The sequence below is a fragment of the Molossus molossus genome, unplaced genomic scaffold (genome assembly GCF_014108415.1).
Source record: "Molossus molossus isolate mMolMol1 unplaced genomic scaffold, mMolMol1.p scaffold_m16_p_2, whole genome shotgun sequence".
NCBI lineage: Eukaryota > Metazoa > Chordata > Mammalia > Chiroptera > Molossidae > Molossus > Molossus molossus.
In genome coordinates, this window is record NW_023425355.1 from 26,932,722 (window position 1) to 27,076,900 (window position 144,179).

Consider the following 144,179-nt stretch of genomic DNA (forward strand, 5'->3'; position numbering starts at 1 on the left):
TATTTATTGTCTATCTTCCCCACAGAATGTAAAGTTCATGAGGGCAAAGATATTTGTTTATTTTGTTTACTATATCTCCAGCACCTAGCAGACTGTCTATCACATAGTAAGTACTCAATTAATATTTGTTAAATGAACCAATCAGGAACTACAATAGGTGTGTGTATATGTGTTAGTGGGACTATAGGTTAAGGGATAGTGTAGGAAATAGTATATATGATCATTTTGCTCTGATTAGACCATCATAAATTCTCCCATATACCAAGCTTTTTTCTCTTATTCTTGCCCTTTTACTGCTAATCAGATAATAAGATCTAAGGTTCCTTTCCAGGACCACTGTCACTGTCCTAATTTAGGTCTTCACACCTCATGCCTAGATAATACCAAGAGTTTTCCACTTATTTTCCCCAATATCTGACCCACTGTCAATCCATTCCTCAAAAAATCTGGTATTCAGCTAGCACTCAGAAGTGATGCTATCCCAGGCCCCTCAAATCTTGTGCCACATGCAATGAGACCAGGGTTGTAGAGGTAATAATGATATATGAGGCTCCAAGTAGAAGCCGGGGTGGACACAGATTTCTTATAAAATTCAGAGATGGATTAGTTCTTGAAGATAGAAGAAAGACAGAGTCACACTGAAGAGGAAAATAGTTGTACTGATTTCTCAGAAATAATGGAACGTTAGAATGAAAAGAGTTGGAAAAGAAAACAAACTATACAGATGTCCACTTTCACCACTCTTATTTAATATAGTACTGGAAGTCTTACCAATAGCAATTAGACAAGAAGAAAAATAAAAGGGATCCAAATTGGAAAGGAGAAAGTGAAATTGTCATTATTTGCAGATAAGATGATATTGTACAGAGAAAACCCTAAAGACTCCATCGAAAATCTACTAGATTTAATAAGTGAATTTGGCAAAGTAGCAGGATACAAAATTAGCATCAAGAAATATATAGCATTCTTATACACCAATAATGAACTCATAGAAAGAGAAACCAGAAAAAACAATGCCATTTACCATTGCCGCAAAAAATATTAAGATACCTAGGAATAAACTTAAACAAAGAAGTAAAGGACCTGTTCTCAGAAAACTACAGGACATTGAAAAAAAGAAAAAAACAAAGATATAAACAAGTGGAAGAATATACCATGTTCATGAGTTGGAAGAATTAACATCATTAATACTTTCATACTACTCAAAGCAACCTATAGATTCAATGCAATCTCAATTAAAATACCAATAATATATTTCACAGAACTAGAACAAATACAGTCGTCTTGTTTATCTCAGTTAATCCGTTCCAGACTCTAGTGATTGCACCTGGCGTTGAAGGATTCCTGGGGTGCTGGAATACATAGGCCTACAGTTAATACGTACAGTAATTTTAACTTTAATTGTAATACAGGGGTGTAAATTGACTCAGAGAACCAAGCATGCGCTGTATTATTTTGTCTCGATTAACTTTTTAATGAATATATTTGAAAAAACCGAGGTAGAGTGAAGCCGCGAAAGTCGAAGCATGAATGGGTGAAGGATGACTGTACTTCAAAAGTTTATAATAAACCAAAAAAGACCCCGAATAGCCATAACAATCTTGAAAACAAAGAACAAAATAGGAGGAATTACAATACCGAATACCAGGTTATACTACAAAGCCAATGTAATCAAGAGAGCCTGGTACTGGCACAATAACAGGCATATAAATCAATGGAACAGAATGGAGAAACCAGAAATTGACCCAAGACATTATTCTCACAAAGTTTGCAAGAGCATACAATGGAAAAAAGACAGCCTCTGTCATAAATAGTGCTGGGAAAATTGGACAGCTATGTGCAAAAAAATAAAGCTAGACCACCAACTCACACCAAACACAAGAATAAACTCAAAATGGATAACAGACTTAAATGTGACTCATTAATACATAAAAATGCTAGAAGAAAATGTAGGCAGCAAAATTTCAGACATCACATGCAGCAGAGTTTTTTCTTATATAATGCCTAAGTCAAGAGAAACAAAGGAAAAAAATAAATATATGGGACTACATCAAACTAAAAAGCTTCTGAACAGCAAAAGAAACAACCATCAATATGGAAAGGGAACCCATCATATAGGAGAGCACAACTGTCAATGATACATCAGATAAGGGGTTAATTTCCAAAATATAGAGTGCTCATACAACTCGACAAAAGGAAGACAAAGAATCCAATTAAAAAATGGGCAGAGGACCTAAATATACACCTCTCCAAATAGGACATACAAATGGCCAAGAGACATATGAAAAAATGCTCAGCATTACTAATGATCAGAGAGATGCAAATTAAAACAACAAGGAGGTATCACCTCACACCTGTCAGAATGGCCGCCATCAACAAATCATCAAACAACAATTGCTGGCGAGGATGTGAAGGAAAGGGGACTCTAGTACACTGCTGGTGGGAATGCAGACTGATGCAGCCACTATGAAAAACAATATGGTGTTTCCTCAAAAAATTAAAAATTGAACTTCCACTTGACCCAGTGATCCCACTTCAAAGAATATACCCTAAGAAGCCTGAAACACCAATCAGAAAGAATATATGTACCCCAATGTTTGTAGCAGCACTATTTACAATAGCTAAGATCTGGAAACAGCCCAAATGTCCATTTGTAGACGAATGGATAAAAAAGCAGTGGTACATATACACAATGGAGTACTATGCAGCTATGAGAAAGAAAGATCTCTTATCCTTTGAGACGACATGGAGGGACCTGGAGTATGACAAGCGAAATAAGACAATCAGAGAAGGACAAATATCACATAATCTCACTTATTTGTGCAATATAATGAACAAAATAGACCCAGAGACATTGAAAGAAGTAGGGTTCAGCCTGGCAAACCTCAGAGGAGGGGGACAAAGAGGAATAAGAGATGAACCAAAGAACTTATATACATGTATGCATAAGCAATGGACATAGACGACAATACTGGTGGTGGGGGGATAGGGAGGAGGGTGTCAATGGGGGAAAAAGGAGAAACATCTGTAACAAAAATAATTACTAAAAAAATGAAGGAAAAGAAAAATTATGTAAAACAGCTGAAGTTGAAAGTTCTGGATGATGAGCAATTTATTCTTCATTGTTATAAATGAACTATTTTGTAGTTAACTTTATGTCAATAAAACTTTAATATGAACCTTAAAAAAAAGAACAACTTCTAAGATTCCATCTTCAGCATTCTCCCTTCAAATCTGTAAGGTGTGTAGGTGACATAACCTGAAAATTGAAGCTAATGTGCAAGAAACAAGGGATGAAGACTGAATTTGTTAAATTGTGATTTATTTATCATATATATTTATGTGTTTATTTACATTCGTACATGTGAATGTTATATATATATATATATATATATATATATATATATATATATATATATATATAGAGAGAGAGAGAGAGAGAGAGAGAGAGAGAGAGAAAAGAAAGGGAAAGAGATAGAGCTTCTTTTTTGACTCATTGGGTTTATTTTTTTTCTAGTGATTGTGAAAATTATTTTATAGTTCATTGCCTGCTAATCAAGTTAGATAAACACTTCATTCATACTTCCAGGGGAAGTACGACATATAAAGGGGAAGTTGGTGTGGAACCATTCAAGATCTGGGCCTGTGAGTAAGGCATTTTTTGAAACTGAGATGTCTATAGCAAGAGCACTTAGTATTTGGGGTGAAAGGGTGCTCTGTATCTGAAAATTGGGGGATCTTTGTCTGAGGGATGCACAAAGTCCTGGGAATTGTAAACAAAAGCATTTGTGTACACTGCTATAATGGTAAAATTTAGTAGTGGCAACAGAGACCATAAGCCCTCAAAGCCTAAAATATTTGCCATCTGGTACTTTACAGTAAAAAAATTTCCTGACCATTGGCATACAGAGTAAATAGAAAATATTTGAGTGCATAGCAGGTAATAAGGATAAGTACTGTCTGTGAAATGTTTGTTGCAGTTATCTGTGTGGGGTATTGCATACTGACATAAAATGCATTCGTTACTATGGGGAACAACCAAAAAATTTAAAAGCACTCTTGTAGCCCATGTTAAGGAGTGTGGACTTCATCTTAAGAGAAAAATTGACAGGTTTTAAGCAGAGTTGTGATTTAACGAGCACACTACTGGTGTTAAAAATGTGATGAAGAGAGGCAGGGTGAATGAGAGGAGGCAAATTAAGAGACTAGTTCAGTTATCTAGATAAGGGATGTTATGACCTGGTTCACAGTGGTGGCAGTGGGGATGAGGAAAGCTTATCAGACACTTTGGGGAAATCTCCTGTGTGTTAATTTGGGAACATAAAATTCCTCTGTCTTGGTCTCTGACTCTCTCTCTCTCTCCTTCTCTCTTTCTTTAGCCATATATATATATATATATATATCTAAAAGGAAAAAAATAAATAGTATCGTCAGTTTCTTAGTGCTTAGCGTTGCATGTAACTCCATTCTGACATCCAAAACCAGAGAACTACATCCCAGACTGAAAAAGTGTTGAGCCACCAAGGCAAACTGAACAAGAATACTTTAACACTAAGGAATTTTAAAATGGATTGGTCTTTAAATTCTTCATACTGAGGCCTCCTTTGATAAAGGTTGTATATTCATTACCAAAGATATTATGCATGTCACTGAGATAATTTTTCTCCTCGCTTCCCATTTTTCTGACTTCACTTCCTAGACAAGCTCCATGTCGGGGCCTTTGCCAACTTAGAAGGGCCTTTGGGGGGCTATCAACACTTCTTCAACTCCACCTGAACTATGAGGCAGACATGAAAACCAATTCTTAGGCCTCTGCTGGTAAAATTTTCACAACTGATTCAGCTATTTTCTCAGCTAATTTTTTTAAAATAATTTTTTCTTATCTTCATCTGAGGACATTTTTCATTTATCTTCAGATAGAGCAGGAGGGAAAGAAGGGGGAAGAGAGAGAGAGAAACATCGATGTGAGAGAGACACATCGAGTGGTTGCCACCTGCACGACCCAACCAGGGCTGGGGACAAACTGCAACGGAGGTACGTGCCCTTAGAGGGAACTGAAGCCGGGACTCTCTGGTCCACAGGCCGACGCTCTAACCGCTGAGCCAAATCGGCCAGGGCCCCAGCTAACTTTTTATTCCTTGAGATTCTTCCTTGAAATAGCCGGGAGTTTCCATTTCATTTGGAGTTTGCCTCCCTTCCCACAACCACCCCTTTATCCCTCAACCTCGCTCACCCTCAACCAACTTTCTGGATCTGAACAAATCACCAAGGCCTTTTGTGAACATATATTGGGATTGATTCCAGCTGTGCTGACCTGTAACACACATGAATACATCCTTGACAGATTGCTTGAAATCCACAGGGACGGATGAATATAGGGTTACCAGACCTTCATTTCAAGGGCTGTCGACTAACTAGAGTGCATGGAAGATTCTAAAAGGAGCCATAGACCTGTCATGCATGACTAACGCAACTTGAAAGGCAGGCACTGGGTATAGAAGAAGTAGGGAGATGCCTATGAGGCTGATCAAAAGCCCCCTGGCCTGAAAATCCCACTGTTACAATCACTTCCTTGGACCATGACAATGGGTTCTCAAAGATCTCAGTTAGAATGTTAATATGTTTTCCAGTTGGATAAATGTCTTAAGACATCAGCATTCATTTTTAATACTCTAGTCTGGAAGAACTCATCAGGTTGATTACCTGTCCCCTAAGAGTAGCTGAAAAGAGTAATAATTTCTAATTGGACAGACATAGTTTTAAATCCTAGCTGTGCTACTTAGTAACTGTGTGACATTGGGCAAGTCCCCTAATCTCTCTGAGCCTCTAAAATGATATATCATCATCTACCACACAAGATTACTGTAAGCATGAAATGGGATGATGTTCATAAAGTGTCTGGCACATAGTTGGTGCTCAATAAAAGTTTGGCTCCCTTAAACCATAGCAGAGAAAAACACTAGAAAGAATGGGATACAGTAACATTTTAGAGATAATTTTGAGTGGGAAGGGAAGTAGGGGAGACATAAGAGAGGGGAGAGCTCTGTTTGGGAAGTTGGGGACATACAAGAGAACCTGGATAGCAAAGGGAAATTGAGGCTCTGGGCATCTGTCAAGACACTGAAACACAAGAAGGAAAGCAGAAACAGGAGGGATTCCCAACAGGACTCAGTGAACTCCCTGTAGTGCATTGATCAATGAGAGGTTGGGGTGTGGGTATATTCAGCGAGCCGGGAATTTCTTGCAACTGAGAGAATTTTGTGTCACTTCCCACTGCCCTCTTTCTTCACATCAAAACCAGTAGTACATGGCTAGAAGTGTCACATATGTGCAAGTAGGCTATCTGTTAACATGAAGGAAGATTAAGACCAAGAACTCTAAGAGAACACTTTTCTGTTCCCATCCTGAAGAATTTTGTTTGAAGGCTTAAGGATCCCACCCCCTTACAAGTGACCCCCTTATATGCCTCTCTAAGGAATATCTATACTCCTAAACAAGAATATTAAAAAAGGTTAATTCTATATTTATCCCTGGAGCCACTGTCACCTCCTATAAGAAGCTGCCCTCTTAGTCATCATTTCCCACCATGATCTATTGACCCCACACACAGAAAATCAGTGACACACATTAGGAGAGTCACAAGCAGTTTGTTACCAAAATGAGGAAGTGGGTCATTTTCATAATTTGTTTGCTTTGTTTTATTTTATAAATTTGAATAGATTTGAGTTTATGCTTCTAATGTGATTACCCTCTCACTTGAGGCAGAGTTACAGTACTTGTCCATGGCCTTGGTTATACCTATGTTGCATATGTGAATGTGCCTCATTTTGTGAGAATTTATTTTTCTCTTGCTCATCACTTGAAAGATGTTATTTTACGGAGCAGTTGCTATTCCCTTTGAGGGAAGAAGAAGAAGGAGGAGGAGGAGGAGGAGGAGGAGGAGGAGGAGGAGGAGGGGGAGGGGGAGGAGGAGGAGGAGGAGGAGGAGGAGGAGGAGGAGGAAAAAACTTACTTATTTGCACTTTTCGTGTGGGCCTACCAGAAGCAGTTATAATGGCCAATGACATAATGGCCTTCAAGCCAGTGACAGACTGGCCTCCTTTGCCATACATCTTTATGAATATTTGTGACTCTGTGTGAATTTCTGTACATACATCGGTGTATATGAGTTCATGTGTCCCAGTATGTCTGTGTTTACATTCTGATATAACACCTGCTAAACTGCAGTGCTAAATAATTTAGCTGTCTATTGCTATGGCTTTAGGGCTAATTGTAAGGGATATAATGCAATCTCAATTTAATATAGGTGGGAAGAGGTAATAAGAAGATGGAGATTCAGGGAAATAGTGGATTTTCTTGAGATCATTTTAAATTGTCCAGAGGGAATAGATCATGCTAAAGCAATTTAGTCTTTAACTACCAAAAGCCCTATTTGGAAATGTTCAACCATGCCCACCCTCCTGCAGCCCTTGATTTTTTTCCTGCCAGTTGCAGCCAGAATGAATACTTACAGCTTGAGTGCTAAGTCCCAAAGAATAATACTTTGGATAAAGAAAGCTTGTCAGGGCTTTCACTGCAACCTTGTTATGTGCTAAGTGAGAGTCTCTCCTGTTGCTTCGTTTTCAAACCTGAAGGCATCAAAAAGGCAGCCAGGTCATCTTTGTTTTAAACTCTCTTTTCCCTGCTGCCAGCCTCTACTATTTCTCACCTTTTTTAAAATTAATTCTTCAGAGAAGTCCCACTGTGAAGTTGGCCCAAAATGGTTTATTTTAAAGAATGGTTTTAGTGCCATTGTTTAAAGTACCTCCCAGGAAATTCTTTACCATTCTGGATATGAATGGTCTTCCTCAGCAGATAAAGGTATTGATTGGGGAGGAAAGAAAGGCAGGCACTCAGGAAATGACTAAAGCCTGGCTGAAGGAGAGTCCCCACTTAGTTGGAGAGTTGGCAATTGTGTGAAATGGAAAAGGCAAGAAGAATGCTTTGGTCCTGAATACCAGTGACCCAACTGATTACCTCCTTGGCCTAAGAGTCACCCCCACCCCCAAGCCATCCAACATTCTCCAAGACACATTTCATCAAACATTTAATATTTTTCCATAATAGCCTTTAATACTAAAATGCATTAAATTTTTGAAGCAGAGAAAACACATTTAAGGGGGAAACAGAGAACCACCAGATAAAAGGAAACAATGTGGCAGATAACACCATTTAAAACATAACTGTAATAATTTAATAAAGCTGCTTTATAATCTTCATAAAATAGACAGAGCGGTAATTGTATTTTGTCTTTTTTTTCTTTTTACAATGATTCAATCACTGTGAAAATGTACATAACATACAGATCAGCATATACAACAATTTCATCTTCATATAATCAGCAACAGAGACTGCTTAATGAGACATACTGTACTTGCATCCCTCTAAATTTCCACCCTGGTTTGACAGGTAAACAGTAATAGTGTCATCAGGCTCATTCCCCTCACTAGAGGAGCGAAGGCGTAAGCCTTTTGCAACTAATACCTTAGCATTCAAATAACACACGGAGGTATTTGTTGCTGAATTTCTAGCTTAAGCTAGTCTGGCTCTTGGTCATTAAAGTCTGCATCCTAGCCTTCCTCAGCTGAACGCCAGACAGTGTCAGTAAAAATCTACTTAACCAGTGCTGTAATGGTGTTAGCTGGTTTGTTTGCTAAGGTTGACAGCAACTTTCAGTTAGTAGCAAGGTTATCTTTAATTGCCAACACAGCTGGAGCAACAATCAGCATCATCAGTTTTCCCTAATGACCTACAGTGCTTTCCAATCAAGATCAGGTTTTCGTGGGTTGTTCTTTACCAAGAGCGCCTTACAATATATATTTCAGACAAGGTGGTTGATTTTCTTTGTTTTACAAAAGCAATATGAGTTCTATTTTAAATTAATTCATTTTTGCACAACAAGTGACCCACAGGCCAATTCCAGCTTCACAAGAAAACAAAAAGAGCTGCAACAACTTCATTAGGACAATGTGTTTTGCTCTGGAATATTTCATTATCAATATAAAGCCACCCAGTCCCACCCCCACACATCCCCTTTGAATATTACTTTGTTACATACTTAAACTAAAGAACAACATCTCAATACACTTCAGTGTCAGCAGATACAATTTGACTCATGAAATGACATCCTCAAATGTAATTTTACCAAGAAGGCAAACACTAGGACTGTATACAATGGACTTCTTAAGCTCATTTATGCCAGTTTTTCAAAGTCAGTTAGGGTCTTATTACCCTGGGTAAAGAGCCAAGTGGACCAGACTTGTCAGGATGCTTTGGGGAACATTCGACATCAAAATGATCCCCATAAAGGAATTGAAATTCCAGTCAGAACTTCTATTATGTACAATAATAATAGTTTTCCCCTATACTCCTGCCTCTCCCAAAACTGCCCTTTGTCCTTGTTGCTTCAAGTGGACCACTTTTTTTTTTTTTTGCTTATTAATGATATGATAGAGCTATATGAAAAATTCAACTGAATTCCCTTCATACAATCAGTTGCATGCTGAAGTAACACTACCGGGATGATACTCTGGGTGGTTCCAGTTTTCAGTGTTGTAAGTTGTATTTTTTAACATTTTTGATCAGTGGGTCACCATGCCAATGAATTAGTTTAAATAAGCACCTTAGGCACATTTAGCTCTATTAGGCAGGTTTACTCTGGAACAGTGATACTCAAATTGTGGCCCCTGGACTAGCTGCATGAGCATCACCTGGGAATTGTTAAATAAACAAAGACTCAGGCCCCACCCCAGACTTACTGAATCAGAAACTCTATGTGTGGGGCCATCAACCTGTGCTTTAACAAGCCCTCAACCTTTAGTGGGCATTTGATTCATATGGATTGTTAGGCCCCTCCCACAGAGTCTCTGCTTCAGTTGGTCTGGGTCAGAACTGAGAATGATCATTTCTAATGAGTTCCCAAGTAATGCTGTTGTTGCTGGTCCAGACTATAGTTTGAGAACCACTGTCCTTCAGGAACTAGAGGATCCCTTGGCCGGTTACCAAATTGGGCAATAAGGTGGGTCATAGTTTACTCTACTGGCTTTAAGAGAATCAAAGGGACAATAAGTTTTATTCTGAACAGGTTCAGAGATTAATCAGTATAGAGAAAAGAAAAAAAGAGGTTCCACATAGTATGACTCCCCTCTTCCTAATCTTTGTATATAGTACACTCTCATGTTTGGGGAAAAGCAATCAGTCAATGCAAAGTAAACCCTTTATATTGCATGAAGAAGTTTACTTGCCTAGGAACATGCCCAAAGCAAGTAAATCAACTTATTCCTGAACACTAACTCCTCCCCAAAAGGGACATTGAAATAAATGAAATAGAACTCTCTAGAATATAGGAACTAAAATTGCTCTCTCATATTTAATTATATAAAGTATTTAGAGAGGGAAAAGGGAGAATAGTTGGCCCTCTGGTCTTTGTGGCTTTTCATCACACATGTTGGAAAGAAGGGATGAAAAATATGAGCCAAAGGAAATTTAGGATCCTTGCACAAAATTCCTATTTGCAGGCATAGCCTGCTTATAAAACCAGCTTACAGAGCCCTCCTAGGATGCACTTGTGCTTCTAGGAGGATGTATACATCAAACAATTGTGGGAGAAAGAAGATATTTTCTTAATAAGGGGAATTCTCTGAACATGCTCAATAAAAGGTATGGAAGCCAAAATGTCTCTGACTGCCCACTGAGGAAAAAGTATTTTGATAGGGAAAAAAGATTGGTCTATAACTGAATACTAAATTCTGGGGGTGGGGGAATGATTGATTAAAAAAAATAACAAGAGAAAAGTGAAATAAATGCCACTGCTACTCTAACCATTTTCAACTTGGCTGGTAGGAGGCATGGTAGCCAGTGGCCTCTGTCTCAACAGCCACATAACATTCAATGTTCCCACTTTTCACATCTTTTCAGCTCCTTTATTCCCACTAAGCATAATAAGAAACATACTTGTATAAAAACAGTCAAATTTGACTTAAAAGTGACCTTGAGGTGGTAGCTATCAATATAATATCAGGCTGGATCAGGTGAGGAACAATCTAAATTCTACAGGCAGTCGTCATTACTTCAAGTGAAAAAAAGTTCATTTTAGTATGTTAATCAAATAGTCATTTGCAAACAGAAATACATACCTAATTCAAAATCTACTACTAAAATGGAATGGATCAAAGTGGAACAATAGAGTGTATCGGAGAGAATAAAATGAACCAAGATGAAGATACTATGGTAATTGATCTAGAATTGCTTCAGTTTCAGAGGGAAATCTGCAGCCACACCAATATTTTGCATGAGGTAGTATTCAGCACTGAATAAGAAATAAGGATGAATTTGTAGTTTCACTATAGGTTCTTTTTCAGAAATATACTCCCCTACCTAACCCCATTCCCACTGCCTTACCCACCCCTCCCTCAACCCACCCTCATAAAAGAAAATATTCCTAGTAATGTATAAAGCCAGGAACTCAGGCAAAAATAACTAAAACGTTTAAAACAGTTGACTTATCTACCTAAACTTAAGAAAATAAATTCTCTTTTGCATTCTAGTGCTCTAACCTCTAAACCTTTTCTCTGGGTAATCTTGAATTTCAAAAAATAAAACAAATAAGAATAGAACCACAAACTTGTTTCTGTAGAAACAACTCTTAAGAACAAGGTAGAGCAAAGATGATATATTTGTTTATTTTTAAGTAACAAACCCTTAAGCTGCAAGAATACTATGTTGGCTAGTGAATATTAATAGACAGTTTATAAATGGGGGAGTAGGAAGAATGTTAAACAAAAATGTGCATAACAAACTTGTTAATAAAATAGGTGTATTCCTAGCCTACAGCAAAGAGTTAGCTAAATCTAAAGAATTTTTTATTTTAATAGTTTCCAGTTCACATTTTTAATTTTAAAAAAGTATTAGTCATAAAAGGATGAGTTCAAGTGTCCAAGTGTCTCCATATAGAAGGCACAGTAATTGGGTTAGTGGTGCTGTTATCTGTTACCCGTCTTTTCCTAAAAGTACATTTTGTACTCCTTACACAATCCCAAATTATAATCCTACGATACAGAGCAACATGGAGTTCTCAATTCCAGCCCATGACATGCTTTGTAGTGTAATTTTAATCGTGATTGGGAAACACTGAATCAGGAAGTGTGTGTCTAAAAAGATGCTAATTTAGATCTCAAAATAGATTCAGCCTTTTAAGTTTTAGATGATTGGAGACAAGGAATTTCTAAGCCTGGAAAATGATAACTTCATGAACAACTTTCCTGTTCAGGGCCTGAAAATTAGAAAAATTGATCTCATATAACTTTCGGCACAGTATTTCTGACAACTGCAAATTAGAGAGCAGAATATCCAAAATGACTTTCTGTAATGATCTATCACAGATCTGGGCAGAAGACTGAAAGGCAGGCAAAATACTCTGCAAGGTGTGAGCAATCACTCTATGGGTATCTTCCAAGAGTGAGTATCCACCAAGTACTTATCTATATGTGTGGTGCTGCTCATTCACTTGCCATCTCAGTTGTTTGCACTTTGTTTTTGTCTATAGTTTTTATTAATTTTTTTAAGAAAAAAAACACCAACCTCTAAAAATCTTTTGCCATCACCACACACATAGCGATTTGCAATATCAAATACAACAATAGCACAGCTAGCAAAAGGGTTCTTAAAGCAGGGGTGTTCACAGCAAAATAGCGGCATTGGAAAGTACTTGAGCTTCAGAAACAACCTTTTAGGGGCTCAGTTTCACATCACTGAATCAATGAATAGTACACAATAAATGACTGTTAATTTGCCTACACTACAAAACAGTGGCGAGCTTATTAAGTGTCCAGAGCTTTTTTTTTTTTTTTTTTTTTTTACTTTTTTAAATGTAATCCTCCACAAACAATGTAATTTATATTATAATTTTGACATAGAAAAATATATAACTTCAAACACTTAATACATAATACTTTTCACAACTGAATTTGTCTCTGTTTCCCCAACATCAAGGCCCCATGAACAACTCAAGCCAAAGCTAATTTGCTCCAACTGAACACCCCTGCTGCCTGTTGAAACGAGGGATTGTCACAAAATGATAGTCATTTATAAACAATGCATTTAGGGAAAGCTCTGAAATACAGCCACTCAAGAACCAACCACTGGTGAGCAATTAAAACAATCAGCTCCTGCTTCTTCACTAGCCAGCATGATTTCTCTCTCATCCTCCCCAAGACTGGTTTAGAGAACTATATCCTTCAGACGCTTCATACCAGGAGACTCTTTGTCACGACCCTCCTTCAGAATGGGGTTGACTTCATGCATGACTTTCTCGCTGTCAGCTCCACGAGGCTCAGCCTCAGAGGGACGAGAAGGACCACTGTTGACATTGTTGACATACTGCTCCAGATCACGGGCCGGTGGCGCCAGGGCAATGGTGTAAGACACGGAAGGCTTGGTGGGCAGAGGGCTCTTGAGGTGCAGAGGGGAGGTGACAGGGCTTATAGCCTCACAGCCATTGCCCGCCTCCCGGATAGCGCCATTGACTTTGGGGCTGCAGATGGTCACATCAACAGTCCTCCTGCCTTTCAGGGTGGGCCTCTCCTCAGCTGGGTGGTCGCTGACATCTTTTCCAAAGGTTGCGAAAGTCCGCTTGGTGGGGCCGCAATCATCATAAGCCTCAACATCAGCAGCAGTAGCTTCAATGGACAGAGCGATGATATTCCTCACATTCTCAGGGGACTTGGAACGGGTGGGCAGGGGGTTCCGGGGCATCCAGCACCTGTCAGAGTGGCCAAGAATCCGGCATTCTTCCCTGCAGTGAAATCCTTCATTCTGATCTGTTTGGAGAAAATAAAATGTCAATTTCATCAGCTTTTCCCAGGAATCATTGTTACTCCCCAGTGTTCTTGTTTCTTAGGTACCCACAGGCCCTTCTGGGAAATGGCACTTATAGATAGTCATATTTTGCCTTTTGGGACAAGTGTGAAGAATTGAATTTTTAAAAGGCTATAGACCTCCCCCTGTACATCCCCACCTTTGTTATTATTTTTGTTGCTGTTCCCACTGCTGACAAAACTCAAATCCTAAAGGGAAACAGTTGTCAGAGGGGAGGGGGCTTGGAGAGCTGAGAGAAAATGGTGAAGGTATTGAAAAAACTCATAGACACAGACAACAGTATGGTGATTACCAGAGGGAAAGCAGGGTGGGAGAGGTAGAAGACAGTAAAGGGGGCATAAATGGTGATACAATAAATATACAGATGCTGTATTATAGAATTGTACACTTGAAACCTATATAATTTTATTAACCAGTGTCATCCCCAATAAATTCAATAAAAATAAAAAGATATGCTATGATGAAAAAATGCTATATTTTTACAAATTTATCCTGAGTGTCAAGGTACTAAGAGTCAGCATTTTTATCAACAACTGTTGCAAAAAATCAACTGTATTTGACAGTGGTTCCAGTAGAAGAGGAAGTGGAAACAGAACAGGAAATCCAATAGTCAGTATATCTGAGAAGTTTTACCCATATTTTTGAGCAATGGCACTGACAACCACATTTCTACCCTACCTGTCAATGATACACAGTGCTTAATTTTAGATGGGTATCATGTTGTCTTTTAAAGCCCAATCATATTACTTCTTTTTGACCACCAGTCCCATCAGCCTATCTTTTCACTATTCCATTTGCATAACCTAATTTCCCACCAGAATGAACATACTGAGCTCTTTTCCTTTCATCTGACCTGTAAACTTCATTGGCCCTATGCATGCATCACTCATAGGTTAAGCATCATTTAATTATACTTAAGTAGCCATCCCTCCTTATCTTCTTTACTAAGGTCATATTTCTTCTTCTTCTTCTTCTTTTTTTTTTTTTTTTGTACATGCCCTTAGCGGGAACCGAACCCAGGACTCTCTGGTCCACAGGCCGATGCTCCAACTGCTGAGCCAAACCGGCCAGGGCTCAGGTCATATTTCTTAAAGAAATCTTCCATGGATTATTTTAGCCCTATCATAGATAATCTCAGCAAACAGAGCCCATAATTATTGGTGAGACATATGTTTCTCTTTTCACATCAGGTTCATTTATGTTTAAGACTTTAATTTGGCTCATGGAGAGACTTTCTACATGGGCTTCACCAAAGCACGAAGCCAGGGTAAACTCCTGCCTGTCCACTGGTAGAACTGTTATCTTGAGGTCTGTTTTATACCCCTACTTTTCCAGATCCACTTATGTTTATACTACATTCTTGCATGAGGTTGATCTAATAAAAAATTTCATCATATTGCACAATGCATCAAAAACCAAGCAGTTTAACATTTACAAAATACTTTGGGGAAGGATCAGAGGAAGTAAGGAGATAGGAGAGACTGAAAAGACAAAAAGTACATGCCCCACAAAAAGTTGGAAATATATGCTGTGAGTGCGCTTTTACAGGAGGAAGAAGTCTACAATTCAAGGTCTTGCCTGACATCAGTCAATATATGTAACACACCTTCCTTATACACTTGTATTTATTTTGCTATTGTTGTTTGATTGTTTTCAATAAGTAACTGACATATCAAAGAAGCACTGCGGCCTCATTCATCAAAGGTTATTTTAGTAAAAGGGCACATGGAAGGGGGCTCAAGAAATAATAGGTGAATTGGGTATATACTTCATCATTTTGAGAAAATATATTGGAAGCAATTAAATGCTAAGGCCTAATCCAGGCTAAGTTCAGATTTCAACACAACTGTGGGAATGGCCTTTGGCCTTGTTTAAACTATTGAAAAGCCAACCAAAGATAAAATTTCTTCCTGACACCTGTACACAATTTGTCAATTTATATTTAAGAAAGACCCATTTTAGTGCTGGAGAATGAAATACTCAGAATTTTGCAGCTAGAACCAAATAACAAATGAGCATTATCACCAACAAGATAAGTGCCTTCCACATACATAAGAACATGCTTCTGAAAACTTCAGCAGAGTTCCACATCAGGGCTACATGGTGCCTTTTGCAAAATGAATGGTTTCTCTGCCTCTTCCCTGCACACTTTCACTTCTGCTATCTATCTGATAGCCTATCACCATCCAAAATGCATATGTTCCTGGGAGGCAAAAAGTATAAAAAATAAGGAAAACATGTTGCATCAACTTGAGAAACACTTTCTTTATGTAGACCTAAACATTGTAAGTGAAAGAGTCTATGGCTGATACACCCGCAGTTTCATCCAAATCTAGTGCTTTCAGGAGGCACCGATATCCCTCCAGCAGGACAGCATTCATATCTTCAGAGTTTCCAAAAAATATGTTTCTTCTCTATCTTCTCTGGGGCCCACCTCATAACTTTCCAAGTGATAGATCTAAAGAATTCGTGTGAGCCCTGGTGGATTTGTCTCAAAAGTGAGAGCATCAGCCCAGGAACCAAAGAGTCATGGGTTCAATATGGGTTCAATTCCTAGTCAAGGGCACATACCTCAGTAGTGGGTTCAATCCCTGGCCCTGGTTGGGGTCATGAGGGAGGCAACCAATTGATGTGCCTCTCTCTCTCTCTCTCTCTCTCTCCTCCTCCTCCCCTCCCCCTCTCTTCCCCTCTCCTCCCTCCCACTCCATCTAAAAAAAAAAAAAAATCAGTGGAAAAGTATCCTTGGGTGAGGATTAAAAAAAAAAAGAACTAGTATGAGTGTCTGTTTGGCAGTGGAGAATAAGGAGGTACAAGTGAGGAAATAGTTCAATAATTAACTTCTGTTTCTACAAATCTGAGCAAGTGTCCCCTGGAAATCAGTTTAAAAAATGTCCAGAAGACTGTGTGATCCCTGTCCATTTTGTGCCTAATTTAGGACACAAAGGCATAGAGGCCTCAGCCTTTCATCCCTGGTATCACACGCATGTGACCAGCTATGAAGAGGAAATCCCAGCTGACCTTCAGACTGATATTACAGGCCCTTGCTCACAGTTCTAAAGCAGAATAATGGTTAACTACATTCTAATAAAATCTCCTCAATGGAGTCAACATAACGCCTTAATTTATTTTAAGTTTTTAGTATCAAGTGGCTGTCTTCAAATTTTGAGATGTAGGCTGTTGTTTTATTTATTTATCTTTAATGTTGAAAGTACTACAGATGCCCTTCCTTTTTCCCCATTAAGCCCCTCCAACCTGCTCCAGCCACCCCCATCCAATGCCTCCACCACACTATTTCTTTTTAAACCTCACCAAAGGATATTTTTCCTTTTATCTTTGGATAGAGTGGGAGGGAGTGGGAAAGAGAGAGAAACATCAGTTTGAGAGAGAAACATTGACTGGTTGCCTCCAGCACGGGGGCAGGGAGAGGGACAGGGACAGGGACTGAACCGCAACCAATTATGTGCCCTTGGCCAGAATCAAACCTGCGACTCTTTGGTCCGTGGGCTGATGCTCTAACCACTGAGCCAAACCGGCCAGTGCACCTCCACCATACTATTGTCTGTGTTCATTAGTTAGGTTGTTTTTTATTAAGCATAATTCAGTAGGAAAATGCCATCCATGCATCACCCCATATCCAAGTACAGTGCTCCTCCTTATAGAAGACTGCTTCAAATGAACAGCAGAAGGAGACCTGGAGCCCGAACACACAAAGTGAGAGCAGAGACCCTGGTGACAGACACTTGAAGATCTTATGAATCTAAGAATACCAGAGCAAGGAACTCAGTCTTCTCAGAAGCTTCTCTGCAAAACCAGCACTTGCTTGCAGCTTACCCGCTGCCTTGAATAAATCACTCTTTGGGAAGAGGAAAAAATAAACTCACTCAGCACTCCCAGGAATGCAATCAGTCTACGACTGTCCACCAATATTACTAAGCCTACCTCAGCCCCACATGAGCTAGAATAATACGCAATTTTCTTGGATTAATTATGTGAACTTATTATGTGCACTGCTCTTATCTCATGCAAGTGAAGACCTGAATCTAAGAGAGTCTTTCACTCACAATGTTTCACCCCTGGTTTAGATCTAATATTTTTATTTCCTTAAATCTTGACCAAGAGCAGTGACTTGCTGCTTATAATTTTTGGTATCAAACAATATTCAGTGCCATTTATGTCAATAGAATTCAAATAAAATCTAACCTAGCTTTAGTGTTTATATGAAAGAAAGCATGGTAAATACAGAACAATATCTTCTCAGCCCAAGATAACCTACACTCATAAATGCACTGAAGATGAATTACTTTTTAAAAATCAAAACTTCAGTCTGGTCAGTGTGGCTCAATGGATTGAGCATCATCCCATGGACCAAGAGGTCCTGGTCCCAGTCGGGGCACATGCCTGGGTTGTGGGTTCAATCCCTAGTAGGGGGCTTGCAGGAGGTAGCCGATCGATGTTTCTCATTGATGTTTCTATCTCTCTCTCCCTCTCCCTCACTTTCTCTCTAAAATAATCAATAAGAACATATTTTTTTCCTTTACTGATTTTAGAGGGAGAGGGATAGAAAGATAGAAACATCAATGAGAGAGAACATTAATTGGCTGCTTCCTGCATGACCCCTACTGGGGATTGGGCCCACAACCTGGGCATGTGCCCTGACCAGTAATTGAACGGGCAACCTCTTGGTGCATGGGTCAACACTCAACCACTGAGCCACACCGGCTGGGCTAAAACATATTTTTTTTTAAATCAAAACTTCAGTTTAATTTTAAAAATTAAGTTTCTATTACAAGTGAGAAAGTCACAATACAGAGCCCCTTAAGAAGAACAATGAAGACAGACCAGATGTAAAAAAACAGACTACTTCTGGAATTGCATAGGACTGCTACAGATTATGTGCCTGCCATCATGTAGTATTGTGGGTGGGGACAGAGCTATGAGACTAGAGAGGAACCATTTTGTATTATCACAAATTAACTGTCAAGATACTGGCTATAGTAAAAACAGAAGTGAGCTAAAAATTCACTAATTTCCTGCTCAGATTGCTCTTATGAACCTTCTTGTGACTCTATCACCTTGCTACATCATTCTCTGAAAGCACTGATGAGCCTAGGCAAAGCAAAATGTGAGACTCCAAAATCCACAGTTGTGGAAATTCAAACACATTACCATTTACAGATAAATTCAAATGTTCACACTATTAGGTGTAAATGATGAATTTTCAAATTGGTCTTCCCTGACTCTGAATTTGTCCCTAGGATTTTCAAAATAAAATAAAATAATAAAACAAATAAAGAGAGTAAATAAGTTTGGAAGAGGGACACAAATCTTGAGGCCATAGAACTCCTTAGTTCAATACAGATCAGGTTACTTTAGATAAAAATGTTTAGAAACTACAGAGCAAAAAACAAAGCTTCTTCAATCTAGGTTGCAATAGCATATATATATATATATATATATATATATATATATAAATTGGTCCCACAATTTGTCATTAGGGACCTCGATGAGAAAATCCCAAAACCTCTGGAAAAAAAAAAAAAAGAAAGAAATCTTTAGAAAAAGCATCAGTCTTGTGAGAGCATGGGAGGCATAAGAGGCAGCAATGAGTAACACATGATGGATAATTTTTTTAAAAAGTAATTCAAATAGAGAAAGAACAGAATATGTTCTTTTGTGTAGATAATAGCAAATCTTTTTTATAACAATTATTATTCTCCTCAGGATGTGAAACTGCTGTCTTTTCAGATGTGGGCAAGCCATGTGCTTCCACACTAGAAAAAGCCTAACCAACGTTTAAAAAAAAAAAAAGATTAAAATACCCTCTCAGGCTTTACTAACACTTTGAAAGTCCTGGTAGAATGGAAGAGCTGAGAGGTTCTGTTGGATTTGTATAGATGTCCAGCTACAATGGATGGGTTCAATAATGCTGACAGTTTTTTGTTTTTTGTTTTTTGTTTTTTTACCATTGTTCAGAGTTTTGGTGTATTAACTCAAAGATACCAATGATCAGAGACAAAACTCCAATACTAAAATAGTTCAAGGTAACAGTTACAAGAGCAGTGTGTTATCTCCTCAGAAGTGATTTGTAATCAATGAGGCAGAAAGGGAAAGTTAAAGTGAGTTCCAGTTCCTGAGAGTTCAAATAGTTAGCTACTCCTAAGTAGCAGCAGTTACATAACCTACAAGTGAGTGATGTGTAAATCAGAAAAGTTTCCTTCGTTGTACTCATATACATCCACTTAGTTTAATCACTCCATGAACAAAATAGTCTATGACCAAAGCAGGGGTGATTTTTGTAAGATATAATGGAAGGCATTATGGCAATGATTATAAAGAGATTGTTGTTAAAATTGGTCATGTGCACCTAATCAAGAAAACATAACTTAAAAAATTTCCCCTCTTTACCTACCTAACTCCTACTCATCTGAAACAGATATAAACTGCCTACTAAACATCTATATCCATATATATTTTTAATATTTAGAAATAGACCCTACTTCTGTTAGGATTGGCAATGTTCTAGCTAAAAAAATTACATTTTCTAACCTCCCCTGTAGATAGTGGTGGCCATGTAACTAAGATTGTCAATGTTATGCAGGCAGAATGTAAAAAAGAAAAAATCTCCCTAAAGTGAGGGGAGCTGACTTAGTTTGAGACCCTTTTGTCCTTATTCCTTCCTGCTTTGTACTGTCTAGAATGGCTGGAGTTACAGTAACCATCTTACTACCATGAGGCAACTCTGAGGACAGAAGCTATGTGGCTGTGGATAGCAGAACAGAAGATGTAAGAACTTTGGGATATTAAGGATGTTGTAGATCCACCTCATTAGACCTGAATGTCTGCTATATAAAAGGAAATATAAACTTCCCTTTTGCTTAAGCCACTGGTTCATCTTCTTTAGTGGGGAAGGGGGTCTTTATTACCAGCAGTAGAACACTATTCATAACTGATATATTACTCCTGAAGTCTCAAATTTAACTTCCTTGGGTAACCCTTCCCCTATACCTTAGAAAAAGGTAGGTCCCATGCCTTTTATGGCATTCATAATACTTGCAATTACTTGTTTAATATCTATATTCAATGCTAGCTTATAAACTCTACTTGAGCAAAGATTATATCTTTCTTGTTTCTGCCCATACTCACAGAACCTAACAAAGGGCTCAGCACAGAGCAGGTACTAAATAACAGTTTAATTTAATTGAACGAGAAAGGTACAAGAAAGAGTGAGAGCAACAGAACAAAGACATCTTGGTCAACATATCAGATACTGTGCCACTGATACAACTCCTGAAACTGGAAATAACTATTTTATTTAGTAGAAACACTATGGAAACCTACAAAGAAAACTATGTAGCTTTGTCAGAGGCAATACAGTAGATGTAACACTTCAGAAATGTTAAAGCCAGTGTCATGTTAGCCTTTGAGTGTTTTCCCTCACCCTATATGCAGATTTTAAACAGACCTATTATGGCCCTGTCCAGTTTTCTCAGTGGTTAGAACATTGGCCCACAGACCAAAGGGTGGTGGGTTTGATTCCTGGTCAAGAGCACATGCCTTGATTGCAGGTTTGATTCCTTTCCCCAACCAGGGCCATATGGGAGGCAACCAATCAATGTGTCTCTCTCTATCTTTCCCTCCCTCTCTTCCACTGTACCAAATAATAACAACAACAATAATAATAATAATAATAATAATAATAGAAAAATAACCTCGGGTGAGGATTAACAACAACAACAATAAAAAAAAAAGATCTATTGTGTTTTGATGTCCAGTTGAAAATACATTTTCCATGTACCTTGAAGTTTTCCATTTTAACAAGAGTTAATGGGGCCTTCACTTTGATGAGTTAACAACACAATAAGCAGAAGTGTCTATTTTATAAAATGAATGTGTTTTTTAATATCAAGCATTGTTTCTTGGCATCAAATAAAATTGTTGTTAATTCTTATAAAATGTAAGCCAAGAAATGAGACCTTTAGTGAACCTTTAAGACATACTGCAGATGCTGATTTTTTCTGGCAAAACTAATTAAAATACACATAGTAAAACTGATGCTTCAGTCAAATATGCCAGGGAATTACCAAAGGAAAGAATTATCCTGGAAAGAGTTCTTAAAAGTATTTTAAGTCCTGCAAAGTATTAGAAAAAAGAACATCAATTCTATAACTGTAACTTAACAAGGCAAGCAGAGTAGTAATGGGTTCAGTGAAAAGAAGAGGAAGGGAGGGAGAGAGAAAAGGAGGGAAGGAGGGGAGCAGGAAACACTATCTAGGCATTAGACATTCTATCTTTGTTTTGATCTGATTCACATCTTAAGGGCTGGGCTTCTTTGGGGTGTTTAAATACCATTTGAGCATTTAGCAAAAACACTAAGGGCTTAAATCTTTGCAAAATGGCATCTTCCCAGAGCCCTCCCAGGCTATAATTCTGGGAGGAGTTTACACTCACTTCCTAAAGGACCCAAAGTTTTGGCAAGAAAAGGTGGAGCTCTATCTGTAAAACATTCAGACACATGCATGAAGACAGACATTTCTAGAGACTCTTGAACTAATGACACCAAGCTATCCTTTAGCCACTCTAGTGTGAAAAGGCATACACTGCAAAATACACTACAAATAGCTACTTGTTTCTTTCTTTCTTTCTTTCTTTCTTTCTTTCTTTCTTTCTTTCTTTCTTTCTTTCTTTCTTTCTTTCTTTCTTTCTTTCTTTCAGAATTTTCCACCAGTTTTGCTTCTCCCTAGTGCTTTCTTTTTGTTTCTTGCTCCCTAGCTTCCTGCTCATTAGCACTCTTCATATGGAACTATGGCCTGACTGACAACAAGCAGAAGTGATAGGATGTCAAAATTCTGATTGGCATTTGAAACACCTAAGTGGTATTAGTTGACAGATGCCAAAGATAAGCTACCCCAAAATCAGCCCTTATAACATGGAGATAAATTCCCACATTTTTCATTCATCTAGGCCCAGGCCTTAAAGGTCCAATGTTAAAATAAGAGGATCCAGCCCTAGCCAGTGTGGCTCAGTTGGTTGGAGCATTGTTCCATACACCAAATGGTAGCAGGTTTGATTCCCAGTCAGGGCACATGCCCAAGTTATGGGTTCAATTTCTTGTTGGGGTGAATACAGGAGGAAATAGATTGATGTTTCTCTCTCTCTCTCTCTCATCAATAATTAAAAACAAAAAAAATTAATCCTCGGGAAAGGATTTAAAAAAAAGACAAAAAAAAGTAGGATCCAAACTGAAATAATCAGTTTTCTTTGGTCATACAGCAAAGCCCTAGGTGAAGAGGACCCAAGATAGAATTCTGATGGAGTAAGAAAAGTTATAAATGTTTGGGTGAAGATATCTTAGGAAGGGCAAAGTGGGGAACACATGAGAAAACAAAGTTCCTGAGATTGGTACAGAAATGTGGCCAAGAGAGAAGATAGGCAGAGAGAAAAGCCAGCTCTGATTAGCATAGGTTGGCATTTTTAGGGTAATTAAACAGCAGGGATTCTGCAAAGGTTAGCTTTAGTTTGAGAGGATGGATGAAAAGACAGAAGAACTCCAACCTTTTTCTAGACCATTTGATCAGCAAAAGTTAGCAAGTGCCAAGCAATATTTGGCCTCTGTAATGCCAAATTATGCATCAGCCTCTCCTCTCATTCACAGTCTATGCACCTGAAATTCACTTACAACCACTGCAACATGAAAACACATTTAAAAGATGCCCCTTTCAGAATTCAAATAATTGCATTATCTTCAGTGCTTATCTGATCAAAGAGACATTAAAACATGTTGACGTATAAGTACTTGAGAATTTAATATTTACGATAGATGAGTGTGGATGTACAGTCATACAATCTAAGTTGCAATTTGGGCAATCACAAGAGTTCCTGGAGTTTTCATTTTTGTACTTGGGCTCAATTCAATTCAATCCATAAAGAAGAGATTTCAAGATGTGTATAAGTATAAACCATTTGTGCTGATGCATGGAGAGCAAGGAAATGAAGCAGAAGGCAGCCCAGAAAATTGAGACTAAGAAATAAGGGGTGCTGACAGTGACTGAGATAAGCAGGCATTGAGTAGACTGGAATCTTTGTATTTTGTCTTCTGTGATGAAATTGTCAAAATTATCTGACAAAATGCTGGACTTCATCTAGGTGCTTAGAAAACATTTGACAGAGCATCTTTACACATAAAATATGAGGTTCATAGAAGGCCATTGGACTATTCCCCAAAAGAATAAGCACTGAAATACAGCAACTCTGAGCAAAGTGGGACCATTTTTTAAAGTTTCATTCTAAGATGTCCACAGAATTAAATCCCTTAGCCTATATCTGTTGGACACCTACAATGCCTATTCACTTCTGTGAAGAGTTGAAACCAGTTGTTTGACTTTGTGTAGATTAAAAATAGTCAGACTGTTTCACACATTCTATAGGTACTTGTGCTGCTGGGAAGACAGAGCCTTCAGGTGATGCTTACCAGTAGCGCTAAACCTAAAGTTATCGTCAACTTGGTTTCACTCTTTTCTGGAAAATAAGAAAATTGCTAACACATCGTTAACTTGAGAAAAAAGCCACTTTTATGCTGGTCATGAGCTTCTGGGTATTTGACAGAATATAGAGTAAGAATGGCACAAATAGGGCTGGTACAGAAAGCAAGAGGGACAGGGCATGCTGACCAAGAGAAAAATCTTCCCTTTATTAATGAAAATTTAATGTTGCAGGAAAAAAGGCACCCAGCAGCTAGTGTTCCTCTTAACAGGAACTGACACTTCCCTCAGTCAAGTCCCAGGACATCCAGTTTTCTACAACAGTCAATGTTATATACATAAATCAATAAAAATGTTGCAACTGTAACTTCTAATTTCTTTAAAGATTCTTGACTGCCAAAATGTTTGTGGTACTGGGTGGGGAAGCTAAGAAACAATACAGTCATTCTCCAATTGCTTCCTTCGAATTGGATAAATGAAGTGCTCAGTAAACCAATCAGTGTCTCTTGCAATGTGTGTCATGTCATTGGCTAGGTAAGAATCACTATAAATAGTCACTGGAAGCAAATAGGAGTGTCAAAAGGATTACTATCTATTAACTACTTAGGTTGGACTGTTCGTCACCAACAAAAACCTTATAAAAAAGTCTAGGTTTATCTTGATATTTCAGTGTAGCTCTAGCAACCATCTGGAATACTGTAATTGCAATGACACTGCTTCTGGGTACAGCAAACAGCACAATCATTAAAAAAATTCATTTCAAATATCTTCCTGGAAGCTAATAAATTTTATAGCAGTTTCACTCCTTTCTCATTACAACAACAAAAAAAGCTTAGTTTCAGACAAATTAAAAGTAAATTGATTGCCTTAGGGGAGTCTGTTCAAATATCACTTTTTTATGTTAGAAATCTGAGAGAGAGAGAGAGAGAGAGAAAGAGAATATCTTGGATAGAGTGAGATGATGATTTAAATAAAGAGTGTGAAAGGAAGAGAAGTCAGTATGTGAAAAGGCAAGCTATATAGCAACATACAGAGAGTGAGACACAAGCAGACCATTAAATACTTGTTTGCAAAACCAGGTAGATATCAACTTAAAATAAAATGCAAATGTGTCACTGGGGTGCAGGCCTAACATTTGTGCTGGAATTTATAAATAATAACTATGAATAATGAATACCAAAACTGAAGGGATCAAACACCACCTTCTATGTTTACTTGTCATTATCCATCTTTCATAGACAAGGCTCAGTTTTATTTTTTTTACTCTTTTCCTTGGAGTTATTTAGGATTATTCCTTTCCTAGTAGTCCACTTAATCATACTAGTAAGAGAAAACAAGCTGTATTTTTTTCAGGGTATTGCCTCAAAAGCAATTAGACAAATTCAGGTGTGAGGCCAATTAATCTATTCATTGAGGGAATTTGATAATTTGAAGGCATCTTATGCTTTTTCCACTGCTTTTGTTAGAAACAAAAAGTCCTTTACACCTCTATCATATGGCTGTTCCAGTATAATGCCCTGGACTTTAGCTTGTCCAACTCTTTGAAAGAAAGAATGGCTGCTCCATCTGAAGCATCAGGAATTCTTGGAATCTATCTGGGCCACAGCTGTGAGGGCTTTTTCTGAGTGGGCTTGAATTCTGAATATTGGACTAACAGAAGACTTTTTGGTTGATATGACCTGAGTTAAAAACACTCTGATATAGCTATACAAAAATCTATGTAGGTGGATGCATAGTATGCCTGGATTGTGGCCACATATAAAAAAATCACAGACCCACATGCACACGTGCACATGCGCACACACTCACCACCACCACCACCAGTCCTCATCATCCTGAATACTCATTTCTATTCACAAGTTAAAACAATGGACATTACATATCCATCCCATCTCAATAAAGCTGGAAAAAAATAAATGAAACAAACCAAAAAATTACAAAAAGCAGTTGGTAAATTTAAATGCTCTGTCCATTTAGTACAGATCATGTATCTTTACATCCTTGGAATAATCAGTTTTTTCCAAAACATTGCATCTCCTCGACTCCAATTTTATTGCATTTGCCCCTTGTTGGTTAAAATGCTAATCTTTCATGGCCGGGTCTGTGAAGCATGGGGCTAATGAAGGAATGTCATGCTGTGTCTGGAAAAGCCCTGAGGAGTTGAGTTCTATGTTCAGAAAACATGACAGCACTGGGAGTAAAGAATTTGAAGCTTTATTCAAGTCTGCATGATTTCTATTCTCTGGGATTCCAATTTGGCAGTTACAGAGGAGGAGGGTGCAGACTTGTTTAATATATGGTATTGGACTCTAGCATAAAAATATGCTAAGAGTAAATTAAAATTATTAAAGAAAATGCCTTCTTGGGTCCTAGAGCTTTTTTATCCCTTTAATTCCACTTTGAAGTCTTTTGTATTTGCTTCTATCAGCTAGTGAACAGCAAATAATCAAGCTTGCTATTAAAACCACAAAAGAAATAATCAGCTTTGACAAAATGTAAACAGTGTCTAGCTCAAGAGTTAAGGATCATTGTCTGCTCATATATTAAGACATGCCACAACTTCATCTATCCTAACGGTCCTGGATGGAGGGCAGGGGGTAGAAAAGGGTTGGAAAGGAAAAAAGAGTGGTCCAGATAAAGAATTATATTTTAAAACCCCCTGCTGGTGTTCAAAAAGTTCTCTGCTTTTATTAATCACACACACACACACACACACACACACATACACAGACCAGAACTGTAATGTTAACATAGCTTCCTGGATAAGATGTTTATAGGACATTAACAAACAAGGACATTGAGGAATGATTTTATTCTCCTAAAGAATTTTTGTCCCCCTTCTCCCAGAGTTTATGCAAACTAAAATGTTTATAAGTTTAGCACCCTGTTATCCATTCCAATATGGGAGATCAGTGGTATTTCAACAAAGAAACCACTCATGAGTAATAATTTTATGGAGACAAGTGTGGGAAAACAAACTGTTTGAAATTAGTCTAATTCCATGTGTGATGGCTAATAAAAAGAAACATCTGAGCACAGTGCTTGAAAAGCATTTTTGAACTGTTCAACAGACTGAAAATAACAGCCTTTTTTCTAGTCTACATTATTATTAATAACAATCTTCCTTTCTGGTCATTTTTGTTTACAGAGGAAATAAAGATTGATACAAGAGCTCGCCTTTTTTTCTGCACCACCCAACTAGACACAGGCTGTTTAGGTGATTTTTTTTTCTTTTTTTTTTTTTTAGCACAAGTCAACTTTTAGTGTAAAAAGTAAAACTAATCAGAGTACTTAAATGTTACAGAAATTACTTGGGAACTGTGAGGAAGCAAGTGAATTTCTAAGGTAGTTCTCAGGCAACTTGTTTGGAGTATACAATGGGATGCTCATCTCTCACCTTTGTTTAAGAAAGCCCTTAGATTCTACTGGGAGGAAATCTTGTCTTTCTATTTATTTTCTCCTGACCACAGCCCAAAGGTTGTCCAGGGCAGGGAAATAGTAGATTGATTATACGCTAGATAGAATAACCCACAAACTGTAGCTTGTCACCTCTAGCAGTGCATTTAAGATGGAATTGCCTTTACAAAATTTCAACATATTCATAGGCATTGCACAAAGAAAGGTTCCCCTGGAGTTCAATAGGCCTTTTATTCCCACCTATAAATAATAAGTGTTCCCATGACTTACTTCTCATTCCTCTTTTTTTTTTTTTTTTTTTATCCTCACCCAAGGACATTTTTTTCCATTTTTTGTTCAGATAGAGTGGGAGGGAGAGAGAGAGAAACATCGACGTGAAAGGGACACATCGAGTGGCTGTCACCCGCATGACCCAACCATGGCCAGGGACAAACTGCAACCGAGGTACGTGCCCTTAGCGGGAACCGAACAGGGGTCTCTCTAGTCCGCGGGCCGATGCTCTAACCGCTGAGCCAAACCGGCCAGGGCTCATTCCTCTTTTCTCATCTCATCTCCCTGTCTCCATTCCATAGTATTCAACGTATCTCTGCCATGCCCGAGATATATTGTTTTACTATTCTGTTCAGACTTTGTCTGTCTTTCTTCAGTTTTGTATCCTTTGTATTTCTCATCATATCAAATCCTTCTGCCTAGAAACTCATACCTCCAGGGAAGCTACAGGGAGACAATCAGAAACAAGAGAAGTGGCCTAGAAAAGCCACCAATATGGAAAAGATCTGCTCTCTGAGACATTTCTTCCTTCTCACCAAGGAACCGTCAGAGTAAGCTTGATGGTTCTGTGGGGGCCACTCCAAATATTAGAAACAGCTGTGTCTTGAATTTCCTTAGCAGGGTGTGTTACCAGTACCACTTACAAGAAAAACTTAAGGCAAGAATAGTCACTGTACAACTATAAACATAGTCTACACACTCTAAAAAAGGGCCCATATTTCTCTATTAGGAGAGCAAATAGCTAATATTTACTGTGAAATAAAATTTAAATTTAAAATTCCCTCAAATTCCAAAAAAGTTGCCATGAATTTTATGACTGTCAAAAAAGTAAAAACAAGCTATTCAGTAAACTACAACTATTTATTCATTGAAAACTCATAGTCTAATAATAACACTGGTCCTTTCCCGTCCTTCATGTTAATATTGGGCCATCAGCCAAAGCCTAGAGAAGTAACTTTCATCTTGGTGAATTGGAATCTCTAGTGTCAGATATAGGCAGCCTGACTAATGGGAATTACAGCTTGCCAAAATCTACAGCCTCCATCTCTGTTCCACCCATCAAATATGTTTAGGAGTCCCATGGCACAAGTCCAGCAGTCTACAGATACCAATCAGATATCAACAGCTTAAGTGTAAGTGATTGTAGATGAAGTACAAGCCAAATGTGCTTCCTTTTTAGTTGCAGGAATTTCAGTTCTATTATGGCACCCATAATGCTCATACCTAATGATTCAGACAAGCATCCAGGAGCTAAGTGTTATGGGATATTCCTCACATGCTACAATTACAGCATTTGGCATAGCACTAATAGCCCAGTCTCGAAATCTAGGGGCACCATGTGAACAGTATTGACAGGATTGTCCCCCTTTTCCAGTTCAATATAATGAAAGATGTAGGGGTTACCATACGTGCTGCTGTTAGTCTGGAGTATTGTTTCTGCCTCTCTAGACTCCCACAGCTAGTGAACAAAGGAATGCATGTGTATACATCATAGCTTAGAACTCTCTATTTCTCTGACATCCCAATATTGCATCAAATGGTAATTTATTTAATTTTCTTCCCCTTTCTATTCTTGAACACTTCCCATATGATTCAAACTCAGTGTTCTACGAAACTAGTTTTTCTTTTCAAACCAGAGGCTTTCCATCCTATAAAAGAATATTCTGTCTCAGACACACTGCTTTGAAGTGAGCTGCTCAGGAATATAGATTTTCAATAGCCAGTTGTATCAGGAGTGAATATAACTGACTGGGTTACCCCTAAACACAAAGCATCCCAGTGCATTTAACAGGTAATGCTTTATTTTTCTCCTGGATCAGGACCATGTCTTGACATTCACATCCAATGGGAAGCCAAATGCCTTTGTGTTAACTATCACTGATTATTCCCAGGTATAACCTAAAGAATCCAAGAAATGGAAACCTGCTACCTTAACAGGCCGATGACATTTGAGCTCAGAGATATGCATGCCCATATTCCTCTTTAGAGGGACAGAACAATTATTGGACTCCAGGCTATATTGAACTGAGCACAAAATTGGACATAATTGTGGGTGGAAGGTGGAGATGGAGAAATCAAATGATCCATAATATTTCTGTTTGTTATGGAAAAACCACATTTCCTTCCAGAAAAACAGTGCTCATATATTAAACGTTCTTAGCATTATTGAGCTATTACTTAAACAAATGTCAGGAACAAAGCTGAATCCAGATATCAGAACAAATCAGTTCTTTCCAAATAGTATTTATCTGTCCTTGCTTCCAGTGACCACAGAGACTCAAACTAAATATAAGTGCAGCTACAATTTTAAGACATATTTTTCTTGTCATATGAAATACTTGTGGCTTCTTTATTTTGTCCATTGTCTTCCATTTCTTTGTTTCTTAGCACCATCTTTGATGATATGGCTTTAGATTTCCCTAACCCTTGCCGAGTTCTCAATCCTTACAGATAAGAAGCTGTAAAACAGAATAATTAACACCAGATGTCCCATTTTCACTTCTAGAGCTGAGTAAGCCAACCTTGCAGGATGTGGAGTAGAGTGGGTGGAAAAATGCCTGGCTCCTGCCCAGCCATGGTGGGCCTCTCCCAAATTGCGATCCTCCTCCATTAGACAACACCTAAGTTCTTCTAGCATGTTTATACAGCTGGAACTGTGTAGACCCTGAAAATCATGCAAGGCACAAACAGGGGTAAGATCGTTCCCTGTTTCATTCTGGATTTAATCTTATTTATCTAAAGAAGAGTAAATGAATGTATTAAATTCCCTGTGTTGGGCTAATAGCTACTGCCAAAGAAAGAAAAAGCTCCCCTACCTGAGCAGAGTGTTCATTACCATGATTGCAGCAGCCCACAGGTGTGAAGCTTTTGGTTTGCTACTAAGTAAGCAGCAGCCAATAAAAGATTAGTCCAGAAGGAAAAGCAGAAATAACAGGAAACACAACCATCCATCTCAGAAAACAATTCATTGTATGACTACAGTGAAAAACTAGTTATATTATAGTGAAGAGATTGCTACTACCTCATTGAGATAGGGTTTCTAGCTCTTTTGGCTACTGAGAATATAGGACAGTCTGCTATCCCCTTCTCAGAACCCCTGCCCTGAGTTTGTATGTTTCTGCTCATCAATACCAAGGAGAACCCTCCTGCAGCACCATCAGCTTCAAAAGTAGGGAAAAGATAGGGTGTAAGCATGGCCCTAGGCATTTGGCAACCATCCCTGGACCTAAAGCCATAGGGTCTGGTAAAGAACAGTTTTAACATTACTAATTTGGGGGGTAATGAATAGCAAAGGCAAAACTTTCTGCTTCAGCATGACATTTGCTTGCGGGGAAACAAAAACAGGAAAGTTTCTCTCCAGAATAATGAGGAATACATAAGTCAGATCTACTGTAACAACTCAAGACTTTATCTACTTCTTGGCAAAAAGAAGCTTACTACCCTGAAGCACATCTGAAGTGAGCTCCTCTCAGTGAAGTGTGTATTTGAAAAGGGCATCATCCCTCTCCCAGAGGCTCTGGACTATGGGCTCTGGAGTAAGACAGCCTGGTTCAAGTCTCAGTTCTACCACTTAATAGTGCTATCCTAAGAAAGTTGGTTACAGTTATTCTCTGTGCCTTTTTTCTATCTGTAAGATAGAAAAAAAAACACTGACCTCATAAAGTTGTTGGGATGGTTAGACGTGGAACTACACATAAACTAAGTTAAACAGTGTCTGACACAAAGGAAAAACTCAATACATGTTAGGTATTGTTATCCATCAGGAAACTCTAAATCTTTGGAAGAGATGGAGTCCTAGCTGTCCTTATCCTTAAACTCTATATCCATCTACTGGTGGGGTATGAAGGAAGGGCTGCTGGGAAGACCCATGTTAAGGACATCACCCCCATCAGGCTATCTCAGTGACCCAAAGACCACCATTAGTTATCCATTTGTATTATCATCACGTTAAGATTTCAAATGCTCTTCGAAAGGAAAACCACTGATTTTAACAGGCCCCTTAGAATAATTATGACCTTGAGGAAATGGAACATGGAACAGATAAGTATATATGTGAGAAGCAGGAAACAAGCAAAGAAAGCCTGGGAATGCAGGACCCTGAATAGATAGGCTAGTGGTGAAGGAAATTAAGAAAATTTAAGGGGATTATTGGATGCCTATGCTCCCAAATGGACAGGAAGGTGCAGGCGGACATATACAGTGGCACTGTAGACACAATTTTGTCAAGAGCTTGCCCTTGCATACTCCTGAGAATGTGAGCAATGCTCTTTTGCTCTGTGCTTTCTTTCCTCCTAGGCATAGAGCCAGTTCTGACTCTGCTGCAGATCTCGTCACTTAAGAAAAAAAAAATCACACATGCAGAATGCATTCAAATTTTAAAAATAGACCTCAGAAAGGAAATATTGACAAGATGCCTAATATGCTAAGTATGAGGAATTAAATTGAATGAGACACTTGAGGCAGGAAAACAAAAACAGCCTGCACCACACACATTTGGAAGGACAGTAGTAAACCAATAATACAAAAGGTTTTGGCTTGAATCACAGGATGCATATTGTGAGAGGGGTGTTGGAGTGGAGTGAAGAAGCTGACTTAATATCTGAGCTGTATGGGTAAGGTATGATATGTGCAAATCCCAACAATTAAAAATGGAAGTGAGTAACCAAAATGTTAAAGATCAGATGAAGAGATATAAAGTCAAAGCATCTAGGGAAAAAGAGCAATTGCTTTCTGAAATGCAGACACATAAAAATAAAACAAAGAGACCAACTGGTAAGAGAGCTTCTTAGAAACTGAAGTGGTGAATCTGTGAAGTAGACAAATGAGGACTGTTTAATTCGGAGACAAAGTACATTTAGTATCTTCTGAGCCTCTATTTCTTCATCAAACTATAACAGGGACAATGGGCTAGGTTCTCCTAGTAGATGAATCAGCACCTCAAAAGGCTAAACAATGGAATTACTGGAGATAATGAAGCAAATGGAGCTCTGAAAGATTGCTAAATCCCCCATTTCATATGAATTAAGCCCACAAAAGATTGAAAGGCACCGAAGGCAATAGAAACAACTCTGGCCATGGGATTTGGGAGTTCTATTACCAGGAGATGGGCTACTAGTCCTGAACTAATGACCAGCTAAGAAATTCAAGGAAAAAAGCTAAACATTCCATTTTGGAAAAGGCAGAGGCAGCTGCCAAAGCATCAAAGAAGAAACAGCTGTGTTCTTCACTTAGGGGAAAGACCTAATTAGGTTGAAAAGTGCAAACTATTCAGAAATGGATGATTCAGTAAGAGAGAAGGATGATGAGAACATGAATTGAGTATAAAAGGAAAGGAGAACCATTTCCTTGAAAATACATATACTTGAAAGCAGAGTTAAGCTAAATACATTCAAACAGAAGTCAAAGAGGAGGAAGAAACTCAGAATATTTAACACAAGCTAGCTCCACCATTGTTTTACCCTAATTTCCATTTTCATGATGGAAGAATTTTTAAAACCCAAAGCCCCATAACTAATAGTCAAATTTCCCATTCTGCCTTGCTCTTTAGAAATACAGAATAAAATCCAGCCCAGATGCCTTCCACTCCCTGAATAATCTTTACATTTTCAATGAACAATGAAGAGTCATAAACTGTCAGCAATAATGAGCCCCTATAAATCATTCCAGCCCAAATGTTTCATTTACAGATCAGGAAACTGGAGCCCAAAGAGAGGAAATAAGTTGCTTAAGATCACAAATGGAGTTAGCAATAGATCAAGGACTTGAATCCAGATTCCTAAATCAGCGCTTTCCCCACTATATATACAACAAAATAATAAAAAAGAAAAAACAGGAAACACCTCGATAATGATTGGGAAGTGAAAAGTGATAACAATATAGAAAATGTTTTTAGATCATCTTTGAGAAATGACCATCACCAAAATGCCCATACAGTACCACAAAGAAAAAGCCAATCTAAACAGACTGGGCCTCAGTAAACTTGCAGTCCAATAAGCCAAAAAGAATTGATTCATGTGATAGAAATTCTGACATTTATCTTAATGAAAACATCTAAAATAGTCCAGACTAGAGGGAATCATGAGGGAAATAGAAACTTTGAACTTGAAATTCACCAGGTATTTTTTTTCTTAATAAAATGTTTTAAACCCCAACATGAGCAAGAAACCAGCAAGGTTAGAGGGAAGGAAACTTCAAGGAGATTCAGCAGTGATTCAATTAAAGTGTTGTGATCAGTGGAATTGCCAGTGACACAGATAACACAGCAGACAAACTCAAAGAGTAAAATGTAAGAAACAAAGTGAAAGGCCAGTATCTATACAGATGCCAACAGTGTAGACACACCTGGATTCTATCAAACATGCCCCGTGGGCTAGTTAGGCACACTAGTTATTTCCTTCCATCTCACAGTAATCTTTCTGACTCTCTGATCTTTCTGGCTCCACTGCTATATTCTATAGCAGTTTCCCTAAGCAGCATCGCTTCTAAACTGGAGGAGGTATCCCTTTTGTAACAGAAATGAAAACTTCCTGTCAGTACTATAGCCTTTGAGATTTCAAATAGAAAACCAGAACAATGCCCTGGAATCACATAATAAATCCAGGTAACTCTCCTTTGACCCTTGCCTTGTCTTAGAGTAAATCATTTTATCCCCAGCATCTTTAAAATGGGGTAGACAAGAACTGGCCTGAGGATTAGACATTGGTGGTTAGCATCTGTTGTGTGTTCATGTTAAGAGCAACTGACTGATCGACATTTGTTCAATGAGGGTCTTGTCAATTCACAGTAGTGTGCTATGAGCTGTGTGGGAGGGAAAAAAAGAGTAGTAAACAAGACAACTATTGCAAGTGAAAAGAAGCCATTAGAATATTCCATAAGAGAACACTAAACTACTATAACCAAAAAATTCTTATTCAATGTCATTAAAAATATCTCTACTTCTTTGTGAAAAAAAAAATATGTGTGTGTGTATGTATATGTGTGTGTGTGTGTGTGTGTATATATATATATATATATATATATATATATATATATATATATGAGAAATTGTCCCTAGAAGGAAAGAGAATAGAATCAGGGTGAGCTTAACATGAAGAGGGTGGAAAGAAGAACTAATAAATAAAAAACATCAAGGGGAAAAGTGTGTGGAGAGAAGAGGAGAGGAAGAAGAGGAAGAGAAAATCTGTAGTAAACTTAGCAGTTTACAACTGACTCCATAGATGAAAGGACATGAGATTTGGTTTAGAGTGTTCGATTTTAAGAATGGACCAACTATGAGAGGTGTGACAGTGTTAGCTAGGGAGGAGGAAGTGTTTTAAACTTTGTTTAAGACAAATGGAAATAGTTAACAACTAGAGATAGCCACCTAGTTTAGGAAAAGAGGAATGAACAATCTAAAGCCATTGTACTCTTAAGATTTATTTGGTCCTTATACTAGGGCAAAAAGACTTCTTTGGTAAAACTTCACTGGTCTTTGGTTTTTAACTGTATTTTTTTTTTTAAATAGACAAGTGACCCCTACTACTTCAGTTTGATTTTCACCCCATGTTTCATGACATTGCCACTGAGCAGCTTCCAAGAAAGGTATGCCAAAGGAAGGAAATTAAGATGAAAGAGCAATTACCCCTCAAAGCAAACACACCATACCATCTGTTAACTTGAGTATAGCATTCATTACAAATCTACTGGCAAATGGCTGTGTGCTCAGGAATCTGAAAAGGTTGTGCCCAGAACCAAAAATGCAGAATAAAAGAATTTATAAATTGAAGCATCCTAACAATTATCAACCCCTTCATTTTATATTAAAAATGGGCAAAAAAAAAAACAAGTTAAAGTGATATAAACTATGTATCTAGATGTTGAGGAAATGCCAAATAAAGGAGAAATCAGTACAAACTAAGTGTTAGTCAAAAAAGGCTTCTTATAGGGCTTAAATTTTTTCAAAGATTACATAGTGAGAAAGAGATACTGAGAAGTGAAGAAAAGAAAAAGTAAACCAAGAAGAATGACTTCATCTGCCTTATATTACCACTATCATTCTTGAGAGTCTACTATGGAGTAGGCACTTTTCTAAGTGTTTTGTATGCATTACCTTATTTAACCCTTATCACCCTATAAGGAAGGTACTACTAGCATCCTCCAATCTATAGATGAGAAACTCAAAGAGTGAACATGACAAGTGACCTGCATACTGTCACACAGATATTAATTTGTAGAATACGATGAGAACTTAAAGTCCCTGACTCACTTCTCTCTTGTTAAACCAGATTGTGCTAAGAGTAAAGCACTCAGGTCAACAGGCCAAGGAGAATGACATGAGGGGAAGAAGTAGCTATATGATTCACAATTGTATTGTACTTGAAAAGATATTATACACATATAAATATTACTTCAGCTATTGACCCAAGCAACATTATTGCAACATTGTTCATCAGACCATCTATAAAGATATGAATTGAGATTTTGAGAGATTAGTGACTTATCCAGGGCTTTGTGATGAATAAATAATAGAGTAAAAACTACAAATTTCCATTTCCCTCAGGCAACATGGCATTAAGTTATTTTAGGGCTATAATTGTCATTGTTTAGTATTTTACATATAACACATGGATTTAGATTTTTAGGAAGTGAAAAATCATGCACTTCCAGTTACATTGATCATGGGATGCATTTGTTCAAAATATAAAAGTTGCTTTTTTGTTTGTTTTTCTTTCAGAATCTGCCTCTTTCAAAAATACAGTGGTTGTCCCTGGGTTGTAAGTTCTCTTTGCATATCCCTAATTCCACACAGTTCCCTCTGTGTGTGTCCAATATCACCCTCTCTATCTTTCTCTCTCTCTCATGCTCCTTCCCTCCGTCCTGCCCTCATTCCCTCTCTCCATCTCCATTTGTTGGCAAGCACAAACATTTCATAAGGTCACTTACAAGCCAAAGCATTTTATGCCACAAAACCACAGCCTGGCCACTAAATTCAACACACTGTGACCAGTGAAGATGAGCCACCTGACTTACATTAAAATAAGACAAACAGCTCTAAGCAAGGCAGAAATTTAAAAAAAAAAAAAAGAAGAAGAGGAAGAAATTTCATGTATTAACTGTGTATCTGAGTAGCTATCTCCTGGCATTTATATATGGAGGATTTTATAAGGGGCTTCAGTTGAGGTTTTTTTGTTTTTTGTTTTTTTGTTTTTTATCATTAACAAATTCATTTTTTTCCACTACAGAAAGAGGCAGAAATCCAAAGGCACATAAATTCCCATCATTACTCAGATGACACTGTCCCCATAGACCTGCTGTGAGCTCATTCACATGACAAGAAGATATGACCTTTCAGGTAGAAGCTGAGCATTTTCACCCATTGGCAGAAAAAAGAATAGAAAGAATTCTATGCCGGGTGACATTTTTACGAGAAAACTAGAAATAAAAAATGTATCTTCTCATTTATTTTTTAATGAAAGTCTGGCATGGAATAGGAACAAAAAAAGAGAATCAAAATGTTATCTGCCACCCATTAGCCATTTAAAAGCAGTGAAGGGAGAGCAGGGAAGACGGATAGGGACCCCAGGGATTGGGGCATGCATATTTTTACATAGGGAAAGCAAAGCAGACTCAATGCCACCAGAAAACAACTCAAGATTTGCTTGTCTCATCACAGATTCTCAAGAATATAGGCATTTTATAATGTAGACTACATGGACTTCTCTTCCAAGTTCCATAAGAACCTTTAGTGCATATCCATAATTACTCAAATCAGAGTCTGGGCTAATTCTGTAAAACAATTTGATAGTGAAGGCAGCTTCTCAGCATCCAGACATTTCACAGTGAGTAAATCAAATAATTATCCAATGTTCCTTTGGACATTGATAGCTCTGGGCAAACTCATGATGCTATTTCCCTTTTGTTGTACTTCTCCCCCACTCTGAGACTTTTAGTATTCAATATTCCAGAAGACTTCCCACCACCACCACCACCAAATTCCAAACTAATAAACAATCTAACAGCAGCCATTTACTTAGTGTGAATTTAAATAAAAACATTCGCTCTTCCCAAGGTCTGCTTGGAGTGTGAACTATAATTATAAAATGAAATGCCTGAACCTGCCCTGGCCGGTTTGGTTCAGCAGTTAGAGCGTGGGCCTGCAGACCAGAGTCCCGAATTCGGCTCCCGCTAAAGGCATGTGCCTCAGTTGTAGTTTGTCCTCGGACCCGTTGGGGTCATGTGGGTGGCAACCAGTCGATGTGTCTCTCTCACATCGATGTTTCTCTCTCTCTTCCTCCCTCTCTCCCTCCCACTCTATCTGAAGATAAATGCAAAAGTGTCCTCAGATGAGGATTAAAAAAAAAAAAAAAAGAAAAAGAAAGAAAGAAATGCCTGAACCTGTTTTATTTATGTATTTACTTACTTTGGTACATGCCCCTAGCGGGAACCAAACCTGGGACTCTCTGATGTTCCAACCGCTGAGCCAAACTGGCCAGGGTTGCCTGAACCTGTTTTAAAGGGATCACAGACAGCAGCAAGCAGATGAGAGCTTTTAACAGTAGAGTAATGTTCCCGAAAGCATGCAAAGTGAGTGTTCCATGGACTGAATCTCTGTAATAATAACAGCACTTCCTCTTTTTTTAGCACTTATTATGTGGCAGGAAGTACTTTAACTGGATCACTTCACAACCACCCTGATAAGTAATTTTTGTTTTTACTCCCATTTGGCAGATATGAATATTAAGGGTTCAAAAAAATAACTAATTTGACTAAGGGCAATAACTATGAAGTGGCAAAGATTAGCATGGTACTTAGATTTGTCTTATTCCAAAATCTGTACTCTTCAATCACTATAATGCTATTCTTGCCTTTGGATTTACAGGCTAACTAATGCTGTCAGTCTTGAGAAGAACAGAGTAGGATAGAAGCAGTTATACTGACTCAATAGGACTTGCTCATATTAGTTGAAAACTGAATTGATGGGACACTGCCTGTCTGGAAAACTAATAGTAATAAAAATTCTCAGTTGACCTATGAGGATTAGATAGATAGTACATAGTAAAGGAAGTCTGGATTATGCCTCTCATATCCCTGCCAACCCTAGCTTCAACTATAGATATTTATAACTTCTTTCATTTCTCTCTTAACTCCTCATTCTAATTTTCTCTACCTTTCTCAATCAGCTAAGATTTTGACTTTGAGTCTCAGTTTAAATGGCTGTCACTCCTCTGTTAACATTTTGAAATTCTATGCTTGGCTCCCTCTCAAGGTTGCTGCAAGGCATAAATAATATAATATGCACTCCCTATTGCGATGATTTCAGAACTTTTCAAGATTTTAAACATTCTATATTGATGACAGTGAAAATTTAAGAAAGGGGCTCTCAGTAATGCTGCAAGTAGAATACTGGGTCCTTTGCCTATGTTTCTGGCATAGGGTGTTTTAATCTCTGAAGGATCCTATATGATTAATATTAGGTTTCTGGAAGAAGTACCACTTTTCTAAATCAAACAAAACAATGCCTAACTTTGCAAAGCACACTTGTTTAATAGGCAGCCAATTCCTCATCTAAAGGTTTTTTCCCCCTAAGATCATGTAAGTCATTTATTTTAGGTAATTTATATTTAGGACAAATGAGAGAGACATGAGGTATTTAAAGGTTCTGTAGATGGATAAGAAAAAGCACAGATGAAGACACGGGTCCAACATGCCCTGAACACTTATCTCAAAATGCTCTTTGCTCAGTGACACACTTACTTCTAGGTGTGGAAACTATCAAAAAGAGAGTAGGATGGGGAACCGCAGCACCAAGGAATGCTGCTCCATCATCTTCATCATGCAAATGTAATAGTTTGAATGTTGGGTGGGCCCATTTGGTAACCTCTCATTTTGAGCTCAACAGGTCTTTAATATAGAAGACTTCCCTTATCACAACACTACAATGCTCATTCCTTGGCTCATCATCCTGCAAAAGGGGAAGCAAAATACACCTCTGGCAATGAAGAGGAATTCAGTCCAAAGCAAAAGGTAGAAAGGTATTCTGGCAGACTGGGCTTCAGCCTGGTAATGGTTACCTTCAGACTATCAACATATAATGTTGGTAGAAACATCTGCTGCCTACTTCAGTACCACCGGAATCTGGGGAACATTGTAAATTAAACCAATGACAGAATCAACTTTTTCTGGCATTTTAATTACTGGAACATTACAGATTAATCACACAAACTTTACTTAAATAGCAAGTCAGTAATTTTCCTTCATGAGGGGAAACATCACACTAATAGAAGCTTTAAAGTGAATTGTGTTTCTTTGAAAATTGTGTTTTAAACCAAAGATCCAAGCAGATAGTTTTATGGGTCTCTAATTAGCGTTGCAAAGGAAACACCAAAAGGTTAATAAGAGATGGTTAGTTTGGAATGGTGGTTTCCTGGTGCCAGCTCCAACAGCTCAGTCTGTTTGTGGACTCATTAGTTACATAGATTGATTAGAAGCTGAATTCAGGAGTGCTCAGTTGCTGTGTTAGCAAGCTAGTGTGATTCAATACAGCTACCTTACAGCTAACTAGGGTACAACCTTAAGATAATGTTTTACACAGTTAAAGAAGGAAGGTTTTCTTTGCCTTCAACTGCAGTAGACATCAATTATAAATCTGAAAGTGTTTGGTGAAGCTCCAAGAAGCATAATGAAAGCTTCTAAGTTGACGGTTGGCACAAAGGTCTGGCTCCAGGTCTTTAAAATCCACTTTGTAAATAAACACTACATTTCTGAATTCTCATTTTGCTACTAAGCAAAATCATACAGTGTAAAAAAATCCAAACTTAATAGGGTACTCACAGATAATCACTAAACTTCTAAGATGCACAGTTTGATGGGCAGTGGGTCAAGCAAAAGAATTTGCACTTTGTGATTCACTCTGGACTTTGCCATCATTTGTGTCCTTAAACCCTTGGTATATAAGTTTTTTTTTTTAATCCTCACCCAAGGATATTTTTCCATTTTTTGTACAGTTAGAGTGGGAGGGAGAGAGAAGAAGGGAGAGGGAGAGAGAAACATCGACGTGAAGGGACACATCAAGTGGCTGCCACCCGCATGACCAACCAGGGCCGGGGACAAACTGCAACCGAAGTATGTGCCCTTAGCGGAAACCAAACCCGGGTCTCTCCGGACCGCAGGCCGACGCTCTAACCACTGAGCAAAACTGGCCAGGGCAGGTTTTTATTCCAGAAAAAAAATGGAATAGGTATTTATATGAAGCATATTTCTGGAATAAAGTGGTTCCTTTAATTAAAAGGATTAAATTTTCTAGATACTGATGATAATAATAATAATTCCCCAAGTTTAAAATAGTTCCTGTTTGCATATGAATGATGGTTCAGCTTCTGTAACTGACTTGCTTTGGTTTATCAACAGTATGACTCTTACAAGCTAGAGGCACTTTTTTTCAATAAGCTGGTTTTTAAATTAAATTAAAATCAAAACATTCTTTTGGTTCACCTCGCAGATTAGAGCAACTGACAGCCTCATTAATGATTAAGAACAGAAGGTGGTGATGCCTTAGAACAGTTTGACCAGTCTAAATATCTTGGTACCTATAACGTTCCTCTCCTCCCTCTTTTCCATGTATTAAAAGGAAAATATTCTATTGTTCATGAAGGTTGGAAATTTCATACAGGATGAAAGAGGAAGGAAGGCAGCAAGTGGTCAAATATCTGTTTCTATCCAAGCTAAGGATAGAAATGAGAGACTATATGAGCTTAGAGGTGGAGAAAGTGGCCACACAGAAATTGTAAAGTGTATCTCTGGCACTAGATTTGGGTTTGCAAATTCATGACTGGGGAGCTGCCTTGCTGCAATTAACTAAGGTTACCAAGTTTCTACGGGTGATTACAGCAGTGTTTATTTATAGATATCCATATAAAATGAAAGAAACATAGTAAGTTATGTTTATATTAAAGCAGATTACAGTTGCACTCCTGCATGACTGGAGTCTAGGTACTAGACCATGAATTAGAAACAACCTCTCTGATGATTAGTGATGATGAACATTTCTTCATATGTCTCTTAGCCATTTGTATGTCCTGTTTGGAGAGGTGTCTATTTAGTTCCTCTGCCCATTTTTTAATTGGATTCTTTGTCTTCCTTTTGTGGAGTTGTGTGAGCACTCTATATGTATTGGAAATTAACCCCTTATCTGATATATCATTGGCAATTATGCTCTCCCATACAGTGGGTAGCCTTTCCGTTTTGATGATTGTATCTTTCGCTGTGCAGAAGCTTTTGAGTTTGATGTAGTCCCATGTGTTCATTTTCTCCTTTGTTTCTATTGCCTTAGGTGATGCGTCAGTAAAAATTCTGCTGCGTATGATGTCTGAGATTTTGTTGCCCACAGTCTCCTCTAGGATTTTTATGGATTCATGGGTTACATTTAAGTCTTTTATCCATTTTGAGTTTATTTTGGTGTAGGGTGTAAGTTGATGGTCTAGTTTCATTTTTCGGCAAGTAGCTGTCCAATTTTCCCAGCACCATTTATTAAAGAGGCTGTCCTTACTCCACTGTATGCTCTTGCCACCTTTGTCAAATATTAATTGAGCATATTGCCTAGGGTCCATTTCTGGGTTCTCTATCCTGAGTGAAACAAGCCAAGCAGAGAAAGACAAATTTCATATGATCTCACTGATTTCTGGAATATAATGAACATAACAGTTTGAGGACAATCCCCTAAGGAGTGGGGAGCTGAGAGAGGGATGAACAACAGAATTTATATGCATATAGGCATGAACAGTGGACATGGACAACAATCGGGGGAAGGGGCGGGGAGGGAAGGGGGAGGGGGGAACCACTGGGGGAAAAAAGGAGAATCATTTGTAACAAAAATTAATAAATAAAAAAAAAAAAAAAAACTCAAAAAAAAAAAAAAAAAAAAAGAAACAACCTAAGGCTTAAATAACTGGAGTGTTTTAAAGTTCTAACTTCTGCCAAATCGAAAATCTTCCTGTTAAACTAAGACAGGAAACTAAAGAGTCTTGTTTGCCATTAAAATAGGTATTACTAAGGTTACAAAGAACTAACTATAAGATGGTGTCATCTATTGTTTCAGATTTATCAGTTTGAAAGATTGTTGTCTATACTGCTGTGAATAATGAATCAGAAGTATTATTTCCCATGAGGCCACCTCAGTGATACAAAACTTTAAATGAATTCAGCTACAAAGAGTTCATTTTCTGATAAGCTCCTTTGGTCCCTTCTGGATTCTGTGACTTTCAAGTCACATCTGCTACATTCCATCTCACATACATATTCCTTCAACTACACAGTAGATCTTACACCCGTACATTTTGGAGCGAAGTCCAGTGTTCACCATTAAACCTAAAATCCCACAACACTTTTCTAACTTGGTACATGCACACAAATGTCCAGCCCCAAAGGATTTTCTCCAAAACAATTCTAGAGACTGAAAATATTTTTAGTTCAAACCATGGAGAACTTCTTTGTATTCCTTATATATTGCACAATAATTGGGTTATGGGACTTCATTCTAGCTAGTTGTAAAATAATTTGTTTTGTCTACCCACCTTGGGCTGTGTATAAGCCTCTAAAAAGCAACTTTTCTGATGACTCAAACCTTTTCCAGTCTGGTACTTGGTGGTTTGGGTTGAAATTTTTGTTTTGTTTTGTTTTGTTTTGCATTTACCTTCAGATAGAGCAGGAGGAAGGGAGAGAGAGACAAAAACATTGATGTGAGAGAAACACATCAAGTGGCTGCCACCCAATCGACCCCAACTGGGGCCAGGGACAAATTGCAACCTAGGTACATGTCCTTAGAGGGAACTGAACCCAGGACTCTCTGGTCCGTGAGCCAACAATCTAACTGCTGAGCCAAACCAGCCAGGGTTTGGCTGCAGTTTTATGGGGAAAAGCCTTATAGGAAGAGAAATGGAAAAGACTTACATGTCAAAAAGCCAATAGTTCCAAAGTGGATGTGTCAAAATAGCTTTCATTGGCCCAAAATGAACAGGCAATAACCATCTGGTGAAGACACAGACCAAAAGTACTTGGGGCAAACACCTAACCCTGGATGACAAAAAGCATCTATGATAAGAGAGGAAAGCCATCTTACCAGTATTTTACCCAAACGATAAAGAAATAACACAAGATTTTAATATTCTTTAAATTGCTCTTTAAATTATGACTGGACTTAATTCCCCATATTTATTTCATAATAAACAAGTTAAAGGGAAAATGAACAGGGAAAAAAATACTTCATAAATATTTAAATGGAAAGTTTAGATTTATGTTTTCCCATCTTGATGGAGTTTATTTATGGCTCCTAACCATCTTATGATTAGGTCAGAAATAATGTTAAACAGATTGAAAGACTCAAAGAACTATAATGATCTCAATAGTTCGATTGACTTTTTCAGTATACAAAACAATCCATATGATCTAGCTCTATAAAACAACTTGATTTGTTTCTCTTTTGATATCCTATTGGCAGTGTCCCTGCTTATCACAACTTGGAGAGCCTACTTTATCATGAAGCAATTGGAAAACTCTCACCTAGCAAATCACTCAAATAGAGCATAATTTTATCTAGCATACTACATTGGGGCCTGGGTTCCACTACTCCTCTGAAGGGATCACATTACCAAAGTATCCTTTGAAATTCATTTTCCTTTCAAGATTAATAATCTTAATTAATTTCTTCACTGATCATATGCAGTCTATTCCATACTGGACCATTTATGCTATTGGGCCATAAACTCCTAGAGAATGAAATTCTTAATTGTTCAGTGTGCTCCCTTTATATACCCTCCAGTGCTTTCCAAGTGCTTTGCAATATAGAAAGTCTTAGTGTCAACTAGTCAAGAAAGCCTCTGGCATTTATTATCTTGATGAATAATCAATCTCTGAGCACAGGTAACTATTAATAGTAATAAATTAAAAAAAAAACACAAAAAATAGACATTGAATATGAGACAACTAAAAGTTCCAATTGGATCAGGAGAAACAGTTTAACTTCAAAAAGAGGAATAGTATTTCTACTTCAGAGAAGATAAACAGAGCTGTCCTAACAAAATTTCTCTGGCCAAAGGGTCCATACCAAAATAATGCTAGCAAACAACTGCTAATAGCATGTATGCTGCCATTAGTTAAGGATGACTTTTTATTCCAGTGGCTGTCTTGCCAATATAATGTAAACAATGCTTTGGAAGGAGTCAAGTTATCTGGTTCAGCAATGAAGCTGAAATAAAAAAAAAAAAGTATCTACCTGTGGTCTTTCTTCCTACCTACCCAGCCAATGCTGAAACTAAGAATGGATAAAATTCCTAGATATCAGAGGAAAAGTGAGATTGTGCATTGAGTACCACTGAGTGCCTGTAAACCAACAAGGTAACTGGGCATGTCAAAGATTAAACCTACCACGTTATGGTGATGTTAACTAAAAGTGAGTGGGAATTTCAACCTCAGAGCACATTGCTTTAAAAAGAACATAAATGTTTACCATTGTGACATTACTCAAATTAGAACATCAAGGAAGAATCTTCCATAATACTCTTAATAAAAATAAGATCTTGATTGTAACAGTCTTCTTTTGTTATTTCCTTTGCTTTATTGGCACAATATAAATTGGGTTTTTAATAGCTTGAGCTCTATTTTTATAATGATAATTAAAATCAGAAAGAATCATTTATTTCATCATTGAGCTGACCTTGGTCACCTGAGTAAATCCCAGATAAGCAAAGCTAAAAAGATGATAATATTCACAATCAATCAATAACAGCAGTAATTGGCACATTCAATTCCTAGAGCTAGACACATAGAGAGCATTAAAAATATTGTTGATTAAATGAATGATATATATCTGGCATGGATTATCCCTGCCTGGTATTAGAATATTGAATACCTGAGGCAAGATAAAAAAAATAAAATAAAAGCTGAAAGTCATACAATTAGATACACCATATACATATATACTCCTGTCTTCAAATAATTAAGCATTTTACTTGGTATATTTGCAAGATGCTGAAGATATTTCTAAATATTCTATATGAGCCCTGGCCTGTTTGGCTCAGAGGTTAGAGCGTCAGCCTGCGGTCCTGAGAGATCCGGGTTCGGTTCCCGCTAAGGGCACGTACCTCAGTTGCAGTTTGTCCCCGGCCCTGGTGGGTCGTGCGGGTGGCAGCCACTCGGTGTGTTCTTTTCACATCGATGTTTCTCTTTCTCTATCTGTTCCTCTCTCTCCCTCCCACTCTACCTGAATGAAAAATGGAAAAATGTCCTTGGGTGAGGATAAAAAGAAAAAAAAAAGATTCTATATGAGAAAAACCAAGGGTAAAATAGCCACATGAATTGCAAAACAGTTTATCTAGCCTCTAAGATGCGAATTCAGGTCCAGGAGTATTTAGTCAACCTCTTTGTTGAAGTAAAGATAAAACATTTGACAGCAAATGCTATTCTGATAAAATGAAATTTTCAATTACTCTATTAACATCTGATCCATGCTACCATTTCTGGAACCCAGTAGCACACTGCTTTGCAATGTCATAAAATCTTCTCCATTGAGGACTCCATATTTTGCCAAGAGACTAGTTGAAATGAGTGTTTGGAAATTTAGTGAGGTGAGAGGTGAGCCAGGGGAATAGGTAAAAGCATAAAGAAGGGATGTTTAGTCACTGAATTATAATTTCATTAAAGGCTAGAGAAAATGAAATCACACATTGTTGGTCCAGTGTTTAAAGTGTAAATATCTTAATACACCTGTGGTTGAAACTAGAATACTCATAGTATGCAGCCTACAGAATGTTTTCATGGCTAATTTGTAATAGCAGTTACATTAGGCACAGATAAAGTTCTTCAAATCCATGTTTTACACAACAATCATGTTAAATGATATTCATGTGGTGAAACTAGCAAATAAACAAGTTAGTAAAATGCAGAAGAACCTACACTTCTAGAAATAAATCAATCATTATATTGCATTTGGATGTAAAAAGCAGATAAATGTTATTGCAAGTTTCTCTATGTTGCTTCCATTAGGTATCAATTAGCATGGGAGGAAAACCAATTCAGCGTTGTAGTGAACTCCTAATTAGGTGCATATTAGTGCAATTAGAACCATCTTTTCAGCTTATGAATTTATAATCAATAATTCAAATCATAAATTAAGAGGGATTGAGTGTGATCTGAAGCAAATTAGTTGGGCTTGGGACTAGTATGTACAAGTGCCAGGACACGAGCTCCATAAACCCAATTTTATATCAGGACTATATATTTAAGTAAGCATAACAGGATTACACATGTCATCACAAATAGTCATGCAAAGAAGCAAGGAGGAGACAGAAGCCTATTAACCCCAGCACTACTCAACCCAGAAATAACCCTGATAGGAAGATATTCAAGCCCAGTGATCCTCTGTCACTTCTTCCCACCCTACTTGTCAGTTACTTTCCTTAGAGAATACAGAAATGACATGAGACAAAATTCTTGTCCCTGCCAGAAGGTGGTAATTTTACCAAATAACTTGCAATCTGGGAAGGAAGGCATTGGTTACAGTATTTGAAAGTGACTCCCAAACTCAGCATAAAATCACCTTGAAACCAAATCTGGTGGTAAAATCTGCTGAGAGACAACACTTGTTCTCAAGGCACTCTGAGAACTACAGAGACATAGCATTAAAAAGTATCATATGCTGCCCGGCCAGTGTTGCTCAGTGGTTGAGCATCAACCCATGCACCAATGTTGCTGGTTTGATTCCCAGTCAGAGCACATGCCCATGTTGTGGGCCAAATCCCCAGTAGGGGGCATACAGGAGGCTAAACCCCTAACTTTTGCCCTTTGAGTGCAAAGGACTTCCAGACATTTTCCTTTCTTGGTTGAATATAGAAATACTGGGTTCCCATCCTTAGAAATGTGTTCTCAAGAAAGAGTTGCTGAAAATTACGGGATTTAAGCCTTTACTCTGAGAGTCACAAAGCACCTTTGACATTCACGCTGAGAATTATTCTGCTATAGTAAAGTTTTAAGAACAAAGCCCAATGAAACTTGGGCAGTGTAAAGAAGCACAGGGCTCAGGTGTCTCGGAAAACTAGAACAAATATTGTTTGTACCTTTTTCTCAAACACTAGCAACACAATTATTAGCTCATTGAACAACTGTTCACACTCAAGATGCATAAAATTATCTTTATTTTTTAAATTCTAAGATTCCCCATCAGTCATGTGTGTACATAGGTGCTAAGAAAGCTGCTGTATTAATGTCCAAAATAGAAATATCACAGAGAGAGCTATAGACATGAAACACAAGGTGAGTCAAACTACCTAAAACAAAGGTGTAAGGTACACTCCATTGAGTATTTTTGGCCCACTTTTGGAATGGTTCTGACATAACCAGAAGAAATATCATCAGGATCAGAGTTAGTCTGACAAGGTTATTGTAACCCTTACTCTTCTCCAGAGACACCCACTCAAACTTCAAGAATAGTTCAGCTCTAGAACCCCCAGGATTTCAGAGCACTTGAGGTTGAGATGTCCATCACAGTATCAATGAACCAAAAAGACCTGGGACTATTTTTTTCTTCTTCTAGGAATCTTTGAGACTTTCAGTGCCAATCTGAGTTCAGAGGAGATTCCATTTTGTTTCTCCTTAAATTTCTAAATTGGTAGTCCTCATAAACAACGATACCATATTGCCCTGGATTGACTAACTAAAACTATCCTAGTTTGAATGGTTACAAAATCAGGCATACATGGTAAATTAACTCGGTGTTTGCTTTTCAACCACTGTGCCTTAGAATAAAAGGAAAAACATTTATTATGTGAAACCAGGTTTGAGATAGTAAAATGTTATAAAATGTCGATTGTTGCTATTGTTTGAGATAGTAATAATCAACCTAAGCAAACTGGTAACACAGTGTGGGTAGCCAGCCTAGAGTTAATTTGAGAATATAATTAAGGATCATTATGAAAAGCTCAGAAGTACTTGGATATCTTAAGGAAGAGCTTGAGATATAAGGAAGACCTGAATTGCCTTTGTACCTGAACTTTAATGATTGAACCAGATTAAAAAGAACAAACCCAAGGGTTGGTTCAAGGTTTAGCCACTGCTGAAATAATGGAAACAATTAAGATACATACATGAAAATCAAATATTAAGAAACAAATTGTGAAAGTGTTGCCAAAATGGAATAGTAAAAAATGTTTGTGTATATAATCAACATCTTTTATGTAGAAGAGTCTTGAGATAATGCTACCCATTTACTTTAGAATACTCTCATTATTATATAATCTAGGCTATATATATTATATTCCATTTGCAAGGAACACTCCCTCAGAGAAAATTAAAAAAACTAGCTGTAGTCCACTGATGTTGTTTTCCTAGAAAAATGTGACAAGACATTAAAACAGATGTTCTAGCCAGGCATAAAGTGAGAATCAATTATGAATATTTCCTTTCTTAAAGTTATTTCATTTTAGAGAACATCTACCTAAAACCCTTTGATATAAATAAAATAGCATTTCTTTGAAATACAAGATTAGTAAATGATACATACCAGTCTGTATCCTGTGACACACTGTTAATCTGCTGAGAATTAAAGTCTATTTTTCAGTTATGTAAATGTTTATTTTATTATTTTTTTAGTTTTAGACTTAGTTAGGTTGCCCAGAAAGTATATTATCTCTGAGGATGTCACCACTCACCAATTAGGGAAGGCAGCAGTGCACAATCAGTACTGACCTCTCTATATTATAGACCTTGGCACTTGAATCTACTGGGGAGGAATGAAATAGACAATTTAATAGAATCTACAGTGACTAATTTTTTTCCATGGAAAACATTTTGTTTTGTGGATCGTACACTTTTTTTTTCCTTTGGATTCATTTACAAGATACAAACAAAAGCATTTAATGATGTTTACAGTGAAATGAAACAGCTGAAAACCAGCATATAATCACCATATTTTGTTTTCTCATCTTTAAGTCTCTTAGCAGTGGGGCTTCCAGCTGAGCTTGCATCTAGATTCTCTCAAGACATAGCCAAGCATCCTGAAGCTTCACTAAGCCTAACACCAAGCTGAATTCATAGTTCTTAATTGAAAAGGACAGGCTGTTCGCCTAGCATGTTTGCATCAGTAAAATATTTAAAATGACATTTGTGCCCAAGTCCATCTGAACATTCTAGCTTAGCTGAATTCTACTAATGTTTTGCACCCTGGTTTATGCCTAACACAATTTTATTTTTTAAAATTTATTTTTATTGAGTTTTTTAGAGAGAGAAGAAGGGAGAGGGAGAAAGAGATAGAAACATCTGTAAGAGAGACATCAACATATATTGGCTGCCTCCTGCATACCCCCTGCTGGGGATGAAGCCCGCAACTTGGGCATGTGCTCTGACTGGGAATTGAACTGGGACCTATTAGTCCATGGGATGGAATGATGCTCAATCCACTGAGCCCACTGTCCGGGCTTAACACAATTTTAAATAGCTATTCTTGCTAAAGCATATGTGGTTGAATTCACAAAAATACACTCTTTTTCATGCATGAGAATGCTACTTCTGACATGTAATTTGAAGTGTTCTTTACATATACCAACTACTATATTAAATCAGCCATGTTTTCCTACCATGGTATCTCCTATGACCAAGAGCATAGATCTTTGTGGTAACCAAAGAGATTTGGCAAAGCAGTCCCATAAACATAAAAGAAGTGTAGTACTTTCCCTCCTCAGTAGAGTATAAAATTGATAAATTGATGTTCAAAGAACAGAGTCTCTCTTTGGGTAAAGTTAACCAGCCTGACATGGAAATAAAATCCACCCCTTTGGTCTCATTAGTGCTGTGTCTACGCAACTTTATTGTTCAGATGAATTCCCAAAAAGGGAAACAGTCCTGGTGAGAAGGCATATGCTCATTTCCCATGTGCTAAGTACAGTTATTAATTGAAGAGAAATTATATATATATATATAATTTTTCCAGCTTTTTAAATGCCTGAATATTATACAATCCCAGGAGATCCATCCAGGGAGGGTAAAGAGGGATCAGGTCAGATATCAGGACATTTCAAAACCCCTAGAAGCTTCTGAGGCATGAGCACAGTGCATACCTTGACAACACACTCAATATAATAAAGTAGTAGAGTGTGCCTACAAGCATTCTGGTTTCTTTGGTATCTATGGTTGCAACTTACATCCAACCAGCCCTTACCATGGTCAGGCATCTGGGATCCCATGGAGGTCACACTGGTGTTCAGCACATCGTTGACAGCAGTATCACAATACAGGCTCCGCTGGACATCATGCTCACTGTCAGTCTGGTCACTCTCTTCATGTCCACTATCCTTCAGGCTGTTGCCCTCTAGGTCCTTGAAGGTGGAGCTGCTGGGTTAAAGAAAGAATGATCATTTACAACTGTGAGAGACATGATTTTTAAAATCTTTCAGAGTTAAGATGATGTCAGCTCTGTGGTGAGACCAACAGTGACTGGATTGCTCAACAGGGTAGGAGAAAGAGAAATTTCAGGTTAAAGATAATGGAACTTAAGATTGCAGGGAGATTCCCACTCTTGGATGCTGATGCAGCTAATACTTCCATTCACATATCTTCAATGCATTACTATAGGCAAGGCAGAAGAAGCTGCAAATCTAACACAACCACCTGCAAAAAATATAATCATTTCAGAAGGTGTTCTTTCTTTTGTTATATAATCAAAGTAAAATAATAATAGCTAGTGTTTACTGGGGAATTACCATGCATGAGACACTGTTCTAAGTGCTTGACATGAAAGACATATTAATAGAAACATAAGAGAAAATATGTTAGTAGATATTCCCATTTACAGATAGAAAAAAACACAAAGGCACATGGAAGTTAAATAACCTGTGCAAGGTCACACAGTCTGTAAAAATATAGCAGTTCTACAGTCAAAACCAGACAGTCCAGTTCCAGAGCCTGGACCCTTTAACTACCACATATACTGCCTCTCCAAAGATGTCTCCTAATCAACTGTAAAAATGAAAGTGTCAGTAATTGAGGTAAAGCAATTAAAATAGAAAGGATTGTCAGGATCAGCGAGTTCATGTCAGTTTTAACTGAGAAAGACAGAGGGACAGATTCAAAGAAAAAGAGGAGAGGCAGTAGTGAGAAGAGCCTTGGAGCATGGAAAGTAAGACAATAGGATGAACCAGAAAGTGGACTCCAACAAAACTGTGGATGTAGAACCTGGAAACCTTCAGTTCAAAAGTTTGTGGGTAAATTTTTATTGCAATTGTTCAATCAATCTACCACACAATGCACTAAGCATACTATCCAGAAAGCTCACACCATTTCTCATGAACTAGACAATAACACATAAAGTATACCCATAGAGGCCCCACCTGCTATTTCTAGTACTTTGCATGTCCTGACAAATCTGCAGCTGTGCTGCACCATGGACCATATATTATGCATCTAAAATACCTAGTGAATGGTGACTCCATTCCCTAGCCAGTAAGAAAGCAGCAAAGGCATACTCAAGAAAATGTGTTGTTGTTTCAACAAGGGAAGGTGGCACGCTTGTGAATTAGGACAAGTCCCAACAGACCTACTATACCTCTGAAAGGAAGCCCTGTGGAGATGACACTGCAAACTCACTTGGTCTGCTCAACCTTGAACCTCCATAAGCCTAGCTCTCTGAGGCTTTGATAGGAACATTCAATACATATGATGAAGAGCTATGCCAACGGATACATCATCATTCTCCACATTTGGTCAAAAGAAGTCACAGCAGATTTTTAACACATGACCAACCTAGATGTAAAATGCTTGCTGTCCTGAATATGAAAAGGAAAAGATCAAAAGGGCAGTTTAACTGGAAAACCATAATCATAAGAAAAATGAAGAGTAAAAAAGTAAAACATTGAACTGTTTGCTAATTATTTTCAGAAAGGATAACTGATCATCAACTGTATTAAAACTAAAATCACTCAATAAGGCAACTCACTCAGCTCCTCCATATTATGTCATGCAGCTATTCAGCCTTGTGGACACAACAGGATGCAGTTCTATTAAAAAAAAAATCATTCTATAACTCTTTTATGGTCAAGAAGACTAATTGGAAACACATGCTTTAAAGTTGGCCACAATTTTTAGCTTTATGGCATAGATTTTGAGGCTTCCTATAAATACTAATCCCACAGCTTGAACAGATTTAAAGTTCATTTTTTAAGAAAAAAAAAAATTGGTCCTGCCCACATGCACTTTCACACACTAGAAAAAAGGAAATGGCCTGCCTGGATGATATAACTAGCTTCTACATTTTTTTAAACACATTAATTTTTTTATCTGCATCAATGATATCTGAAGCATATGAAACCTTCTTTAATCAACAACACAAAAGTGTTACTTTAAGCCAGAGATTTCAGCCCTGAATTGACTCTATTTCAGCAGTTGCGAAAACTTGCTCAAGATATATGATGATGAGAGATATAGTCTAAGGATAATGCAATTAATCATCATTTAGAGCAGAGTTTCTCAACCTTGGCACTACTGACATTTTAGACTGCAAAGTTCTTGGTTGTGTGGTGGGCTGTCCTGTGCATTGTAGGATGTTTAGCAGCACCATTGGCCTCTACCCACTAGATACCAGTAGTGCCCCTCACAGAAGCTACAACCAAAATGTCTCCAGATAATGCCAAATGACCCCCAGTTCAGAACAACTGCTCTAGGTTCTTTAAACTCTGTTCCCGTGACATGTTAGATTTCCAGACTATAGTGAAAAGAACACAACTTGCAGTCATTAAAACAAGTACTAATCCATAGTCTGCAATTTCATCAATGGGACCCTAGACTTGATATTTAATCTCTTTAAGCCTAAGTTTCCTTGTCTGTAAAATGCATCTGCTATAACGTCCTTCACAAGGCCATTTTGAGAACTCGATTAGATACTGTTCATAAAGTAGCAGGTATATACAAATGCTCAATAAATGATTATTGTTTAATATGACCATTACTCCATATAGCAATGTTTTATTGAGTTACAATTAAATAGTATGTACAAAGGATTGTTATAGGCTTGATGTAGAAAATGTATTTTTAAAGAATGTTTCTATATGTTCCACAAACTATAGTCAGACCTTGTCCACTATGTTCATTTTTCCTAAAATTCGGGAACAGAAAAAAAAGTATCCTGTCAAGTGTGTATCATTTGTTTATTGAAAAATGAGACTATATTCCCTGGTACACTTACCATTTTGTCTTGCCTTCCCTAAAGCTTCAAGGTAAATATAATGTTTAATTGCAGTGAGTTGGATGCCAGGAATGTAGCTTCTTCTAATCGGTTTTGGCTCTGCCTTTTTATAATTTGATTAATCTATTTTATATGCATCTGAATATTATAAACCATCTCGGGGCTTTTGACTTTTAGGTAGAAAGGAGAGAAATAATAAAATAGTGAAGGATTGGCTACTAAGAACTAGTATTGTGAACATGAGAAGTCATGTATTCTTAAAAGAAAAAGAAAAAGGGTATCTCCCTCTCCCCCAAATCTTATAATAATTAACTCTTAAAGACCAGTTTGTCCATCTGACAAACTAAATACCACTTACTCTGATAAGGATATTTAGTGGCTTAATGAATGGATTTGTATAAGGCACTTTCAGACCAAATGAGCAAGTTGCTGCAAATTATATAACAGCCTGGTAAATGACTACTCGCCCAAAACAAATAACAATTTATGCCAGGCCTTTTAAAATGCTGATTTCACTTGTTTTATTACCTGTGTCCCTCTTGGGAGACTAAAGACTTATAAACCAACTTTTGTGGGACAATAAATTAGGGGTATCTGTTTGCAGTGGTATTGTAAATGCAAATGTTTCTATTACTGCTCTGGTAGTCAACAGAGGGACAAATTTGTTTGAAAATACCTAAAACAAGACTCTACATATAATAGTTACTCAGAACATGTTTGATGAATAAATATTATTCAAATTTGACCTGCATTTTACCTTTAAAATATTTAAAATATTTCCAAAAGACAGAATAATCTTAAAGGAAACAGGTCACATCTTCCTAGTACGTGATAGCACATACCCAGGGAATGCCATCTGAAAGTAAAAATTAGAAGGGAGCGAAAATCAAAAATAGTATTGTAACTATATTTAAGAAATATTGGGAAGATCCCAGAGTGGTTCCTGGACCACCTGTATCACAATAATTTGGGGAACCTGTAAAAACTGGAGATCCTCTAGGGATGTAGCTACAGACTGTGCATTTAACAAGCTTCCTAAGTTATTCTAATGCCCATTAAGGGTCAGAAACTGCTGGCTTAAAGGAAATATCAGTGCTAGTTTTCAATGGAAAAATGCCGATGTTTTCTTCAACTTCTTTCATCCACTCATTCAATGAACATGTACCAACACTATTAGTAGACAAGGCACCATACCAGGTGCTGCAAAATCCTAGGACAACTTGGGTGGAAAAGGAAAGCACTAATGCATGGTTTACAGGCCACTGCTTATTTTCCTTTCCACACTGCTTCAGTACCTTGTTCACTTTCTGTGTTACGTTCTTTGAGCTACAGCCCCATGTGCTGCTTGATATTGCTCCAAAAGCACTGCAGGAGTGCATATCAGAGAGCAGCACTGAAACCAGGCATGAAGAAAGAGTGGTGCAGCAGGAGCAAAGTACCACTGTTGGCTTTCCTTGCTCTGAGAAGATAGCAAGAAAACAAACAGCAGGAAGGGAGTCCATCCAGAAAAAAAAAAATCCCAAACTGTCTTGGCTTGTTAATCAGGGATTCCAATATAAGCCTTGGGTACACCTGCTGTTTGCAGGCAATGTTCTAGGGGGGAAATACAAAAATACAAAGCTAGATTCCTCAGTGCATAGCATTATAGGGAATGTGCCATATATCTTCTTTTTCCCTTCTGTATTTATTCTTCAGTCTCCTCAACCTTGATTTGTGCTAGAACACTCCTTGCCCTCTGGCTTTCTGTTGGTTTACCTGAGGTAGATGCAAGACAGAAAAAGAAGCCTGTGTGTAAGCAGTTTGGCCAAGACATTTAACAACTGCTGGAGAATGCCAAAAGATGAGTCCAAGAAGGATCCTTGGATGAGTAGCAAGTGAATAGAGGAAGAGAGAATGGATAGGAAAGAAAGTTCTCAAAGTTGGCCTGAAATTGGATTGGCATTCAAAGAAACAGGGACTTGATTGTAAAATTAAAATTGATCATCTAATTCACGATTTCCTGGGCAGGAGCTTTTCCCATGCATGTAAATGGATCCTCAAGAAACCACATTTGGCAAAACCCTTACAAACATCGCTGTGAGCTATTTGAACATGGTTTGCAGGGTTTTATTACCTGGTGTTAATCACCACTCTCTTTTGACATTTCCACACATTTTACATTTAAAATGCTTAGTCTCCAGAAAAGCATAATACACAAGATTTCTGTATCTTTGCAGGTATTGTACTTTATCTAAACCCGATTGATCCCATAAATTCCAAGGCCTTTGTGGTTTCCCAAAGCCCTCAAAATTCCAAAAACAGAACCTGGCAAAAATGCATGAGTCCCTTATCTTTCAAATGTTTCCTTTTAATTAATGTGGTCCCTAGTAAAAAGCCACTATCTTTGATTTCAGACATTAGGAGACTTTCCCACTGACAACCTGTTAAGTCCAGGTTGTGACTTTTGTGTGTGTAAACAAAAATATATAAAGCCCTGGCCAGTGTGGCTCAGTTTGTTGCAGTGTTGTCCCATACACCAAAAGGTGGCAGGTTCAATTCCCGGTCACGGCACATATCCAGGTTGTAGGTTCGATTCCCAGTCGGAGAGTGTGCAGGAGGCAACCGATTGTTTCTCTCTCACATCGATCTCTCTCTCTTTCTCTCTCTCTCCCCCTCCCTCTCTCTAAAAATCAATTAAAAAACATATAAAGTAATTAATCAAAATCAGAATTATCTAGTGAGTACCAAAGCTGCTATGGAAATACGTGTATCCCAAAAGCAAAATATTTAAACATAAGTTTTCATCTCATCAGTCTGCTTTCTATGTATGTTAGATACCCAGAGCCAACCTAAAATGGTGAGGATCCCCAGGAGTCTTAGGCTCTCTGCCATGCTGTGAAAATCAGGCTCATGCTATCAGTCTAATCTGGTCATAGAATTCCCAGATACCTAGAGCTAGCCCAAGTGATCTATGAGGATAAGGCAAGTCCCTATTTTTACCAGAAGTATGTTTTTAAAGGAGCTTTGCTATACATTCCCATAACTATTTTGTAACTACCAAATTGTACTTCTTAATCCGTTCACCTTTTTCACCCAGTCCCCACTAGAAATATGAAGGGGGGGACACTTTGTGAAGTCCATGATTGTCTAACCACTATGCTGTACACCTGGAACTAATACAAAATTATATTGAATATAAACTGTAATTGAAAAATAAAATTTAATTAAAATAAATTTTAAAACCCAGGGTGTAAAAAATGAGTTTTGAAATAACAATTGTGAAGCAGAAAACAAAGCAGATTTCTGCTGCAAAATTATTCTAATTAGTGCACAAAAAGGGTGTTATTTTTTCCTCTAAAAAAATTAGTCAGATAATTTTGAATTCCTCACATTTTGTTTCTTCATTCTGTGGGCCAAGAATGGATTCCTCCCAACCCCTCAAAATAAAAAAGTTTAAGTTATGCTATGATAGTAATCCTGGGTTATTTATTTTCAGATATTCAATGATTATCTCTTAAGGTCACAAGTAATTACAAATCAATACAGATAAACCTAGCATGCTTTCAGGGGTTAGTGCAGCATCATAAAATAAACTAGATATTAATTAAAGTTGCTTGTACAACAAGCTAGCTTATTCTTTAAATCCTACTCTTCTGGTGATGTAAATTTATGGGTTTAGAGACAGTAAAATAATAGAATTTTTAGGTTTTCTCTACTGCAGTTCTAACATACCCTGCTTGCGCCTCTATTTCATTTTTAGTATTTTAACAAACACATTCAGAGTTCAATTTTAGCTGCAGAATAACTACTCAACCATCCAAAAGGATATTTGCATGGTCTGTACTGGTTTTTCTATACAAGTTCTTGCTTCACTTAGTTCTCCCTCCTTATAGGTTTTGCTGAACTCCTTGTCTTGCCCTCATTGGGCATCTTGTGCCCACTGCACCAGATGGAATCTTCCTTGGCAGTAATCATCTCTATATTCACTTATGTTGAAGCTTCATGGATAAATGAGTTATGAACAACCATCATACAAACCTACACTTTGAATTTTTCATTTGAAACACTTCCAAATATTTTAAGAAGTACTGAATCAGGCAAAGTTATCTTCTTTCCCTCTCTCATCTACAAAGTTGTTTTTTTTTTTAAGATAAGGAATTAGTTAGTTTATCTGCATTAAAATATCTTCAAAATAATTACAAAATTGTCAAAATAACAATCTTGACATTTACTGAAGTTTCAAATAAGAAAATGTTTAAGCCCTTTCTATTTAAAATGAAGAGCAACAAAAAATTTGATAACATGAATTTGAAAGTATCTGTTTTCTAATACTAGATTTCTATATTTCTCAATTTGTGTTTATGTATACATTTAGATGTAATAAATATGATAAAATGACAAAAGTTATTATTCTGGGGTAGTAAAATTACCACTGATTTTTATTTAGTTTTGTGTGCTTTCCTGAATTTTCCAAATATTCTACAATGAGCAGAGAGGCATTCGTTTTTACTTGTTGTTGTTATTGCTGTCTTTTAATTTATTTTTTTTAAGATTTTTTTTCTTCTTTTTTTTTTTATCCTCACCCGAGGACATTTTTCCATCCTTTGTTCTGATAGAGCGGGAGGGAGAGAGAGGAAGAGAGAGAGAGAGAAACATCGACGTGAAAGGGACACATCGAGTGGCTGCCACCCGCATGACCAACCAAGGCCGGGGACAAACTGCAACCGAGGTACGTGCCCTTAGCGGGAACCGAACCCGGGTCTCTCTGTACCGCAGGCCTACACTCTAACCGCTGAGCCAAACCGGCCAGGGCATTTTTTTAAGATTTTTTAAAATTGATTTTTTAGAGAGAACGGAAGGGAGAGGGAGAGGGAGAGAGAGAAACATCGATGTAAAAACAGAACATCGATTGCCTGCCTCCTGCATATCCCCTACTGGGGATGGAGCCACAACCCAGCCATATGCCCTGACTGGGAATTGAACCAGCAACCTTTCCATGTACAAGACAACACCCAACCAACTGAGCCACACCAGTCAGGGCTAGGTATGCATTTTAAAATCTGAAAAAAGCATCCTTAGAAAATTTAATCTGATTTCTTTTTATATTAAATCAAGCTTACTTGTAAAAATAGGCAAGCAAACCAACATACCTTTTGATTAAATGGGCTCGGCTGTTCACATAGTTGGAGTCAAAGGAATAGTTTTCAGTCTGCAATGGGAAAAAAAAGATTAAAAAAGGTTACATAGATGATTCATAAAAAAGAGCCAAACTGTCCTACTTAGGAGAAATTTTTCTACCGGACAGAAGCAATGAATGAATCAGAAACAGAGGATATAGTGGGGCAATAGCCTGAAGGATGCCTGCTGCCTCCTTTGGGCCTGGGGTTTCTGTGGCGGCAGCTCTCACTTGCAGACCATGATGAACTTGACACAAACATCCCCTAAAATATGGTTGGCTACTGATCATGCAACCACTTAGGGGAAGATGCTGCATGAACCACAACCTTTACAGAAACTAATTGCTTCCCGTTCTCCAGAGGACACAATTCTGTGTCCATCAAATTGACTGGAAGTTCAAAGGTATTTTTATTAGTAGTAGATAATTAACATGTTAAAATATTTATTCCAGAAATATGGAAGTGCCGGCAAGGTAATCCTCCACTGTGAATTTAAACTCTGCACTTCCCTTTGTTGTAAGACATTTAATTCAGTGCTGGTTATGTAGGGAGGCCTTTGTTTTATCACAGATATAAAGGCAAATAAGTATGATGCCTAAAATGGGGTGAAGGGCAGTCCACAGGGCATGCCAAAGCCTTTCATGTGAAACATGAAGTTTGCAAGAAAACCCCTGTCTTAGCTCCTATCATTCAAATACCACTTCCAATCTGGTTACAGTAGACTGCCTGAGCACCGTCTTTACAAAAGCAAATGCAGAATACCTGCCAGATGAAAAAGATGGGAAAATAGCTTATGAGAACCAGAGGTAGGAGAGATAAAGAAGGGGGGCACAGCCTTAGAAGGTAGAAATGCATGGAAATATTGACACTTATGTTGCTCGTCCTAGTTAAGTGGATCTTACCCCCAACACTAAAGTACTACTTACATTGAACCATTGTATAACCTGAAAAATGTTCAAACACATCTCCTCCACCCCCCTGCCATTCTACCACAAGTCCCCAAAATTCTACCATTCCTTAGGGCTTTCTGAAATCATTTCAATTGAAAATGCCTGGAAAAGGAAACACAATAGCTGTCTAGCTAACAAAATAGCAGATTCCTTTCACATGACTACCTGCCAGTTATTAACTGCTAAACTCTTATGCAGCTTTTGATTTCAAGGAGCTCACGGTTTGGTAGAAGAGAATACAGGACAAGTGATAGCAGATCCCAGTACCACACCAGCACCAAACTACCAACAGTCAGAGTGGGGCCCTTCAGTATCTAGAGTAGGTGAGGATGGGGTTGGAGACTAGGTGGAAATCCCGCCATTGTTTTGCATTTACTCAGGCATGTCCATGACTGCCACTTGCCCCTCATTTGATGATAGGCTATGTAATGTCCACTCTCACTGTTTTATCTCGAGGATAAAATCCACTTTAATATAAACCACAAGTATTCTTAGTGCTGTTGGAAATAATGGGTTGGGAAAGTAAAAATCAGAAGGGTCAATTCATTTCTAATTTGTTCATAAGAAAATAGGTGCTGAAATTGTTGCAAACATAATTACAGGAGGAGGAGGCAAACTTGAGCCTGCACTGGGAATACAATGCTGGACGTACTGCTGAAAGAGGTTATCTATCAGTCAGTCAACCAACAAGCATTTCTTGAGTTAATTTATTATACCAACATAATGAGTCAAAGTGGTATGGGGTAAAAGTACTCTTCCATGATATTCAGTACAATATATAATTTAACAAATGGAAGCTCCCCCCCAAAAAAATGTATACTCTCCAATTAAAACAGGGAATTGACTAAGCACTCAAGAGTTCAATTATTAGTTTCACTGTGTAACCTTGAGAAAATTAGTTAATTTCACATTTCTCTTCAATAAAATAGGGATAATAGAACATAAATCTGAAAGAGAATTTCGATTGTGTTTATCATGATTCATGGTGGGAATCATGAGTCATGATATCCTTTGCATCCTATAGATTCCAAAACCCCAAGCATGATCAGAAATTTGACCTCACTCAGGCAGTAAAAGAGTAGCATGCACACATTCCACCTGTCTCCAAACTTACTAAATCATTTCCTCAAGAAAGTTAATAGACACACTGATGCAAAAAAGAAAATTAAGAAGATAATGGCTTTGCAAGAAAAGCAGCCCTGGCCGGTTTGGCTCAGCGGTTACAGCATCGACCTACAGTCCAGAGAGACCCGGGTTTGGTTCCTGCTAAGGGAATGTACCTCGGTTGCAGTTTGTCCCCGGCCCTGGTTGGGTAGTGAGGGTGGCAGCCACTTGATGTGTCCCTTTCACATTGATGTTTCTCTCTCTCTCTCTCTCTCTCTCTCTCTCTCCCTCCCTCCCTCCCTCCCTCCCTCCCACTCTCTCTGAACAAAAACTGGAAAAAATGTCCTCGGGTGAGGATATAAAAAGAAAAAAGAAAAGAAGAAAAGCATGAACGACATCCGAAAATAATGTCATGTTAAAGAAGCCAGTTTTCAATTGTATAACTTTGCATATGAAGGCATCCAACCCATGTACACTGGGCATCAGATATAAAACTTTGAAGAGACCTGACCTCCCGGCATGGTGGCATAACTCCACATTTAGGCAAATAAGCAAAATCCTATCAATTTTATCCCTGGTGACTGTACTACTTTCTGGTCCTAAAGGAATAATATATCTCACCATGAGGTTTCTCACTCAAAGGCACTGAGTTAAAAGAAGAAACATATCTAAAAGACTTGTTTGTGGAGACCTTAACAATTCTCTTTCCCTTTCTCTGAAATACAGATTGATTAACCTGGGAAGATATGCTAGGCAGTATGTGCCACTGTAGTTAGGAGAGTACCATTGAAACATCACCTTCCGACTTCTGGTCAAGATGGCGGCAATAGGTAAACGCAGTATCGCGTCCTCCCACAACCACATCCAACTTACAAGTAAACTAAAGAACAACCATCATTCAAAACCACCTGAAATCAAGCTGAATAGAAGTCCTACAACTACGGAATCAAAGAAGCTGCATCAAGACTGGTAGGAGGGGCGGCGGTGAGACGGTGGTGAAACGGGCTGGTCCCACACCCAAGTGTGGCGGATAAAAATCAGGAGGCTCCCGCGGCTGGGAAGGTCCTTCCTGAGGACTGAGGGGTCCCCATCCCACACCAGGTGCCCCGCTCAGGGTTCCAGTGCCAGGAAGAGAAGTCCCCATAACTTCTGGCTGGAAAACCAGCGGCAACTGAGGCTCAGGGAGGCTGAAGCGGCTGGAGCCCCAGGCAGCTCCTTAAAGGGCCCGCGCACGGACTTATCGGACTCTCTCCCTCTAAGCTTGGAGGGGAGGCAGCTCGAGGGGCACCAGAGACATACAGGGAAGAACTGAGCTGTTTGGCACTGGAGCGAGGGCTGGAGAGGGGGCTTTCTCCGGGACAAACGTGCTGTCAGAGGCCTTTGTTCCTTTGGTGAGCCCTTCCCTGGGGTGGCAGCCAGCCGCCATATCTGGGACTCCAGCAACCTGGCTCACACTGGTAGCCCCGCCCTGCTGACTCCCTGAGGCCCCGCCGCACCCCACCCCACCCAACTTTCAGGCCCACCCAAGCTGTTGGCACTGGCTTAACCATAGGATTGGCCTGTCTTGGATGATGCTTCAGGTTTTTCCTAAATTTTTTCAAACAAGCAGCATCTGGTCTCAGCTAGCCCCATACCGCTCATTAAGTAATACACAGAAACAAACACAGGGAGGCAGCCAAAATGAGGAGACAAAGAAACAGGTCCCAAATGAAAGAACAGAACAAAACCCCAAGAAAAGAACTAAGCGAAATGGAGATAAGCAACCTAACAGATGCTGAGTTCAAAATACTGCTTATAAGGATGCTCAATGAACTCAGTGAGGGCCTCAAGAGCATAAAAAAGGACCAGTCAGAAATGATCGATGCACAGTTAGAAACGAAGGAGGCTTTAACTGAAATAAAGAATAATTACAAAGATTCAATAGTAGAGTATGTAAATCCAAGAAGCAAACCATTGATTTGGAATATAAGGAAGCAAAAGACGCCCAATCAGAACAGCAAAAAGAAAAAGGAATCCAAAAAAATGAGGGTAGCGTAAGGAGCCTCTGGGACAACTTCAAGTGTGCCAACATTCACATCTTGGGGGTGCCAGAAGGAGAGGAGAGAGAACAAGAAATTGACAACCTGTTTGAAACAATAATGGCAGAAAACTTTCCTAACTTGGTGAAGGAAACAGACATACAAGTCCGGGAAGCACAGAGAGTCCCAAACAAGATGAACCCCAAGAGGTCCACACCAAGACACATCATCATCAAAATGCAAAAGGTTCAAGACAAAGAGAGATTCTTAAAAGCAGCAAGAGAAAGGCAGCTAGTTACCTACAAGAAAGTTCCCATTAGGCTGTCAGCTGATTTCTCAAAAGAAACTTTGCAGGCCAGAAGGGAGTGGCAAGAAATATTCAGAGTGATGAAAAGCAAGAATCTACAACCAAGATTACTCTATCCTGCAAACTTGTCATTTAGAATCGATGGCCATATAAAGTCTTTCCCAGACAAGAAAAAGTTAAAGGAGTTAATCACCACCAACCATTATTATATGAAATGATGAAGGGTCTTTTTGAAGAAAAAGATAAAATATATGAATAAACAAAATGGCAACGAATACCTATCTATCGACAATGGAATCTACAAACAAAATGAAAAGGTAGAACAGAAACATTCTCATAGATACAGAGAACATTTTGTTGGTTGCCAGATGGGAGGGGTGTTGGGGGAATGGGTGAAAAAGGTGAAGAGATTAAGAAGTACAAAATCATTGCTAGACTGACAAACCTCAAAGGGAAAGGGGTTGGGGGTGGAGTGGGGGGGAGAAATAAACCAAAGAACTTATATGCATAACCAATGGACACAGACAATAGTGTGGGAAAAGGCGGGAGGGGGGCGGGAGTGGGGAGGAGGGGGTCAATGGGGGAAAAATGTGGAACATCTGTAATACATTCTACATTCAACAATAAAAATTAAAAAAAAAAAAAAGAAACATCACCTTCCTATCTTTCTTTCTTCTTCCCTTTTTAACTCTAAGAGTAAACTACCCATTCTTATGAGTCCTGGCCTTCAAATGTAAACATTTCATTTCCAAGATAAGTGAGAACCATAATGGGCAAATACCCCACGCTGCATCCTTATGCAATCAGAAGCACTAGTCATGAGGCAGGTTCCTAGAACTGATTTTCCATAATAGATGGTAATATGCTGAGTCATCTATTATCTTTCACCTTTGCAATCAGTCTCAAGTCTCTCTATGAGGCAGCTTGATTGGAATTATGGCTACAACCTATGCAACAGAATTATTCTAATTGGCTAGAATACACTATTCTGGCCTCATTAGTATTACAGTCAAAACAACTAAGCTAACTGGTCATGGATGGCCTACCACAGGTCTGTGTATACTTACATCAAGTGTTTTTACTCATACTGATTTAAGGTGTGTGTTCAAACCTCACCCCTATGCCTTGAAAGAGTAAAATTTTTTTACACTTCAGGTGAAGCAAAGAATGATACTCAGACCACTCTGAACAAGGAAATACTATTTTCTTAATGAATAGTTTACATGTCTTAAGCCATTGGTTCTCATCCCTAACTGCACATTAGAATCAACTAGGGAATTTGGGGGATTATTTTTGTTTGTTTGTTGTTAAGATACTGTTGCCAAGGTCCCACTCCAACATATTCTGAGGTAATTGGCCTAGAGTGGGGCCCAACAATTGGTATTTTTAAAAAGCTTCCCAGGTAATTCTAATGTACATTGAGTATGGAGAACTGTCCTCAACAAATGACTAGCCACAGGACTTAACCTGATATGCTGTATTTTTTAAGGCAAACCTAGCTGTTAGAAGATGGCATCTTTTTTGTCATGTTATCTGTCAAGGTCATCTCAATATAGGATACTGAACCACAACACAAATACACTTTTTAAGAAATAATAAAAAAGCTTTTCTTTTTTGCAAGAAGATATTGGCTCTTGGTTAGCCTTATTTAATCAAAATTTGCTTGATATTATTCCAATCTAAGTATTCTAAATGGAAAATAGCATGAAACATTTGAAAGGGGAAATTTTTGTTAAATGGCACATTAATTTGACTAGGAAATGTCCCCATCTCTAATGAGACAGCCAAGTTAACACAAGAACACAGCAAAAAGAAAACATTTGTTTCTGAAAAACCTAATTTTGACACTAAAAACTGGTCTAGAGCAAACTTTTATTTCCAGTCTCAGTGGTAAATAAGAATCACTTTCCTATCATTTTATATATTTCTTCCAAATTCTTTCTCTAATTAGAAGTTTTTATCATAGGAATTCACAGAGAGCAGACTTCTCACTTGACTTAGGTTTAATAAAATCTTGATTTTCTGAAAACCTAAAGAATAAATACTTCTGGATAGCTGAGTTTTTTAAATAGCATAGGACTTTCCCCTATAAGTACTAAAACCATTAAAATCCTAGGTATTCTGCCTTGTTTCTAAAGTGCATCACATAGTTGCTTATTAGTTACCTAGGAGCACATTTTTGAACATTAATCATTATACCATGCAGGTTTTGCCCATATACTCACTGACTTCAAAGTGCTATGTTTTTTTGTTTTTTTTTTTTTTAATTTTTGCCTTTAATTTTTAGCATGTTCCCCACCAACCTGCTATCTAACACTCAGTATTGTTACTCTTCACTGCTATTAGTATATCAAAAACAACTCCTCTTCCATTTTAAGTTTGATACTTCTATTGTACTATGTTCTTGGAAGCTATATAATTATATTTGTTAGAATAGTATAGAAAATGAAAGTCAAGTTCTGGATAGAGAGCTGAAATGTTGTTCCAAGAGGAAATTACATGATCTTTAACATAGTAACTTTTGTGTAGTATTAGGTTTTTGTTGTTTGTTTGTTTTTTCTACTCCAGGAGATTTTTGTACTTGCTACTTTCAACTTCCAGCTCCCTTATGGATATATGAGGTTTCTAGTGAAAAATTTGGGTGAGTGGTATGTTATTATGTCTCTATGTTAATAAATCTGGCACATCAGAATTCAAATACTTTCACTTTGTCAGGCCCCCAAGGTAGTAGAATGCCCTACTTTGTCATTTTGCATTACTTTTACAGTTCACTGAATTGTTCCCTAGTCTCTTGGAAGAGTGACTGTGACTCTCTCAGAACTGCATTTATCACCAGGAGAGACGTCAACTCTAAGGAGAAAGAAGCCCAATTAATGCAGATATCCAGGACTAGAATATTTGCCCAGTGGCACAAATCCCCAGGTCACTACACAAAACTAAAAGGGTTGGAGACACTGAGATTAAAACAGTGATTCCTCAAACCTTTAGGTTTTCATTTGAAAATGAACAGCCATTTTAAATTATACTTTAGAAGTCCCATTAAACTGAAAAGCATTATAATTGTAATCTGCTAACTATTTTTTTTTAAGTTTTAATTCTTAGTCAATTTAGCAATATACACAAGAAAACTGGGATCCCAAATCAGATGCATAGCAAAGTGATTTTAAAATGTTGGTCCTTTATTTAACTGCTGACATGTAGTAATGTAGTAATGATAATTGTGCCTATTGATCAATGATGAAAAGACCCATAACCTTTTCTAAAGTGATTGCTCTTTTAGATGTTCAAATGGCATCTCACAATGGCATTTTTTAGGAAATGAACTGACAAGTGGTTTTTTCCCACTTCCTATCCCAACACATAAAAATGAACATGTAAATTCTATGTAAAAATAAAGCCAACATACCTCTAGCTAGAATGTATACTCAAAGACCCATCCATTCAAATAACAGCAGCTTAAGCAGGAATTAGTGAAGATGGAATAAAAGATACCATCCCCAGAGCTGCCATCACTAGAATGTTCATATTTACCTGAACTGAAAAACAAGCCAAGTAAGCTCTTACTGACCATGCTTACACACACCCCAGCCCTCATTCACACACACACACACACACACACACACACACACACACACACACACACAGTTTGAGTACAGTGAGTAATGTGGTATAGTGGGATGACCTGGATTCCCTCCCCCTGTTTATCACTGACTTAATTATAGCCTTGAATAAATCACTTTATCCTTCTTGAGGCCTTAATTTATCACCTATAAAATGAATAGCCCAAATGACATCAATGTTCCCTTCAAGCTCCAAAAATTCTAGGACTCTAAAATAAAATGACTCTTACTAATTCATTCATCCATCCATTCCATAAACATGCACTGAACACTGAAGATTTAAAAAAAAAAAGACAGGCTACACCCACAAAGAGATGACAAACCAATGAACTTCTTATCAGAGGTGGTTAAAATGTTAGCCATTCAGAAAAACATGAAAAATATACACACACATACACAGAAACATACACACGCGGCTTAGTACATACTTACGTACAGATACATGCATATATGTGTACACAAGCTACTACAATGCAATTTGAGAATTACACTGCTATTTTATAGAGCTAAATAGCACCTTAAAAGCTGGATGAGGGTAGGTGACTCACATAGGAGAATTTAGCCTTTATATTTGTTACACACACAAACCCACATCACAAATACACGGAACCTTCCTCTCCTGTCAAATGGGTTATAAAATATTTTAAGTTCTTAAAAGTAGCTTGGATATATGTTCCTTCAGCTCCCTTCCCACAGTCTTCATCACCCTGTGCCACTGTTTCCTCATTGGTATTTGCTCATTCTGCAAAATGCTATGTGGATAATCTTTCTCACCTACTATTTTATAACATCACTTCTTTTTTCAAGGATTCAAGGAACCCTTATCATGGTTCTTTGTTGCATTTAACATTAAATTTTTAGTTGAGCAGTTATCCAATACAAGTCCTCTACTTTCCCCATATCTAATTTCCCTCATTTCTAATATAGCTACATAACCGATCATTCCACATTGCTTAGCATTTTCTCAGCACTTTTTGTACAGACCGTGCAGGTTATATGATTATTTCTTGTGTAGTATATCAGCTCATTCTCTAACTGGATTGGAAACTCTCTTGACACAATGCTGAACACTTAGCAAATGTTCATGTAATTCAGCAATGAATGACTAGAAAAGAGACAGAAGTTAATAGTGAAACTACTTATCAGCTAAAGCAGATAACTGATTTTATTAGTCTGAGGTGGTCAGGTCTTTTCAGAAAGCATCCATTCTGCACACTGTCTTCTGTAGTTACAATTTGTTGTCTGTCCTCACTCCCAACTATTACTTATAAATATTCAGTGGTCTGGATATAACTACAAGGGATAAAATGATACAGGCGCTTTCTGTCCATCTAAATCCATCAATTCTGCCACATCTCTGGGAATGGCCATAGTGACACAAGATAGTGTTTCCAAACCAGAGTAGATAAAATTTCTGTGAGAAGATAAGGCTTTGCCAGATTGGAGACCTCTGAGTCATAGATTGACAGTGTGGCAGCTACTCTTCTACATATAGAAAAGAATTCAAGAATTCCAGTGGCTTTCAGAACAGGACTATCAATGGAAAACACAGGACAGGTGGTTAATATCCAACAAGTCAAGTTGAAAGAGTCTCCCTCTTGATGGCCTTTTATCATTACTCTTAAATTTTACTGACACTTTTTATGTGGTCAGACTACCCAGAAGTGGCACAGGTAGCCTAGGGAAAGTGCTTTTCTATGCCCTCATCTTTGATTGGGTCAAAGTCAGGCCTTTAGAAGAGCAAACTAGTTTCAAATTTTACTGCAGATGCCTCCTTGACAAACCTAGCAGCTTTCAAGAATACATACAATTTAGAGACAAGAAGCCTACTGAAAGACCAGGTTAAGCACCATATCATTAAATAGATAAGCACGGGCTTCTTAATAAGGATCTGAGACCCTTTCTTGTGTTTTTTTTTTAATGGAGCAGGGTGCACTCTAAAATAGTCTGCTTATAAAAAGCTCTCAGAACAGAAACAAATTCATAGATACTAAAAACAAATTGATGCTTGCCAGATATAGGGGTGAGGGGATAGGTGAAAAAGATGAAGGGATTAAGAAGAATAAATTGTCCAGCTGGTGTAGCTCAGTGGATTGAGAGTCGTCCCATGGACTGAGAGTCTCAGTTTGATTCCAGGTCAGGGCACATGCCTGGGTTTTGGGCTGGATCCCCAACAGGGGGCATGCAGGAGGCAGTGAATCAATGTTGATGTCTCTCTTATTGATGTTTCTATTTCTCTCTCCCTTCCTCTTTCTCTCAAAAAAAAAAAAATCAATAAAAACGTATTAAAGAAAAGAAGTATAAATTGCCAGTTATAAAAATATCCATGGGGCCCTGGCCGGTTTGGCTCAGCGGTTAGAGCGTTGGCCTGCGGTCCTGAGAGACCCGGGTTCGGTTCCGCTAAGGGCACGTACCTCAGTTGCAGTTTGTCCCCGGCCCTGGTCGGTTGTGAGGGTGGCAGCCACTCGATGTGTCCCTTTCACATCGATGTTTCTCTCTCTCTCTCTGTTCCTCTCTCTCCCTCCCACTCTACCTGAGCAAAAAATGGAAAAATGTCCTCGGGTGAGGATAAAAAAAAAAAAAAAAAAAAAAATATCCATGGGGATGTAAAGTGCAGCATAGGGAATATAGACAATAATATTGAAATAACTATATATGATGTCAGATGAGTATTAGATTTATAGGGGTGGTCACTTACTTCATAAGGTATATAAATGTCTAATCACTATGCTGTACACCTGAAACTAGTATAATATTGTATGTCAACTATAAATAAAAAATAAATAAAAAAATAAGAGTAAAATATAATCTAGTTTTTGATTAAAAATAAATTATATATGTCAAAAATATATTCACTTAAAAGTTTTTAAATTATGCTTTTTGTGTCATCTTTAAGAAATCTGTCACTACCCATAGGTAATAAAGATATTCTCCTAGAAACTTCACAGATTTTCTTTTAAATATAGATGGAAAATCAATCACAAATTATTTTTGTAAATCAAATAAAGTAGTGGCTGAGCTTTTTTAAAAATCCATATAGATATCTAGTTGCTATAGAAATACTTGTTTTAAAAGGATCTTCCTTTTCCCATTAAATTGCCTTGGTGTCCATGTCATTCAATGAATTGTGAAGCACTAAAAAGGTGGACATAAAGTTCTCTGTGCATTGCCATGGCTTTTTGACCAATAAGCTTTGGTGTAGAGTGATTATTAAGTCAGGATATTTTAAAACTCATCTTTATGTCAAATGTATTACAGATGTCTCCCCCCTTTTTTTCCCCATTGACCCACCTCCTGCCTTCCCTACACTATTGTCAGTATCCATTGGTTATGCATATATGCATAGAAGTTCTTTGGTTTATCTCATACCGTCCTCCCTCCCCACTTCCCTTTGAGGTTCATCAGTCTAACAATCAATTTGTACTTCTTAATTCCCTCATCTTTTTCACCCAACTCCCCTCCCATCTGGCAACCAACAAAAAGTTCTCTGTATCTATGAGTCTCTTTGTGTTCTGCTTGCTTATTTTGTTCGTAGATTTGATTGTTGATAGATATGTATTAATTGTCATTTTATTGTTCATATTTTTGTACTTCTTCTCCTTCAAGAAGACCCTTCAATATTTCATATAATATTGGTTTGGTGGTGATGAACTCCTTTAGCTTTTTCTTGTCTGGGAAACTCTTGATATGTCCATAGATTCTAAATGATAGCTTTGCAGGATAGAGTAATTTTGGTTGTAGGTTCTTGCTTTTACCCACCTTGAATATCTTTTGACACTCCTTTCTGGCCTCAAAGTTTCTTTTGAGAATCAGCTGACAGTTTTATGGGACCTCCTTTGTAGGTAACGAACTGCTTTTCTCTTGCTGCTTTTAAGATTCTCTCTTTGTCTTTAACCTTTGGCATTTTGATGATGTGTCCTGGTGTGGACCTCTTTGGGTTCATGTTGTTTGGGATTCTGTGCTTCCTGGACTTGTATGTCTGTTTCCTTCACCAAGTTATGAAAGTTTTCTGTCATTATTATTTCAAATGGGTTTTCAATTCCTTGTTCTCTCTCTTCTCCTTCTGGCACCCCTATGATGCAAATATTGGCATGCTTGAAGTTGTCCCAGAGGCTCCTTACATTATCCTCATTTTGGGGGGTTCGTTTTTCTTTTTGCTGTTCTGATTGGGTGTTTCTTACTTCCTTATATTCCAAACAGATGGTTTGCTTCTTGACTTTACCTACTCTACTATTGATTACCTGTAAATTATTCTTTATTTCAGTTAGTGCATACTTCATTTCTGACTCGTCCTTTTTGATGTTGATGATGTTCTCACTAAGTTCCTTAGAGGTCTCCTGAGGTTCCTTGAAGGTATCACTAAGTTCCTTGAATGTCTCACTAAGTTCCTTGAGCAACCTTTTAACCAGTATTTTGAATTCTGCATCTGATTGATTGCTTATCTTCTTCTTCTTCTTCTTTTTTTTTTTTTTTTTTTTTTTTGGTGTATTTTCTGGAGTTTTGTTCTTTTCTTTCATCTGGGACAAGTTTCTTTGTCTCCTCATTTTGGCTACTTCCCTGTGGTTGTTTCTACGTATTATGTACAGTTGCTATGTCTCCTAGACTTTGTAGGGTGGCCTGTTGTTGTAGGTATCCTGTAGGATCCAGTGGCACAGCCTCCCTAATCATCCCAGCTGGGCCCTCGAGGTATACCCCGAGTGTGGACTGTAAACCCTTCTGTTGTAATTGAGTCTTGGTTGCTGTTGGCACATCAGTGGGCGGGATTTACTCAGGCTGATCAGCTGCAAGGACTGGCTATGCCCACTGACCACTGGCCTCTGACTCCCTTGGAGGATCAGCGGTGTAGGGGCCTAACACACAGAGCAAGACTTACTTCAGCAGTGCTCTGGTACCCACTGAGTCCACTCACTGAGTGTGTCACTTGTGGAAGTGGTTGGGTGGTGGTGTTTCAATGTGGTCTGAAGTTGTCCACTGGGTGTGCTGGCTCTGGGGCAAGGTCAGCCTCTGCCTGTGTTCTATCCAGGGCCACCTGGCATAAGCTACAAAGTGATCTGCTGCTTCTTGTGCTGGACTCGGGTGCTCAGGAAAAGCCAGGTTGTAAACCAGACTGGCTGCTTCTAGTGGCAGGCCTGAGGCCACTTAATGAGAGGTATGGGGCTCACTGCGACCAGATGCTGCTTGTTTCAGAGAATTTAGGAAACTCTGAAGCAGGATCCAAGACAGGCCAATCCTATGATAAAGCCCCTGGAAATGGCTTGGGTGGCCCAGAAAGTTGGGTGGGGCAGGGCCTCAGGGAATCACAAGTGTAGGGCAAACAGTGTGGGCCAGGTTGCTGGAGTCCCAGATATGGCGGCCGTCTGCCACCCCTGGGAAAGGCTCACCAAAGGAACAAAGGCCTCCGCCAGAACATCTGTCTGAGAAAAAGCTGCCTCTCCAGCCCTCGTCCCAAGGCCAAACAGCTCAATTCTTCCCTATATGTCTCTGGTGCCTTTCAAGCTGCCTCCCCTCCCAGCTTAGAGGAAGCAGGTGAGAATAAGTATGTGCATTGGTTCTTTAAGAGGAACTGCCTAGGGCTCCAGCAACCTCAGTTCCCGCTGGTTTTTACAGCCAGAAGTTATGGGGACTCTCTTCCTGGCACTGGAACTCTGAGCTGGGCACCTGGTGTGGGACAGGGACCCCTCACTCCTCAGGGAGGACCTTCCCAGCCAAGGCATCCCCCTGATTTTTATCTGCCAAACTTGTGTGTGGGATTAGCCTGTCCACTCATCTGCCCCTCCTACCAGTCTCGATGTGGCTTCTTCTTTAATTTCATAGTTGTAGGACTTCTATTCAGCTCGATTTCATGTGGTTCTAAATGATGGCTGTGCTGTAGTTTAGTTGTAATTTTGATGTGGTTGTTTACCGATGCTGCCATCTTGACCGGAAATCCCTAAGTCAGGTTTTTAACTGATGAATTTCCTAAGTGTCAATTCCATAGGTCTTAATTCTGCGGTCATCTAGTTTCTCCAGAGGAAAATGCAACATCCTCCTGCCTAATAGTATAAGGCTGGTTTCAAGCATTCTAGGAGCTAGGTGGGGAAAAGAATGATAGGGGTTTAACATTCAATAGGAGTTCTCTTTTCACTTCACATCTTTCCCTTTCTCTGTGCCTGATGAGTCAGATCCATTTGGTTTAGTTTCACCAATGAATACATTTTCATGTTTCTTTGGGTTGGAGGAAAGATCGACACCCAATAACGAGGAGACAAGTACTACTCTAAATCTTCTTTAACAGAATTCTAAACAATACCCCTATTTTTAGTCCACATTATTATTTTCACCTAATTCTTCAGCCTTTCCAATGATCTTAAGGATCACAGAGTTTGCTTATTTTTGGTATTTCTCTTTGTATTCATGGCTTACTTCACTCTGTACAGTTCTTGACATTCTACTGTGTTTTCAGATATTATGTAGTTGTCTTACACAAGTCTCCTAATTTCACTGAAGACAAAATCCCTATTTAATAAAAAACTCTCAGGAACAAGTTAATGCCTATTCTATGTACAAATGCAAAATCAACAAGACCTCAGTGTGATTAAATAAAATTATGAATCCAATCATGTGAATCATACTATCTCAACCCACATAAACACAATTCAACCTGAGAAGTAAATAGCTATCAACCACATATGCCAATGAAACAAACCTTGGAGTCCAACAACTATCCCCAAATATGTAACTACAACACATTAAAGCTATTTTTCAGGCATAAAGTACCTTCTATCTCAAAATATCAAACTACTTCACAAGCAGGTGCCAACTATTATTCCCCCTTTTAAACAGCCAAGAAAACAAACACACAAGTTAAATGCTACCGCCATATTAAATACTCACTCAGCTAGAACATGCCACAAAAACAAGGACAACAAGAAAAATCCCCACGAGCACTGTTCTTAGTATTAACTACTACTCAAGTGGAAAGCAAACACAAGATAGTAACTACAGGAAAGTGATTACCCTGCTTTATACCTATTTTTCTTAGAATGACTTTCCTGGCTACTTTCAGTGAATGGGTCAGGAGAGTATAATCTAGCAGTTAGACAAAGATATATTTGGCACATACTAACTGAAGATAGTTCTCCAGACCTAGCTGGAGAGCCCTGTTGTATAGCTCATGGGATCCAGGAATGAACCACTTTCTTCCCCGGAACCTTGTTGACTATTTCAATGGTCCTTTAGGGACACTGGAAACCATCATTACAAGGTGACTTAAGATGACTAGTGATGACTTATGGGGTATCTCCTATTTCAGAAGCTATGATTTGATACAACTGGTCCAACTGACAATAAGAATCCAATATAAGACCTTCCACAACAATGACACAGGAAATCACAGCCAATCTTCTAAATCCAGCCAATCTCTTAGCCCTTCTGGCTCAAAGAAGGCCCAGAACTCTCAGAACCTGAGCTGGCCCATTCTTTTCCATTAAATTTTATTTTATTGGTTCCTCAATTCTCTGCTACTTAGAAGTGATGTAGCCCTGACTGCCTGCAGAATGCAATTCCTATTGAGCAAGCCTTGTCGGCTGAAAAGATTTTCAAAGTAGTTGGAGGAAAAGTAGCAGGTAGCCCTGTCTCTGTGGACTAAAAGAGCACCCCCAAATCCAGTTCCAACCCCAATCTCATTATTTGTATTATACATCACTTAAAACTCAGTTGCCTCCACAAGCTAATTTAAGAGTGAAGGCATAACAGCCTTTAGCATATCATTCTAAATTCATTTCCCTCGTACCAGCTCATTGCTCAAGCCTGAAATATGTGATTATACTGACAAAAACTAGTAATGTACCATCTTAGAAATACTGAATGCATTAGATTCTAATATTGATGTTTCTAATTAGATGCAATATAATAGCCCATTTTCTTGTTTGTGGTCAGTGAAATTCTCCATAGTTCTGTTTTGGTTCAGCTATTCTGATTACTGACATGGCAGAGGGTGGAGGAGTTTCAGTTCACTGGAATGCACAGAGTCAAGTATGTGCACACACAGCATCTGCTTATATTTACTGTCATGAAAATATAAACATTATTTATTTCTGATCTCTTAAGTAATAATTTCCAATTTAATGAGGCACAATAAACATTTCTCAAAATCAAACTCCGTGGTTGCTTAACATTGGCAACCCTCTAACTATGACTACAGTCTAAATAAAGAACATTTGGTTCTGTTTAAATTATTAGGCACTGAAGGAAATCAGTACTAGGCATCAGTTTCTAGCAACTTAAACAAGCATTGCAGCACATCAGTGTCAGAGGCAAGATAGAGCTCACTCTTTAGCATCACTTCATAAACCATAAATGAGAACATCCAAGAAAGGAAAGGGATCCAAGGTAGTAATGAAAATGTTTACTCATTCTCTAAAATCTCTACCTGTCATCCAAAATCCTTATAGACCTCATTTTATGTGGCAGAGGTTTGGGAGAGGGCAGATTACAATTTGACCTGATTTGAAAACAAAAGTTTGTCAAAGGCTACTATCTGATATAACAGCGCTGGTAACAATGCATAGTCAAGCCATAATTACATCTTGCAAAATGACTAATATTATCAGCTTGAAATTATCAGAATATTAGAAATTTGTAATGCAGTTATGCAATGCACCAACAAAACAATTACTACAGCACCTTGTGTTTATATGGAACCTTTTATAACAAAATATTCCAGAAAGTTTAATAGACTGTCATAGAAAGAGATCACTTGCCCCCACAACTGAAACACAATAGTCATTTTGTAGTGGTAACAGTAAGTAGAAAAGGTTTCAGGAGAGAGAAAAATTACTAAACCTTAGAGAAACCATATGGGAAATTAATATTTTTATTTATTTATTCATTCATTCATTAATTTTTGTTACAGATGTTTCTCTTTTCTCTCCCATTGACACCCTCCTCCCCCTCCCTCCCCGCCCTGTCCCCAGCTTTGATGTCCATGTCCATGGGTCATGCATACATGCATATAAGTTCTGTGGTTTACCTTTCCCCCCAACCCTTCTGGCTATTGTCATCTGTACCCTACTTCCACGTCCCTGGGACTGCTTTTAGATGGGCAGAAAACAAACACCCAAGTTGGAAAGTCCAGAGCTCATGGCACAGAGATTTTCTTCTCCTCCAGCCAGCAAGATTTCTGTGAGGTGCTGAGGTGCCTGCAATAGAGCAGGTGCCTCCTGTTTATATCCTGAAAAATGAATTAGCATTTGGAAATGGACTCAATACACAAAAACTTATCATTTATCTTAAGGTTTTTCTTTCTTATATCCCTTGCCTTTAACCAGCACTACCTAGTTAATCCTCCTGCTAAAACTATAACCTAAATAAATATTATTAACCCCATTAAAAGAGGACAGAACAGGTAAAGAGATGTGGCCTCTACCAGGGAGAAGCACTGTTGCATCTGCAGGTAGAATTCAAGATTTCTCTCTGGGTCCTGCATTCACACACTACTAGGTCACACCTCATTAGGATTCTGGAAAATGAAATAAAATAGAAGTAATTAGGACTGGCTGACTGGGTGTATTATTTGGGAGAAAAAAATACCCTAGTCTGCTTAAACATGACAGGTTCAAGGGAGGTGAACACAACTAGAACAATTTCTTCCTGCAGGAAGATTAAGAAATAATGAGGGGGAACACCTCATTCTCCCTCTACCAGCAGAAAAAAAAAAAAAAAAACAGGAACAATTCCAAACTTAACTGTCAAAAAAATTAATGCTGTCAGAAACATAACACTGTACTGTGTCAGGCAGTCATACCCCTCACTCTGTGTAGTTGAGTTCTACCTTCCTTTCCCTATATTGTTCTCAGTTTCCTCTCTCCCCAGCTTTCTCCTGGTCAGTCTTTCAAATACTCTTAGACACCTCTTTCTTCATTCACTCTTACATATACCCACACCCTTATATCAAAGAGAACTGGCATACTCACTCTTCATCCTGGTCTGCTCCATACTGTGTCTATATGATAACAAAAAAGCATTTTTTGGGGGGGTTAAGCCAATATAAACATGTGCGGGCAGTCATGTCCTAATTCACACAGGTGCACAAACACATACAGATACATGCATATTATATGTACAATTTTTATATCTTTGTGTCTTTATATTTAAAAAAATGCTTGTTTCTGGTGGACACAACTTTCATTAGGGCTATAAGTCACCCTGTGATTGCTTTTGCAAGATGGCTATAAGCTTAAATAAGGTCACAGAACATTCAAAGAAAAGTCCTAGAAAGGTTCCCAATATAGAACCTTCAAGGTGAAAATAGAAAAAGTCCATATTAGCTGTGTGATCTTGCAGAAATCACTGAACTTTTCTGACCCTCAATTTCCTAATCCATAAATGAAAATAATATCTGCCCTAACTAGTTTACAGAGTGTTATTAGGATGAAACAAAGCAATATATGTGGAGGTATATTACTAGACAAATGACAGTCTTCTTATTATCAGATCACAAACTTGATTTATCTTGATTACTTATTTCTATTTCTAACTAAATTCCCATTGAACATTATGAATAGTTTTCTTTCTCAGATTTCCAACTAGGATTATTTATCTCATTCTCCCCCTATATATCCTTCCAGAAAAATATTATATATATACCCAACATTTCTAGTCACTGATTCAGTAGAAATAAAAGGCCGGTCTCTTACAGCAGAACTAGCTAAGGGGTGTGTGTGTGTTGTGCACGTACATGTGTATGTTGAGAGAGAGAGAAAACTCTACTTAATGAGACTTAAAGTGACCTCACACCATGTAAAATTATGTGGAAAATAAGATTTGAGACATTTTATAGACTAGTTTTCCTTCACCCTGCTATGACTCAAGTTGTCATGAAAGCTGCTTTTGAAAGAAAGAAAGAAAGAAAGAAAGAAAGAAAGAAAGAAAGAAAGAAAGAAAGAGGAGGGAGAGAGGAAGAAAGGAAGAAACGGGGAGAGAGAGGGGGAGGGGGAGAAAGAAAGAGGAAGAAGAAGAAGAAGAGGAGGAGGAGGAGAAGAGGAAGGGAGGGAGGGAGGGAAAGAAAGAAAGAAAGGAAGAAAGAACTTCATCCCAGGGTTAAATAAAGCACACTAGCATGTATAATTTAGAACTGTCAGCTTGAAATGAGCCAGTCAAAGGCTAGTGCAGTGTGCAGATAGAAAACAGGGTTAAAGGACTGGGGAAGCTTGACCAGGGCCTTCTAAGAGCCAAAGCAATGAGAAAGATTTCAACTCAGGAGTGCTTTGGACCCTAACTGTGTGCTACCTCGATCATTCCTTTATAGCTGTGCTGTCCAATAGCATAGACACATGTAGATATTTAAATTTAAATTAACAAAATAAAGGTAAAATATTAGTACTTCAATTACAGTAGGCACATTTCAGATGCTCAACAGGCACATGTGGCTAGTGGCTACCATATTAGACAGCATAGACATAAAACATTTTCATCAACACATAAAGTTCTATTGGACAGTGCTGCCTTAGAGCAAGATTTCTGGCCTGTTACTCAGACTCTCCAGTTCTAAAATGTGACCTAAGGAAATATAAGGAGTATAGTTACCTCTATCAATCATGTAACATATTGTATTGCCTATTTGTCGCCCTGACTAGGCTGAAAACTCCTTTAGAGCAAGGACTATGTCTTTAGTGTCTGTGTTTTCAGTGCCTGTCACTGTTCCTGGCACAGAGCAAGTGCTCACCCACTGTTTGTTAGTTGAATAACAGTTTATGTTAGACCTGTCTATGAGATAGGAAGAGCTCACCTGTTTCTTTCATAAATTGAATCAGAAATGTACGATTTGCAAAGAATCTCTTTTTAAAAAGACTACTATGGTTTTCAGATATGTATCTGTTTCAACATTTCTCAAGAATTTAGACAGTATGGAGAACTGACTTAAGTAAATAAAAAAACAAAATAAAACTCTGTCTCCCCATCACTCTATTCCTACCTTTTTTATTCATCCAAAGTATCACTTATAAACCTTAAAAAATTAGAAGCCCATATTTATTAGTATTAAGATGCCACTGTATAATACACATATTGAACCTGCTGCAATCCACACCTTTCTTTAATATATTTTTATTGATTTTTTTTTAGAGAGAGAGGAAGGGAGAGATAGAAACATCAATGTGAGAGAGAAACATCTATCGGCTGCCTCCCACACAGCCCCTACTGGGGATAAAGCCCACAACCCAGGCATGTGCCCTAACCAGCAATCAAACAGGGACGCCCAGTCCATGGGATGATGCTCAATTCACTGAACCACAGCAGCCAGGTGCAATCCACACCTTTAAAAACGGTGTTTATAATCTGACATAGTTAGAAACACCTGTAAAGCTCTGTGCGTCTTAGTGACCCTATTTTAAAAGTGATTGTCAGAAAGCACCTTGTATTGATATGGCAATTGTTTTAGATAGAGCCTTGACTTATGCTCTTTTCCGATAACCACAACAGTCTTAAGAAGTATATAGGCAAGGTATTATTTTCCCTTTTTTAACAGATGGAAAACTGAGGCCCAGGGAGTTTTCTAATCCAAGATCAAATAGCTAAGTATTGGCAGTCAGAGTAAGAACGTAACACTCCTGCTTCCTGGACCAGGGAACCTTCTACCTAGTCTAATTTTATAGACAGTAGGAAACAGAAACCCATTGGCTGACTTACTGCTTTTGCTTTCAATCTATAGTCTCTTAAACCTATCCTTCATACATTTATTAAAAAAACATCCTTTTATTCAATATTAATTATTTCTTCAGATTATGATAGAGCCTTCAGTTGCTTTACTGACAAATGTGGTCATTTCAAAGTTTCTTGAAATCATTAGTGCAATCTGTCAATGCTATGCTGTTCACTGCAGCACTTGAAAAATTCCTTTTTGGGCTCATGACCATCAAAGAATCGTAAACATATGGAGCATTAAAACTCAAAAAGATCATATAGTATATCTATTCACACACACACACACACACACACACACTATTTTGAAGACAAGGATATAGGCCCAGGGAACCTCACAACTACCCCAAAGCAACAAATCTGGTTATTAGAAATCCAGGGATGGGTTTATAACTGAGCTCTTCTGACACCCAGGCCAGGGTACATCCCTATCCTGTTGCCCAGCTCCTTCCTGTTATTACTCCTAAAAAATCGTGGAAATGTAAAACAGAATGCTGTCAAGTTTTTTCAACTAAGTTTTTCATGGGAGAAAAAAATAAAATTTAGTGCAAATGATGTTTGTAAATCATTTCTTGTCAATATCCTATCATTAAGAAAAGTAATTGTTCCTCGGGATACTGTATAAAGAGAATGTATGATCCACCCAAGAAAACAGACTGTCTTTAGCTTAGTGATAGGGAGAAAGTCAAATGATAAAGCTTTATGAAATGCAGCCTCATTCTAGCAAATGACTTGCTTTGTTGCAACTTAAATTGCTCATCTATAATTGCTAGAGATAAACTGCAATCAAAATACAGTATGTATCTTCTATTAGTTTTGCCCACTGGGGATTGTTTGATCATAGTAAAATTATCCAATAGGTAAATTTGTTCATTTTTACTGCCTCAGTGGAAACTGGCATTAGACTACTGAAGGGATTAGAATAATGGCAAGTATTGTTTCCTGGTGAGGGAGATTTCCTCTTCTCTAAATAGAACTGAGAAACTAACTTTAAGCCCCTGCCTGTGACTAACAACTAAATAGGAAACGAGGAATCTCCTTTGCCTACTTCCTCAAAGCATTTTTCTCATGCTTACTGGCTTTAAGATGTTGGAGCCATACCTTTGTAGTTCAGACATCACTAATTCATATTTGGTGATCATACAGGCTGCTGTATCTATTTTTTAGAAGGTTTGCTGGGCAAATTATGATGTAAACAAGATTACAAAGGAAGTGTTTAAACTACTTGAGGGAATAAACTGTTTTTAAGCACTTTAGAAGCAATTTACAAACAATAAATATGTTCATTGTACATCATTCTTATTTATTCATTAAAGCAGGTCCAAGGACTTCTACTTGGCAAAACTTCCTGGCAAGGGCTTTGTTAGTCTACTTCTTATTACTCTATGAACTCAAAAGTAATACCAATTGCATTTCTTTTATATCTATAATTCTGACCGGCCTTCCCCCAAGTCAGTCTCAATTAATCAGATTTAGCTGTACTCTATAAAGGTTGAATGAAATGACAAAGACATCAGCCCTGTGTCGAAAGAAATAAACGTCATAGAAAATCCTGCAATATGTTTAAGACCTCTCTTTGCATAAAGCGTAAGCAACCAGTAGTAAAACATGGTAAATGGGAGCAATGAGAGGAGGTAGAAGGCAAAGCAAAAAGAGACCATTCTGAGCCCTCCTCACAATTGAAAAGATTTGCCTTGTGCTCCCTGGCTGTCCTTGACCACCTGTTGCAGAACAACTTGCGGCTAGTACAATTCAGGGCCAAAATAGTTCAATTCAATTCAACAAATACTATTAAGACTGTGTCAGGCTCCATGGTAGATGTTAGGGATATGAAGATGAATCAAATTCCACGCCTGTCCTCAGGAAGCTCACATTTCTAGTGTTGAGCAGGAATGTGAAAAGGCAATTGTAATGTGGCATTGTGCTATGACAGTGGTGTATAAGGAGCACACAGAAGAGAGAAACCAAGAAGCACCCCACTCCATGGTACACTTGCTATCAGAACTTCCTTCAGACACATGCACTCTAAGGAGAATGGAACTAGGGAAAGACTTTGTTTGGAGGTAAGAGTTTGTTTCTGTCTTGCTCTAATTCTTGATTTTGCAAGTTATGTATGACTGTCAGGGGAGAAAGAGAACATAAGCCATGCTTAATAAAATCAAGCAATTTCCCTACAGCCACAAATCCAGCTGGATTTGGGTTGACTCTTCTGTAAAGTTTGGAAGACAAGTTACATTCAGTACAGGTGCTGGAAAAATCAATGTCTGAAAGAGTAGATAATTAAACCACAGAGACTTATTTTTGAACGAGTAAAGGTTTTCTCCAGTGGTCAGGTGTTCATGACTTTCAAATTCTTTTTGCAGCCTTTGCATAAAGATAAGTCCTGAGAAAGTCGACCCTAGCTTGAACAGCCTCTTAAAACTTCCCCTAGTCTATTTGTCAGAGGTAGGAAAGGAAGATCGAACTCTTTCCTGTAGTAGCCTGTAGGTGGAGACCTTCACTTCCTCAGCATGTCAGACCCATTTGATCTTGGCCTTACAAAAAGAGATTACCACAAAACTTGCACACTTGGTAGGGAGCAGAGCAAGCGCTTTCCTAACTCCTTTCATGGAGTCTAAAGATTTGGATTTTATGCTTGTTCCCTTCTTCCTCTGATCTGCCTGACACTATGTCTTTTCTCCAGAAGAATCTGTAAGTTCTTAGGTCACTCTCCTGCTTTCCAAGTGCTTCAGGAGCCCTAGTCCCTCTCTATCAATGTGTGCTATCCCTGGAGACCTGATCTCATCCCGTGATGGAAGATCACAAGAAGAAACTAGAGAAATCTTGGCTTCTTCAGAAACACTATCTCTGACCTGAGAATGATGGTTCTGTCTTCTCTCCTCAAAAATAGGGCATGAATGACTCTGAAGCCAGACTCTTTCTTTCTACTATAGGTCTTAAGCCAACAGTGTAGACATTGTGTTTCTGTGTAAACAAAGATTATTTTTATCTCTTCCCTCACATAATTTTCTCCCCTATGCTTTAATAAATAAATGAATAAGGCATGAGAAGATAAAGAATGAATAAATAAAGATATGAATGACCTCACCCAATGTGTTCTAAAAACAATGAGGATACTATGCCCATCAACCATTTCATAAAATTTTCCTTTTGAAAATGTATTTTCATAAATTGATATTTCTTCAGTCATTTGGGATTATTGTTGGTGGTGTTGTTGTTACCAGAAGTGTCTTTTAGGAAAAGAACCTAAAACACCAGAAAAATCTCAAAATGTCATATTCATCTTCTCAATATTACTAAGAGAAAAACAATCCACATCTAAATTTTTGCAAGATATTAACTCCTTCCTAACCCCACTAAAAGCACACCACTACAAAGCTGCAAAGGATGTCAAAAAGATGGAAGACAGCATACTAGCCATTATTTAATTTTCTCTAGGACCCTATCTCTGGCTGTGGTGATCACCGGGTCTTTAATGATGAGAAGATTAAATATGGAGAACTCTACAACGGGAAGGAAAATTCCCCCTTATCACCCAATGATCTGTCAGGTTTTGATTTTACCCAAGAACTGATTTTCCATGTTGAGTATGTGAAAGCTATTGTCACAGCCTGAGAATATTAAATGGAAAATTCCAGAATTAAACAATTATTAAGCTTATACTGCATGCTGTTCTAAGTTATGTGATGAACTCTTTTGTGCTGTCCCACTCCATCACACTGGGACATGGATTAACCATTTGTCCAGTGAATCCATGCTGTATATACTCCCCACCTGTTAATTGCTTTTAGTAGCTGTTTAAGTTATCAGGTTGATTATTAGAGAAAAAAAAACTACATTCATATAACTTTTATTATAGTATATTGCTATAATTGTTCTATTTTATTATTATTTGTTGTTACTCTCTTACTATGCCTAATTTATAAATTAAACTTTATCATAGGTATGGATGTATAAAAAACATTGTATACATCATACAGTTATACATATATGTATAAATCTATATATATATAGATTTATATATATATAAAATTTTATATATATAAAATTTGGTACTATCCACAGTTTCATGAATCCACTGGGAGTCTTGAAACATACACCCCCACAGATAAGGGAAAACTATTGAATATACAAGGTGAGACAAAAGTAGATATACAGTTGTAGTATGAAAAATAATGCCATACTTAACAAATAATAATACAAGAATAAACTCTGTGTTTCATGTACCCACAACTGTAAACCTACTTTTGCTTCACCCTGTATGTTTGTTTACTCAAAGTAACCAATTCACAGTCCATTAACAAGAAAAGGAATGTTTTATGCTTTTATGCTGTTTTAATTTTTAGTCTCTTCTTTTCAACCAATAATAATGTTGGCTTCATGCAACATTATAGGCCTTTTGGCCTCCATCATTATTGAACTATATGAATGTTGTTCTACAAATGATGTGGTCTCCAGGCCCTTTACTAGTTTCTTAACCTTCCTTGAAGCTTACTCCAGATTTTCAGTGTTCTACTCAAAATAAGGCATCCAAAATTGAATATAATACTCCAGATATAATCAGAGCATCAAAGAGTTCAGAGGGGCTAACACCTTCTGTAATCAGGGAATTATATATTGCTAACGAAGCCTAAGATTATATTTGTTTTAGCAGTCCATTTAACCTCAACTTGCCTCCCTCAAAACATTTCTATCCTTCCCAAAGAGTCCTTCCACTGGAGCATGACCAGCTCCACTGCAGTTTAGCAATGGGTTGGAACTTCCAAACAGACTACTAGATAGGCAAGCAGAGCTACTAAAGGAACAATAGACCAAAAGGAAAAGTAACATGCCTCCTCAAAAAAGAAATTCTACTGTAAAAGAAAAAGAGACCAGCTAACATGTTACCAATGCACCCAGATACAGAGGACAGTCCCAGAGATTGTGGCATGGAGAAGAATATCACAGCTGTGCCAATTGCAAACCTCATTTGTAAACAGCTAATTACTCCTGTCACCAAAGTAACACCACATCACACCTAAAGGCAGAAATCAGCATAAATAACTGAAGTGTGTCTACTTGAAGAATAAACTGAAAGAAAAAAAAGTTAGCTAACTGTATTCACAGATATCATAACTTCATGGAAAGTCGTGTTCTCCTGTATGCTCATTTTCCTTACCTATTCTTACCTGTTGTTTTGCTCTTCTATCACCCACCTACTAGCTTCTCCACACTATTAAGAATTTGGTAAATATAGTCAATTTTTCTAAAGGTGCCAAAACTCTCATTTCATCTTGTGTCCCAGTTAATGTACTGTAGCAGGGAATGAATCACTATTACCAGGAACTAAAAATAAAAATGTTTCAGGGTCTATAATTGGCTTGTCTTGTTGGACTTTTCAGGGAGCCAAAGTACCAGTTTCAGGCTATTAGCCCTTAGTTTTTAGGGGAATAATTTAATATATTTCATCATTAAAATACTTTGCTCTTAATTGTTTAAAAATAAAAAGGATGCATTTTATACTACAATCTTTCATTTTAGAGGGGTTTGAAGCTTTGGCAGCACAACAAAAGCAGAAGGAAAAACAAATAAGCATGCTGCTCTGAAAATCAGCCATTACCTTCATTAATGCTTTCCTTTCTTTTTAGGTCAGTTTTCTGGAAGCCCCATAATTTGCCACATCAAACAGTCATTTATTTGCTTTCCAGAAAAACACAGTCATATATGTGAGTGTGTTTAAAATCAAATACCAGTAGTGAGCTGGGTTGGAGCCTGGAGGTATCTGTATGCAATTATGGCAATCAGATATTTGAAATCACAAAATCATAGATGCTTAGACACAACCTAAATCAAATGAGACTTGCAGTTTTGTCATCATGGTCCTTTCTACTATAATCCAGTGAAACCAAATGTTCAGTTGTCTGTCTAATAGAGTTAGTAGCTGTGTACTGTCCTCCACAGGTTGTACATGTTAGTACCTTGTACTGCTTTTTGTGCAACCTTTATCAAGATTGCAATTCATTATCCCTGTAATCACTTTTTTTTTTTTTTTACTGTATGTCTCCTATACTATACTCTGGGTACCATAAGGGTAGTAGCAATGTCTGTTTTGTTTAGAAATGTGTATTTTATGTTTGATAGGATACAATGAATGATAGGTAGGGTTAGCACTAAGGAACAAATAAACTATCAGCCTGGCTGGAGGAGAATCTCTGTGTGAACTGATAAGGAATAAAATTAGATTTCATTGAAGCCTTACTTAACCACCCTATTTAAATTTGCAAAATTTCTCATTACTCAGAATCCCTCTTTTCTGCCTTATTTTTCTCCATAGCACTTATCTTCTAAAATACCACATATTTCACTTATTTATTTTGCTTGTTATCTCTCTTCCTGTAGTAGAATGTTAACTCCATGATGTTAGGAGTATTTCTGTTTTGTTCACTGCTCTTCCTGGAACCCTGGATACAGTGCCTGGCAGGAAGTGGGTATTCAATTACTATTTGCTGAATGAATGAATGTCTGTTATGGACTAGGCAAATGGCTACATACACACACACAAAAATAATACTAAATGTACAATACCCATTCTAAATTTCATAAGGACATACTAGACAATGGGCCTAGAATAGCCCCCTTTTGTCAGTTTTCACCTTTTTAAAATGTCAGAACATGGTCCTATTTTACTAGCATAGGGATAACCAGAGGACCCCAGCCACCTCCATTTCCCATGTGTCCTGTGCACCCTCCAAGCATTACCAAACCACTTCAGACAACAAAATGCCTTTCTTTCTCAACAGGGTAACTGCATATAAAATTAAAAGGAAGTTGCCTTTCCTGATCATGAGACTCCGGTGTGACTTGGGAACAGAGTGTGTGGCCATTTCTAAGGAACTAGCCTAATGCTTTCTGCTAAAAGCTTTCACCATGATTGTCTCCAAACTTGAATTTTATGGATCAACCAGAATGCTGGCCTCTGACCTAGAAGTCTCAAATGTCAAAGAGGCATAGAAGCAAGAAAAAAATGGACATTTCTAGTCAACGGGAGTTGGGGTGTGACAAGGCATCTGGAATTTGTAAAGTACTAGAAGCTTTTTGCTTTTCTGAGAAACTCTGTTCTAGCTAGTGTAGGAGAAAGGACTTTGAATCAGAGAAACTTGGGTTCAAGTCCTCATTATGTGTGGACTTTACTTGACATTTATATACTTTCATTTCTTCATCTGTAAAACTAAGATAATATTGTGTCCAGTCTCACAGGTTGTTGTGAGGATTAAGTCAGTTAATATATGAAAAATATTGAGCCCAGAAAGTGACATAGATTTGGTATCCAATTAATGTCCTCAGTTACCTTCCCTCCTTGTATCTACCCCTTCCCCTCATTTTATGGAAGAAACAGGGGCAATCAATTTTCTATCCAGAACCATTACAAAAAGTCTCATATTCTTTTTGTGAATAATAGTATCCTCTGAAAAAATTACCTCATTGGGAAAAGCGGGTTTCATTTTAATCTCGCTCTCTTTTCTTTGCACCATAATGAGGAAAACAACTTAATATGCTAAGATGCACAGAGAAAAACTTGGACTTTTACCCTTTACATTTTTAAGGAAGAGAAAAAGAAAGCTCCTCTGAGCTAGCCCCCTTTCCTTTCTTTGAAAAAAAAAAAAAAAAGAGCAAAACCACCATCAGGCAATGTTAGATGGTCCCCAAGGCATCAAAAAAAAAAAAAGGGGCTTCCAACAGAATTAAAACTTGGAAAACCTCAGAGGGGTAGAAACTCAGGCAGGAAAAACTAACAACTTCGTTGTGAAGAAAAATTAAAAGAGAAAGCCAATACTATGAACAGGCTAGAGACCAAGCAAGAAAGTTCTAGATGAGCAAAAAACAAAGCCAGGCTCTGCCAAAAGTGGCAGCCAGAGAGATGGTCCCTTGGGAGCTCTCACAGGTGACTAAAAGGAAAGCAGCAGCCTCAGGGAACTGACTATTTAGCATCTGATTTTGTTACTTTTCTTTTTCAGTGAGGCTTATGCTTGCTGACTCTGAAACCTCCAAAAGTAGGAGAAGATCCCATAAAAATAAGGGTTTCTCTAGGGGAGCCACCTTTGAATGCTGGGTAGCTTTTACTGATTTAAACAGTAGCTTTCTTCAAAGAGGGATGCAAACTTTAAAAAAAAAAAATTGACCTCTCCCATTTTGATAATGCTAAGACAAAACTTTGGGAAAACAGGGCCAAATAACAGTTATTAATTACCCTAATTAACCCAGTTCATAGGACATATTTGTATGGCTGTCATGACAACCATTTTGACTAACTTGCCAAGAATAGCTTAGCTGTCCATTCACATAAATCCCTGATAATTACCAATCTACTTTACTGGTCTTATGTGATAATAATAATTAGTGTTACTGTGCAAAAGGTCAAACTAAACAATTTATGAATTATGCATTTTGCATGGTTATTACGTGAATCACGAGCAATATGCAGAATATTCACCATTATGCTAATAATGTGAAAGGGATGTTGAGATTTGAGGCACTGATTGACTCTATGGTCTTTATAGCAAAATAAGAGCACCAATGGGAAAGTGGAATATGCACTATGAAACTAGGCATGTCCAAGGAATAGTACGGTACATTGTGACTGTTCTCTGAAGCTATAATCTGTAAGTCACCGTCTCAAGTCTTGGATTGAAAAGAGAATGAAATGTGAAATAGTTAAGTTATAGAAGTACATACCCTGGGGAGTGTTTGAGAGGGCAGGAAGATGCTGTATTGTACATAATAGGAGCTCGGTAAAAGTTTGAGGACAATGTTAAAGGATAACAACGTTTGTATCCATGTGTGCATGTTAAGCAGGGACACACCTCAGAGAAGAAAAAGTCCCCCTACAACTAGTGATGACCTTGATCAAGTAAGTAGGTAGGAACATTTCAGCTGTAAGATCAATGTTTTATTATTCTAATGAAACAGTGTGTTATGGTCCACATGTTTGAATAGTAACACACCCCTGAAAAATGAGTTCTGAAGGTTGCAGTCACTTTCCCATAGTAGTAAAAACTCTTTGTTGTACATAATTAGAATAGGAGATAAAGATATCATACTCTGAGTTTTAGACACACTATATACATTTCACTAGTTAGAAAAGATTGAGTAAATTGCAAAAATATTGGTCCTGTCACCTCTTTCTACTTTGCCTTACTTTTGGTACCCTCCCTTCCAGGGATTTTCTGTTTATGGCACAATATTTTGGTGTCAAAGAAAAATAATTAAACCAAAGTTTTTGTTTTCATATCATTCCTATATCAAATAATCTTACTCATATTAGTTAGGTCGTTTTCTACACTACATTTCTTCTGAAATCACTATTTGTCATCTCAAGATTCAGACTATTCTGTAAGTACTGTTCAGATCAAATTAAAATTTGGCATTAATGAAGCACTCTGGTTGAGTTGGCAGACTGAGATGCAAAACACATCCTTTTGTTGCCAGTAAACTTGGATTTCTTTTTATCGACAGCAAATGCTGAGAAGGTTTGTTTATGGTGAGTAATTACTGAGATACTACAACAAAGTACCTGGAACAGTGCCTGGCATGTGGTAAGTGTAAAGAAAAAAGAAGTCATATTAAAAAGAAATTAGGCAATATTCACACTAACGTGAGATACAAGATTGCAATTCTGCCACCACGTTGAAACTCTTGAGCATTAAGATCACAATTGGCAATGCTCCTCCCTGTTTTCTGTTGCTTGTAGGATACCATGGCGCTCACACCACTTTGTATTATTTTTAGTTCTCTCCCTTCCAAAGATGAATAAATTGTACAATATTTTGGTGTCAAAGAGAACATAGAGGTAAACCCTAGTCTGCATGTAATGTCAAAACATGTTATAGAGCAGTCTATATCTGAATTTTTATTACTCTATCATGCCGATGGGTATCTGGTATCTGTTATAATCATATGATTTCTAATATTATGCTAGACACATATGAAAACAGAGCTGAGGGTATTAAGAGACCTCAGAGTTTGATCGCAATTCTGCCAACACCTGCATTGGAACCTTATACAATATCTATTTTTCACACAATTGTGCTTTATCATGTATTTTTCCATTATGGAACACAGTGCTGGCAATACTGGCATTGTAAGTCACAAGTTGCCTTTCAAGGTGCTTTAAATATGCTACATAGTACATTGTTACTGGGAAAGTTGTAAAACTAGCACACTTCATGCACATAGTTCATTTTATGCACTGCCCTGCCTCGTCCCTACCCCAGCAGACTATAAACTCCTTTAGGGCAAGAATTATTCTTCACTCACTTTGGCAAACCCTGTAGTACCTAGCACAGACTCTGAAGCACAGGTGCTCAATATCCCATAGCTGAATTGAACTGAAACTGTGAGCAGATATGGCTGCCTGAGGCACTAGAGTGTGTAGTCAGAGTTTGTGGAGAGCAGTGCATTAGAGAATGTGTAACAGAAGTGAATCTGCAAGTGTGTAATTAACAACCTACTGACTACTGATGAGAAAGAGAATTCGATACTACACAGCACCAAACACAACTTAACAAGCAGCAACCCGTGTCAGAGAATCTAATACTCTACACATTGTGGAGAGGAAAATCCTGCTAGGCAGTGAGGTGTAAGGGAATCTAATCTGCTATGAATGGAAGGCAGCCTAATAGGATCTGATGTGATTGGAAATCCAATGTACTGGAGTAGAAGAAAACCCAAAATGGAATAGTAGGGAAGAGGGAATAAGCATTAGTGATTAACCAGAGTGATCACTGAAAGTTTCTATTGTTCCAAAGACACAAAACCAAGCCAGATAAGTATTCAGCCCAGGATTGCAAGTCTATTGAAAAAGAACAGGAATGACTCTGACTATACAAACACTTTTTTTAAAGTTATTAATTTATACTCCACAATCCAAGGCCTGACTCCTAATGTTGCTCCCATTATACAGAAACCATCCAAGAGAGCGAGCTTGCAGAGCCACTCACTCTATCCGAAACAGTTACTGTGTAAAATGTCCTTTGTGTTTAGAGTATTAATATTTTGCTGGCATGGAAAGTAAGAGTGCTTCTCCTGGGTTTTCAAACTAACATGCAGTCTTCCCATGTGGATCTTCAAAACAAGGAGGGCACCTCAGAGCCCCAAAGGGAAAAGCTAAAAAGCATTTTATTGAGAATTCATTCTACTGTTTATATAACCCATTCTTCAATACAGCTGTGTTTCCAAACCGGCTAACAGTAAGGTAATTTAAATGAAAAAATGGCCTTTTAGAGCCATCACTATTATTTATTAGGAGCTATAACTGTGCCTGATGCTTTACAATAGGCAGAATATGCTAAACTAAACCTTGCTTATTCCTCGGGTATAGTTGTCGTTATGAGACTAGTTGGTTAAAGTGCCCTGCACTTGTATTAACGGGCTAGCCAGTATAACTACCACCTGCCAAGCAATTTTTGTGGCACCAGAATTGTTTGAACAGACCAGAACAAAAGTCAGGTTAAGACATTAGAAGAAGATTGGCACTAGGGATAGACAAATGTAAACTATGTGGGCTTTTGTCAGAAGATTACACTAAGTGGCACACCTCCTCACTCCCTGCTGCTGGTCCATACATGTCTTTTCTGATTATGTCATTGACACAAACAAGTCTCCACTTTCGTCAGCACTGGCAGGCCAAGCCATCTTTGGAGGAGCTTAAACTAGCTGTCCTCTGCCTCTCACACATCATATACAGAGCTGTCATGGACATATGTGGATCACTCTCTACAGCCAGTGATGTTGGAGGCAGACAAGCCACAGCTGGATTCTCTGACCTTGGGCAGAGTGAGCAGAGCAACAGTTAAGAGGAGATAATTCCCTTTGGACTTCAGCAAGGAGCAAATTCAATGAAAAAGTCAGATTGGGGAAAATGATTAATCTCCCCCTGGCCACATCATCCTCATTATTAGGACATGTCAGGAAGTGGGCCAGCAGCTATGAGGACAACAGCCCAGGGAAAGCGAAGAACAGGAGCCCAGACTGTCTCTCTTGCTATTGGCAAAATGAGTCCTTTCCAAAGGAGTCACACAGGGTACCAGCAACTCTAAACTCTCTCTCTCTCTCGCTCTCTCTCTGTCTCTCTCTCTCTCTCTCTCTCTCTCTCTCTCTCTCTCTCTCTCTCACACACACACACACACACACACACACACACACACAATTTCCTCCCATATCTCAGGAACACAATTCTTTTCTCTTTTTTAATCTAGTCGATAACTTTGGCCCGCCTTTACCAAATAGGTGGGGAATGGTTGCCCTTAATGTAAATATTACAAAGAGAGAAGGCAAAGATGCATCCCTGTCTCTGAAGAATTTAAAGATGAAGAGATAAAGACAATGAAATTACTGTGGCCAGAGAAATAAAGGTTGAATTTTGGTGCACTTGTGCGCCCTCTGCTGACCATTGGGCAGAACTTCACAGAAAAAGAGTTGGAGCAGAAAGGGAAGAGGAAAAAAAAAAGTGGAGACTGGACACAGAAAATAGGGAAAGAAAGAAACCTTTCTTCTCCTGGGTCTGCTGTCTGTTTATTCAGACAGAAAATTGAGAGGATAAATTTCTTGTTTTCTCTATCAAGCCCAGCCTAGAAAGAAGATAAAATTGTAAACATGGCCTTGACACTACTTATTCCATGACGTGAATGTGACTAGATAAGCCTTGCATGAGCCACAAGCACCATCTTACAGAGCTCATTGGCACACCACCCACCAATGTGTGTGGGCACAACATGGACACAGAAGGCCATTAAGCGGATATTGGGAGAATGGACTTGAGCCACAAACCATCCATCTGAAGCTGGCTGCAGGCTGCTTCTTTCTTTACTTTGAAATTGATTCAATTCATGGCTGCTTTTCTGAAATGAATTTGCTTTTTAAAGAATTCACAATAGACTCTGTGCACTACCAACACCACCCTCCTGCTTCAGCCCCTTTCCACTCTTTTAACCAATGGCTATGTGTGGGAGTCAAAACCTCAGCACTCAGAAGGGCTTCCTGAGAAGTGGCCAAGTGTTTAATTTCAGAGCCATATCTCACCAGCCACAGCAGTCAATGTTTTCCTACTCACCCACCTGCTCTAATGCCACTGGCAATCTAGCTCCAGCTCCAGCAAACTCTTTCCCACCTCAGGGTCTTCACACATGCTACCCCTTCTTACCTTACAACACTCATCCAGCCCAAAACCTTTCTGCTTCACTAACTCCTGTTTACCATTCAAGTGTCAACTCAAATACGATTTCCTTAATTCCTTAGACTAGGTCAGGTTCCCCAATATTTCTTTTTCATACTAAAATAATATTTTCTTTTATAGCACTATAATTTTATATTGGGGTTTTGTCTCCCGACTCCGTAAAGACAAGGACAATGTCACTTTTGTTCACTAATGTTTAAACAGTATCTACAATACTAAGAAGACACCGAAAACAGGTATAGAATGAAATAAATGAATAATCCATATCAAAGAAAGCTACACTATTAAATAATAGGATTTGCTAATATTGGCATCATTCTTAAGAAATGTTAGACTACTTCCCCCAAAGTCTCTGTTCTTTGGTTCTTATTATTCCTAAAACTCAAATATACTTAGTTACTTCAAGAAATGCTGACAGCAATCCTATGCCACAGCCTGCTTTCTGCCTCAGTCACCTTTAATTCTGTTTTCAAATTCCAAATCAAAAACCTGTTGCCTGCTACAATTTACCACTGCAAGTACTTAGGTTATGTTTATTTAATTTTGCAAACCAAGGAATCAATAAAACATTATATTGATAACATAATTTAATTGTACCCTGCAATTGGGCCATCATCTGATACTAAACAATTAATATTGAGCTCTATGTATTTTCATTTGATCTAATAGTCACATGTGGTATTTACAAAGTCCATTATTCAGCAATAAAAATTCCCAGAATTATTTGATCTATTTCTGACCTTTCTGGTTCCAAGCAATCTTTTTTCCCCACTTTGAAATATTATCTATAAGGCCTTTTACCAAACTGTACTCTGTGTGATATGTGAGATCCATGGGCAAAGTGTTATTATTTTAAGCCCCTCTTCCTACTAACAGGTTAGTAAACATGACCTATTAGGTAGTCTGCAAATGTTTAACATCGGTAAGAAAATGCCAAATCTTAGCTTAGTGGAATTTCACATACCTGACTTAAAGATGGGTTAATGCAATCCGCCAACAGAGGCATTTTAAAGTCTTCATGTGGCATACATTTACCATCACAAAAGATAGCATAATCTGACAAACTGAAACCCCAGTAAGACCAGTGAACGATTTGTACCCAAGCTTCTTGTAGTCACTGAAAATAGATTTTTTTTTCCTCTGCTGCTCAGTGATAGGAAAATTAAATTTCATTTGCGGTTAATGCTCTCTTTATTTGATGTGGAGATAATTTTGCTCCCCTTGGTTCTTTACTTGCACCAAGAAAAACTACATCCCATGGAACATTTTAGGTAGACTGTCAAGGTTACAGGTGCAATGTATACGATACGCTTCTCTCTAGTATATTGTTATCAATCACTAAATTACCTTCAGCCTGAACAAGAAAGCAAGAACAAAGTGGGGAATCTGTTTTGTGCAGGGAACTGCTTCTAAAATTACTTTGAGAACTGTCCACCTGAAATGAATCATTAAATGAGCTTTGTATTTTGCACATTTCACAATGGTTAGGATGATGTAACATGGGCAATTACACACAAGCAACTAGAAACTTGTTGTCCAAAATAGCTACAGCACAGCTGAGGTTTACTCTGGTCTGTGGTTTATAGCAAAGCAACAACCTTCCCTATGCAACAAAGCCACTAAATTCAAAGGAAATCCTGAGCTGTATTTGGATATAATTTTAATTGTACATGCATGAATTACAACTCTGTAAGCTAGAAAGGGGAAAAAAGGATCAGCCTGTACTTAAATGAACATAGATTGATCCTCAAATGCTGACTCTATGGGGAACAATATTCTAGTCATAAAAAAGCAAACTGATATATCAAGGCTATGCACTGATTAGAAAACAGTGGCACCCAGCTACTTATTATTTTGTTGGAGGCAATGATTCACTTAGAGTGAGACTGTGTTTGCCAGGTTTCACACATTTCATTCAGGTTAAATACTATAATAGAGAATCAAGCTTCTGGTCTCCCTTCCCACTTTCCTCCAGTCTCCTGGCATTTCACTAAAACCACCCCAAAGTATAAATTGGTCCCCAAGTGGCAAAAGTGAATTGAACCACCCTACTCCATTATATTCTATCTCAAAATTGAGGAAAGTGTGAAAGATCCCTAGATAAGAGACACTAGGAGCTGGTTTCCTGGGTGGAAGAAAGACATGTCTGGAACAGAGCACCGTCCTGGGAACATGAGCTCAAAAGTTCCTCACCAAGAACTGGCTATTAAAATTCATTTGGAAGTCAGTTGCATGAAAGAAAAACGAAAAATCAGTGGCCCTGAAACAGAGCCCAGGTCTGCAGAAGCAGCAGGTCACAGGAGAAGAAAGGCTTAGGGCAGTATTTATTAAAGTGCAGGTCACAACCCCAAGCCAGTGGCCCATGAAATTGCCATCTCCAGAGCTTCCTAACTAATGGAGATGCCCAGCACAGAGTCAAGCTGGAGAAAGGTTGAAAAATACTAGATTAAGGCATAAATTGATATCCACTGACTCTGGAAATAAAATATAATGGTATAACATCAGAGAAGGGGTTTTTGCTCTCCCACCAGCACATATAGCTAACTCTTATGCATGTAGGGCCTCCTCCAACTTCACAGTTGAACTAGACATGAATATGATAGTAAAGAACAATGAAAGATCTTGAAGGAGCCAATAATAAAAAAAATATGTCAATTGTACCTCAGTAAATAAAACAAAACAAAAACAGAAAAAAATAAACAAAAGAAAATCATTGACACCGCAAAAAAATAACTATTGTCATGTACAGGGGTCTTTGTGTAACTAAAAGCAACAAAAGTATTCTGGGTTAGAATTTATTTGTAATAAATAAATAGAGAGAAAGGGAAGTTTTCCTTAATTTCAAAATTGAACTGTGTTGCCTGTTACAGTACATTGTTAGGAAAAATGAGAATCTGACTGCCTCCTTCCAAATTGAGAGTTACAGATTAGATGTCTTCTTAGATATAAAGAGATTATAATAATAATAGCTACTTAATATTTATTGAAGGCTTACTATGTTCCTGATGCTTGAATACTCACATTGAATCCTCACACAAGAATCTATGAGATAGGAAGTATTATTCTCATTTTCAAATGAGGAAGTTGAGGCACAGAGAGGAACTTCCCTAAAGTCACTCAGCTGGACACTAGTGCAATTAGCATTTTATAAGATAATTTGCATCCAAAATCCAAGATCTTATCCTGGTTTTTATATGCCCAGATATAAGTCTAAGACCCACCATCTCTTCTCCCACTACCAAAGTAAAAAGCATGTCTAAGAAAACAAAAAGGACTAGACAGAAAATAGAGTTGCAAAAGTCAAGAGCTCTCCTACATACTGTACCAGATTTATCTGGTTATAAAATGTAATGGAAAAAAGAAACCACTCAAAATAACCACAAAACTATAAAATATCTGGAAATAAGATTAACAAGAAATGTAAAAACTATATAAATTTACTTATGACATTAGAATAAAACATAACTAAATGGAAAGATGCCATGTTCCTAGATAAAAGACTAAACATTATACACAACAATTCTTCCTAAATTTATTTATCAGCTTGACACATTTCCCATAAAAATCCCAATATAATCATTTTTGTTTTTTTACTTAACATGATTTCAAAGTTTATTTGAAAGAATACAAAAAATAAAACTTTTTGGAAAAGACAAAGAAGAAACTAACCCTACCAGCTATTAAAATCTATTATAAAGAATCAATGATTAAATCAGCGTGATATTGGTATAAGAGTAGATAAAAAGATCACTGAGAAAAATGAATAGCTCAGAAAAGTTCCTGGTCTATATAAACAATATATGATATTTTGAAGAAGCACCAGAAAGCAGTGAGGAACAAGGAGAAATAAACAAGAAATGGGTCAAAGTCAATCAATTAACCATGTGAAAAAATATTTTTTATATTATCACCTTCCATCATATGTCAAAATGAATTCCTAATGAATTAAAAATGTAATAAAAATTTATAAGAATACTGAAAAAAGTGACACACACACACAAACGTATATAATCTATCTCAGGTTGGGAGAAAGCTTCATAGATTAAAAGCAACAAAAAATATCACCAATTAAAAAACTGTAAGTGAAAAATAAGCACAAACAGAATCAAAAGTCATACAACGCAGTGCAAAAAGTCTTTGCAACAAATAAAATAAGGGAGATACAATTTTTTTTTCAATGAAACACAAATTTAAACTAAAATTAGATACCATTTTCATCTATAAAACTGATAATTCTTTCTTACAGCCCTATCCTCTCATTTGCCATTTTCTCAACAGGTATCCAGTCTAATTAATTGTCTGTTTATTCTTCCACACAATTTCATGCATATATAAATCAATAAAATAGATATCCTTTTTTTTCTCTCCTTGTTTACACAAATGATAGTGTGCCTACATATTTTTCTGAATCTTCCTTTTGTTCAGTTAACAGTATATTTAGAGATCTTTCATATCAATACATAAAATATTCATTTTTAAAGTATATTGCTAGAAATAGTTTTCATTTTTTTCTATACTAAATAATACATTAATGAATAATCTTGTATTTACGTCATTTTGCACATGGTCAAGAATATCTATCTATGGAATTAATATCCTAAAAACAAAATTGTCGGGCCAAAAGGTATATGCATTTTCAATTTTGAGGGACATTGTCAAATTGCCCTCCATGGGACTGGTGCCAATTTATACACTGATCAACAGTGCCTGAGACTGCCGTTTACCTATGGCTCTATCAGATTGGTAGTGATATTTAAAATTATAATTATGCATTGTGAGTGCAGTGAAATAGGCTCTTATACACTGTTGGTGGGACTGTTCATTGATACTTTTCTGGGAGAAATATATATATCAGATGTCTTAAAATATATAAACTTTCAGCTAAAACAATTTCACTTCTAGGGAATTTATTCTAAAGAAGCAATTAGAGATCACAATGAGATTTATGCACAGGTATATCCATCTCAATGTTATTTAAATAAGACAAAAAATAAAAAAACATAACAGTCAACATTAGAGACTGAGTAAAATAAATCCTATCTACGGAACAGAATACAATTTATTCTACTAAAAATCTAGCTTATAAATATGTTCTAATGATATAGAAAAATATCTCTTATATAATGATGAGAAAACAAACAGAATAATCTCAACTAAAATCATCCTAATTTTAAAACAGTAAAAATGTGGAAGTTCTTTTCATTAATTCAGTAACTCTTATTGAACACCTATTTTGTTTCATGCACTGAACAGAAAGTTAATGGTAGTTGTTTCTGAGTGGTGGAATTATGGATGATTTTCCAATTTCAAATATGTCTGTACTTTCCCATCTTTATCACAATAGAAATTAATTGATTTTATAATGAGTAACCAGTTAAAAAAACAAAAAAAAAAAAAACAGTAAAAAGGACATTAGGACTCAGCCTACTTTTCCCCCAGACAGCAACAGGTTTCTTAATAACTGTCAAGTAAAATTCAGATAGATAGTATACTACATTCACTCGGGGCATTAACAGATGTGTCTTCAAAGGTACCAACCTATTGAGATTACAATTTCTTGCAAGGGGGTTTTGTATATCTCTATCACCCTAGGTGACTCATGTCCCTTATAAGGGCACTGGTAAACAAGGACATCTCAGCCACAACAGGAGAGTGGAGGGTAGGGAGAAGTTCAAATCTTTAAGCCTATCCAGGGCCCAAAAGCAAGTTCAGAAGTACCTTTACTCACATCCTATACAGCAGTACTTACCAAACCCCTACAGACTGGCAACTGCCAATAGGCTTAGGACTCAATAAACAAAATTCTTTGCTTTTACTCTTGTTATCACTTTATGGAATTTTATACTCACTTTAGTGGTGATATGAATTTGCATAGTATTACATTTTATTTTTCTCAACTAGAACACTCTGCTTTATCACATTACTTTTCTTTCAAATCCTGGCTTAAAATCAATTACACATTTTAATTTTCTGAAAATTATTTTTCTAATCCACACAATCTCATCTTTAAGCCATACAAAGGGAAAACGTGAATCTTAAGTAGCTTTATAATCAAGTTTCAAGCATCATCAGTATTTCTTTAAATGAGGATTTTTGCATTAAAGAACTGAGAAAAGAGGGTGCTGGAGGAAAGGTAGTGGTGTTTCCCTTGAATTTCCTTAATTTTTAGTCCCATGTTTTTGTGCTCACACACACACAAAAGCAACAGATATTTATTTCTATCAGATACTCCATGTTATAACATATACTTCGAATTGAAACGCATCTAGTTAAATGATTTCACATGTAATAAATACAGCCTTACTGAAGGCCACAGTCTCCATTTATCCAGGGGCAGGCTACAGAATTAGGCCGCAGATGTTTTCCGTAGCAGACGAATACTTCATCTACAATCAGGGTGACATTGTACAGATGACATTCTCATCTATTAGCTATGGGGTGGGGGTAAAACATCTGTTTGTTTTTTAATTAGAATTTTGTTTACAATATCTAAATAGTTCCGATATCTACACAGAATCACTGAATAACATTTTGCATTTAAGTATAGTACTTAGTATGTGAGAGGTTTATACATCCATAAATTAAAGTGTCCCAAAGGATGCTGGTTTTTGTACTAAGGCTATTCCAAGTTAAACTACTAGATGGGGAGGTAATCAAATAAATGTGCCTTTCTTAATAAGGATTGAAGAGAGTCAATTTTGTTGAAAAAGAAAAAAACATCGTATTTAGTCAAGGCTGAATTTGAAATTTTGATCATTTCAATGGTCACCAATTCATTCACTTCCGTTTTTGTTGTTGTTCCAAATTGTTGGAGATATCATATGCCTCAGAGTCAAAAAGTCCAAATATGAAATCACATATTGAGGAATATTAAAAAGGCCATCCTTCAAATCGGCTATTTGGTCCAGAAAAGGGCAATGAAAAAATATTTTTTGCCAAATTGGCCTTTAGAAAAAGTCTTTATCATTTTTATACTATTAAAAATCTGTACAGATTACAGTCAAATATTACTATTTTAAAATCTCTCATTCTAAAAATAAAATTTGTGAACTATACGTCTAACACTGGTGAGACAAATCCACTTTTACATGAGTATACATATGGCAAGAGGAGTAAAGAAGGAAAAATATTTTTCATAATTTTATTTCTAATATTTAAAATGTAAGCTGTAAAGAATAGGATTATTTTAAAATGTAAATCTTTATACCTGTAATCACCAGAGTGAGATCACCCAAAAAAAGGGAAAAAAAATAAGAAAAATTTAGAAAGTATGAACTGATTGGAAAATGAAAATAAAGAACATATTAATGTCCCCTCTCAGAATAACTTATAATACTGCCTATTACACCTCTTTGGCCCTTAATATGAACTGTGTAGTACATTAGTTAACTTCTTTGAGTAATTGTTTTTCTGACCTCAAAAATAATACATGTTTAATGTAGAAAATTTGGAAAACTGGAAAAATATATTGAAAAAGTAAAAATCACCTGATTTCCTACAACCTGGGATAACTATTAATGCTTAGATAAATTTCCTTCCAGTGTTTTTTTAATGCATATATATTTTAAACAATTGAAATCAATCTATATATGCTGTCTTGTTTATTGATTTTTTTTCAATTAATGCATGTTATACTATGAGTGTTTTTCCTGTGTCATCAAATATTCCTCATAATATTATTTTAGTGGCTTCATGGTATTCTAGCAATATACACACCTTTAAAAAGTTGTCATTCACATTAGGATATTTCCAATATTTTATTTCTATAAATTATACTGAGATTAACACCCTTGAACATGAATTTCTAAATAGATCTAAAATTATTTCCTTAGAATAACTTCCAGAGGACGAAATTCTAGATAGTTCAGGATTTTTAATGCATATTGACAAATTACCCCCAATAAATATTATATCAATTTCAATTCTATCAATTATACTCCATGTAGCAGTATATAATAAGTACACCCTTATCAATGCTTAGTATATTTTTTACAACTTTCCTAATTTGATAAGTTTAAAAATGACAGCTTGCACATCAAATTGTTGTCTTTAGTTTCCCTGAGGTGATAGATTGGTGAGGAGAGAGTTGTGGAGACTTTAACTTCTGTTTTATACACTCCTGTATTATTTGAATTTTTAATAAGAATACATAGTGTTTGTAATTAAAAGTTAATAAGGTCATTCCACTGCTATTATTTGGTTATTAAGATTAGAATATTTTCATATCTACTGGTCATTTGTAAAGCTTCTTTATGAATTACTTATTTGTGACGTTTGCATTATTTGTCCTGTTTATTAAATTGTAAGAACTCTTTCTACATTAAGGCTGTTACTTAAATGTCCCCTTATCTACAATGTCTTCCCTGACCTTCCTAGAGAACCCTCATTACCAGCAGAACATGTATGCTTTACCCTTTATTTTTCTCCATGTCCACCTAACATATTATATATTTATTTGCTTGTTGTTTTTCTGTGCCCATAAAAATATAAACTCTGTGGGTCCAGGAACTTTGCTTTGTTCACTGTTGTATCTCCAGCACCTTAAATATTGACTAGCACATAATTATAAGCACCCTAGAATTATTTGTAAAATTAATAAATACAGGTTTTTGTCTGCTATGGTTTATTTTTTTACTTAGCTCATGATATTTTTAGACATACATACTTTTTTTTTAATTTGACATAGTCAAAGCTGCTGGTATTTTTCTTTGTATTCATTTCTTTTTCTTTTATGCTTCTGAAGTTCTTTTCGATTTCAAGATTAGATGAATATTTATGTTTCCCCTAATAATTTTATTATTTGAGTGTTGATCTTATAGTTTTAATGCTTAATCCATGTTGAATTTATTTTCTCATATAATGGGAAATAAAAAACATACTTTCCCAACCGTTAGTCAATTACATGGCACCACATAGTGAATACCCTTACTTTACCCATTGATTTTGTTTCTTAAAATGTTTAACTTCTCATTTTGTCTCCTCAGTGACAACATAAGCTATGGAGGTAGGTATTGCTTATACTTTCTTTATATCCCTCAGACCTGAGTACAGGGTTGGTCAATAAAGAATTATCTACAAATATTTGGTGGATAGGTAAACAAATAAATATTTCGATCTGACATATTTTTCCTTGAAAAGAGCCTAACTACTAAACAATAAGGCTATTCACTAAAGTGTAGAGGCAAATCATCATAGAGGACTACGCTTTACCTAGAATAAATGAGTACACTTTAAGAACAGGGAACCAGCCCTGTCTGGTTTGGCTCAGAGGTTGGAGCTTGGGCCTGTGGACCAGAGAGTCCCGGGTTTGATTCCCGCTAGGGGAACATACCAAAAAAAAAAAAGAACATGGATCCATAACCATACTGTAGAAACTCAGTAACAAAACATAATTAATAACACCATACAAAAATAATTACATAGAATCAGTCCTACCTTTAAGGAGACCCTGAAAAAATATTCTTTATAGGTCTTAAAAGTAAAACAGAGCTTTCAAAGGAATCCCCAACTGACTTCCCCTTACCCTAAAATAACAATTTACTTCCTGAAAGAAATAGATTGCTTTATTACAGGCAGTGCCCCAAATCCTACTACATGCAATCCATCAGCCTCCCAACATGCATTGAGCTCAATAATTCTGGAATCAAATCTACTTTAAAAGAAAATCTACCTCATTTTTGGCTCTGAAGTAAAACCCCAAGTATCCCATATATATATCTGGATTCTGTAGGGCTCATTTAGCCTCCTATGGCTTGAAATTAAAAATAACAACAAAAGAAAACATACTTTTATTCTATTCTGGGTTTTTGTTCAGTATCTTTAGCAAACAGCAAAATGAGCAAGGCCTTTGTGAATCGCATCTCATGCCAATAAATGTCAAAAGAGAATGACAATCAGTAAAATATATTGTTAAGCATAAATAGTAGCTAAAATACTTATCTCCGTTACAAGGTATTAAAATGAGAAAACTTTCACAGTGGAAGCTTCAAGCAATTGCATTAGAAGTTGCATAATTTGGTTAGACTGACCTTAGAACAGAATAAAAAACTGCTTATTTCCATAATGTTGGTCTTCAACACTATGAAAGGTTATATAATTTATCATTATATACAAAACAGTTCTCAAGAATATCTAACTTAAAAGGGAGATCTCGGTGACTTCCAGCTCTGTGAATTTTGAGGTCATGTGATAATCAACATAATTTATATTTAAGTGAATCTGTATTCTTCTAAAAGGTTCAGTTTGCCAAACAAGAGGAGTATATCTCGTACTCACCTCTGGAACAATTACAGACCAACTGAGGCAATATTGGTATACTCATCGCTGCCTTTATGACAAAACTCACATTGGACATGGAGAATGGGGAAGCTACTGAGTTTTGAGGTACACACTCACAACTCACATTAGACACAGAATATGTCACCCTCATCTAAAAGCTAAAGGTCTATACTTATTGTATCACCTATCTTAGCTAAATCCCTTACCCCTAAATACCACCTACACTGCAGCCATTGTCATTACGTGGACTCAAACCTTAATGGTATGTGAAGCTCCTCAAACCAATGCTACAAAATTCACAGAATTACACTCAGAGTTGCAAGAGAACTTGGAGACCCCTGATTCAATCTCCTCAAATAAGTGTTGCAGGATTAGTGCAATTTGGCATCTTTTTACATTTTTTTAGAATAATTGATGTCCTGAAGTCTGATTTCCTTAGTTATAACAGCTTTTAATAAATAAACTTAAGCTTATAAGGTGTCTAATGTTTTTTACCATTTGTTGCTAGTGATCTCTTTCCCTATCCTAGAATTACAGATTTCTAGATTGATATCTTTGGGGATACAGTGACTTGGGGTCACTCACACATTAGAGATAACTGTCCCAATAGAGTTTGTTAGGGTCAAAGAGTGAGGAGAGGAAGGTATATCAAGTGTCACACACATTTTTTTATCCCATGCTACCAAATATGACACCATTCACAGCCACAAATCTTGGCAGTTCTTTTTTCTCCACCTTCTATGATCTCTTCTTGAGGTGCCAGATGATCCAATGTGCAAAGACCAAGCCCCCTCATGCCATTTCAACAATGCGCAGTGCCATAGTACTTATAGCTTACCAGTTTTATAAGATTTTGCTCTATGTGGCCACTACACAAATTATAGTTTGTGCAAAGGCAGTTTAGCTTTCTTTCGATTTCAGGCATTGGTTCACTGTGTTTCTTACTGCAACAAAGTACACACAGTTTCCCATTTCTAAAGAATTACCAGTAGAAGTAAAATTAGAAAGAATGAGCTAGAGGTGTAAGGACATACATCCCATTAGCAAGCTCACATGCCACACAAAAAATTGGTGTTTTATATGTATCGTTTGAGATTTATTTCTAAAGAGCCATAAGCACCATAAATTGTTTAGCAATTAAAAAATCAGGCAAACCCCCACTATGAAAAAGCCATTATTTAATTCTAATGCCATCATATTCCCTCCCCTATGTTCTTAGAAACAAATGTTGCCAGTAGCATACTCCATCACTCGAAAGTCCATACTTGAGAAAATGGAAATGAACTAATTAAAGAAATGACCAGTACAGTAAGATCTTAGTCAATGATAGTTTTCTGAGTGTAGTGTGCCTATGTGCTTACCATGGCCTCTGTACCTGGCAGCACAGAGGACATCAATCTTCCAACAAGCCATTCACCTTTAGCCCGATGCTTCTGCTCATCCCTGCATTTCCAGAGCCCTCCCTCTCTCAAGCATGTCAAGTTTCATATATGAATACTAGATTACAGGCATCTTTAGTTGTAAAACAAAACAAAACAAAACAAAACAGTTGCTTAAAATTTAAGCCCATCACTCTAAATGCTTTCTGATCTAATCTCCCTACTCATACATCCCACTTAGAAAACATATGGTTTTATAGCAAAGTACATATACATATAGGTAACCCTAACTAGATTTCCTCAAGCCAAGTGAATTAAAGAGGAAGAGAAAGTCTTGAAACAGAATTATGCCCAAAAGAGAAACTGAGCCTCAAAAAAATACATCCAAGAAATTGAAATTCCCTATAAGGTTTTCTTAAGCTGGGTTGTATGCAAAACAATATTTAGCTGTTTACTACTCAGAGCTGTCAATTAAAAATAGTCCCCATGATATCTGTCCCTGCACTTTATCAAATTTAGTGCCTTAGCCTCACATTTTGGGGATCACACACTGCTGTGACAAGGCTTTTTCCTTATGAAGGCAACAAGCTGAGTATCAAAGGTGAGGAGGAAGGTTCTGAAAACCTAAGTTCATAGACTGTGTAGGATCAGGCCAACCCCTAAATGCTCCATCACTACAGAGGCAGAATAAGTGGGTAAGAGAAGCAGATAATGTCTTCTTCTTTCTTCCTCCTGCTCCTCCTCCTCCTTCTCTCTCTCTTCTAAAGAAAAAGTCTGTCTTTTATTTATTTATTTTTTGTGGGGTACGTGCCCCTAGCAGGAACTGAACCCAGGACTCTCTGGTCCGCAGACCAATGCTCCAACCGCTGAGCCAAACCGGCCAGGGCAAAGGAGTCTGTCTTTTAGATTGACCTTATCTTCCTGCCCACTGACACAGGGAATCCATTTCATTCAGAAGAGCAAACTACACAATCTGAAAAGAGGTGCCCTTCATGCTCTGGAAATCAGATTTAGGAGTGAAAATAATCCAGGAAGCAGAGACCGCCAAGGCCAGTGCTGGTGGCAGTGAGTGAGAACAGCTTGCCACAGAACAGCAGACAGATGGGGCCCTGTGGGAAAAGCTGAAAACTGGCCACCCTGGCACTCAGAGACTTAATGGAGCATCCAAAGACTATGCACATCAAGCATTCGACATGAAGAAGCCCTGGTGCTAGTCCATGAACACAGCTCAAGGGGAATGCAGGCCTCACAACAAGCTTCTTGCCTGCTTCAGTTTCAAATGGTCTGCTCAAAACTCAAGATAACTGCTCCTAACACCTGTATGTCTATCAATTTGTCTAACTCTCACTCTGATTTATTTTTCTTTCTGAAAAGTAATTTTCTCCCTCCCCTAAGGCTGAATTTAAAGGAGGTCTAAGAGAACTCTTTCATTTTCCAAAGTAATTCTCAGGGTCTGTTCAATTCAGGAATCCCTTATTGACTTGGGGAGCTTTCAGAACTTGGGGTAGCAAAGTGGGAACCATTTCTTTCAGGAGCAAGCTTAACAGGCTAAGACATAAGGCACCCAAAACATTCCTGTTGTGATTCTCTTCTCCCAGCCACGGACATACAAAATGTGAAGGGAGAGAAATAGGATGGGAAGAGGGTAGCTGTAACCTTATATTTATTTTTTTTAAATCTGGAACAAATATAAAATATTTTAAATTTGGGAGATATGTATATGTTTTTTCTGGACTCCATGTAGTTTAAATATTATATAATTATATGTTTTTTAATTAAACAAAGTTCAATGAGGAAAACTAAATAGTGGGGATTTAAGGGAATAATGAATTATCCTGCCTTCCAAAGATTTTGTAAATCTTGCCAAGTGAGGAATCTCACTTTAAGCAAGCAAGATATGTGAAAATCCAGGCTTACTTACATTAGAATTGGTTAGGAGTTGATTATCCCGACTACACAAGGGCTCTTTCTTTTGCAAAAGAATCCACCACAGGGTTCCTATAAATATGGAATGCCACCCACGTGGTTAACATTGGGGGGGGGGGGCTAACTTCTAAAACAAACACTCACTTGCTGCACAGCTTTTCAGGAACACACTACTATTCAAACGTATATCCACAGATCCTCCTATGGAACCCAATCAGGTTCTCTGTTATGTGACAAAAAACACTGAATTTTCACCAGAGAAAATTCTGTCAAGCAAAATGGAGACCAGTAGTATGCCTGGATGAGTCCCTTGCTTTCTCTGTAACTCCATTTTCATGCTTATACAGTGGAAATACTGGTCCCCTCTGAAGCCTTTTCCAGCAGTGTTGTGGAGCTGTGTGGTCCTAGCCAATATTTTTAAGCATGATGCTGAATGGTAGCAAATGAGATTTCCATATGGGAGCCCAAGTTCCTGGACCTGATAGAGCTGTTCTTCACATAGCTTCAGTACTTCCCTCACCATTCGCTAGGGGGACACAAGGAGGCACTAGAAGCCTGGGTACACCCACTGGAAGCAGAATAACTCTCTCCATGCAGCCCACACAAAAACCACTCACAACTACACAACAGCCAAAGAGGAAATGTAACTTGAAGAGCATTTCCCTCTACAAACAACTGATCCTCTGGGACTTTCACTTCAATCCTCTCAATTGTTCAAGGTAAATGAGGCTCACATTAAAGGCCAGCCAGTCACACATCAAGAAATCAAGCTCCTCTCAGTAGGGGAAAATGGCTGCTCAAGAGCCAGCCTCCTGTCTCTCATACACAGGCCTCTTATACAAATGACTTCATTTAGCCACATCTGAGACACCCGATCCTCTGAAGCTTGGCCTTCCCTAAGCCCTGGAAGTTGAGATACACATGCAGAGGGGTCAACATCTGAAACTCCAAGCAGATGCCTCAAATCCACTACAGTGTGGTAATTGAAAGACTCATCCTTTTTTAGTCCTCTAATTCCTAACAAGCAATACCAGAACCTCGTAGCTTCAGCCTCTGGGCACAGTACACTAAAGTCACAGCAAAGACTAGGGCAAGGTTAGGGAGGCAAAGGTCTACAGGTCCTCCCACCTTATAAGTCTGACTGACAATCAGAGAAAAACCAGGTGGAGCACCAGGAACCCAAAACAAGTGGTCCTCTGATAAGAGGAATTTCAAAGCCTCAGAGCCCTCTATGAAAAATGTCCTGCCTCCAGTCCCCTAGGGAGAGAAATCTCAGGATCATTAGCAAGCCTCTAGCTGAGCTCAACTTTAGTGAAGGTGTATGGGGAGAGATATGATCTCTAAGGTAACCAGTTAATTGCCAATAAGGAATGGTAATAATAAATTAGCAAATACTAATGTAAACTAACTGAGTTCTGTGGCAGTTGCATGGAGACGACAGAGGAACAGTTTATTCTGGAACACATCTTGCAAACGAATCCCCACTGGGAAACACTACCTGGGCTAGATTTCAAACCGGCCAATAAGATACAATGTAGGCACTGGGTTGTCCAGAAACGTGTCTTAGAAGTGGAGCCATCAATTTTTTATTAAATTTATTGGGGATAACGTTGGTTAATAACATTATATAAATTTCAGGTGTACAACTTTATAATACAACAACTCTATGCTCCATTGTGTTCTCACCACCCAAAGTGTAAAAGGAAACAGAAATGATGTGGGTTACGCTGTTTTACACTGCTTCTTTCTGCAGCCTGAGGCTTACTTTTGACCCTTAGGGATAAAACTTAGATGGTTCCATGACTATGTCATAACAAAGAAAGTTAAAAAAAAACAACACACAAGCAAACAAACAAAAAAACACTCACTGAAGGGTTTTATTGGTCTGTTTTAATTGGAAGTAGTGCTCTGTTATTTTCTTGCTACCCAAGTCAGCCTCAACATACCTATTAATTTTCTAGTGATTTCTGAATCTATCTTACAGGTTTGTGGCTGCTTTTCTAGTTTCTTAGCCTAGAGTTTCACTCAAATCACTGCAAGTCCCTAACTTTAAAACTGTTTTAGGGACCAAAGCATGCTGAGCTATTTTTTTCTTCTTATTTTCTTCAAAGCCTAACTGCTGTTTTAGTTTCATTATTGGCACTAAGATAACATGGATTGAAACTTTCCGTAGGATCATTAGAAGCATTCAATTTGGTCTGTCACATACATCCTTGTTCTGCAAACTCTCCCACTGCTACTACACTGCAATTTATGAAACTGTTTGGTGAGTGACCAGAGCAGAGCATGCATACACCCTTAGGAAGCCTCATATCAAAGATGCTACAGTTTACTACTGAAAGGTAGAAAAATAGAAAGAGAGAACTCAAGACTGAGTTTGAAACCAAAATCTAAATCCCTATGCACCTATGATTAGAATTCTGGAATCTCTTGTCCACTATCACTCTCTTAGAGCTATGAACTTAGAAATATTCAACATTAGAAAACTAAAATTTAAAAATGCTTCAACAAAGATAATTAGTGCTTGGACCATTTCACCCCTTCTGAAAGCAGGAAAAGGCCCCACTCAGTCTCCATTACCAGTAGAAGAAATGAGTTGCATTTTCTTCCTCTAGCAATGACCACAGCCTGGGTGACAAAGAAGGAAATGCAGGAATGCTGATGTACAAAGAAATTACACTTTCCAGCATCCAGAGATGCCCACTAGACCCAACCAGGGCCGGGGACAAACTGCAACCAAGGTATGTGCCCTTAGCGGGAACCGAACCCAGGTCTCTCCAGACTGCAGGCTAACGCTCTAACCACTGAGCAAAACCAGCCAGGGCTCCATTCTGCTTTTTAACCTCCTTTTCCTCTCTTCACTCTCCACACCATACACCCCCACACCCACACACACACACATTCACTTACAAAAATACTCATTCTATGGACTAAATAAACCAGGATGCCAAGGAATGAATCCTCACCTTTCAGTGTAAAATATTTAAGATACCTGACATCACTAATTCTACAAAACTCTTCTGTAAATAGCAAAGGCATCCTCCACTTTTCCTCCTCAAATTTGCATACAACACTAGACAATCCACATAACTGATTTCCTGACCAACATCAGAGGACTGGTAAATAATGATATAAAATCTGGGCAAGATGATCTCTGTAATACTAAAAACTGACCATCAATTCTCCAGATTAATGTTCCATTCCCTTTACCTTACCTACCTAACTGCATTTAAAGTCACACTGTTGATATTCAGATGTGCCCACATTTGCACACTAAAGTAAAATATATGCCCAAATAAGCACCAAACTTTCAGAGCTCAACAGTGAATCCACATGTAAATGATGGCAGAGCTACCATGGAAGGGTGAGAAAGGGAATACTAAAGAGCCTACAAAGTAGAAACACTTGTACTGTTTGCAGGACAATCATGTGGGTGATCTTAGCTCCCCAACAAGACTGTGAACATTCTGAGGGAACATCTACATCTTATATTTATTTGGGATCCCCCTTAGTACCTGCCACACAGCTGAGCACACAGTAGATACTCAAACCATGCTTACTGATTTGATCTAATGCCATGGTGATAAACTTCAAAGTGTGATGGAGTCCTGTGAGGGAAGCAGTTCTGACTCCAGTATAATGCCACTGTATGTAAGCCCTGCAACTGTTCTGCAGTTAATGAAGGGAATGGGTTTGTCACAAGGTCAACCAGTAGAGGAACCTAGTGTGTAGTGAACTTTGGTCCTAATATGGAGAGTAGGAATGTAACATATGCACAGGAAAGAAATGTTACCCTGAATTGAAATGACCTGTTTACTTGTCTGTCTCCTGGTAAACTTCTGGGATCAGAGGTCAAGTGTTTTATTTTTGTATCCTCAGCAAATAGTACAGTGCCTGGCACATTCTCAGTGTGCAATAAATGTTACTAGGTTGAATTAATAGACAAATAAAAAATGGTTTAATGAAATAATATGAAGAAAAAATAAGTGGCATATGATTTAATACAGAGATTTCCATAGAATCTTAAGCTTATCAAATTATAGCACGTATCGCCCTGGCCGGTTTGGCTCAGCGGTTGGAGCGTCGGCCTGCGGTCCTGAGAGACCCGGGTTCGGTTCCCGCTAAGGGCGCGTACCTCGGTTGCAGGGTTGCAGTTAGTCCCCGGCCCTGGTTGGTCGTGTGGGTGGCAGCCACTCGATGTGTCCCTTCACATTGATGTTTCTCTCTCTCTCTCTTCCTCTCTCTCCCTCCCGCTCTATCTGAACAAAAAATGGAAAAATGTCCTCGGGTGAGGATAAAAAAAAAAAAAAATTATAGCACGTATCACTCTGTGCTATGATTGCTTACTAAATGTTGATTTCTTGGATTAATTCAATAATGAATGAGGAACATATAAAGAAAGGGTAAGAAATACATCAATATATGACTATCCTAGGAAAGGCAAATACTCCATACAAATCACCTATTTGTTTGCTTGTTCTCCCCCATTAGAATGTGTATTCCTTGAGATCAGAGACCATTTTTATTTCTCTAACACTAGACCCTAGAGCAGAACCTTACAAAGAGTAGACACTCAACAAATATTAGTTGAATGTATGAATCAATCATTCCTGTTCTACAGAGTTCGCTTGTACCTCAAGTATTCTACCTAATCCACATTGAGGGGCCTCTGGTATGAGCAGAAAAAGAGAAATGTAATTTTCCATAGATAAGACTTGGTGACAGATACAGGTTAAATTGCCTGATTCATGCATGGCTATGGCTGGGTCTCTCCTCTTTCCAAATGGGTTTGTCAGCTGAACACTTCAGGCATGCATATTAGAAATGCATGACCTCACTGTGTCTAGTACACACAGTTTTGACCCTGACTAGCCCTAGACAATAGATCTATATGATTTTGTTAAATATGGAGAACATTTGGCTTTGTAGTCAGGGATAGGATCAGAATTCAGACTATGAATGGCTTTTCTAAATAATTGAAGCAATTTTGTTTAATTCTGTCATAGGAAAATTTCAGAAAGAACACCAAGATCTTAGGTAAATCATGCAGACATAGTCATATGTCTTCTGCCCCCTCCAAGTATCTCATAGACACATAGGTTCACATTTCTCTAATGCTTTGAATTGATTCCATAAGTAATTACCAAACCCTCAGGATTCAATAATTTTATTCATCTCTATAAGCAACAGTAGTCAACACCTGAATCCACAACCTTTTACCTCCGTTGCTTAAATATTCAATATGTATACTCTAACCACACCACTTTGTTTTTTTGCTTTCTTTTGTTTGTTTGTTTGTTTTTTTTATCTTCACCCGAGGACATTTTTCCATTTTTTTGTACAGATAGAGTGGGAGGGAGAGAGAGAGAGAGAGAGAAACATCGACGTGAAAGAGACACATCGAGTGGCTGCCACCCACACAACCAACCAGGGCCGGGGACAAACTGCAACGGAGGTACATGCCCTTAGCGGGAACTGAACCTGGGTCTCTCCAGATCGCAGGCCGATGCTCTAACCGCTGAGCCAAACCGGCCAGAGATAACCACACCACTTTGTAGGTCTTACCTATATAGAATCAGCCTAAATTCCTCTTTGGTTGTAAGTGCCTAGGGAGTCACACTTAGGTGTACAGGCCATTAAAACAGCGATTCTCCAATTATTGTGCTATTCAGAGGGTACCTATGTGTCAGACCCTTTACATTGCGCAATGTCATATTATTCCTTGGACCAATCTTGCATAGTGGATGTGCTCTTTTTTGTAGATGAGGAAACAGAGACTCATGGGGATTCCATAGCAAGAGGTGTCCCCCAGATTCAAAATCATGGTCTATCTGATTCCACTACCTAGCACTATCTCTTCCTTTCCATTGTTGAACTCTTGGTGGTCCACAACTAGTCCTCCAAAAAGTATATAGTCTAATCCCTAGTACTATTCACCAACATTCACAATTGTAACTGAGCCTACCTGGCATAATACTGGATTTTCAATAAATCCTTATTTATAGGTTTATAGATTGAAACTATTGGTGTTTTTCTTGCTGACAGAATATCATCAGTTTCTTATTAAAAGCACTGCTATTTGGTCCCATTAATACAGAGGAGAATTATTTTTCAGGAACTAGGAGAAGCAATCGATGCAAGTGGTCCTAAAACCCTTTGCCTTTTGAAATTGATACAAATACTATGAGGCCATTTTATATGCATCATAGCCCAGGTATGTCAGGCTGAATTATTTCTGAGGCAGGAAGGTGTCACTGAAACAGCACTCACCAGAGAGTTATAGAGTGCTATAATCTAGTTCTAGTTCTCTCTCTCTCTCTCTCTCTCTCTCTCTCTCTCTCTCTCTCGATGTCCTGCTCTGTGAGTCTGAACAAGTTCTGTAGCATCTCTGGATCTCCATTTCATCATCTACTGAAGGGCAATGTATCAAAATACCTGATTGCGAGAATCAAAGGAGACAGTGGTTATGAAGGTGCTTCAATAAATGTGGAAGTGCTCTCTAAGTACACAGTATTCCTTTCATTAGTGGCCTGGAAAAAGACATATACCTCCCAGTGCATCACATTTTCAACCAAAGAGGGACTTAAGCAATTCATGAAAAAAATAAAATCAATTTAAGAACTGTTATTTATAGCCTTTCCTCCAGCCATCCACCCACCATCATCCACATTTTCAGCCTACTACCCTGAGATATTTCCATAGACAGTACACATTGGACCATGCAGTGTTTTGTTTTTTTTTATTTTGTTTTGTTTTGTTTTTAATGCTTCAATTTTAAAACATTCATTCTCAGTAAAAAGAAACAGCTAATTCAAATGCATAGTTAATTCCTGAAATTTTCATTATTAGTGGCAGTTTTAAGCTCCTCATTTGTCAAATATCACTATAAGAACTACCTAGAAATGACAAAGTGGCTCTTTAATTTTTTTTGCTTGCCTCCTTTTCACTAAGCCATCCATATTTTCCTCAAAATGTGCATATGAACAAAGAAAAAGCAAAAGGGGGCTTTAGGAGGCAGAATCACTCTCACCCCGGAAATTGGCTTCTGAGCATTTGAGTGTTCATCCATCTTTAATACTACTTGTTGCCTCTTCTCTGCCACTTTAACTGGCTGTCAAGCATGCCTTATTTGCAACAGTTGGAGCAAATTCATATTATGCCAGAATACCATACAGAGATTTCAAAGGTGCAGCCCCCTTGAGCTCCTACTCCCCAAATCCACCCTTCCAAAGGCCCAATATGTTGGGTTACTCTGTGCCTCCAGAAGCACTGGTAGCATAAGTTGATTATGGAAATAGGCTTAGGCAGAGAAGTTCTCCTTCCCCTTGCCAGGGAATGTGCTAGTGTAGGGGGTCTATGGGAAAAGTTTTGGGTGAACTTCACAGAGCTCAATAGCTGCACTCACCTCGGGCAGAGGCACACCATTGATGATCAGGTCTGGCTGCTGTGGGCCCTGGCTGTTGAAAGAGTGATGATAGATGTGGTTGGCACTGGTATTGCGGGTATTCTGGTTCTCCACATTCAGGAAAGTGCTCTCAGAGCGGCGGCAGCCCAGGGGCAATGTCTGCTGGTGGTAGTCGAAATAGTTGAGGGACGAGGTCAGGGAGGAGCAACTGACAACGTTCATCTTGTCTGTCTCCTCCACATCCCGGGGTACCAGGCGAATGTCATTCTTACTGATTTTTTTCTTCTTGCTTGATTTCTTTTGATGCCCATAGGAGTACTCAGCGATTCTATGTGACAGAAAAGGCAGCATGTATCGCTAACGCCCTCCCAAACCATGCATTGATTAATAAACATTAAACATCCCAGAAATTGCACCCAATCTCTGCTCCAGCTTCTTATTTGGGCGCATTACATCATCAAGTTTCTCCTTGTACTCTTTACATTAGAAAACAAGCTGAGGGCCATAACGTTTTCTTATTAAACATAGTAACAGCCCCCCCCCACCCCAAAGTTTCTGTACTTTGGATTTGGGATTTTCTCCTTGAGAGTGGCCATTTAGCAAGGGTGGGAAAATGGGGAAAGTTGAGCCTATGGGAGAGAAAGCATAAAAATGCTCAAATCTGGAGCTTCTCTGGAACCCAAACTCCTGGGTGAAATAAGCAATAAGTACTAATTAAACCAATGAGAAGGTAGACAAAAATAAAAATTAACCCTCGTTCCAGTTTCTCCAGGCATTTACCATGTGGCCAACACCCTCAGTTAAAATCCTCTATGACAGACCTCATGAGTTTTATACTGGGGTAGGAGAACAAACCCTGTCCTTTGAAGCACCCTTGGCTACTCTCCTTCACACCCTCCTTCCCTCTGTTATAGCCCTGCTCCCTTCCACTCCCCACCCCACCCCACCTCTCCTGGAGAAATCTGATAGCCAAACCCATTTGAATGAGGGGAAATGCCTCTTTACCTCTTTCCCCTTAGGCTCACTTTCTCCTCAGCCTTTTTGTCTTGCTCCTCGCTAATGGGAGAAACCGAGGTGCAATGCAGACACTTGCTGTTTTGTCCTTTTATAAAACACCTCAGGAGACAAGTGATGGTTAAACAATTACTGCAAAGGAATTTAAAGGTTAGTGCATTCAGCATCCTTCTCCATTGAGGTGTACCTATAAGCAGCTGTGCTGCAGCAACTGGAACATAAAAAGCTCAATTTGATTAACACTGACACAGACCCAGCAATGTACACCAAAAACACCAAGCATTAAGAGACTTGTCAAAAGAAATACATTGAAATGTAGCCAGATTATCCAAGTCATTTATTATTTTGCACACAATGATTCTGCCTATTGTTTGGAAATTCAATTTCTGGGCAATAATCAGCAAAACAATAGGGTTAATAAGTAATACAGGTTGATCTTTACAAGAGAAATGCTGTGCCTGTATTCTCACTGGACAAAGCTAATTGTCTGACTACAAAAAGAAAGCCCAATTCAAGCAGCAACTGTAGATCATCTCAAAAGTCTCATAAATGAGTGCATTTGAGGAATAGGCTCTGCAGATGCTGACAACAAGAAACCTCTGCCTAGTACAGGGAAAGACAAGCTCTTCAACTTTAGGTTTCTAAGAAGTCTGAGCAGACAAGGAGATTACATATCTCCAGAGGCAAATTCTTGCTCTGTCCCTGTAATCTTCCAAGAGCTGAGCAGTTGTGTTCTCCTCACCTTTTGGCTAGGTGTTAGGGCCAACTTGCAGTTATGGCAAACTGATGCTACTAGGGCTTGGGAGCAGGTGAAATCCCAAAGACCCCAAGATGGGTGTTGATTTTCTTTTCTAATCTGTTTACAAAATCAATGGGAAGTATGAATCATTTTGTTTACACATGATGGGTAAGTTTGGCAGTGCCCTGTCCAATTATTCAGCTGAGGCATTCATTGGGCAGCCTTGTCTGTATTGACCAATTATTTCATTAAACTGTACTTCATTAATCCCAAACCATCATAGGGAACAGAGCTCTTTACAAAATTTACATGTGAGTGAAGTTGTAGAGAACTGAGACTTTTTCTTCAAATCAGATGCTCTCCTCCCTGTTTAATGATCATCCTGGCAAGCTAGGAAAGAACTCTCACTTCTAGCCATACATCACTAAGAGATGGCAAAGCCTTCGATATCTTTATCTCAAGCTGATTTCTTTTTCATCTGATGCATTTACTTTATGCTCAGGAAATTATTTAAAAAGAGCCCCTTCTATCATTATCTCCATATAAATAAAATTTTATAGACCCTGCATTTTTCTCCTATAAAAATTGCCACTGGCCCTTGCAGGTTTCAAAGGTAAGAAGAGCAATATTAATTTCCATGTCTCCCATCTGAAATGACTTGGTGCTTAAGAAAAGAAAAGTCACGGCCATTTCAGTAGTAACAGGATTAAAGCATTTATGAGGCATTGCAGCTGCTCTTTTGTGGCACCTGATTGATATTCATGTGTGGTTAGCATTTGTCTACTAACTTGTGTAACGCAGAGAATAGTAAAAGGGAAACAATAATTGTGTGGCTGTTACATATTCAGGGGGCTCTGATTCACAGAAGTGTGCATTTCAGATGGTGTAAAATACAAATCGGACCTACAGGAACATATTTTGACTGATTAACATGCAAGCACAGATGGCACAAAAGACACTGGATTTATAGGTGTGTTGAAAGCATACATACACCTTGATGGAAATAGCAGCATCATTCATTTCCAGAAAACTAAAGAAACAAATTTTTTCAACCGTTTCGATGAGACACTGCTGGAAAAAATTACATGTATTATCCTAAATTGGATTCTAGAAATACTTAGATTTGTTCTACCCAATTGTAAGGAAGGGCTTCAGCAAGACCCTTTAATGTCCTCATCATAAAATCCTTTCAAAAAACAGTATGTGTTATTCTAGTTTCTATATTTCTATTACCATTCTCTTCTCTCTCTCTCTCTCTCTCTCTCTCTCTCTCTCTCTCTCTCCCTGCTCACACTTCAAAGGAGACTGTAAGGCAATAGTCCATAGTGACATCCACTGGTAGAAAGCAGATCTTAATACAACAACCAGTCCCACATTAGAGGAAAGCACCATAAATTCCAGAAGTTTGCCAGTTTTTACAAAATCATCTGGATGCAAAGTCCTGTCCCTCATTGGGATGTTTGGTTTGTACCCCACCAACCAGCCAGATATTTGAAAATGTACACATGACTGCTAGATGTTCACTTTATATAGCCAGATGTTTGGGGACTGGATACAAAACAAGCCAAGAAAACACTAAAAAACAAAAACAAAACAAAAAACGCTAATCACCTGCTTCCCCACCCATTCCTGTTCTCACTTCCCCCAACTCTCTGTTTCCTACCTTAGATTTCTACTCACAGGCTTTCTTCACACTTCATCTCTACAATGTGGCAGGGCAGCTGCCAGCACTCCCTCTCCTTTCAGTACCTCTTCTCAAAACACTGTGCCCCGGAAATCAAGTTGTAGTACTTGGTGGTTCCGCTGAAAATCAATCTCTCTCATTCTCTCATTCTCTCTCTCTCTCTCTCTCTCTCTCTCTCTCTCTCTCTCTCTCTCTCTCGTTTTCTTTTTCCTGCCACAACTTCATGGAGACAGCTGTGCACATTTTAAAATGATAATTGCTTTGTTGCTCATCATCATTACGTGACAGAATCCATTGAATAGTAAATGATTATCTTCCAGCAAGTTGTCAGATCAAAAGAATTGATCAACGTGTACTACCACAACCGCCCCCCTCTAAACAGAAGAGCTGTATACGTCCAGCGCATGCATTTAAATAGGGAAACAAAAGCACTGGGATTTTCACACAGCGACACAGATACATCTTACTCATCCAAGACAAAAAAGCAAAGAAAGAAAATTTAGCTCTACCTGCAGTTGTAGGTCCGGATCTCTTTGTTGTCTCGCTTGCACTTTATCGCCACAAGGATCATAGTGACAAAGAGGATGCCAGCAATGGAGCCCAGGGCGATAATGAAAATCAGGGACAAGTTCACTGAGCCCATTGACTCTTGGGCGTCGAGAGCAGGGGACAGGTAGATTAGAATGAGCGCAGAGGCAGAGAGAGACGTCTTGCCGTGGTCATGGGCCACCACAATAAGTTCATAGGAAGCCTTGGAACTCTCACTGAAGGTGCGAGTGGTTCTCACTTCGCCGTTGACCTGGTCTATTTCAAAGAAGCCGCGATCTCCCTCGGTCATGTCATAGGTGACCCGGCCGTTTTCGCCCTCGTCATAGTCCTCTGCTTTGACAACGGTCACCAGATAGCCTATGCCGGAGTTGCGGGGGATGTAGACCTCAGCAGTGCCATTGATCAGTGGTGGGGCTGTGATGACTGGGGTATTGTCATTGACGTCGAGGATGATAACCCGAACTGTGGCATTGCTCTGCAGCGAAGGCAGACCGCCATCCTTGGCCAGCACCTTGAATTCAAATGCCTTGGTCTGCTCGTGGTTGAAGGATCGCAGCGCGTAGATGTCTCCCGAGTTGGGGTTGATGGAGACATAGGTGAAGACAGGCATGTCCCTCACCTGCGACGGCACTATTTGATAGGAGACACTGCCATTGAGACCCAGATCTGGGTCTCGGGCAGACACAGAGAGAAGATAGGCGCCAGGCGTGTTATTCTCCTGCACAATGACCTGGTAATAGGGCTTGGAGAAGTGCGGGTGGTTGTCGTTCTCATCAGTGATGCGCACAGTAAAGGACTTGGCGCTCTGCAGCATGGGCACACCGCTGTCGCGCGCCTGGATCGTGAGGTTGTACTGGTCGTGCTGCTCGCGGTCCAGCCGTCCGTCCACCAGGATAGTGGAGAAGCTCTCATACTCTTGCAGCCGAAAGGGCACGTTGCCCAGCAAACGGCACTGCACGCGCCCATTGAGGCCGGAATCTCGATCGGACACCCTCACCAGTGCAATCACGTAGCCTGGGGGGGCGCTCTCGCTCACCTCCACCAGCTCGCTGTTAACCGACAGCAAGTTGATGATCGGCGGGTTGTCGTTGGTGTCCAGAACGCTGACTGTGACCTTGCAGTGTGCCGGGATAGAGTTGGGCCCCAGGTCCTTAGCCTGCACGTCCAGTTCATACACGTGGCCCTCTTCGTAGTCTAGGGCACCGGTGACTGTGACGAGGCCACTGTGCGGGTCAATCTGGAAGAGCTCACGAGTGCGATCATTGACGTAGCCATAGAAAGAGTAGACCACCTGGCCATTGGTGCCTTCATCTGGGTCGCTGGCGTTGAGGCGGATGACGGGTGTGTTTGGAGGTGAGTTCTCTGGCACACTCACCGCATAGGTGGACTCGCCAAACACCGGGTTGTTGTCATTGGAGTCGGTCACCTTGATGCTGAGGCCAACAGTGCCCAGGTGCGGCGGGTCGCCGCCGTCAAGAGCAGTGATTCGAAAGCTGTAGTGCGACTGTGTCTCACGGTCCAGGCTCTTCTCCACCACCAGTTCAGCAAAGCGTGAGCCGTCGCCACGCGTCTTGATCTCCAGGCCGAATAGCTCATTAGGTGTGAGCTCGTACGTCTGCACGCCGAAACTACCCGAGTCCGGGTCGTAGGCGCTGTCCAGCGGAATGCGTGTGCCTGGGCTGGCCGCCTCTGAGATCTCCAGCTCGATCTGTGCTGTGGGGAAGCTGGGCGCATTGTCGTTCAGGTCCTTGATCTCCACCTTAATCACGCAGATCTCCATTGAGCTGGACATGACCTCGAGCGAGATTATGCATTTGGGGCTCTGGCGGCACAGCAGGTCGCGGTCGATCTTCTGCTTGGTGACCAACAGGCCCGAACTGGGGTTGATGTCCACCAGATGCGGAGCCGAGTTGGACACCACGCGGAAGGCAGAGGCTTGCCGTGGGTCAAGCGCAAAGCCCGCCTCGCGGGCGTCCTTGGCCACGTTGGCGATCACCGTCCCAGCGCGCTGCTCCTCTTCCACTGAGTACTTCAGGTTAATTAGGGCGGCCGCCTGCGTCCACAGTACAGCCAACAGCAGCAGCACCGGCAGCAGGAGCGACTCCATGGCTGCGCGGGGCTCTGCCTGGCCTCGCCTCTCCACACCCCTCCGAGACCGACGCCGCCGGCGCTCCAGCTTCCCCCTGACACGGGCCGCCTGTTGCGCTCGCCCCGGGGCCCCGGAGGCCTCGGGAGGAGTCCCACCCAGGGCGGCCCGGCGGCGCGGGGGGGGTACCCCCGCCGGCTCCAATGCTGAGGTTTTGGCGGACTCGGCGGGGGCTTGCGGGGTGCCCGGGGGCTCCGAGGGGCCGAGGGAGCGCCGCGCGGCCCGGAGCCCCCTCCCTCCAGCCCGGCTACTCAGTTTTCCCCCTTCAGAGTTAGCCGGGCGCGACTGGCTGCAGCGGCGCAGGGCTGCGGGTCGGACGGCGTCTGAGCTGCGGGGTTGACTTGAGGCTAGATCTGGACAGCACTTAGGGCAAAGGCGGGAAGGTCGGTGGGGGTGCACTCTCTCAGGCACTGCCCGGCCCGCTGCAGCGCACCGGCACTGGGGATGGTGAGTGCGTTGTCTGTGCACCTGGCATGCGCAAGGACCACCCCACAGCGCTCCTGGCTCACTGCAGAGAGGGGACCCGCCTGGAACGCGTCCTCCGGGGTCGGGTGGGGGGACACACTAGCCTTTTTGAGGCCGGTTGGGAAGAAAGGGGGATCGCAGGTGGGAGTTTGAGTTGCTGTCAAGAGCCGCAGGCACCCGGGTATCTGGCTGAGCTGTATGACAGTCCCGGGGTTGGCAAAGGAAGGTAGAGGGCAGAGAGGCAGCCGAAACAACAGCACGCTCCCTCGAGCAGAGGTTGGTTTCGGAAGGCTTGGGCGAGGGGCGGGGGGGGGGGGGCGCGTCTGTCCAGAATCAGAGGTGGGTGCAGAGTCCCCACCACAAAGCAGTTGGACTGCGGGCGTTTTCGTCTCCGAAATCAAAGTTACTAACGCAGCCCGAGCCTCCACGTCAAGTTTGTGAAACAGGGCGTTGGCAATTTGTCCAAGAAAATCAAAGTCCCGGTCTTTCCAATGGCCCGAGGGGGGCGGGGAATGGGGAGGAAGAGAGGGGAAACGACAACAGTACCGGCCAGGAGAAGCGGGGCCGCCGCCGCGAGTATGGGGGCTTCTCTTCCTCCTCCCTGGGTCTAGGCTGGAGTGTCGCTCCAAGGGCCGCCGCCGCAGCCGCGGAAGGAAGCCCTCCTAGCTCAGTCGCATGTCGCTGGGGTCAGCCTCGGCAGCTGCCACGGTCGACGGTTAGGTCGCCGCCAAAGTTTACTTGCGGGAGCGTCTTGATTCCATCTTCCTGGAGAGGAGCTGGCGGCTCTGTGTTGGGTTCCCTCTCTCTCGGGTGCTCTTGCACTCGGAAGGTCTGTCTCGCTCGTTCTTTCTGTGTCAGGTGGTGTGTGAATGTGTGAGGAGAGGAAGGGTGAGTGTGTGGTGTGGAGAGTGTGAGTGTAGAATGTGAGCAAGCAGAGGTGGAAGGTTTCGGATCTCCGATGAATCCGCTCAGCCAGAATGCCGCGGAAAGCAATACGCCAAGGGCCCGTGCTGGGTTAAGGAAGCGGGTGCCAGTGCCCCCCGGGCAAGCCGGGCATGGTGCGCGGGAGCTTTGCTATCGCCTGCGCCCACTCGTCTGTCTCCCCAGTGCACCCTCCGCCGCCGCCGCCGCCGCCGCTACTGCTGCTGCTTCTCCTCTGGATGCCGCAAACTACTGGCCGCGGAGTCTGAAGAGAGGCGGAGAAAGCCGGAGCTGCCGAGACGGGCTACGCCAGGCTCTGGCCAATCAGCGCACAGCCCAGCAGGCTCCGGAATTGGGGCGGGGCCAAGGCGCGGGGGCTGTGGTTGGGCGGGGCCAGCCGGAAACTTACACACTGGAGGGACCAAGTAGTACCCTGGCCCGCAGAGCCCGGGAGGGAGTCAGGGGAGATCGGGCGGGAAGGCAAGACGGGGGCAAGAGGGCAGGGTGGAGGGGGGCGAGCTAGCGCTGAGGCTGAACCTTCCCAGGAACTGTGCACCTCTCGTGAATGTAGAGATTGCAGGAAAGATGAGGATTTGATTCTCTCAGCGTGTTTATCTCCCTCACATATCTTTATATATTTTGAATGTCATATTCATATTCTCTCTCTCTCTCTCTCTCTCTCTCCCCCCACTCTCCCCGTCTCCTTCCCTCCCTCTTTGTCTCAGCGTTCAGGGTTTGTCTGTTTCTCTATCTTCCTCTCCTTTCTCGGGTAGTGGAAGAAAAAAAGGGAAGGAGAAAGCGCCCTGGAGGTGGTCATTCATCCGGCCCTTGGCCGGTGAGTCTTCACTTCAACTGAGAATCACGAAAGCCGAAAGCCATCCTCCTGGACTTTCAACCCCATCCCTCTTTCCTGGGCAGATGCAGCACTCTCCCACCCCACCCCACCCCAGCAGAGACCCCTGTCCCGGTTCGGTTCACTCTACGTCGCTTGTTAATCAGATGGGATCTGTGGCGCTGGGACTGAGCGGCGGAGAGAGCTGGACACATTTTGTTGCCCCTCACCCCACCCTGTTGGAGAATTTAGCTCCCTATAAATAAACTGAACGTTTGAGAAGAGCGGGTGGAGCCGACGCCACCGCGCCACACTAGTAGAGCCCCGAACCCGGTGGGAACTGCGGGGCTGGCTAGCAGTCTCCCTAGGTCGCCCGCCTAGAGTCGGCGCCTGTGTGAGGGGCGTCCTAGCCTTCCCGCGGGGCATCGGTCCCAGGGGGCTAACAGCTCCGCTCCAGCAGTGGTGGCGGCGGCGACGACAGGGTTTGCCAGTGCTGGGAAGCGGGAGGCTAACGAGGCTGGGCTGACATCAAACTCCGTTTGCCTCTCAGACTGAAGGCGCCCTGGGGACAGAGGGGGATTCCTCGCCTCCCAGTTCCAAGGCTCTTAATTAAGGTCACCGACGGGGGGGGGGGGGTATCCGGTTGAACCAGTTGTTTGTTTTTAAATCCTAGATTGCTGGTGGAGGGGAACTGACTTCTGAATTTCACAATTTCTTAGAAGAGTTAGCCTCCCTTCTGAGTGAGTCATCTCATATATTTGGGAGACTTCAGTGAGCAAACTCAGAATTAGCCCAGCGACATTGTCTTGAGCCCGTGAGCTTAAAATGAGATTCATTTTGCCCTTCAAAAATAAATAAATAAACAAGAAAAGGGGGGGGGGAAGCATTTGGATACTTAATAGGTTTTCTCAAAACTGCCACCTTCTTACAGAGAGCACCCCAGTTGCTAAGAAAAAAAAATCTGTCTAGAGGAGCTAGTTTAGCAGACTTTACCTTGGCGGGGGGGGGGGGCAGATTCTTCCTATAGAGAGAGATTATCGGAAGTGAGGTTGAGACCCCTTGAAGATGCATCCGAGACGTGGAGCCTAGTCTGCTTTCCGCGTGGAGGTGGTTTCACTCTTTTTCATTAGGATACAATTCAACCCAGAACATCACGGAGAAAATCAAAGCATCTGCAATGATTATCACTTAATTTTGGTCATTTAGAGATGAGGATGGACAGCAGAGTTGTGGCTGGAGGGAGCCCCGCGGCCCATCTGGTTTTCTGTAGACCGTGTTGAAAAAATGGGCAAGTAGTGAAGGAGAGTGACAACATGGCAGGCAGCGCGGGCGCACCTCGCGGGCTCCGCAGAGAAGGGCTCCATTTGATTTATCACAGTTATTTACCTTTGATGTCAGCAAGTGGGAATGAAGTACATTTTGGTCTAATTAAATAGGCCTAAAAAGGCATTCGAAATGGGTTTGCTATATGATCACGGGATGTGAGTCGGCGTTTGTCAGCTTTCTAAAATATTGCTTGGACTATTTAAACAGAACAATTAGCAGCATGCTAAAATGTTTGCATGCTATGCTTAGAGGCTTTTAGCTGTAAACTTGAAGGGGATCTGTTCCCCTTTAAGTTAAAAAAGGATGATGCTGCTTCCTTGTGGCGAAGGCTGTCAGGAACCCGCAGATCAATAAAAGTAAACTGGCGCCTCCACGGCTTGATTGAGCGAGAGCAAAGAGTCTGAGAAGTAGTCTTGGCCATTAACAATCCCCCAGGTAACAAGAAATGGAAGAATTACTCAGGTAAAATGATTAACACTGCCGTGGCATCTGAAAAGATGCACACAAGATAAGAAGGCGGCGGACCTCCTACCTTGGGGAGTGCTAATAGAATGTCTATATTCTGCTGTCTTTAAAAGATAAATAGGAGAATTCAATTCATGCACAATGTCATTACCTTTGTAATTGCAATCACATTGTAAAGACATATTCAGCATTTGCAAAGACAAACGTGCTCTTCTCTAAAGAGATGACAGTGAGTTCCCTGCTTCTTGCTTACTGTTCACATTTGCGTCGCCCCTGATTTCCACGCCGAGCACCCCAAGTACTTCCAGCAAACAGAACCGCTTTTATGGAAGCCAGGCATTGAGGGAGGCAGGGGCACCCGCCTCTGCTTCCCTTCTTTACTATCACCCCAACATCAGAATGATAGTTACACCTCCCCTCTAAAAAACAGCTGTTCCATCCCCCCCCAGTCTAGTTCTACAGATAATCCTAACACAGTTTGCTCTCAGAATGTTTTTTGTTTTTTTTTTTTCTAATAGGCACACTTGGTCATTGTACTCGGAGAATGCTATTGAGTAAATGAGTGTCTGAGAACATCTTCACGATCAGGAATTTGTTATTAAACTGAATAAAACAGTTCTGCATGTAGATAATAAAAACAAAAAGAAAGTTCTCAGTTTTAGCTTTCTTTTACTTCTATTCTAAAGGGAGCCCCGCCTCTTCAGCCTCTTTAGAGACACAAGAGGGACATCTAGTGACCGTCCTCAGTATTTTTTTATCCAACCTTTGCTGAGAAACACTAGGCCCTGGATACCAACTACAGTGTTGTGGGGCCTGTGCCAACTCTCCGGGCCAAGGTAGCTCTTTGTGTCACTGAGTCCACAATCAAAATTGGTAAGGAAATTTTTTTTTATCTTTAAAATGTCAGCCATGCCACAGAAATAATGTTGAATGGCAATGGAAGAAGACCAAAATGAGGATAAAGATAGGCTAAATGCTTTTGTTCAAAAAGATTACAATTGATGGAACGAAGAGACAAAATATGAGGACTATAGAACTGACAAGTTTAAGGGGGCTTTCTGAGAGGTGTTCTTTAAAATGTTTGTTTCATGCTCCAAAGAAATTAGCCTTCAAATAATTTCATTCTCTCTCTCCCCACTCCACAGCTCCCCACTCCCCACGCCCTACTACGCCATCCCTCTGCCCTTGCTTCAGGAAAGTGAATCATCTTCTAGCTTAGCTTTTGTTACACCTCATGGGGATTCCATTCTATTGGACCAATTTGACCAGTTGCCCGATGAGGTTCTCTTAGAAAAGCTTGATTTAAAAAAATAACCAAAGTCAAACTTTTCCAGCTTGCATATCTGATATATCTTTACTTAGGTTACAATTCCTAGAGTGGAGAAAATAAAATAATTAAAATGGAAGAAATAGCACAAACCTGAAAAGTGTCATTATTAAAGTCATCATCTCATTTAATCTTTACAATATCCCTGGGAGGTAAAGAGATTTTGCAGATGTGGAAGCAGAGCTGCAGAGCAGTTTAATGATTTGCCAAGATGACCTCATTACATAAAATTCAACCATTTCCCTTGTGAAATCAACAAGTGCTGGCTGTGTGCCCAGCATTGTGTTAGGGACTGGAAATCTTTTTTAAAGCTGGTTCTTGCCCTTGTGAAGTTTTAAATTTAGTTGATTAATTTAATTGCAGTATATAATTTTGTGTTCTATAGATGTTTGATAGAGTAGAAACCAGGATGAGGTATATCATGTTGATAACTTTCTGAAATTCTTCTACCCAAAGTAATTGACCAATTTTTAGTATGCTCCCCAACACACACACACACACATACACACACACACACAAATGCACACACCCAGACATCATAAGAAAAAGCATTAAAAGCAACAGTTAGGGATGTAGACCTGCTGGGCAGGGTGGGGTGTAGTTTCCACCATCCTGGATGCTGTTTCTGACCCTTTTGAAATACCAGGAAGACTAGGAAAAGGGGCCAAGAGAAGACTTTGAGATCCCCTGTAAGTTTTCCTCTCTCTTTCTCCCAACCCCACTCCCATTCCCATCCTGTGAAAGAGGATAACAGTGATAACCAGGGAGCTGTAACAGAAAAACAAAGAGGGGAGAAAGTGTTCCTTCGGGGATAAAATTATTCTCCATGACCCTGATGCTTGCTTTTTCCAAGAAATACAAGAGACATAGGGGGCAGTGGTGAAAAGGAGACAGAAAAGCTATTAATCATCCCAAGTCTTCCCATTTTGACAAGGTCAGCATCCCTGAATAAATTATGCTCAAGCCCCCTTCAGACTTATCCCCTCTTTAGGAATGGCACTTCCCACAAGGCCAAACCCCTGCTGCTCCAAAACTCATAACTGTCCCTAAATAAACACACTTCATGGGGACCATTTAATTAGCAAAGGCTAAATCAGCAGATACATTTCAATAAATGACACTGCTCTCTAACACCTTCTGTACTACCCTGCAGTGACTACCTGTGATGTTTGACAGCACCATTTGGGCTTGAGGTGCTATTGCCTCAACCTTTTCATGTGAGTTTCTCTCCAAGTGGATCCCAAACCCTATTTTCCTAGGTGCAAACTCATACCAACTGTTATTGTTCCCCACCACCACCACTTCAGAAAACAGACAACTTTCTCTTCAAAGACACCCAACCATCCCGCTACCCCCTCTCTGCCTCTCTCATCCCAGGAAGGAGTGATATTCTACTCCCTGCCAGAGAAAGTGTTTTTTTGACAACTTGGAGAAAAAAGTACTAACATCAAATAATAAAACTTTAAAACAAATTGAAATATGAAGTGAATGCTAAAGAGAGAGAGAGATAATTAAAAATGTAAAAGCTGGGGGTACCCTCTTTTAGGCCAAGCCATTTCTTTGCACTGCTACCCCTAAACTCCAGTGCTGAAACCTAGTAAATGGATCTTAGGGACCCCTATACCATGTATAAATTTCTTAAATTAGAGCTCCAGACAGGTGCTTGGCTTTCGACTCCCAGCTTAGACTTCTTGCACAGTCTTTTCTGCTATTTCTAGAGTGGTTCAAGTGAAATGGGAAAAGAGGCAGAAATATCACTGGAAGGAATGGGTGAGAGTGTTAAAATATGTTCTTTAGTTCTAGATGACCAGCCTGGGCTTGGATTCCCCCTTGGTTCCTTCAAAGCTTCTCAAAACTCAGGAGATGCTTTCTGTAGGTAGCTCCCTGGGAGTACCAGCTGCTCCGCTGACTGATTTTTCACTCAACTAGGAAACTTACTAGTTGGTTAATGTCAAGTTAAGAAGGAAAGAAAGAAAACTAATTAACATGAAGAACTGCCAGTTTGACAGCTGCAGTTACATTACCTGGGCTAGCAATGTAAGTACCAAAGGCATGTCACGTATGCCACTAATGGCACAACGCACAATATCTGTTCAGGTTGACAAGCCCTGGGGCAGTGGAGAGTAAACCGAAAGAGTGAGATCCCAGAAGGAGGCAGAAAGAGCACCACAAAGGGGACAGATAGAGTAGAAGTGGCAGAAAAATCATTTTAACAGCAGAGAAGTTAGGCACTTTTTTTTGATTGAGGAGAAAACAATGGCTTGCCAGCTGAGAAAGCATCCCAATTTGGGGTCCAAGAGTTTGCACATTGGTGAATTGGTGCATTAATGTGTGCCTGTTGCCTGCATCTGGGACCAAAATAGCCAAGGAGAATCAATGACCTTTATTCCAAAAGCTGGGAGTAGGGAAGGGTAGGAAAAGAGAGTGTCCTATAGAATAGAAGACACCAGTTGGGCTGAGCTGGGCTGCTTTCTTTCAGCAAAGATCACAAAATGCAGCGACATCAGTACCAGGCAATATCCACTCAGGGATAGCAGCCTAGGCAACAGTGATCAAATTAAGTCTTGAGCCTAATGATGGATTGGTGAGAGAACTAACAGTCTTAGAGGGGAACAGGCCCAGCTTGAGATCTTTGCAGCTCTGTGTGTTCTCAGCCCTGGGAAATGGTGGAACTTGAGAAAGCCTCGCTGTCTGGCTGTGCAGTTTCATTTGGGGGAACAGACAATCAGTTCTGGAAGGCTGACGGAAAAGGGTGGACAGGATGATAGCTCAAAATGAGATCCATCAATGACTTTGTTGCAGCCCCAGCCAAACAATCAAAAGCAAATAGTCAGCTTCTAAAATCAATGCTTCCTGAGATGATGAGCCAGCCAGTGGAGTTAGGGAGGGTAGAAAAATTCCCTCTTTCAAGCCACCCACCAAAGCAGGCAGCTGCATTTTCTTGAAATAGCAGATTTGGTTCCTCGAAAAATCAGAACTGCAGTCTTCTAGCAGAGCAAAACAAAGGAGCAGGGGACGAGACACTTTTGAAAACAGGAAGGCGTTTTGGCAACAATCACAGGAGGACTGGTAAGCCATTGTGCTCTTGGGATCCATCTGCTGAGCTCCAGAACATCCTCCCCATACTTCACCCGCATCCAGCTCTCAGATTGCATGTCCAGGGTCAAAAGCAGGGTCACTCAGAAAGAAAGAAGAAACGGTAAAGTGAAAAAAGACAGACTCAGCTCAAAGATGAGAAATAAAAAAAATTGGGTCTGATTTCTTACATCCATGGATTATATGGTGGGAGAGACAGGAAAGCCCTTCTGATTCTTGGTCCATCGCAGGAGAGAAAGAGTAGGTTTAATTAAATTAATAGAAGGTATATTTAAAATTAAAATTAGTGTGCAACTTCTAATCAGCCTAGAATTTGCTACTGTGAGAGACCATTGAGAGAAGCATAGTAACTGCATCGTTAAGGACTTGAATAATTTTATAGCTATTAATAATTTTGTTAGTCATGCAATGTAAGTGAACACTAGCAAGGTAATCAAATTGCATGCTCTATAACAGAGATCAGGGTTATCTGGGGAGAAAATTAGATATAGATTCTCTCTTCAATATCAATGTATATGAAAACATCTTCCACAGACCCCTCTTCCTAATGTAAAGAGAACAGAAAATTATGTCATTATATATATATATATATATATATATATATACACATATATATACTTTTTTTTATTAACAGAGCACCATATTTAATCTCACCATATTTAATTTAGTCTGTGAAACCACCAGATTAATACCCCAGCAGAGGTAATCACCTACGAAAGTCAAAAGAATTCACAACTCTTAATCTCACATCTTTTCTCATACATTAAGGAGATTCATGCATGGACTTCCTTTTCTTTATAACTTAAGGCTCTGAATATTACTTAGTGCACCATTAACCTGTTCTAATATAGCATTAGATTTTTTCTAGCCAAGGAAAGTAAAATAAATTTAGTTCTTTTTCCTAAGAAATAAATAGCTGTCACACATTCAGAACAGCAGGGTTCACAAACAGCTTCAGAACATGGAGATCAATGAAACCTGATTCTCTCTTGAGAAAAAGAGATATACATGCAGTTTAACCAAAGATTTCCTACTATAGGCAGTCCCTGGTCATCAGGAAACCTTTGAAGACCCTCACAGGTTTCCTGTTCAGTCTTGTTTGATCTCCAGTGAACATTATAATTATTGCAAAGCAGTTTTATAAATGTAAATTTCTCCATAAATGCAAAATAATTATGGCCAGCCTAAGCAACTAATGTCTTATTTCTGGAAGTTCCCATAGATTACTTTAAAATAGATGGTAGACATAACAGGATAATAGAACCTCTAAAGCAGATTGACTTGTAAGGATGATGGTTATGATGATGACTGACTATTTCTTCCCTGTTCCTTTAATAGCTCATCTCAGTAACTAATATTTGCACATGAAAAAACTTTCATGTTTTGACAATCCTTATGTAATATAGATCTCTTGCCAATTATAATTAATCATGAACCTAATTTCAGTTTATTTTTTGTCCCCATTTAAACTGTCACTATGAGGAAACATTACTTAGTGTATCCAAGTGCCTATACTTGATGTTTAAGAGAGAATACACAGTAGTGTTAAATCTGAATTCTGCCCTCCAAGGGCTTAGAACATGGCTGTGGGTATGGTAAGAGGAGAACTACAAATACAAGGAAGCATTTATCATGTGTCAGAGCAGCAGTGCTCAGCATTGATATAACTTAAGTCCAAAGAATTTACTGATGACATTGGAAGCCATGAAAAAGTCTTTCTGGTGAGGGAAAGGGTGTTTTTAAAGGCACAAAAGCTTTAATAAGTTAATTGTGTTAGGGAAATAATGAAGAGTACAGTTTAGCTAAAGTATTTATTCTATAAACACTACTGAAGTGACAAGGTATAGTTATTAATGGCACAAGCACTGGGGCAACACAGATCTGGGTTCAAGTCCCGGTTCTACTATTTCCCTAGTTGAATGACCTTGGGCACATTAATATGGTATCTATTTCATAAAATTGAAGAGTCATATAAGATGATACTTATAGCTGATATCTATAAATCACTTTATGCTTTACATGCCTAGCACAGAGTAACGAACTTAATCATTTGTAGTTATTATATTTATTGACCACCACAATATGCCAGATATAATTCAAGGTGCCAGGCTACTACTAAAGAAGAGAATGCCTCTGCCCTCAAGGATCTCACAGCAGCTTTGTATAGCAGAGTAATGGGAATTGAGGTTGGAAAAGTAGGTAGTGACTATTGTGTGGAGCTTTTATTGCTATAATGACTAATCAGAACCTTACAGTGGAAGCCAGTGGAGTCATCAAAGTCTTTTGAATGGAGTAATAACTAAATATCATTTTTATGATTTGTGGTTTACTTGGAAATAATAAATCAGGTTAGTCTCCTGTACCTTCTTCTAGTTTGCCTACATTTAGGTTAATTCAATAATTCTTATTCAAGTCAAATTCTAGTACAACACGTACCAAAGCAGTATAACTAGAGTAAGTTCAGGAGTCAGGGCTTCTAGGAATGAGTAGCAATGCTGAGACCTGACGTATTTCAAGTCAGAGGAAGCTAGTCTCAGCTATGGCAGCAGGATGTCTAAAGCATTGTGTCCAAGGAATTCATAAAGTTTCCAAATATTTCAGGGAATAAGAAGACAAGATATGTTGGCAGAAGATTCCAAGTAACAAGCACAGGTGATGTCTTGTACTGGTTCCACGAGATATGACTGTGACAGAGAATACAGTGAGTAGGATCTATAACTTGGAGGCTACACAGACATTCAGGGCACATCTAACACATTTTGTGCTATGGTAAGGTAACTACAGTTTGCAGAATACATTTGTTATTTAATGTGTTTGTACCTTCCTCTCTGAGGAAGTAAAATTTCATATGAGATCTAAAGACCATGTAAGGCAGTCTATGTTTATAAGAATTCAATAAATGCCAAAAAAAAAAAATGATCTATCAAGAAAACTTGATTTTCTTTAAGATATTTGCTAGTGATTAGACCAGGAAAGTTTCACTAAAAGCAATAAGAACTTTGTCCAAAGGTTAAACAGTGTAAGAAAAAGACCAGGAGATTAGTATAAGACCCAGTGTTAGAAATTAAAATGATTAATTCTGAGAACCCTGACAGTATATCTATAAAAACATGTATTGCTATGGTTTTCATACTCTTGGGGATGGAAGGCACTGGAATTCTCCTATGTACTCCCACAATTTCTACCTTTATCAGATATGATGACTGCATCAGAAGTATGGTGTGTACCAGGCTTATGACATCTCTCTTTAGACCTTGCTTTGGCATAATGAAAATTAAATGTGTCTAAGAGGAGCCAGATGACCAACACTGACAACCAACTTCTTCCATGTGAACATGAAACAAGCCTGACTTTGAGAGTGAATCCAGCAAATGATAGCATTCTTGGTGCTACCCACATAATTGCCTTAGACCTGACATGTGGACCAACTCTAAAGTTAAGAGGAACATTCCCTTCTGTAAGACTTACTCATCTTGCAGTAAGTTTCACTTATCTGTAAAAAGGTAACCTCTACTCTCTCCTTGACTACGAAGAATGTAACAGATCAAACACTTAAGTTCATCTTTATCTTTTGCCAAGACTCACAACTGAAGTCTGCCATGAGGATGGATTATGTTGGCACCCAAAGAGCAGTCTAGGTGGAACCAAGGAAATAAGTGATAAGGCTTTCAGCACAGGTTAATGATAGAAATATAGAGCATCCAGACAGCTTTACCATACTTCCCAGGTCTTATAAAGCACTGACTGTGGGCTCCTAGTGTAATCAACAGGGAAGCCCTCAGTCTCTCTTGATAAGCCTATGTCTTCAGGCAAGAGGTTAACAAAAAGAATTGGAGTATAATTGGGCCACAAGATTAATCAAGCCCTAGCACTGGTCAGACCTAGGTTACTAATTCACCATCTTATGAATCATAATGGATAGTTGTGGCTGGTAAAGAGTATACAAAGTTTGTTTAAAGATTTATTACTGTCAACCTTGCAAATTTCATTTAACAATCCAGAAACCAAACCCCATTCTATAATCAAGCACCTTCCAAAGAACCAGAAAGCTTTCAAAGAAAAAGATTTTTCTCAGACAAGAGAATAAATTCAACATTCTATCTGTGAAAGACTGGCTACTAGGAGTGAGGATAATTGCTGCTGAAATCCCCCCTGAACTCTAGGTGGTGGCAAAGCAGCTCTGGTTCCAGAAGATGAAGCTAACCTTTACATACTAAGCCTTGGAGCAGCTCAGCAGTTACAAATGACTAGGATCTCCTGGCTAGTGTGGCTCAGTGGTTGAGTTTCAACACATGCACCAAGAGGTCACTGGTTTGATTCCCAGTCAGAGCACATACCTAGGTTGCTGCCTTAATACCTAGTAGGTGGTGTGCAGGAGGCAGCTGATCTGTGTTTCTATCTTTCTCTCCCTCTCCTTTCCTCTCTCGCTCTAAAAATCAATAAAAACTTATTTACAAAAAAGAGTAGAGTTTTTTTCTTTTATTTTTAAACACTGCACTGGAGTTCAGAAAAGCCAAACTCTATCTAAGAACCTATTTACTATTCACTATCTAGGTAACACTAATGTATTAGTTTCCTAGGGCTACCATAGCAAATTACTATGGACTGGAAGATTAAAACAACAGAAATGTATTCTCTCTCAGTTCAGGAGGCTAGAAATTTGAAATCAAGTTATCAGCATAACCCTGCTCCTTCTGAAGTCTCTAGGGAAGAATTTGTTTTATGCTTCTCTTCTGTCTTCTTATGGTTGCTGGCAATCTTTTGAGTTCTTTGACTTGTAGCTATATCATTCCAATTTATGCCTCAGCTATCACATGGTCTTCTTCCCTATGATTTTATATGTCTCTCTGTCTCCAAACCTTTCTCTCCTTATAAAAACACCAATCATTGGATTTAGTGCCCACCCTAATCCAATATGACTTAATTTTAATTTGATTATATCTAAAAAGACCCTATTTCCAAGTAAGGTTCCAGGTTCCAGGAGGACATTAATTTGGGGGGGATGCAATAATCTTTCCATGTCTCAATTTCCTTATCAGTAAATTAGTGATCATTCATTTAGCCATATCTATCACACAATTATAAGACATCCTTTGAGAGAAAGTTGTGTGCTTGTGAAATTATGCATCCACATTTGTGATTCCAGAACCACTTTGAATGATGGACAACTAGTTTGTTTCTCCCTTACAAAATATAATTCAAATTCATTAATACTATTCATAGTTGGCTGCTTGCTATAGGAGGGACAGTTATGAAGAAACAAAATATTACATGGTACAAAACTACAGTCTGAGTTTCTGTAATATAATCATGTGTGTGTGTGTGTGTGTGTGTGTGTGTGTGTGTAACATTATTTAATATAAATAATACATGTTTCAGAGGTAATCACTTTTGAAAAATAAAATGTACAATTTTTAAATAGAAATAACCCTACTGAGCCACAATCAGTGAAACAAAAACTTTGAAGTGTTTTTTTTTTTTTTTTCCAGAATAAAAATTAATCCAATCATTCCCCCTTAGTCCCCATAGGATAAACATAAACCCAAAGCCAGGGTAAGATCAGTCTCTGGCTACTTCAAGTAGCTCTCTGTGTATTCAAGACTCGTTTAACAACTGAATACACAATGTAGTGAGCCCTGCTCAATTTCCCTGAGTCCTACATAGGTGGAAGTACATCGGTAAGTTTATCATTATTTAGGGCTAATAAACAATGAGCTTTAAGGTTAAGTCGAATAAATAGAATGTTCTTGGTTATAGCTTTCTTCTGCTGGAGGCTTTTATATCTCTTTACTTGGTTTAGTGAAGTTGGTTGTTGGTGTTCCATGTGATTGTATGGGAAAAGGTGTACCTCCTATTAGCAATAATTTTGCCTCCACTGACATAGAAAAAAAGCAACCCAGAGAACAAATCAAGGAATACCCCTTTGAGCTAATCCTTGAGTAGTTTCCCCTGAGCAGTCTATGTACTTAATGATGGATTGTTCTGCCACACTACAGGACTGAGGAAATCCATCCTCTCTTTCAGCCCAAACCACATATACTTCAATAATAGCTTTGCTTCAAGGAAAGAGAGAATTGTTTCATATGAAAATTAGTCTTCCAAGTAAAAATTCTGGTAAAATTTTCCCAAACAACAGCTGGGTGTTAAGCCTTGCCTTTAAGGAAAGATGTGAATTTGAAGATTTGGGGTGTGCCAGAGTGTTTCTCTGGGTTGATTAACCAGATTGATTTTTCTAATCTAGCATTAAGAGATAACCAGGTAGCTCAGGCAATTTGGACCAGTTTATGCAACTGGGATTTCTTTGGTACGTTCCATAAGAGAAACAGCCAATTTGAGTGATAGCATAGGTTCACCAGGATAAGTCTAGAGCACCTAACAAAGAGATACTCATTTGGAACAGTCTCTAAAATAAATTGGGGAAGGAGGTTGTAAGCTTTGGAATATGGAATCTCTGCATATAGAGTTCAAGTGGTCTCTCTGCAGAGGTAGCCTCTCTCCCTGATTCTGTTAGGGTCAGCCTGAAGCTATTGCCATATTATCTAATTTACAAAAAAATATTTTAAATAATATTGTATTTCCTATTTAGAAAGCATAACAGTTATTATGTCAAAATCAAAAGATTTTTGGACATTCTGAACTTATTTTACAGCTTATTTTCACATGGGGAGAATCATAAATTGTTCAGCACTTAGAGCTGCTAAGTGTTATATATTCAGGACTGAAGCACATGACAAAGTAGATAACATGTTAACAATGGGAGCATTGTTAAAGGATGTTTGAGGAAGAGGATATGAGCTCCTGAATCTGGAGGTCTGGAGTTGAACGATTCTTTCTACAAAGAAGGGTCTTTACCCATAGATTATACCAGAAGCCTCCTGTCTTTCTACAGCAGGTTAGTTGGAGGACTGAGAGGAGACTTGCAGACTAGTTTCCAGAGAACAGTTGGTGATCCCTGTTTACCAGGCCATATCAGGTTTGCCAAGCAGAAAGACCCTGTGCAGAAGGTGGATGTTGGAGATTCATGACGGTAGTTGTTCTGAGATGGTCCAGGGCTCCAGAGCTACCAAGCAGGCACCTGCTCCCAGCACTGATATTAGGAGAGAAACCAAGCAAACAAAGAGTGCCATCCACCAGTATTTAACCTCCTGTTGCTAGGAGTTTCGATTTCTTGATTCACTGGGGATGATGGAAAAAGTACAGGAGCAATAAGGGATGAATTCTATGTAGGCTAATAACAAAGAGGTTGAAGTTCCCTCTCTGAAACCAGCCAGTGCACAGCACACTCAACCTCATATTTGTGATTAGGGATCACGTTCAGCTACTCAATCATGGAAATCAAGCTCTTTGAAATTCTGCATGCCTCTTATACAAACAGAAGCTTCAAACTTTATCCTGGGCTCTTGCTTGAGTCTATATTAGACAAGAATAGAAATCCAGTTCAGAATTTCACTCCCACTGTCCTGAACTAAAGCATTAACTCAAAGACTTGGCCCAGCCAGACAACTAGATCCCTGCTTGAGCCAGTGCATTCATTTGAAATAATTTAGTAGCAGGGGCTTTCACCTCTGGAAAGCATAGGTGAATTCTAGATTAGCGCTCCTTGTCATTCCTAAATGGACTGCACATCTCCTGCTGCTGGGCCTTCATTAACATACTCTAATAAACAAAAGGAAATAAACAAGCCTCTTGTTGTGCACACATGTACTCACAACCTACTCCACATTTGTCTCTTGCCTCCTGGGATTCTCATTTCATGCTGGGTTCTTTGAACAGTATTTTCCTTAGTGTCTTTTTACTCCAATATCACATCCACTTCTTTTAGCTCTACTCTCTTCAACCCCTCTTTCTTTGCTTCCAAACACCACAATGTCATCATCTCCCACAGATTTCTTTTTGTTTCCTCTGTCTACAGTGACAATTCATGCTCAAAAATAGAACTCTCCCATTGCCTACCTTTTGCCCTCCCCTTCCAACGTGAACAACCCTAAATAACAACCCATGTTATTATAGATGAGGAGATCAAGGCACAAGGGATTCACAATGTCATATACAGACTCAAAGAACTGGACAACTCCATTTTTGAAAAAACATAGAGACAGAATTGAAATGGACAGGTGGGCAAGAAGGAGTCCTGAGTTTGATGTTGATGCAGGCTGGGTGACCTTGACAATTTCACTATAGTTCACTATACTTCTGTGATCCCATTAAAAAAAAAATACAGACATAATTGAAATGTTCATTTTGCAGGACATTCATAAGTCAGTCACATAAAAGAAAAATTTTACAAAAGTTATAAAGAACCCCATAAATCCCTATCTCCCTATCTAGAAAAGTAGGAAGAGTATTGAACATAGAAGGCAGAGGCTGGCAAATTGTGCTTCATGACTCTGGCCTTGAATCTCTCCCCTTCTCATTTCATTTTCACTTTATGAAATATCTTAGGGCTAAAATTTTGATCTATATGCTGATAATTTCCAAATTTGGATTTTTGGGCTTGCCGTCTTTACTAAACTCAGCACTTATGTATCAAATTACATACTTACTGGACATCTCACACACACTGGGATGTCCCACAGATATTTCATATTTGTTTTACCCCCAGTCCTCTCTTCTCTTTTTCTTTAATCAATAAAAAGAACAATTATCCATCCAATTATCACAGTCACAAACATGGAGGTCAGCGCCTCTCTCACTCCCATATCCATCTATTCTACCTCTGTAACATAAACATCGTCCCTTCCTTTCCCTCGCCATTACCACCACTGTAGGCTTGGGCATCATAATTTCTCACTTACATTACTGCAACAGTCTCCAAACTGGCCATGAACCTTCACCTTTGTTCATGATCCTCCATATACTTGTCACTGTGCTTTCTACTACCACCACTATTCCACTCCTCCTTCCCTCTGCAATTGAGTACTTATTAGTGTCAGTCTCTGGGCTTAACATCTGCATACATATTCCCATTTAATTCTGGTAACAATCTTTTGAGGTCTGCACTATTATTATCACCATGTTACAAAGGTGAAAACTAAAGCACAAAGAAGATAAATAATTTGTTCAAGAACAAAGAGCTAATACATCAATTCAATTACAGATCTACCAAACTCCAAAGCTGATGTCCTTTCCACCACACTACACTGCCTCACTTTTTATTTATTTATTTAATTTTTTATTGAACTTATTGGGATCACACTGGTTAACAAAATTATACAGGTTTCAGGTGCACAATTCCACAACACATCATCTGTACACTGTATTGTGTATTCACCACCCCAAGTCAAGTCTCTGTCCATCATCATTTATCCCTCCTATTCCCTCTTCCATCCCCTCCCACACCACCTCCCTCCAGCAATAACTACACTGTTCTCCATGTCCAGGATTTTTTTTTGCTCAATTCCTCCACCCCCACTACCCAGCCCCACAGCAACCCCTGACAGCTATCCGCCTACTCTCTGTCTATGAGTTTGTCTCTATTTTGCTTGTTAATTTTGTTTATTAGATTCTACATATGAGTGAAATCATATGGTACTTGTTGTTCTCTGCTGGCTTATTTTACTTAGCATAATACTTTCCAGGTCCATCCATGCTGTTGCAAAGAGTAAGAGATCTTTCTTTTTTATGGCTGAGTAGTATTCCATTATGCAAATGTACCACTAAAGATTATACCAAAAAAAACAAAACAAAACTATTGGAACTAATAAATGAATTCAATAAAGTATCAGGATACAAAATAAATATCTAGAAATCAGTTGCATTTTTATACACCAATAATGAACTATCAGAAAGGGAAACTAAGAAAACAATCCAATTCAAAATTACTTCCAAAAAAATATACCTAAGAATAAATTTAACCAAGGATGCAAATGACCTGTACTCATAAAATTATAAGACACTGAAGAAAGAAATTGAAGAAGATACAAGTAGGTGGAAGAATTTACCATGTTCATGGATAGGAAGAATTAACATCATTAAAATGTTCATGCTACCCCAAACAATCTATAGATTAAATGCAATTTCTGTCAACATATTGAAGGCATATTTCACAGCACTGCCTTCCTTTTTCTATCATTAAATTGATGATTCTTTATTGGAGTTATTTGGTTCTCCTTTCCCTCCTAAACTGTGTTCAGGGGGTAAGCATGTCATTCTAGTTCACTAATGTATGCCTACCACTAAGCACCATGCCTGGTGTTTAGCAGGTACTCAATATGTAATCACTGAATAAAATTAATGACTGATAAAAACCCACAAAAAGTGGGCTCCAGAAGTTCATGCATCTCAATTTTCCCCACACCACATTCTCACTAGGGCACTACTTCATATATTGTGTCCACATGAGGCATAGTTTGGAACTCTAACCTCGGAAGAATGTAGCAGAATAATTCCAGTGATTCTCTCCCCCATTTCCATTGTGATGGCCCACAATATTTTTTCAACCTGCTGGGTTTCGTGCCTAGTAAAACCTTTTCTCAGTCCCAACACAGCCAGGAATGTGACTGAAATGAGATTTGAGTTGGGGTAGTGAAGAATGATTTTCTTCTGCCCTCCCCAGTTTAAGTGGGCACAACTCTGTGTCCTTCTGAACTAGTAAGAGAAAATCAGGCTAACTAAATATTGTATATTTTGACCAATAAAATTTGGCCAAGAGCCACTCATTTTGTTTAATGATGCAGCACATGTTCTTGGCACTTGAATTCTAATAAGGACTGCACAGGCACTTGACAGCACATGTTCTATCAAGAGGTTTTGACAACTAGAAAGCAAACAAAAGTACAATTTAAATGTAACATCACATCCACTCAGTCTGTCACTTAAGTGTCTACTAGTGATCTGACACCAAATCAATTGTATAATGGTTCATTGAAGTCAGATCAATGGTTTCACAAAGTTTTAGAGCAGCAGCAGCAGCACAATAGCAAACTTCATATCTCTTGTCTATTATTACAAAGGAGGTAATCAGCCTGGCCGGCATGGCTCAGTGGTTGAGAGTTGACCCATGCATCAAGAGGTTGCTAGTTCAATTCCCGGTCAGGGCACATGTCCAGGTTGTGGGCCAAATCTCCAGTAGGAGGCATGCAGGAGGTGGCCAATTGATGTTCTCTCTCATTGATGTTTCTGTCTCTCTCTCCCTCTCCTTTTCTCTCCTCTAAAATCAATAAAGAAAAAAATTTAAAAAACGAAGGAGGTAATCACTGTCTGGCCTCTCTTAGGGCCAAATCATCAGCACATTACTGCCTGAGGACTCTGGGACTCTAATTGAGATGAATGAGTATGCCATGTTATCTTCTCTTCACCCTCCTTCTCCTTCTATCCTGCCTCCTCCTGCTCCATTCTCCATGGAAAGAAAGAAAGAAAGAAAGAAAGAAAGAAAGAAAGAAAGAAAGAAAGAAAGAAAGAAAGAAAGAAAGAAAGAAAAGAAAGTTGTTCAAGATTCCCCCTAACCCCACACAAGAACCAGGGAGAGGCCATCTTACAGATGCTGTGAGGAGCCACCACAAGAATGTAACTTTCTAGGGAAATGAATTTCAAAGTTAGCCCAAGCTTGGAGAATTTCACTTACCAACTATTAGAAGACCCTTCCTGAATTGCCATTTCCTATGCTTTCTCACTTTACCATTTCCCTAAAAGCTAACACTTGAGTGTGTCAATTTTCCAGAAGTTTCAACAGAGGAATTTAATCATTTGAGCAGCTTAATTAGGATTTTACATATATAAATCCCCAAAAGACTAAATAAAAAAAAAGTACAATCTTCAAATTCCTCCTTTACCCTGAAAAGGGGGAACTACGGGAGCCTAGTTAGTAAGGTTGAAAAGCCTCTACTCACAGGGACAGAGCAGCATTATACTGGTGGGCCAGAGATGGGGTACATCAATTTCAGGGCTCAAATGAATTTCTCCCCCATGCCAGAGCACCTACTGCATTCACCAACCTAGCCAAAGGCTTGCACATCATTGAGATGAGGACAAATTATTGAAAAGCTTCTGTATAAAATGCTGCTCTCTGCCATTTCCTACAAATCAAATTATTGAGAAAGATATTTGATTGTAAGCATATTTAGAAAATGATTTCATTGTCGTTATGTTGCTTTTGCTTGCTCCCCCATCCCCTAAATTTAGTTTGCATTAATGTGCTACAAAGTTAAAAAGGTCACACACACACACACACACATCCTCCCAACCAAGAGCTTGCACACCAGTCACAGAAGTGAATAAATTCAATCAGCAAAAAATGAAAACCTATTATAAGCAATAAAAAAAAAACGTTAAATCATGCCTAACATCTTTAAACAGAACTGCCTCCTTCTCACCCAGGCCACTAATACATAGTTATTGTGACAACAAATGCCTTTTGTTTTTCGGATGGAGGGGCACAAATTCTATTTGTAGTTCTTAAGCTGCGGACCTAGTGGGGTTGACCAGGTTCCAGTGTTAGTTCAAGAAAGATCCCAATTTTAATCACAACACACTCTCGGGGTCTACTGCCTATGGAGATGGAAGTATGGCCTCACCCTGTTGAATATCTAGTAGGCTATACCCATAGCACAAAAGCCTACTCAGCCAAGGCTTAGCTGATTTTGTTTCTTGCTGCATTGGACAAAATAGTTATCAAAAGATGAAGTGTCAGATGACCCAAAAGCCAAATTGCTTTTGTTGCAATACTTGCCTAATGGCATTAAACTATGATGCCACTGTCCAAAGGAGCCTCTTAGCAATGCCTTTGGCTCTAAGCACATGAAAAACAAAGAAATAAAACTTATGGACTTGCTATGACATATGGTGAGAAGAAGAAGCACTCAGTGGCAAGTGTGAAGAATGCACTAATTCAATATTTTTCTTTTCAAGAACGCTGTATTGAGTGCCTGCTGTATACCAGCTGTTCATTTCAAACCAGAATCATGAAGTCTCATCATCAAATTTCCAGAGCCCTCAGACTCAGTTTTCCCTTTGAATAATGACAATAATTATTGAAGTGTCACAGGTGTTGATCTGTTAGAATGAGACTCTAACCAATGTGAACTAGTAATTCATTAAATATTTATTTATTTATTTATTTATTTATTTTTAACCTTTAAAAGAAGGCAATTTAGGATACAAAATTAATATTCAGAAATAGGTTGTATTTTTATATATCAATATTGAACTATCAAAACAAGAAACTAAGGCAATAATCCCACTTATAATTCCACCAAAAAAAAAAAAAACTACAAAAAACCTAGGAATAAATTTAACCAAGGAGGTAAAAGACCTATACTTGGAAAATTATAAGACACTGAAGAAAGAAATCAAAGAAAATATAAATAAATGGAAGCATATATTGTGTTCACAGATAGGAAGGATTAATATAATTAAAATGTTCACACTACCCAAAGGGATTCAATGCAATTCCTCTCAAAATACCAATGACATATTTCACAGAATTAGAACAAATAATCAAAATATTTGCATGGAACCACAAAAAAAAAAAAACCTAATGGCTTCAGCAATATTGAGAAAGAACAACAAAGTTGGAGGAATCACACTACCTGATGTCAAACTATACCACAAGGCCACAGTAATCAAAACAGCATAGTACTGGTATAAAAACAGACATATAGATCAATGGAACAAAATAGAGAGGCTAGAAATAAACCTACATCTATATGGTCAACTAATATTTGAAAAAGGAGGCAAAAACATACAATGGGATAGAAATAGTCTATTCAGTAATTGGTGTTGGGAAAATTGGACAGATACTTGCAAAAAAATAAAACTGTATCACCTTATTACACTGTATATAAGAATAAACTCAAATGGACTAAAGACTTAAATGAAAGATTAGACGCTATAAAAATCCTAAAAGAAAACATAGGCAGTAAAATCTCTGACATTTCTAAAAAATAAAAATAAAATAGCCTTTTTGGTTCATCCTCACAATAAATGAGTATTAAAGAAGAAATAAATATTCTCCGTTACAGTAAAAAAAAAAATCTCTTACATTTCTCTCAGCAATATTTTTTCTGACATATCTTTTTGGGCAAGGAAAGCAAAAGAAAAAATACACAAGTTAGACTACATCAAACTAAAATGTTTTTGCACAGCCAAGGAAACCATCAACAAAATTAAAACACAACCCATTGAATGGGAGAATATATTTGTCAATTATACATCTGATGAAGGGTAGATATCCAAAATTTATAAAGAACACAGAGAATTCAACACCAAAAATAACCAAACAATCCAATTAAAAAATGGACAAAGGACTTGAATAGACACTTCTCCAAAGAGGACATACAGATGGTCAATAGACATATGAAAAGATGCTCAACATCACTAATCATCATAGAAATGTAAATTAAAACCACAATAAGATATCACTTCACAGCTGTCAGAATGACTATCATCAATAAATCAACAAGCAGGTGTTGGTGAAAATGTGGAGAAAAGCAGCAAACCCTCCTATACTGTTGGTGAGAATGCAGATTGATGTAGCTACTGTGAAAAACAGTATGGAGTTTCCTCAAAAAATTAAACATAAAATTGCCTTGTGACCCAGTAATCCCACTTCTGGGAATATATCTGAAGAAACCTGAAAAACTGGTACAAAAGAATATATGCACCCCTATGTTTATTGCAGCATTATTTATAATAGCCTCGGAAGCAGCTCAAGTGTCCATCAGTAAATGAGAGGATAAAAAAGCTGTGGTGCATTAACACAAGGGAATACTACTTGGTCATTAGTAAAAAAGGAAATATTAACTTTTGCTACAATATGGATGGACCTAAAGATTATTATACTAAGTAAAATAGGCCCATCAGAGAAAAACAAATATCATATTATTTCACTTATATCTGGAAATTAATGAACAAAACAAACAAACAAACAAAAACCTGATAAACACAGACACCAGTATAGTGATTACTAGAGGGAAAAGGAGGGTGGAGGCAGGTAGAAGAGGGTAAAAGAGAGATAAATGGTGACAAAAAGAAACTTGACTTGGAGTGGTGAACACACAATACAATATACAGATGATATATTATAGAATTGTACACTTGAAACCTATATAATTTTATTAATCAATGTAACCACAATAAATTCAATAAAATATTAAAAAATAAAGAAAAAATACATAAAGGAAAATTTGGCAATGAAGAGGAAAAGAACAAAATTTACCAAGAGAAAGAAATAAAGAAAACAAAAAAAGAGAAGTATACAGAGAAAGCTGGCCGAGTATCAATGAAAATGATACTATAAATGATAATACTTATACAGATGAGAGCTTATAATGGGTGCTACTTTTCTGTGATAGACACAGAGATATATCTAT

At 38.7% G+C, this 144,179-nt stretch overlaps 1 protein-coding gene across 3 annotated transcripts; it reads right to left on the reverse strand.

Annotated features, from left to right (window-relative positions):
* Positions 1–12,896: 12,896 nt before the first annotated feature.
* On the reverse strand, positions 12,897–120,400 carry PCDH19 (protocadherin 19). 3 transcript variants are annotated; one of them, XM_036271176.1, is made up of 6 exons: positions 118,254–120,400; positions 115,313–115,453; positions 114,308–114,635; positions 59,406–59,464; positions 51,259–51,431; positions 13,023–13,856 (listed from the first exon to the last, which is right to left on the reverse strand). In XM_036271176.1, the coding sequence occupies exons 1-6, from the start codon at positions 120,398–120,400 to the stop codon at positions 13,258–13,260; spliced, it is 3,447 nt and encodes a 1,148-aa protein (XP_036127069.1). In that variant the 3' UTR covers positions 13,023–13,257. The 3 variants fall into 3 exon arrangements, with proteins under 3 accessions (XP_036127070.1, XP_036127069.1, XP_036127071.1); XM_036271177.1 differs by lacking the exon at positions 115,313–115,453 and having other exon boundaries at positions 12,897–13,856; XM_036271178.1 differs by lacking the exon at positions 115,313–115,453 and having other exon boundaries at positions 51,259–51,428.
* Positions 120,401–144,179: the final 23,779 nt, after the last annotated feature.

Coding starts and splice junctions, on each gene's coding strand:
- PCDH19 (XM_036271176.1), bottom strand. CDS start 120,400: ATGGAGTCGCTCCTGCTGCCGGTGCTGCTGCTGTTGGCTGTACTGTGG. Junction 114,636..115,312: donor GTGAGCCTAAGGGGAAAGAG/GTAAAGAGGCAT, acceptor TCTGTCACATAG/AATCGCTGAGTACTCCTATG. Junction 51,432..59,405: donor CGAGCCCATTTAATCAAAAG/GTATGTTGGTTT, acceptor TCTTTAACCCAG/CAGCTCCACCTTCAAGGACC.